Below are 144179 nucleotides of genomic sequence, written 5' to 3'. Positions count from 1 at the left end.
AACGATAATTTACAAACAAAATAAGATTGAGGGCATAACTCTAACATGCAAGACAATTCAATTTTAATTCACCACATCAAATTATGCATATCAATATGCATAAACCATGCATATAAAACATTTCAATTCATGCAATCCAAGCAATTCAATACAACTTGTCACGGCTCCAAGATATCCAATTTTGCAATTGTGCAATATAGCCCCTAACAAGTTAGCAATTCATATACCATATTGAAAATATGTACATCTCATACATATTCACACCAAATTCCAAATAACGCAATTCAATCAATTCATGCAATTCATCTAAATTAAACCATTTCAAAGCAACACTTCACCAATTCAACAATTGCAACAATTCAACTAACACAAGCAAATTAAAATTTAAGTTAAACATGCAACTAATAAACATTGTTCATGCAACCAAGCATAGCAATCAAATTAGCAAGTTTTTAGTTTTTGAAATTGTACGATCTACTGGTCATCCATGTGGTTGTTTTGTGCATCGGCCACTTCCTCTTCTTCATCACCTTCCTCTACATGCTCCTCTTCCAGGTCCTCTTCCTCAACTAGATTCTGACGTGCTCGTGCCGGGCTTCCCGAGGGTCCATATTGCTTGACAAAGCGGTTCGAAAGGCTGGATTGAACTTCATCAAGCGTATTGAGAGCTCGGGCATGTGCTCGCAGTTGTTTCCTTATCTTCATTTGCCCCTTTTCCAGATTGTCGAACCTCCTTTGCGTTGCTTGATGATTTTGTTGAATTTCAAGGCTTTGTGCATGCATTTGTTGGCATAACCACAACATTTGTGCTTCTTGGCCTTGTGGAGGAACAAACGCACCCGCTTGTTGAACAAATGCACTCGCTTGCGGCATGTATTGTGGTTGAGGTTGAGGTTGAGGTTGTACCGGGACCACTTCTTCTTCCGGGTCCCAATATTGATTGGGTAAGGCTTCCGGATGGTTTATCCACTTGTTGATGTCTCTTGCATCAGGTTCGTAGCGCCTCAGACCCGAGGATGAATGACCATAAATCCACCCGATTTTGGTTAGGTGCTCAACCAAATTAGTCGGGAAGGAGACTTCTGCTTCTTTAGGTATTTGAATACCATTAAGGCGGATGATTTTGTGAATGAGATGGGCATAGGGCAGAGAATGGACCGTGGTTGAAAATGCACCACTTATGTGACGAAGAAAGATGTAGGGTATGTTGATGCTTTTTCCATCCAATTGAATGAGATGACGAAGAAAGTACATGGGTCCCCACTCAAGATTGGTTTTGATTGTGACTTTGGGCATGAGAATGTTGTTTATGAAGAAGAAGAGTAACCGATATAGGGATGGAAGGTGAGAAACATAGATTGGTGCTCCGGCTATGTTGTTTCGGTCAAACCATTTCTTATACTCACTTGAGGTACCATCGGCATAAAGAGGCCAACTCCTCAAGGGATAGGTTTCCTCCCCGTCATTCTGAACCCCAAGCCATTGAGTCACATTACTCAGAGAAAGTGCAATTTCTTGCCCGCCTACCCAAGAAGTGATAATGAAGGGTTCATCTTGGATTTTGATGTTTGCATAGAATGTGCGGGTAAGAAGATGAGTGTAAGGTTCATCACAATTCACAATGGGTTCCCAACCCCAATGTTTCACATAGTCAATTATCTTGTCATCTTCGGGTTGAGAGAAGGTAACCAACGATTTGTCAAAACGGTAGCAATCGGTTATTTTTCTATTCATGAATGACCCCATGTAATTCTCATATGCCACAATATCCCGAAAAAGGTATCTATTTGACCGGTGAATTGTCCAGTTTGGTTCTAAGTTTCCACCACTGTTTTGACCAACTTTCGGGTCCATACGGGGTCTTTTCTTACCCTTAGGAATAACAGTTTTCTTTGGAGCCATTGGATTGAGTTGAGAATGAAAGTTTACCGATTAAGAAGTGAAGCGCTAAACCGAGAAGAGGAGAACCCAAGAAGTGCAGTGGTGAAGCCGGATCGTCAATCCAACGGTCGGATCACCGGATTTGTGCGTAGGGTTTCGGCTAGGGTTTTGGAGAAAGAAGAGAAGAGAGAAAGAAGTGAGATTTGAAGAAGAGAATAGAGTAGAGAGAAGAGACGAGAAGAGAAATCAAGAAAAATTTCTTGATTTGGTGGAGTAAGATGGCCGGAATGGGTAGAGAGAGAGAGAACGGCGGAGTGGAGAAAGAAGAAGAAGAGAAGGAAGAGAGGGGAGGCTTTAAAAAGAATAAAGGAGAAAAATCGATCCGGATTGGCTTTTAACACCTTTTCGCTATAAAACGTTACCGACGTTTGTCAATCGTTACCAACGTTTGTTCAAAATACTGTGTTTTTACCTAAAACGTTATAACGTTTTGGTAACGTTTGTGTAACGTTTTTGTGAAGCTCTCGGACTTTTGAAGTCTCACAAAACGTTACCAACGTTTGGAAACCGTTACAACGTTTTCATTTGGAATTTTACAATTTTGATCCCTTGTCAGATAACCGTTGTAACGTTTTAAAAACGTTACAACGTTTTGGATGAAACTTTTACAAAGTTAGCCCTTTGTCAGATAAGCGTTGCAACGTTTCAGAAACGTTATGTAACATTTTTGTGAAGCTCTCGGACTTTTTGAAGTTTCATAAAACGTTACCAACGTTTCCCAATCGTTACAACGCTTATATAGTGTAGTTTATCTCAGAATTTTGGCTAAGTATCAGAAGCAAAACGTTACAACGGTTTTTGAAAACGTTACAACGGTTTACTCAGTTTTTGTTAGAATATGAGCCTGATCTGTCTAAATCGTTACAACGGTTTCAAAAACGTTGTGTAACGTTTTTATGGTGCTCTCGGACTTTTGGAGTTTCACAAAACGTTACCAACGTTTTTAAAAAACGTTATAACGTTTTGTCCCTGCAAGGCAGTATTTAAATGAGCTATTTTGATTTCAATAAATTATTTTGAGATAAGCTATGAATATGTCTATTCTCTAAGTTCAAGCATGCCTAAGTTAAATCTTAATTCATTGTGTTGTTGAGTATTTAGGGGTTTTGTGAATATATCGGCAATTTGTTCTTTGGTGTCGATATGTATGAGTTCAATTTCACCTTTTTCTATGTGATTCCTAATAAAATGATGTCTTATTTCTATGTGCTTGGTTCTAGAATGAAGGACCGTATTTTTGGATATCATTATGGCACTAGTATTGTCACACATAATTGGTACGTTGCGGAAGCGAATTTCATAATCATTTAGGAATTGGATCATCCAAAGAATTTGTGTGCAACAACTACCGGCCGCTACATACTCGGCTTCCGTTGTAGAAAGGGCAACCGAGGTTTGTTTGCGACTCGACCAAGATACAAGTGAACCACCAAGAAATTGGCATACGGTCTCCGGCAAGAAATTGGCATACAAGTGAACCACCAAGAATTTGTGTGCAACAACTACTGTGCTTTTTCTATCCATACGGTCTCCGGCAAAATCGGCATCGGCATATCCTATTAAGTCTAAATCTGATTGTTTACCATACCATAATCCCAAATTTAAACTACCCTTGACATATTTAAGAATTTTTTTAACGGCTTTCAAGTGCAATTCTTTGGGATTTGCTTGATACCTAGCACATAGACATACCGCAAACATTATATTGGGTCTACTAGCGGTTAAATAAAGTAGGCTACCTATCATAGCTCGGTATTGAGTGATGTCCACCGATGTGCCATTCGGATCTGAGTCAAGATTTGCATTCGTAGACATTGGAGTTTTGCTTGTATTGCTTTCGGTCATCCCAAATTTCTTGATCAACTCCTTCGCATACTTGGTTTGGCTCACAAAAGTGTCATCCATGAGTTGCTTGATTTGAAGTCCCAAGAAGAAATTCAATTCACCCATCATGCTCATCTCGAATTCACTACTCATAAGAGAAGAAAATTCCTCGGCAAGTGCCGCATTAGGTGAACCAAAAATTATGTCATCTACATAAATTTGCACCACTAAAAGTGATCCATCTCTTTTCTTAGTGAAGAGAGTTGTATCATTATTGCCTCTAATGAATTCATTGTCAATTAGAAAGGAACTTCATCTACCATACCATGCCCTAGGAGCTTGTTTGAGTCCATAGAGTGCTTTAGTGAGTCTATACACATGATTAGGAAATGTTGAATCAACAAAGCCTTGAGGTTGATTAACATACACCTCCTCATCTATGAATCCATTCAAGAATGCACTTTTAGCATCCATTTGAAATAATTTGAAATTTTTGTTTGAGGCATATGCTAAAAGCATTCTAATGGATTCAAGACGAGCTACGGGTGCAAAGGTTTCTTCAAAGTCAATACCCTCTTGTTGTTTGTACCCTTGAGCTACCAACCTAGCTTTGTTGAGAATTACATTTCCATCTTCATCCTTCTTATTTCTAAAGACTCATTTGGTTCCAATAATCATTCTATTATTTGGCTTAGGTACAAGTTCTCAAACTTTGTTCCTTTCAAATTGAGCAAGTTCTTCTTGTATGGCACAAATCCAACTAGGGTCTAAATTTGCATCTTTGAAATTTTTAGGTTCGATATGAGATACAAATGCACAATGACCAATCATTTGATTTAGTTCGGATCTTGTTTTAACCATTTCTCTAGGATCCCCAATTACATTAGAAAGAGGATGAGGAGATACTTCCCTTAGGTCTTGGGGAATTTGATACTCAATTCGTGAAGGTTGTATCTCTTCGGTTTGCATTCCTTCAACTATTGGATCCATCTCATTATTGGTTGCATCTTCAATTATTTGATCCGTTTCAATATTGTTGGTTGTATCCATTTCGGGGTTGAGTTTGCTCGGGTTGATTCTCAATTGTGTCGGTTCTTGTCTCAACTTCATCTTGATCAAGAATTGGCACTTCAACACCTACAATCTCAATACCTTTCTCGACCTTTTGATTAGCACTTTCATCAAATTTAACATGCACGGATTCAATTACAATTCTTTGAGATGGAATGTAAATTCTATAGGCTTTACTTGAATTTGAGTACCCTACAAACATTCTCTCAATTGATTTAGAATCAAATTTGGTTACTTTAGGAGATTCATCGAGAACAAAGCATTTTGAACCAAATACTCTAAAATGAGATATCTTGGGCTTGTATCCTTTCCATAGCTCATATGGTGTTTTATTCAATATGGTCCTTATGCTTACGCGATTTACCACGTAGCATGTCGTATTAACCGCCTCGGCCCACAAGTGTTTGGGTAAAGAGTATTCATTTAGCATGGTTCGGGCAAGCTCAACTAAGGTTCAATTCTTTCTCTCAACTACCCCATTTTGTTGAGGTGTGCGAGGAGCCGAATACTCATGTTTATATCCCTTTTAGAGCAAAGTTGATCAAATTTTGCATTTTCAAATTTCCTCCCATGGTCGCTTCTAATCCTAATGATTTTTGACCATTTTTCATTTTCAACACGTTTGCAAAATTCAATGAAGTTGCTAATTGCTTCATCCTTGTGTTGTAGGAACAAAACCCAAGTAAATCGACTATAGTCATCTACAATTACATATGCATATTTCTTCTTTGCTAAACTTGGTACACTTATTGGTCCAAATAAGTCCATATGTAATAATTGCAAAGGTTGATCGGTTGAAACCATATCCTTAGATTTAAAGCTACTTTTGGTTTGTTTACCTTGGACACATGCCTCACATAATCCTTCAAGTTCTAGTTTATGTGTTGGTAAACCACGCACAAGATCTAATTTCACTAATTTTCTAATGGTATCAATTGAAACATGACCTAATCTACGATGCCATAACCATGATCCATTAGATATGGCGCTTAGACATGTTTCACCGGAATCAAAGTGAGTAAAATACAAGTAATAAACATTTTTCTTTCGTTTACCCGAATAGATTAGAGTATCGTCCGAAGACCTAACTATGTGACAAGCATTAGCATCAAATTTGGTATAATATCCCGAATCACATAGCTTACTTACACTAAGTAAGTTGTAGTCTAATCCATCAACAAGGTATACATTTGATATGGTCAAGTGTTGGTTACCGATTGAGCCTATACCAATAATATAGCTCTTTCTTTGATTATTACCAAAGGTAACCATACCTCCATCATATGGTTCTAAGAATTTAAAATTAGATTTGTCACCGGTCATATGGTGTGAGCATCCACTATCAATGATCCAAGCACTTTCCTTTTGAGATGAAATCAAACACACCTACAAAGTATATATTAGTTATTATTGAGTTAGTAACTAACATATACCTTGTTTTTAATCTCCCCCTTTATGTTTGGCAATTATAAAACTTTTAGGGGAGATTAAGTGTGAACCTAAGCTAGTATAGCTTTAGGAACCCAAACAACACTATGTTTGTTGTTTACATTCCTAAATCTACATTCTAAGGAAGTGTGGCCAAGTTTGCAACAATAGTTGCACATTGTAGTTGATTGTTTTTGTGTGGTAGAACCTTGTTTGAGAATGGATTGGTACTTCATTTCATGCAAACTACTCTTATTACTACCATGTGACCTATTTGCAACTTTAAATGCAACACTCTTGGTTTTGTTAGAATCAAATATATTGTGATGTTGGGGAACATCTCTAGCTAAACCATTTCTTTGAGTTTGGTTTTGTAAAGCAAATTTATTTTTGAATTCATAAAACCATCCATCGGGTCCTTTGAAATATGTTTTGTTTGACCCTTTTGGATTAAGAGTGTTCCTATCACTATCTTTAGAAGCATTTTTGTTCTTGGAAATTCTTTTATTGTACTTGTAACTAAATGCATAATTTGGTGACTTTTGATCTTGTTTAGCATTTGAGGCATGAGAAGACTTCAATTTTGATGACTCCTTGTTCAAAGGAGTTAAACCTTTTTTAGTAAAAAATTGATAAGTTGAATATTGTTCACAATTAAACTTTAGTTTGGCATTTGGAATACTTGAAGTTTGAGAATGTTCCCCTTTTCCTTTAGGGCCTTGCATGTGATTAGATTTAAGCGAGGATTTACCCTTCTCAAATCCAAGACCAACTCTATCATTTTTATAATAGGATTGATCATGTATCAACTTGCTCACATAATAGGGATCTAGACTAGTGACTTTTGATAATTCACTAGGAGATCTCAATGCCCGAATTTCGGTTTCTAAGGTTTGAACTTTAACTTTTAAAATGCCTATTTCACCTAAATGTGATGCTTTTAACTTATTATTTTCAAGTTCTAACATGTCATTTTTAGTAATTAATTTTTGAATAATACATTCCTTCTCAACCAAGGTTCTATTGGACTCATCAAGGAGTGATTTCAACCTAGAATCAGTATCATCGTGCATTAGAATTTCATTTTTGAAAGTGCTTGCATCATTGGTGTCTAACCGATTTGTACTCAAGTCATTATTGGTCTCGTTTGTGATTATACAATTTTCAATATCAATTTCACCACTATATTCTTTACCACCTTCATTTATAAATTCAAGTTCGGTCTCATAACCATCAAGACTAAGGGTTGAATGTACCTCACTAGCGAAGTTTGTTGAGGTGTTGACTCCATCATCTCCCTCCTTTGCATTCCTTGATTTAACAAGCTCCATGAGAAAGTTGATGGTTGTTTCATCGGTGATGTTCTTGCTAGCTATAATTGAGTCTATGTCAATTTTTGAGGGATCTTCATCTACACTTGCCATCAATGCAAGGTTGATCTCCTCTTCATTCTCTGATTCCGTATCGGATTGTTCCGTCTCACTATCCGAGAACAAAGCTTGCATAGCTTTGGCTTTCTTCTTCTTGTACCCATCATACTTTTGTCTTGGTTTTCGATCTTGTTGTGTTTCGCCATCCGTGTTCTTCAATTGTGGAAATAGCTTGAAGCATGTTTGAATGGAATGCCCCTCTCTATGGCAAGCGAAACACATTACCCTTTTGTTCTTCTCTTCTCGTTCCTTGTTGTATTTTCTTTCAAAGTCAAGCATTCCTTGAAACATCTTGGATAAGAGAAGGGCATCCTTGGATGTTTCATGATCAATTTTGTTGATAAATTGATCATTTGAAAGACGGGTGTTTGAGGAGCTTGGAAAGTTACGGTTTTGTGCCGGAAAAGCTACGGTTTTGGATTTTGAGCTTTGCTTCAAATCACCGGATTGTCGAAGTTTTTCTTCAAAACTCCTAAAATGAGCATAGAGGTCATCCGGTGTGAATGTGTCGTGCGTGCCTTGGATTGCCTCTAGAGCACTCACCAACCCGGACCATCTATCCCTCATGAGCATCACCCTCAATAGCTTTCCTACAATTTTATTGTTAGAAAGTGGTTCTCCCAATTCGGTAAACTCATTTTGGATATGCATAAGTCTATTATACATATCCTCAATGCTTTCACCATCTTCAACCTTAAAGGTTTCAAATTTTGCTTCTAAACCGGTTATTTTGGTTCGTTTGATTTGGGTATTTCCTTCATACCGGTTTACAAGAGCATCCCACATTTCTTTTGCACTTGATGCACTCCCAAAGAGTGAGGCTACCGATTCACTAACCAAATTGAATATGGCATTGGTTGCTAGGTCATTGTCTTTCTTGGTTTGTTTGGAATCGACGGTCTCAATTTTGGCATCGGTTGAACCCTCGGTAGCAACATTTGTGTATGTTGGTGTATACCCCTTTTCAACCACATACCACACCTCAAGGATATTCAAGTAATTAATCATGGTTTTCTTCCAATGCATGAAATTTTTGGTAGTAGTACCAAAAATTATGGGTTCTTTCACGGATCTATAGGGTGTCATTTGTCAAGTTGATCTAATCTCCAATTAAGTGTGTCTTAATTCGAGTAACTTGCTCTGATACCAATTTGTTGAACTTAGGGGCACCTCTAATTGCTCAAAAACTGAAATTAAATTGCAATTGAAAGTAAATAGATGAGTTTAGAGAAATTTGACACGCGGGATGATAACGGAGTTCGGCAAAACAAAGGCCTACGTCTCCGGGGCTTCGCAACCTTGTGTGGTGCGCCTTTCTATTACCCAATACGAAAGGATTACAACTTGTGAACCGTTGAGCCCTTACACACCAAGCGGGAAGTCAAACGGCCAACTCAAAGAGATGAGAACAAGGTCTCGATTGTCTAGAAACACAAGAGAAACACTCAATAGATCACTCTAACCTAATCTATATCAAGATTAGTGAAGTAGGTTTGAGGTTGCTTGAGAGATTTTGAAGTTTTAAGCTCTCATAACAATGGAGTAGGCTAAGCTCTTAGAAAATCGCTTTTAAAATGATTAGGGTCGGCTCAGATTATTTGGGAAGAGATCACATCACTCTATTTATAGTGTCAGCTCAAAAATGAGCTATTTGACATAAAACGTTACCAACGTTTTATAAAACATTACAACGTTTAATTCAAATGCGATTTTAGGGTTTTAATTTTCTGACAGCTTAGCAAAACGTTATGACGTTTTAACCTGTAAAACTTGATCAAAATAGAAGTTTTTTTTTAAGCTTAAATATACTTGAAACGTTACAACGTTTTATAAACGTTGCAACGTTTTATAAACGTTGCAACGTTTAATTTGAATTTTCAATCTTTGGTACAGCTGTACTTAAAATTCTGACATCCATAAAACGTTACAACGTTTCATGTTGGTACTGTACAGCTGTGCTTCAGTAGTTCTGTAGCTATTAAACGTTACAACGTTTGTATAACGTTATAACTTGTTTCTTCTTTTGATCAGTTTGTTGTTTCTGACCAGTATAAAACGTTACAACGTTTTGAAAACGTTACCAACGTTTTATCCCAGTTTAATCAACCTCACACATATTTTACCAAGTTTCTGATTTTACAATTTGTATTCTTGATAAACGTCTTCGTGATTTCTTCAGTCCAAGCATATTATGTTGGGTTTCGGGGTACTGTAACCAAAACCCGTTGAGGCTTAAGTTGCGGAATGACCGTAGAACAAAAATTTCTACAGCCAACTTAAGCTCAGGATTAAACGGGGTATGTCAGGAAACTTTCCAAGGCGGTCCACCTTCAGTATTCCTTTGGCATCAAAACCCAATTTAATCATTTTACAGATCTACTCCATGATTGATTTCTAAAACTTTAATCTACTTACCAATTAAATAGATTAATATAGCATATTTATACCTTGTTTCCAAATCACAGTTGGAATGCAGACCGAGCGAGTAGAGCCTCACCAGGAAAGGAATCGACTCGGAGTATCACACGTGTGATACCTCTATCGGTTATCCACCAGGACTAACCGGAGAGCGATTTATTTCTTCTGCCAGAAATACCGTAAACCGCGGAATTCTGCAAAAACACTATTCACGAGGAAAAGACGAAAACCTGTAAACACGAATTTTCGGTTGCTCAGTTTCATCAATATGCAAAATTGACATACCGCAAAATTCGGTAAAACACTATTCATCAATCCCGTAAATATACTTCACAACAACCCGCAAGATTATACGTCAACTACGTATAACTTTCTTTTCTCAACCGAAACACTATTTGGGAGAGAAACCGAGAAAGAGAGAAAATATCGATCCGTTTCGACACGAAACGGTATGAGTGAATTAGTGATTTTTCTCTCTACCCCTCCACCCCTATTTATAAGGTTTAAGGCCGGTTGCCAAAAGACCAAAATGCCCTCCAAGTTCGGCCTATTTACAAGATATGCCATTGAATGGATAAGGATGACATGTCATGTGGATAAGATCGATGACGTGTCATCTGGATAGGATCGATGACATGTCATGCGGATAAGGACGAATCTGAAAATACCCGAATGCCCTTGGCCCGAACACAAATAATGTTCGTATAATTATTCTGAACAATTATATATTTTTTTCTTGCGGTTGTTTGTTTCAGTATCGATGACGTGTCATCTGGATAGGATCGATGACATGTCATGCGGATAAGGACGAATCTGAAAAGACCCGAATGCCCTCGGCCCGAATACAAATAATATTCGTATAATTATTCTGAACAATTATATATATTTTCCTTGCGGTTGTTGTTTTCGGTAATTTATACAACGTGTCATGCACATTTATAAATTAACCGGTTAACTTTTATACAACGTGTCACACACGTTTATAAATTAACCAATGTTTTTGCTTGTTATTTTTACATAACATTTATAATTTAATTATAACACGTATAATTAATTATAACCATCTTACTATTGATCATAACCAATTTATAATCAATCACAATAAGATTCTCCGATTAACTCCTATATGGTGTGACCCAATAGGATCTGTGTTATGTTGGTAAACAGAGTTAAAACTGTTTTAACTTCTATAATCATGAGCGGCATCTGGCAACACATCATGACCATCCAATTACACAGATGACGCTGTACTGTACAATATCACGATCCAGTAAACAATTTACTTGTGTCTGTTCTTCTGTCTCATAGGTATCAGATCAGTTTCAAGGTAGATGTGTGTCATCCTTGCTAACTGAATCTTTTCTTGATCTTGAGCAGATTATCAAATATAATTACTCTTGTAATTATACCGCTAGCAGATAATCTAACTCTACCAAGGGGCCCAGTGATGCTATAGCTCGTATAGAGATACGAGGGACAAATAGTATTCTTGGTAAACTATCACTTCCTCAGCTAAGCTATATATATGGAAAAGCTACCGTTATGACTGCTTTTTACGGACAGCGGTAGATAACAATCACACATACATATTTCTCAGTGGGAACGATAAATACCTCATACTGTAGAACCTGACACTGAATGAAAACATAAATGACACGAACACAATTCTATTTAATGTTTCATTCGGGGTCTGTCAAATACCATGTTCCTAGAACATGTATCTATGTGATTAAAATGACATCTCGTGTCAGGTGGTTTGTAAAACTTAACCATCTTTTAATCCACATACTAACCTTATCGCGGTAATTAGTGTTCCTGCTAAGTACCTTGGTCAGTGACCTTTTAAGAGTATATATCAAGGTTCTAAATAGCGATTATAGCGGCATAGCGGGGAGACCAAAAAAAAAAGCTATTGCGAATAGCGTAGCTATAGCGGAAGCTATCACACATAGCGATTTTCTCTTTTCAAACTTTATATTCTATATTTCTACTAATTATCAACATAATCAATATTAGAGAATTTATGTAACAACTAAATGACAACTAATCTAAGTCTATACTTTTTATCAATTACGCAAATAAGAATGAAAAAAAATCTAAAAAGTAACATTATTTAATAGTTTATACTTCATGGTATTACATATTATAATAGACAAAGAGCAATTAATTTTATAAGGTAAATGAAGTCAATATACATATTTAAACATTTTATAATTATAATAATAATCAAAATCAGCTTTCAATTGAAACGAACGATAATAATTTTACAAACGAATACTATAAAAAGAGTAATCAAAATGAATAATTAGTATTTGAATATTTCTCGATATAGAATGATAGAATAAATCACAAATAAAAATAGAAGCATATAGTTTGGTTTAGTATACTTATCGTAGAAGACCATGTAGCATTAGAAATAAGAATAGAAGTACAGAAGTCCATATAAATTGCAAAAAAAAAAAAACCATGTAGCATAGCGGTAGCTATAGCGGGTCTCATATAGCGGTAATAGCGGTCAACTATTATAGCTATAGCGGTCGTAGCTGAGTTAGCGCAATTTTATCTCATAGCTTAGCGTTTATGGTCCGAAAAAACTATAGCGTAGCTATAGCGCCGCTATAGCTAGCTATTTAGAAGCCTGGTATATATTATCTATATTATGGAGTTTCACAATTTCAGTCATGAACTCGAAATGATCCATAAATTCAATAATACTCAAGGCAACAAAATGATATATAAATAAACATTCAATTCATGAACAAAATTTTATGATAATTTATCGTATTATTGACTTCTAGATTATTACAAACTAACATATTATACTGCAGTTCTTACTCTTCTTGGACCTACATAATCTCAAAATAGAAGAAATCATAAAATTCAATAATTATATGTTTTTGCAAATTAGTCAAATAGACGTAAAAGATTATTGTACGAACAACACAAACATGAACTAACTTTTTGTCTGCCCATCAGCAATCTTAAATTGTAATATTATTTCCTCCTACATAAATTATATTCATGAATTAACAAATGTTGTCTATCTAATCTTATATTGTAGTCCTCACAATATGCAGATTTTCTATGTTAACAACGACAACGAATTTTATTTATCTATTAGTTGTCATGTCTAGGGGCAGATTCAGAAATTTCGTCAGGGGAGCAAAAAAATATCGAATCGGATTTAAACCCATTAACTAATTGGGTATTCGATAAAAAATCAATGCTTTGACTTATAGTTTATGATGCTTTAACTTATAATTCTAATTGCCAATTATAATTCAAAAAATATATTTTGATTTTAACACTAAATTTAACCCGAATTATAAATCAAACATCAAGAGGGACACAAAAAAAATTTCAAGGAGAAACAGTCGATCGGTACCGATAAATCACCACTAAAACTCGAAATCCAGAGAAGGACGGCTGCCCCCCTGGTTCTATACTGAGTCCACCCCTGCCCATGTACCTAATTTGTCCATATATATATATATATTTAATTACTTATCTGTCACGCTTAAAAATTTTGCTAAACATACACTGTTTAATTTTATTTTGTCGGTGATAAATTAAAAGGGGATCATAACGCATTATGACATAGACCATAGCGTGATGATGGGTTGAACAAATAAAAAAACACATCGTTAACTAATGTCAAAACCTGCTTGTTGCTTTTCCAATAGGTCGGTGTATGAAAAATAATAATTTAATTAGGTCAAAGGTTCCTGTCTCGCCTGTGCCACATATCAATTGTTTTCAACGCAAATTCAAACTGGACCACCTCTGTATGTGCCTACATAAATTAAATGCATCGGTTTTTGATATTGCTCTATTCGGTCAAGACACTATATAAAATGTATGATAGGGATGGATAGGTTTATACAAGGCAATGCGTAACATGTAAGGATTGCTTTGTTTGGCATATATAGTTCAGGGGCATAATCATGCATGCGGTGGTGCTTTTCCATTTTTCTCTGGATAATTAACTTTAACCATACTATCTGGGTATATATCCGTACAAGTGGTAACACTTTTGATATTTTTTGTTTGTTTTGAGATAAGGTATAAGACATACTTTGAAGTTGGCCCCTGAGCTTGGCATTATTCATTTAAGAACAGTAGAACAGTGCTGAATGTAAGAACTATGGGCACCTTGTTTCATGATGCATCACAATCAAGGGCGAAATCAGACTTTCGAATTATGAGGGTTAATCATATAATTTTTTTCTACAATGAATAGGGGTCATGAATTTCACAGTACCATGATATTTTATTCTAAATATTGCTTGTACATAACTCTGCCTCTGATCGCAATGAAATTTATTTATTATGAGATATTGATTATGATAAAATTTATGGTTTAAGCAGAATAGGGTTTAATTAGGGTTTTAGCACTTTAATTACATTGCATGAAGCTAGAATTTTGTTAATATGCATGCATGGAACGAAGGCTATTTGAAATGCATGATATACTAAGGTTCATGACAAAGAATGAAATTAATTTTCTTTTTAAATTAGGTTTATATCCTCCATTATTTATTAGTTTTGTATTTTATTTTCTGTGTAGATTCAACCATCACAACGGCTTGTACAAGAGTTGATCAATCACAACTATCCATTTAAATATGATGATTTTTATAATTTAAACAAGCTTTTAGAACTAGGGAGGAGTACTTTTTTTTTTTTCTGATTTATCTAGAGAGGTGGGAGAAAGGAGAAGGAAAGCAAGATACTAACCTAATTTATGCAAATTTAATTAGGAATGGAGTCAGGGTATAGAATAGGTCGAGCCAAAAAATTGTATAATTTTATTATCATTTTGGAGATAAAGCAATATTTTATGAATATCTTTCTTGGGAGATATAATTCTGTAGGTTTATTTTTTTATTATTATTTCATATAAGACCGAATTTCCTAAAAAAAATTCCAAACTTGTCCTGAATTTGCAAAAATAAATAAATAATTACCCCTACGGGCAGATGCGAATTCTGCCTATAAATTAGATTTTTTTTCTCTTCTCTCAGTCACAATTCACTCAGTCAAATCAGAGAACAAAAGAGGAAAAGAAGAAAGGGAGAAAAGAGAAAAATTTAGTGTTTGGAATTTTTTTTTTTATGAAGAGTGGGCATTAATTGGTCGGTTGGTCCACCCTAGAACATATATATATACTTTTAAAATAGCCCGTAGGCTGATGTAAATTCTTGGAGTCCGAATCTGCTGTAATCCCGGGAGGAATTACAGGGTCCTGAAATTCTAATATCAATCGTTCAAATTTTTTCTGTACAGATTTTAAAAAAAAAAGTAAGTTTTCATACACAAATCTCGAGAAAAACCAACGGTTCGAATTGGAATTACGGGGTCCTGTAATTCCCCAAGAATTACAGCAGATTTATTTTCAAATTCTTGAAGCTGAAATACTTCAATAATTCTCATCTTCATGTGTCATTATGTGATCAGCTGAAATTGTAGTTCCAGAAGCACCGATTTTTTTATTAATAGAAAATAAATAAATAAAATATCGAAATACAACATAACTTATGGATTTTGTCGAAAACTGAGTAGAACGGGTTGTGTAAACCCGTCCCACCGGACGGGTCTAATTATCCCGTCCGGTTAATTAATAGTTAGCGTTAAACTCAGCGGAGAAAAAAAAAAATCCGGAAGGTATGCTTCAACCCATCCCCCCAGATCAAAGAAAAAAAAAATCCGGACGGGTTATGTAACCCCGTCCAGGATTTGAAAGTTTTTTCTAAATATTATTATATTATTATATTATATTATGATTTTATATATATTATATTATTTTTTGTTTTTTATATTATATTATATTATATTTTTTGTTTTTTATATTATATTATTATTAATATACTTATATATATATTATGTTATGAATAGAACTAGTTTAGTTGTGCTTAAGCTCACCAGAGTGTTTGGTGAGCTTAACTCCAAAACTTATTAAATCGGTTTCAAATGATGAATTCAAACCATTAGAACCTGCCTATCTTGCGAGTGATGTGTCTACATGTGAAAATTTTAAACAGTTGAATTAATTTAGTATAAAGTCAATCGGTCAAAATTACAAGGTTAATAAATTAATTTTAGTGCATTTATTTTTTGAACGCTTTTTTACCGCTTGACTTTATACTAAATTAATTCGAACGTTTAAAACTAGGGTGTTCTTAAGCTCACCAAAGTGTTTGGTGAGCTTAACTTCAAAATTGATCAAATCGGTTTCAAATGACGAATTCAAACCGTTGAAATCCGCCTATCTTACGAGTGATGCATCTACATGTGAAAATTTTAAACGTTCGAATTAATTTAGTATAAAGTCAAGCGGTAAAAAAGCGTTCAAAAAATAAATGCACTAAAATTAATTTATTAACCTTGTAATTTTGACCGATTGACTTTATACTAAATTAATTCAACTGTTTAAAATTTTCACATGTAGACGCATCACTCGCAAGATAGGTAGGTTCTAATGGTTTGAATTCGTCATTTGAAACCGATTTAATAAGTTTTGGAGTTAAGCTCACCAAACACTCTGGTGAGCTTAAGCACAACTAAACTAGTTCTATTCATAACATAATATATATATAAGTATATTAATAATAATATAATATAAAAAAACAAAAAATAATATAATATATATAAAATCATAATATAATATAATAATATAATATAATAATATAATATTTAGAAAAAACTTTCAAATCCTGGACGGGTTACATAACCCGTCCGGGTTTCTTTTTTTTCTTTTTTTTTTCTTTGATCTGGGACGGGTTGAAGCATACCGTCCGGATTTTTTTTTTTTTTTTTTCCTCCGCTGAGTTTAACGCTAACTATTAATTAACCGGACGGGATAATTAGACCCGTCCGGTCGGACGGGTTTACACAACCCGTTCTACTCAGTTTTCGACAAAATCCAAAAGTTATGTTGTATTTCAATATTTTATTTATTTATTTTCTATTAATAAAAAAATCGGTCCAGAAGCAGCCGTACATAATAACTTGGTAGTAAAATCCACCCAATAATTAATTAATAAGCCTTCGTAATTTTATCCTTAATTCGTGGTCAGTCATTTCTTATATATTGAGTAATTTAGAAAAGAAAAAAAAAAGTTCGAGAAAATTGGCATGATAATTTTATATATATTTACGTATGTTATATGAAAGAAACTGCAGTACAAGTACTATTTTATAAATATTTTTATTATAAAATTACCTTTTCTTAAAAGAAAATTTTGAGCTTATAATAATTATAGCAGAAGAACTCAAAAGAATTATAACAATTCTTTTGAAAAAATAATAATGGAACAGTAGCATTACTATAGTTCCTTCTATATAATATTGAATACACACAATATATGTAACTTTCCTCCAAATTTTCTAAAAAAGTTTAAAAAAAGTAAAAAAAAAAGTAAAAGAAGTTAAAAATAAATAAATAAATAGCACCACCTTTGGTGGAAATTTTTTATTCATAGAAATTAAGAAAAAGGGAGAGAGAGAAACAGAAAGAGTACAGTATTTATTATATTGATAGAAAGATCGGTACATATTCTACCGATCCTAACAATCAAAATACTTAGAATAGGCAGAATTTCTACCCATCCTAACTCATTTTGGATCTTCTGTGAAGACGGTGCCTGAGAAGATCAAGAATTGATCTATTGTTATTCATGTTTTGAAGACGGTGTCACAGAAGATCCAAAATAAGTTAGGATGGGTAAAAATTCTGCCTATCCTAACTATTTTGATTGTTAGAATCGGTAGAATCTGTACCGATCTTTCTATCAATATAATAAATACTGTACTCTTTCTGTTTCTCACTCTCCCTTTTTCTGAATTTCTATGAATAAAAAATGTCCACCTTTGGTTGCAATTTTAACATAGTTACCTATTCTTCCATGATATATAATATATACTTATTTCCACTCCAAAAGAAGCCAACCACACGACACCAGCTAAGTAGGAGCAAAGGGACAAAATGATTCTTGCCTACGTATATAGGTACCAGCAAAACACAGATCTAATTAAGTGTTTAACTAACTAGAGGAGAAAGTGGGAATCTAATGAGACCATTAGCTCCAGTTCAGTGGATTTCTTATTTACATGCATGATGCATCTATTGTAATTATGTCTTAATACATTGCAAAGGGTACTTCTAGAGGGGAGAAGGAAGAATAACCATGTGCCTTTAATTTGTCACAAGCCACTCTCATTGCAAGATACCAATTATATCATATTTTATATCAGAAATGTCGGCTACCTAGCCGAAAGTTCCTAGTAGATCCTAATTTTAATATATTATCGGATGTTCTACCTTTGATCATATATATTTTAACGGTAGAATAATATTTACCTTTGTTTATTCTCTGTATTAATGAAGAGTTCAATTTGATTAGGAGACCATTAAACTTGTACTAATTGAACATTAATATTTTGCAAGACATTAATGTGACCATACATACATACATACATACATACATACATATATCTTTATTAATTAGTGCCAGTTACTTGTAGAAGCGCATTGATGCGTAAAAGCATCAACGCATAAAGTATACATTGTAACAGTAAAATTTTGTTAGGTATATATGCGGCCATTTTTATTAATATCCTTAAAAAAAATTAATTTTAAAAATGCCCCTACATTGAATTTCTTTTTAAAAATGCCCCAACCGCCAGGTTCACGGGCGGCCCAAAACAAAAGCGGACGGTCCGTCCCACTGGCGGGTCACTTTAACTAGCGGGGCGCCCGTGGCACGGGTGGTTCACTGTTCACATTTTTTTTTTTTTAGTATTTTAATTTGAATAATTTTGTGAAAAAAAAGTTTTCTTATTTATAGTGTATGCCAAAAAATAAAATATTTGATAAAAGTGATGTCGTAAATTTTTATAACTTTGATTTTTTTTTTTTTTTTTTTTTTGGTGAACTTTGATTTTATTTGTCAGTTGGATATCACAAGTCTAAATATAACACTAATTAAGAACTTGACCTTTATTCTCGTTTTTATAATATATGTATAATATACACATATACACATATACACATATAAACATATACACATATATACAATTTTTTTTTATAAACTCATTTATTTATAATATATATATATATATAGAGTTAGGCTGGGGTGCTATGGATAGCATAGTGGCATCTATACTACGGCTCAATATTCGAGTTTTCAAAATTCAAACGGTCAATCCGAACCGTTCATCTTATTCTCCATATTAATATCTGCTTGGAGACCAAATTTTACATTTTTCTGAATTTTTTTACTATTTATTAAGTATTTTACAAAATTGTTGATCCAACGGTGGCTGCACAAAACAGTAAAACCGTTGGATTAGCGATTTTCAAAGTGGCTTAATAAATAGTAAAATAATTCAGAAAATTATAAAATTTGGTCTCCAAGCAGATATTAATATGGAGAATAAGATGAACGGTTCGGATTGATTGTTTGGATTTTGAAAACTCAAATATTGAGCCGTAGCATAGAGGCCACTATGCTATCCATAGCACCCCAGCCTAACTCTATATATATATATATATATATATATATATATATGAGAGAGAGAGAGAGAGAGAGAGGTGGGCTACGGTGAGTTGCGAAGTAAAACGCGTTTCTACTTCACGCCGTATTTTTATTTTGAAAGTCCAAACGACTGATCCGAACCGTTAGATGTTTAATCCATATTGAAATGTGCTTGGAGACCAAATTTTACATTTTTTGGAATTTGTTTACTATTTATTAAGCATTTTTGAAAATTGTTGTTTTGCTGTGAACAGTAAAAAAACAGTAAAATTTTCTGGACCATCAGATCAGCGACTTTCAAAATTACTTAATAAATAGTAAAAAAAATTCAAAAAATGTAAAATTTGGTCTCCAAGCACATTTCAATATGGAGAACAAGATGAATGGTTCGGATTGACGTTTTGAACTTTAAAATCGCAAAATATGAGCGTGAAGTAAAATAGTCGCTTTACTTCACAACTCACCGTAGCCTACCTCATATATATATAATCACAATTCACCGTAGCCCATCTCATATATATATATATATAGAGAGAGAGAGAGAGAGAGATGGGCTACGGTGAGTTGCGAAGTAAAGCGACTATTTTACTTCACGCTCATATTTTGTGATTTTAAAGTTCAAAATATCGATTTGAACCGTTCATCTTGTTATCCATATTGAAATGTGCTTGGAGACCAAATTTTATATTTTTTGAAAAAAATTTTACTATTTTATTAAGCAATTTTGTGTATTTTTGAATGCTCTACATGTGTATATGTGTAAATGTATATGTGTATATTATACATATATTATAAAAATCAGAATAAAGGCCAAGTCCTTAATTATTGTTATATTTAGACTTGTGATATCCAACTGACAAATAAAATCAAAGTTCACCAAAAAAATAAAAATAAAAAAAATCAAAGTTATAAAGATTTACGACATCACTTCGTAAATATATCAAATATTTTATTTTTTGGCATACACTCTAAATAAGAAAACTTTTTTTCACAAAATTATTCAAATCAAAATACTAAGATCTAAAAAAAAAAAAAATTGTGAACAGTGAACTGCCCGTGCCACGGGCGCCCCGCTAGTTAAAGTGACCCGCCAGTGGCACGGGCGGTCCGCTTTTGTTTTGGGCGGTCCTTGGGCCTGGCGGTTGGGGTATTTTTAAAAAGAAATTCAATGTGGGGGTATTTTTAAAATTAATTTTTTTTTTAAAGATATTAATAAAAATGGCCGGTATATATGCAAATATCTCTTTTATCTGTACTGTACGCGTTAAGGATAAAATATGCCAACTAAAAGCTCAGTAACAGTCTACTCCATTACGTTAGGGACAATTTGAGAAATGTACGTCTGTTTCTTTTTCATTTTTTTTTCAATAGTTCAAAGGAATTTTGTTGTGCTAGCTGTCTCTTTTATTGAAATTTGTTTTTATATATATTTAGTGGTCCAATATATGCTGGCCAGCAATAACTAGTCACGCCTCCTTGGGATCACCTTATCAAGATCAAAGGTAGGGTGTGATGTGCTCATCAAGAAAGTTTGGTGAGCACAATTTCAAAAGTATATCGGATCGACTTCAAACGACGAATTCAAATTGTTGAAATTCATCTACTTCATGAGTGATGCATGTACATGAATTTTTTTGAAAGTTTCGAATTCATTTGCTATAAGGTCAAGCGGTCAAAGAAATAAACATTTTATAAGTTATTTTATAAGTTGTTTTATATATTCATTTTTCATCATTTATTTGACCGCTTGACTTGTAACAAATGAATTCGAAACTTTCAAAAAAATTCATGTACATGCATCACTCATGAAGTAGATTGATTTCAACAATTTGAATTCACCGATTGAAACCGATTCGATATGTTTTTAAAGTTGTGCTCACCAAATCTTCTTGGTGTGCACATCACACCCAAGCTTTGCTCCCTTATCAAATATAGGACCAGAAATCACAATGTTCTCATATATTATATAACATTAGGTCTTACATGTATTTCAAGTCCCTTCTTTTCTCAGAGAATTTTTTGCCAAATTGCATTTTAAAAATGAAAAAATATTTGTCAATTATATAAAAAGTTGAATTGGAGGCTTAATGCAGTGGCACGAGCCCTCGTCATTCGTCTCTCTACAGAGATACCTATGAAGAGATTTGATCTCTCTATAAAGAGAGACACGAGTTCAATTCTCAAAATAACATCTTAAAGATATTAGAATGTACCAGGATCCTGTAATGAAAAAATATATAAAAGTTTTAAACTAATAACATAAATTTATAGACACAGGACCCATTAATAGAGTATGGGGGTCAATTGACCCCCATTTATTTTCAAAAAAAAAAATATTTATACATGAGTTTCTATGTAATTTGGGGTAAAATGCTATAAATTGTCTCCCATTTGGAGCACAAAAATATTATATGATCGACCCCCATTCAAATTTGACCCCCATACTTCGAAAATCTGGCTCCGCCCATGTATAGACATGTTCTAAAAATTTTATATAATGCTTTGGTACATATTAAATGCAAGTGCCATTATATTCAATGATTTTTTTTTTTTTGTAAATCCATGCTTTTGTTTTATTTCAAATAATTTGATAAATAGCTAAACTTATATTAAGTTTCATATATTTTTTTATATGTAGGATGTTTGTATCATGCAAATCACATTGAAAATATCATATTGCAAATTTAGATATAATTAATGTGTAGTGAAAATTATCAAATTTAAAATGACAATAAAACGCTCATTAACAATAGTAGGATAAAATCTTAATTCATGCTAAGAAGTTCATGTTCAGTTATCTTAATTTCGTAGATAGATGCTAAGGAGGCTTGATTTAGAAGTAGAGATGTCTTAAGACTCGAACATGGATTAAGATTTCAAACTAAATGGGCCTAAAGGAGACATCTTAATCCTTACAAAGAAATTGATGTTCAGAAGAATTAAACGACTAAGAACTTAAAAAAGTATTAAAGAAGCTTAATGATATTTAATCCCTCCTTGCCAAACACCACTTTAAAAGTTCAAGAATAAACCACACCACTTTAAAAGTTGAAGAATAAACCTCCGCTTACATCTCTTTTTCTTGAACTTTTGTATCAAGTGGACCACTGGACGGTGACATTAAAGTTGCCATACATCAGAGAAAAGAAAAGATAAAGAAAGAAAAAGGACATCAGAATTTCAAGTAATCTTACTTGACCTAATTGCAATCAGACAAGTTCTCTATTTGAGAGATCGCATTCTTTAGCACAAAATCTATCTTTGTACTTATTTTTCCTAATAGTACCCCCTCCCAAAATATTTAAAAAAAAAAAAAAAGCGTAACAAAATAAAAAAAAAAGTTTTGGTTTGCTGGTTATTAAATTGCCTGCTACTGGAGAAAATTAGAGTCTGCACTAAAGTCCGTTTATTGTTGTTTGTGTTGCATCTACTTGTCAAGAGAGAAGAAAATAAAAAAGATTAATATTAAACATTTCATCATAGAAATATCATTTAATGTATAGAACTTCTAATCAACATCGAAATAGTCACTAGTTGTGACAGCAAAACATAAATATCTTTTCTTTTCTTTTTTGAATGAAAAAACACAAATATCTTTTTATTAGGATATTGGTGGTGTAATTCCTGAATGATTTCCTTTAATTAGAGACAAAAACTCTATCAAGTGCACGTCATTTCAAAGCAATTTCCATGACGAAGGAATGCCCTTTCATTTTCTCAGACAAAGCACAAAGAATCCCTCAGAGCACAGGATCAGTAAACTATTATAAATCGTTGAAAAGTGGTTTTTAAAATTGATTCAGTGGTAAGTGCGCAACACGAAGAGACTAGCAGTTTGGTTCGTGTCGGTCTCAATTTTTTGGTTGTATGCTTGTATTATGTTTCGCTATTAAATTAAAACTAGAGGTCCTGGTAAGTGGGTGAAATAGGAACAAGGAAATCGATTAGATCTCTGTCCCACTTTGATTAATTATTGAAGTGCAAAATTCAGAGTGGGAGTAGAGTTGCTTCTCACAAATTATGTACCAAACCAAACACGAGCCACCTCTTTGTTTTTATTATCCAGATCCTTCTAGAAAGCCTAGCACTGAGAATATTCCTCTTTATATTCTTAAGAGATTATTCTGTCTCTTAATGATTACATGCATAATTGCATATTAGTATTAAGTTCAAGCATCTGGGGAAGCCTAAAGCTGAAAGTTGGGACTTCAAAGATGGTCCATCTCATAAAGCAATCAACTCTGTGCGTTAAAATAAGTTCATATCATTATCAGACATCATCAAGTTTTTTCTTACCGAATCAGGTGCATTGACACTGATTAGCTATTGGGCCCAAATATTGTTGATTTGGGCCTACTTTCAGCCCTGTACAATGAAGACTGATCTATGGAAATACCAGAGAATACGTGTAGAATAATACATAGATGGTAGTTGGGAATATTATGAGAATAGATTTGGGCCTATTTTCAGTCCTGTACAGGGAAGACTGATCTATGGAAATACCAGAGAATACATGTAGCATAATACCTACATTGTAATAGGGAATATTATGGAATAGCATACCGTCATGCAATAATTCACACAGTCACCTTGACACAATGATGGAGCAGAATAACTCTTCCGTGTATAAATACAATTACAACAAAATCAGTATCATGTAAGAGGAAAATAGAGAGCTACAAGCCAGTAAATAGTCAAAGGTTTTTATAAATTATACATGTGATGCGGCGTCCGGGTCTAGGATGTGAAGTGATCAAAGATGTTTTCTAGTCAAATGACAGATGTACCCCTACAGCCTAACTACAATATTTAAACACGCTTCACAGGCCTCTGCACATAAGATTTGTTTGGGTCTTCTGTCTTCAGCTTCGGGGGCTTTATTTCACCTTTCCTTCCCTACAGAGAGAGATATCAGATCTCAATCATATAATTTCCAAGTTAATAAATTTGGTATGAGAGACAGTAAACACTATCACTGCTGATAGCCTGCGGTTTTCAAGTATCCACCGGCCAATACATACCAGGACCAGGTCTGATCACTGACCTGCATGTTACCAGCAGTTGGAGGAATTGAGCATTTTCTTTTTGCATATTTGACAGAAAATTGCTGAGGCTCAACAAAAACAAATAGAAAATCTAGAATTTTGAGCACAATTCCTTTATTTTTCTTACCTTCTTTCCTGTCTTCATAAAATCCCTCCAACTTGAAACCTGAATAATATTATATAAGAAAAGAAAAGGAGGTTAATATTCATTTCCACACAACAAAAACAACAACATTAATTGGAGAGTATGGTATCTTATTTGAGACTAACACCCAAAAATTCAGTACTTGCAATAGTCATCAACTATTGTAGTTATTTGCAAATAACAGCAAATTGCTATAAAGGATAAGCCCAAAATAGCATGACTAAACTTCCTGGGATACTTTTCATCTTGAGTCAACTAAACCTCTTCACAAGAAATTCAATTACAAATTGCAAACCAATATATTTATTGACCGGCCTTGACTTTAGTTCAACTTCGGTCTCGGGAAAAAAAAAAACAAAAGGCCCACTCAAGTCATGCTACAGAACTCTAATAGAATATCTCAAAAATAAAAGAGGTGTTAGTAGGAAGATAGAAATGTCTGCTGTTATCAGGAAATACGTTAAATGAAGAAAGACATTAAATGTAAAGAATACCCTAGTCTCTCTAGTTTCTTCCCATTTTTCTTCATGCTCTCTTTTCCTCTTCCACATCTCCTTTGTTTCTTCTTCATCCTTTTTAAGTCTCCCTTCTTCTTCAGATATCTGCTAGCAGGACAAAATTAAAATTATCCCAAGTGCATGAGAAGTGACATGACATTTTAATAAAACAAAGTTTGAAAACAGAATAACAGACCCTCATTTGCATTTTTCTTCTGCGCCACTCTTTCTCAGTTAAAATTTCATGAACTTTCATCTTTAACTGTACTTGGAACTCTTCCGATCTCTCATACTGTTCTTCGTATTTGCCCTGATTAAAAGAAAACTATAGCTTGTTAGACAAGAATTACAATCTCAATTAACTAGTCCAGTTTTGAAATGCATACCTCATTTTCTCACTTTGTTTTAAAAAAATTAGCTTCAAAATATTACTCATAAGTAATCTTTCTCATAAAATTTCAAAAGAAATCCTATCTTCAAGACAAATAAAAAATCATTTCCGTGATTAAAACTACAACAAAATTCATTAAGGAATAAATTGAATCATTATATTTAAATTGGTAGTTAGCATGAGGACAGAACCAAGCGAAAAACGCCTATGTTAAATAATACTGTATCTCATTCAAAAACACTGCCTACACAAGTAACATATTCTCAGTTTAAAAAGGAGAAAACAAAATAAAAGAGCATTACTAAATGTAAGAAGTCTATATACCTCATCTACCGCTGCTTTTATTCTAGATGCATTATCTTTCTTCATTTCCTTCTTCCTCTTTGCCCTCAACTCCTCTGAAGTGAAAGGCAAAGGTATGAGAGAGAGAGAAAGAGAATATCAATAAAACTGCACAAAAAATGGTGATCGGACGTTTAACAAAAGATTGCCACACCAAATGCAACTACCGGTAACTTTCAGTAATACCAGTAAGGATCTGGTGCAGCCAAAACCAAAGAAAATAAACCTCATTTAAGCTTAACCAAAGTTTAAAAATAAACCTTATTTAAGCAACCAGGAATTGACTAAACAAATACTTTGCGAAAAAAGAGCAATGAGAAAAAAAAAATTATGGTTTCACACCTTTAGCAGCATTAACTTGATCAAGAATGTAACCTCTCTCCTGTGGATCAAGCAGAAGCTGCTGAGCTTTTGCCAATGCTGGTACCAAGAAAAAAAAAAAAGAATATTCAAAGCGACTAGTTAGTTTCAATAAAGGCTGCCAAAGCTATTGCCACATCGATGACCCAAGGAAGAGAACTAAGATTAAATACAATTGAAATAACAGGTTAACCAAGTAATATAATGGTACAAAGCATGGTAATACAGTATATCCGTACAATGAATGCGTTGTATGAATTGTACAATTGGAACATTGACCATTTTCATTCTTACAAAGCAAGAACCAGCTGATACAGAGGCAAACCAACTGTCCAGCCAACCGGGTAATCAAAATATGGTGACTGTCTTTGAATGGTTCACATCACGGAAATCAACATTCTTCCAACCAGCAAAATTAAAACATAATAACAATAGCTATTTACCAGTAAAAGTAGTTTAGTTTGTAAAATTACCTCCAAAAGCCTCTTTTGCTTGGGGATGCTTGCACTTGTCAGGGTGAACTAGCAAAGACAGCTACAAACAATATTTGGGAATTAACCAATAAAATTATCACAGATTCATAGTAGTTAACTGCAGGTATTTTCTGTTTCAATCTCAAAACTTTTAAATTTAACATTCTCTCCTTCAATTAAATTCAATCGAAAAAGCAAATGGAAACCGATACTTTCAAGTCCTCAAAGTCTGGAGAGAAAATAATTAAATTTTTGTTGTTTTCATTGGGAAAACTAGAATAGTATCCTGAAATTTTGCAGGACCTTTATTTGGGGTTTCAGGTCTAAAACGGAATATTTTGCACTTCAATTACCATCAACAGCACCTTAGCATACAGTTTCTCCACGGAACATTCATTATAAACCTTATGATCATTTAAACCCTCTGACAGTAAAGCAGTTTCAAGAGGAAAAAAAAAAGATGTCAACGGATAATCCCGTTTGGAACATGCAAAGTTAACTTTAAGGGACAAATTAACAAGTCTAAAGTTTTGTTTCTTTACTTCTGGAAAAGACAAATCATGCCAACGTTAAGGTCCACTTGAGTAAAATTCTACTAACAGCAATTTTATAAAAGAAACATGCAATAATATAATGGTGCCAATACCTTGCGATATTGCCTTTTCATATCATCAGTTGAAGCATTGAAGGGAAGTTTAAGATGATCAAAAGGATTTAACTTAAAGCAGCCAAGTATCCTAGATTAAAAAATATATATTCAAGAATTAAATCATGTAGCATCCAACTTCATAAATAAAAAGAAAAAACATAACCACCCTGTAAGTGGGCATCATACATGAAACTAGCTTTGCATATTTCGAAGCAATGAAAAGGGGGTAACTATCTCTCATTTAAAACACCAACTGCTGTACTGCAGGGCGCTTTAGCAGTTATTACACACATAGGTCCGAAATGACATCCTCAACCGGTAATTCACCATGAAAGTTTTGAAGTATGACTTAAATTAATCCACCTTTGTATTGACTAAGAAGTAGGTTCAATACTCAAGTTTGTTGTGCTTATGTATGTAAATACATAATAAGCCAGACAGATACAAATTTTAAATAATGCTTTCCAAACAGATTATGATTTAGAATGATAGCTTTTGTGAAAGAAAGTTTTTTTTTTTCCACAGTGATTTTAAGGTTTCCAAAATAAGTGATCATCTTAGAGAGGTAAAGTCTTCAGTCTATGGTCAGATATTAATCCTTGTTTCAAAAAGAGTTAAATTTTGGGCAGAAACAAGATCAACTTCAGCTCTTACAATTGATCAGATATATACGGATGGCAAAAGTCTTTCATGGTTGGAACTTTACAATGATTAATTCCACAAAAGAGTTTTACTGGTAAATTCTGTAATTTCTTTACTACAAATATTATGTTCCTGCTCAACAGGAATAAAATTACTTCACAGCTGTTTATCAACTCTGGTTACTTAGCTACTCAAAAGGTTTATGTTCCATATAGAGCCTTACTAGAACTTACTAATTGTTCCTTATTTTTAATATTATAACTATTGCTCGGTAAAATTACCACGAACAGAACTAATTTTAATCATACTGTCACCAAATTGCCCACACGAACAGTACCGTAGGGTATCAAATTTAACTACACACGATCTAACAGAACCAACTTAGCAATCGGGATTGCTGCTCTAGGAATTTCATCTTAACTGGAAGAAATTAAAGAGCGCAAAAGGAGTAAGGGTTTATTCACCTCTTGACCTCGTTGTCCCTTTCAACCTCGCTCACCTCCGCCATGAAGCTCTTGAGAAGCAAATCATCCTCCGTCTCCTTCGCCATTGAAACACCGCCTTTTCTCCCCCCCTCTTTTTTTTGTTTTTTGTCGAGATCGGGACTTCAATTAAATGTTCAATGCCTCTGTGGATTTTAGAAGAACGAAGTATAGAGGGAACCGACATGGGAGCTGCGGCCTGCTCTGCTTTGTTAGTTTTGGGCTTGGGCCTGTTTTTATTTTGTTACAAGTGATGAATGTTATTTTGTTCTTTTTTAGCAATGTTTAGCAATTAGCATTACCATTTAATCACAAAATACAATAGCAATTTGTTTTGAAAAATAAGTTCCTATTTTTTCTGCCATTTTAATCAAACTTATTTTTTTGAATAATCAATTTTCTTGCAATTAGAAAGATCCTCTTTTCATCATCAATTTATCTCGATTAAATTTGATAGCTCGGCCCGAGAACAGTGCACCTCGAGCTTATGATTAGAATTAAATGAGGAGGTTCTAATGCCTCAACTTTTTCATATCTCGCCTCATATTTTATATCTTTGTTTTCAAAGTTCAAATTATCGATTCGAACCGTTCAACATAATATTTATACTAAAATATGCATGGAGATGAAATTTTATATTTTTTGAATTTGTTTACTAATTTTTAAGATAGGTACAAAATCATTGTTTTTGAACCATTCAAAAAATAATGATTTTCTACCCATCTTAAAAAATAGTAAAAAAATTTCAAAAATTATAAAATTTCATCCCTAACCATATTTTTGTTTATATATCATGTTGAATAGTTTGGATCGATAATTTGGACTTAAAAAACAAAGATATAAAATATAAGGTATGATGAGGTTTGAAAGGTATGAGGCATTGAAATCCTCCTCAAAATTTATGTATAATATTTCTATTTTTTATTTTAGCAGGACCAAATTTATGTACGTGTCCAATACATTAGTTAGATCAGACAATTATGATCAGTGCTAAATCAAACAACTACAACAAATATTATGCATAATATTCTGCTAGTATGCATTTGCATTCCTTTTAATCAATTTGAGCCTACTTTATGATAACAAACAAAATCATCAAAATTGAAAGATAAAATCTTAATTCATAATATTTGTTAAAACAAACCGATACAACAATATTATGCACAAAATTCTTCTAAAATAGATGTTTTAAAAAAAAAATCTTCTAAAATATATCTATAATGTGTTGATTGTCTCTTGATGTTTATATCACCGATTTTTTTATTTATATCCAAAATTTAAATTAAATTTTAAAAATTAACCGAACCGGATTTCAAATTTTAAAACTACCCAAACCGCTAAACGGACCCTAGGTTCGGTTAACGGTTTAGCGGACCAAGGGTTCGGTTAACCGTTTAGCGGACCAAGGGTTTGGGTTCGGTTAACCGTTTAGCGGACCAAGGGTTCGGTTAACGGTTTAGCAACCAACAGTATGGATTCGTTGGTTCGCTGAACCGTTAACCGAACCCAATATTTTTTTTTTTTTTTTTTTTTTTTTTTACTTTTTTTTACTTTTTTTTAAAACAGAAAATTTTTAATTTTTTAATTTTTCTATTGAAAATATACATGAAAATTCGTATTTAGATTTATCAAATTTACACGAAAACATTTTGTAAATCAAATATGAAATTTAAAATTATAGAAAAATACACATACACATACACATACACGTATACATATACATATACATATACATATCAGGACTACTAATATCACGCAAAAAAAATTGGGTTCCAAGCATCTATCTGTCCAAACAAAATCTCAACCGTCCATTTAATAAATCTGAGCCATTCATCAAGATATATTTCAATCTCAGCTTTTAATTACTAATCTCGATTTTATGCATCTGTTTCATAGTATCAAACGTGTAGAAGTCAAAATTTAATTAAAAACATACCCGTTTCAATGCAACACATAATCTGAGCCATTATACTCGCTCACATTATTTTCATTTCTCTTTCTTGGTTGCTGTGCGCATGACGCGCTTTCTTTCTCCGCTTCCCGACGCATATTGGAGCAATCTAAACTAACAATTAATTGGAGCAGTGAAGTAATGAGACACAGGAGAGAAGAGTGCGTATCCTCTAAGATATCTCAACTTTTGCTGACCGACATGTCCAGTGCCTATTCGGTGATAGCGCGGGGGGCCTTTATTACTTTTGCTTTGAGATTCGTGCAGAACTTATTTAAACGGTTCAAATTGTCAGTAAAGTCGCGCAAAGTTTGAGATATCTCAGTGGATACGAATTCCAGGAGAGAAGGGGTCAGCCGGTCAGCTGTGTTATGCTCGTTCGCTTGTCTAGACCGAGTGTTTGTGAGCCGCGCACAAGAGTGAACACGGGCGTTTATGGGCCAAGAGTTCAGTCAAGAAGATGGAATTTCACTGGCTTGGGGGCCGAGAGCCGCACGCGCACTGAGCTGCTTGTCAAAATTTTCTGATTTTTCATTTCAAATTTTTTTTTCTTTTCTATTATTTGCTCAGATAAAATAAATATTAAAATCATTAAAATTTTGATTTAAAATTATAATTATATTAAAAATGTATTTGTACTTATTTTTAACTATTAATCAGTTTTTGCTTATAAAGATAAATTGGATGTGTTCTTACTAGCAGAGTATGTAAATTTTTTTTTAATTAATTAAATTATTTTGGTCAAGAATCAAATGTCTTGATTCCTAAGCCATTCTTGATGCATTTAATTAATTTGTTCGCAAGATATATATTTCATGAATGCTACATAAAAATTGTATTTAATTATTTGAGGATTTTTATTCATGTCATTAATAATTTTGAAGGGAGGAGGCAATTGGTACTCTTATTAAAAATATGTCATATAATACTTCATTAATGTCATAGTAGAAAGATTTGATTTATTAGTTTGGAGTTATTAATAACTAATTATCTTCAATAAAATTAATTACTGACAATGAAGACAAATAATATATTATCAAGCTCTAAGACTATCGTTTGCTCTCATTATATACTAATATATTATGAAGAAATCAAATAAAAATTAATCACATACAAAGAAAGTGATCAAAATAATATTTCAATTTCCGTTGCAACGCACGGATACTTAACTAGTACATAAATAATATACGGTTACCAATTTTTTTTTTTTTTACTTTTTTTTAAAACAGAAATTTTTTAATTTTTTAATTTTTCTATTGAAAATATACATGAAAATTCGTATTTAGATTTATCAAATTTACACCAAAAAAATTTGTAAATCAAATATGAAATTTAAAATTATAGAAAAATACACATACACATACACATATACATATACATATAAATATTCATATACATATTATTTTAAATTTCATATATAATATGTATATGTATATGTATATGTAGATGTATATGTATATGTATATGTGTATTATTTATGTATATGTATATGTATATGTATACGTGTATGTGTATGTGTATTTTTGTATAATTTTAAATTTCATATTTGATTTACAAAAATTTTTGGTGTAAATTTGATAAATCTAAATACGAATTTTCATGTATATTTTCAATAGAAAAATTAAAAAATTTCTGTTTTAAAAAAAGTAAAAAAAAGTAAAAAAAAAAAAAAAAAAAAAAAAAAAAAATTGGGTTCGGTTAACGGTTCAGCGAACCAACAAATCCATACTGTTGGTCCGCTAAACCGTTAACCGAACCCTTGGTCCGCTAAACGGTTAACCGAACCCAAACCCTTGGTCCGCTAAACGGTTAACCGAACCCTTGGTTCGCTAAACGGTTAACCGAACCCTTGGTCCGCTAAACCGTTAACCGAACCTAGGGTCCGGTTAACCGTTTAGCGGTTTGGGTAGTTTTAAAATTTGAAATCCGGTTCGGTTAATTTTTAAAATTTAATTTAAATTTTGGATATAAATAAAAAAATCGGTTTATATCATGCATAATATTTGTTATGTGTTTGTTTCGCTCAAATAAAATTTATGCACTTGTTATGTTATATTCCGAAATTTTAAAACATGATTAATTTGCTAAATCGACTATTACGCTTAAATAAATCTTTATTAAATTAATGATCGTTCAGATTTTATCTGACTAATTAAAACAAATCTAAAATTTCGAATATAAATGAATTGTGAAATTATGTATACTACAATTTAGAAATTTAAAAATAAAATAAAATGATTTGTATAAAGAAATAAATAAATCGAGTTCTGATTTATAATATAGAAATACGAATTTTTCGTTCACAATATTATATATTTTTTTTAAATCCCATTCATTTATGAATTGTAGAAGCTAATTAAATAGAGATATAAATATATATAAAATTTATATCGAATTATTCGGATTCCAAAATTGAAATATAAACGTTTGAAGTATTCATACGAATTTAATTGCAAAATTTTACGAAATTTCAATTCGAATTTATAAAAGAAATTTAATATTCAAAAGAGACTTTATATTAATGAACAAAATTTTGTGCTATTCAATTTGCTTCCCATCGGAATTAATTCGCACCACCTGTATAACCCATAGTAACAAATGAATTATTCAGGTTCGGTTCGGCGAGGTCAAAAATTCGTGATTCGGGTATAATTCGGGTATAATTCAGGAATGATTCGGAACGAAACTAAACTCTAAATCTGAGATTTTTTTTTGTTTTGACATTAAATAACAAGTTAAATACAAACTCTTGTATACAAAAACAGCCACAGAAGATCAAGTCACGCAAAAAGTTGAGATATCTCAATGATACGTGTACACCTTCACGTGGTGCAGCAGCCCTAGATGCCTATACTCTTAGAAAAACGTGAAAAAGCAAAGGAATTCAAAATTTCTCCAAATTTTATGCTGAAGGCGCAGACAAGTTTTTGCGAATTTAACGCAAATAAAACGTAAAATTCGTCAAATACGCGATTAATTTGCGAATTGACCGTTTAATACGTGAATCATCGTATTAAACGCAAATTGATTCATTGGTAGCTCCAAAACGTTTAATTCGCGAATTAAACCCGAACCCTGTTACTATGGTATAACCTATGATTGATTGTTTCATTTGGAAAATCTTAACCGTTCAAACCTTGCCGCACTAATCTCAGAGTATCCTTTTTATTAATTGGAGATGAATTGGCATTAACCCAATTGAAAGAAGAATTCGGGTCCGGCAGCCTCATTCCCTTTTCGTCTCTTTCCTCTCCTGTTCGCGCAAGACAGAGGCAAAGCCCCTCTCCTCTCTTCTGTTGCTGCAGCGACGAGCCCACATCCTCTTCGATGCCTGACTCCCTGACCCTACCTTCTCTCTCCCTATCTCGTTTCCTTCCTAGAGAAGGAAAAAGAGGCTCCTGACTCCCTGACCCTACCTTCTCTCTCCTTATCTCGTTTCCTTCCTGGAGAAGGAAAAAGAGGCGAGCCTCTTGTGAACCGAAATTTTTATTAATAAAAAATATATTAAATAAATATCGAGATTAGAGAACGCTTTTGTGTTTTATCGAGATATAGGGAAACCGTTATGGCTTATGATACCTCGCATATTTAGCCTATATTTGACTTGATTTCGTACCAAATTCACGTTCTAAATTGTCAAAATCATGTGCATTTCATTGATATATCCTTAGAATTTGGTACGGCTGAGAGTTTGTTTGTTTTCTGCAGGATTGGAGCAAAATAAATGAAGAAACAGCGTTTTTGGACTCTCTGGTACGGCCCTTACCAGACTTAGCCGATCCAGCCTCCCTCCCATCTTGTACGGCCTAACCGTACCACTTTGGTACGGGCCGTACATAGATGCCGCCTGACAGAATTCAAATCTTGGCAGAGGCTATTTAAAGCGAGGGATCTCTCCATTTTCGGGGATGCCATTCCATTCCAGATTGAGAGCTCAGAGAAAGAGAAAAAGAGAGCAAAGGAGCAAGGAGAGAAGAAGAAGGAAGAGGAAGAGGCGAAAATCGACGGATCAACCTCTTCTCCACTCCCGATCTTCGATCTAGTTCTATCATGTCTCTCTTTATCTCTTTATTTGTATTTCTGGACAGATCCATGACTTGTGAGTAGTTGATCATTGTTTCTGGGGTTTGTAGATGGATTTTCTTGATTTGTGTTGCTTTTCTTGATTTGGATCTTGTATGAACTCTTTTGATTGTATTGATTGTGAATTTGCTTGTCTTGATTGATTTGTCTTGCTGTGATTGCATGTGGTGTGCCTATAGTGGTAGATCAACCCTAACAAGGTCATGTGACCATTGCCTTCTCTCAACCAAACCAATCTCTTTAGGTAGACTTGTTCGAATTGAAGCCGAAAGGTTGAATTCTCCCCTAATTGACAGATTAGAGGATACCTTAGATCTCCAATCAATCAACTAGAGGATCTGGACCAAAACACGAGAGTTGAGGTTTAGAAACCCTAGAAGGTGAAGAATTGATTCCAAAACCTAGATCTTGAACCAACAAACGAGAGTTGAGGTTTAGGAACCTTAGGTATGGTCAATTGAACCTTTCTCAAGAGTTTTATACGAGGTACCAGCAAGAAATGCATCAACTCGAACTTGTAAGCTCTGTTCTGGTACATCAGTACGGGTCTTACAAGAGTGGTGCGGCCTACCCGTACCAAGCCCCACACGGCTTGGTTGGACCAGGTTGGTGCGGCCTAGCTGTACCAACTTGGTAAGACCCGTACCACTAGAGGCAAATCAGAGATGAAGTCTGAAACCCTTGAAACATCTTTTATCCTAAATCAAAACACAGTTTATACTTTCTCTTGCACAGTCACTATTCTATTGCATTGTTTGATTGCTTGAATTGATCCTTTAGGAAGATTAAATACCAAAACTCCTTCTTTCTCACTTCTAGTCTTTAGTCAAAGATAAGTGGGATCTAGAAAAAGAATCCGTCCCTGTGGATCGATACCCGATTATACTCCTCGATAGGGTTGTGCACTTGCAACCCTAATCGGAAGATGTAACCGCGGTTTTAAAAGGTACGCTCCCAAGCGTACCGAAACTTGCGTTGCGCTTTCACGCGAACAGCTTATCACGATCAGTATTAATACTTAATTAATTATCATTCATTCTAACTGAACCGCGCAAGGTACATTGGTCAAAGTTTCATAATTACCTTATCCCACACAAATCGTTTACCTGTCACTATTCAATATCCTTGTGAAAAATCGATCATGTCAGAGCGTTTCCGAGGTCGAATCCACTTTGAATTAATTAAGTGTTAACACTTAACAATATTTTTCCAATCTTGTCTTACCATCAATGGTGAGTTAATCAACTATTTCTATTGTAAACAAGGTGTGAGACAAGGAGACCCTCTCTCCCCTTATTCATTTTAGCAGGAGATGTCCTTAGTAGAATATTTCACAAAGGCAAACAAGCTGATAGGATTAGAGGATTAGGACCACCTTGTATTAATAATCAGTCCGTTACCAACTGTCACTATGCCGATGATACAATCCTTTTTTTAGAAGCCAAACATGAAATCATTGAATCTGCCTAGTGGGCCATGAAAGCCTTTGAGGCAGTCTCAGGTATTCGTATTAATTTAGATAAAACAGAAATGTATGCCATTAATACCAATAAAATAAATGAATTAGCAGCTCATTTCCAATGTAAAAAATCTTCTTTTCCCATCAAATACTTAGGCTTACCCCTTCATGACACCAAATTATCAGTTGCTGATTGGCAGTTTCTAGTTAATAAAATTGACAAGAAATTACAAAATTGGAAAGGCCAACTCTTATCCATAGGTGGTCGACATACTTTACTCAATTCTGTGTTATCTTCTGTCCCACTCTATGCTCTCTCTCTCTTTATAAAGTTCCTAGCACTGTTCTCACCAAAATAGATCAACTTAGGTGTAGATTTCTTTGGCAAGGGGGTCATAGAACTAGGAAAAAACATGCATTAGTTAAATGGTCCATTATATGCTTAGCCAAAGAGTATGGTGGATTAGGGGTGTTAGACCTTAAAAACATGAATATTGCTCTTTTTTTGAAGTGGTGGTGGAAATTTAATGATCCAACATATTCTAATACATGGAAGACACTCATTCAATATATCTACCTCCAACAACATAGTGCCCGTGGATATGTATCCCCCTTTTGGAAAACAATTCAAAAATTACATAACTCAGGCTCTTGTAGTGTCCAATACACCCCAGGACAACACTCTAATGTAAGATTTTGGAAGGATATATGGTTTGAAAACTGTACATTGTCCTCTAGATACCCTCAGGTTTTTAACTATTGCAGCAACCCCGATATCCTGTTGACAAAAGTGATCAATACACAAGGGGCTGGGGTTGAATTCTTTGACACTCTTACATGCATCTCATTGTTTGAATGGAATGAGTTACTACATACACTCAGTAAAATATATTTTACTCATGATGTGGATAAATTGTCTTGGAGATGGGATAGCACAGGGAGATTTTCTGTCAAATCTATCTATCAGACACTCAATTATACAAGGATTTTACCTAGGCAACCACTCTTATGGTGGTGCATACCAATTCCCCTTAAAATACGTATTTTCATGTGGTTGACTTTTCGCAATAGAATTCTAACTAAACACAATCTGAGAAAAAAAGGGTGAGAAGGGAGTAGTCAATGTGTCTTTTGCTCTCAAGAAGAGACCACCAATCATTTGTTCTTGAAATGTCAAATAGTTCAACAAATTTGGTGTTGGATGGGTCTAACTCATTTGTATTACCAGCATTGGACTACAATGCAGGATGTGTTTGAATTTGCCCTTACACTACCGTCATCGCATAGGACAGCCTTCCTCTCGGTGTTCAGTGCCACATGCTGGATTGTGTGGAAGCATCGTAATGAAGTCATTTTCTAAAACCTGCCTCATAAAACAGCAAGGGCTTTGATTTATCTAATACTCTCTCTGGTTGTGTATTGGACAGGTGCTAAAAGGACAAAGAAGACGGTCAGAGACCATACTCAGCATTGGCTGCCTAGGGAAGACATGATGGATGTTATCCCTTTGAGAGTGCTCTGTGTTAGTTTGTAATAATCTAGAAGTCAATAATACAATAATTTATCATAAAGCTTTGTTCATGAATTGAATGTTTATCATTTTGTTGCCTTGAGTATTATTGCATTTATGGATCATTTCGAGTTCATGACTGAAATTGTGAAACTCCATAATATAGATGATATATACTCTTAAATAGTCACTGACCAAGGTAATTAGCAGGAACACTAATTACCGCTATAAGGTTAGTATGTGGATTAAAAGATGGTTAAGTTTTACAAACCACTTGACACGAGATGTCATTTTAATCACATAGATACATGTTCTAGGAACATGGTATTTGACAGACCCCGAATGAAACATTAAATAGAATTGTGTTCGTGTCATTTATGTTTTCATTCAGTGTCAGGTTCTACAGTATGAGGTATTTATCGTTCCCACTGAGAAATATGTATGTGTGATTGTTATCTACCGCTGTCCGTAAAAAGCAGTCATAACGGTAGCTTTTCCATATATATAGCTTAGCTGAGGAAGTGATAGTTTACCAAGAATACTATTTGTCCCTCGTATCTCTATACGAGCTATAGCATCACTGGGCCCCTTGGTAGAGTTAGATTATCTGCATGCGGTATAATTACAAGAGTAATTATATTTGATAATCTACTCAAGATCAAGAAAAGATCCAGTTAGCAAGGATGACACACATCTACCTTGAAACTGATCTGATAGCTATGAGACAGAAGAACAAACACAAGTAAATAGTTTACTGGATCGTGATATTGTACAGTACAGCATCATCTGTGTAATTGGATGGTCATGATGTGTTGCCAGACGCCACCCATGATTATAGAAGTTAAAACAGTTTTAACTTTGTTTACCAACATAACACATATCCTATTGGGTCACACCATATAGGAGCTACTTGGAGAATCTTACTGATTAATTATAAATTGATTATAATTAATATTAAAATGGTTATAAACTTATAATTAATTATACGTGATATAATTAAATTATAAATGTCATTTAGAATGACAAGCAGAAGCAACGGTTAATTTATAAACGTACACGTTACGTTGTATAAAAGTTACCGAACAACAACCGAAAAGAAATATAATTGTATATGACAATTATATATATTTGATTTGGATTTTAATTTGTTAATTATGGATTTGAATTATGGGTTTAAAAGCCCAAAATAATCAAAGCCTTAATTAAAATTAAAAGCCCAAAGTCAAAGCCCAAAATCAAAGCCTTTTACTATTCATGCTTTAATGGGCCAAGGGCAAAATGGTCATTTCACACCTATGCCACCTTGCATGACACCTTAGGGTGTAGAAGCATGGAGGAGAGTGTGGAAGGGTGTGGAAGGGGTATTTTGGTCTTTTCACATATTAAAGGATGAGGTGTCAAGGGTTTTTGGTAAATAGATTTGTTTTGAGGGGTATTTCGGTCTTTTGCGAACCTCCTCAAAATACTATAAATAGAGGGGTGAGGGTAGAGAGAAAACTTGCCAATTCACATGTTAATCTGATTAATTCGTTAATCGGAATTTCTCTCTTCCCCGGTTTCGGTTATTACGAGATTCAGAAAAATATATTTTTGCAAACTCTGCGGTATTTCTTGTTTTGCTTTTTAAGTGAAACGGAATAACTTGGAGTCTTAAATATATTTAATCTGTCCCTTTTTCGGTGAATAGTGTTTTTGCAGAATTCCGCGGTTTATGGTATTTCTGGCAGAAGAAATAAACCGCTCTCCGGTTAGTCCTGGTGGATAACCGATAGAGGTATCACACGTGTGATACTCCGAGTCGATTCCTTCCCTGGTGTAGCTCTTCTCGCTCGGTCTGCATTCCAACTGTGATTTGAAAACAAGGTATAAATTGTTATATTAATCTATTTAATTAGTAAATAGATTTAAAGCTTTAGAAAATCAATTATGAAGTAGATCTGTAAATAGGATTAAATGGATCTTCTTGATTCATTTAATTCGTAGCTTAAGGTAGATGTAAAAATTTTTGTTTTACTCTTTCCGCACCTTAAGCTAAATCAATGGGTTTGAACCATCGAAAACCCAACACTCTGGCCAGGGGAGGAAGAGAGTGTGACTTACCAGGCAGATGACTCATCAGCTCAGGAAAGCGCCTGACGTTTCAGGGCTAGCTGTTCCTTGTTTTGTTAATAATTAGACTAGTTGGTTCCTCCCATCGTGGAGTCCTTTTTTGAGTGATCTCCTTGTGGAACTATTTTGGTTAGAATTGCTAATGTTGCTTATCTGGTTGTAATTCACCCAGGATAAATTGGTGCCTTTTGGTTTAGTAGCAGGGAGTGAGCGGCTATGCTCAACTCCAGTAGTAAGGATTTAGTCCAGTGTAACAGAACAATGGTTTCGTTTTAATTAATGAAACTGGTCCTAAGCCTTTTTAACCAAAAAAAAACTGATTCGCGCAAGAAAAAAACCAGAAAAAAAAACCCTGGCCGTTAATATCTATCACGGCCAGAGGCAGAAAGAAAGAAAAAAAAGGGCTGGCCATGATAACCCATCATGGCCAGAGGTGAAAAAAAAAGATTTTATTTATTTTCGCACCTGGCCGTTACTGTTCATCACGGACAGAGATTTTTTTCCTCTGACCGTTCCAATTTATCACAGACAGGGTTTTTTTGATTTTTTTATGGTTCAATTAGAATGGTTAATCTTGTTAATTAAGTGCTAACTTTGGCCGTGATAAGCCATAACGGCCAGAGGCCGTGATAAACCATAACGGTTTCGCTATATCTCGATAAAATGCAAAAGTGTTCTCTAATCTCGATATTTATTTAATATATTTTCTATTAATAAAAAATTTGGCTCTTATGAAACTTTGCCGAATTTATTGTGAAACGGCGAAAGTCACCACTGTTTTTCTGTCGTCAGCCGGCCGTACTGCCTATTGCGTGTGGTTTTTCATTTTTCTGGGTATATAAACCCCCTCTGTCTCTCTATTTGGTTTTTCTGGTTCTCTTTTGCTCATGTGTTGAGACTTTTGCTTGAGTCTCTCTATCTTGCTCTCTTCCTCTGTTTTGTTGAGAATTTGAAACCCTAAAAATCTAGGGTTTCTTGTGAGTTGTTCTCGTGTTGTGCTTGTTGATTCTTGGTGCTCATTGTTGATTCTTGGTGCTTGCTGTTAAATTCCAGTGCTTGATTTTAGACGGCCGAGGCGAGACTTTTAGACTTGGAACCGGCCGTTTTCTTTAATGTTTCGCCTCTGTGATTTTTGCCCTCTCTTTCGGTTAGTATTAGCACCTCTCGATTTATCTTGACTCATGTAGAATTTGAATTGTGGCTTGCTCAGGTTGTTGATTTTCTCGGTAAGCCAATGCACGTGGCTGTGCTTTTCTTGTTCTATTTTGGTTCTGTTGTTGGCTGTTTGCCTTGACCTGTTGCCTTATTGTGCTTGTTTTGTTCTGTTTTGCTGGCCTGTTTGTTGTTTGGCTGGGTGCTTTGCCCTCTAACCTGGTACTTGTTTATGTTTTGCTGGTCTTGTTGGCTTGCTTTCCTGTGTGTGCTTGGTTGCCTTGTTGTGGTGCTGCGATACTGATATGGTGTTGTTATGTTTTTACCAGTATTTGAATTGACAGGGACCAATTTGCAAATATTTGTATTTTGAGGCCGTTTTGGAAAATTGTAGGCCCTTATGTGATTATAATAATTATAAGGACTTAAATGTAAAAAAATATGATTTTTGAATGTGATGGCCGGCCATATGTGAAAATGATTATAAATGGGCCTTGAATTTAATTGTTTGTAAATAGGCCTTGGATTGAATTGATTATAATATATGGACATGTGAATAATTAGGCTTAACCCGAAAATACAAAAGAATTGAATTAAAATTATGGAATTTAGATTTTTCAAAATGCGTAATTTGCGGATTAAAATGCAGCTTTAAAATTTAGGTTTTAAAATAAGGAATCGAATAAAACCTAAATAAAACACCCAACACATAATAGAATAAAAGTATAAGTAATAGATTTTAAAAGTTTATAACATTTATATATTTTTGAACTTATACGAAAACTCGTTGTTAATTAATAAAATGACAATTAATTAGCAGCGAAATATATTTATTTTTGACCTAGATTCGAAGTGACTAATTACACATAGAATTAGATTAGTTATAAAATAACGAATTGCTCAACTTAGAAATAATTAATCAAAAACACGTAAATCAGTTAGTTCATTTAAAATTTTATAATCAAAATTTCGCATTTTAAAATATAGTACAACTATACTATACTAAAATAATACAAAATTTGTAATAATTATGCATTTTATATATTCTATTAAAATATTAGGATTAGTAATTTTAAACAATAGATTAGCTCTCGAAATCGAACTTCGAATGAATAAACTGTTTATGTTTTATTAAAGCAAATCAAGTAGATAAGTAGTTAGAATATATTATTTATATAAAACACGTACAAAATTTTGGTAACTCACGAATAATTATTTTTGCGAATATTTTGACATTTGAATTTTTACAAGCAATTTATCTTCAAATTAAATTATAAAAAAATACAAATTATATTTATTTAGATCAAAGTAAATAATTAATATCTGATTAACCAGTTCAGTCAGATTGACTAAATCGGTAATTTTTATAAAATCAAAATAATTGAGAATTTGACTTACACATTAATTGGGGCGAGGGTTAGAATAATTGAGAGTAGATTTTAATTAGTGTAAATTACGTAATTTCAGATCAGCACATTCCGTACGAGTCTGATCCGGCTGACACGTAGTTCGGAGCATACGCGGAGCACGTGATTTCACTGAGGGTTAGCCACAGAGACTCCAGCCATACAGGTGTGGGATATCTGAATTATTTCTTTCGTGAGCGTACTCTTACTAGTCGATCCATCTGACCTGACATCCGCACTTTATTTTTAAGTAGATGCATTAAAATTATAGAGCATGTTTATCCTTTCTGCACTGTAGGTAGAATTGCATAATCCCTGGAAAATTCGAATTTACTGTATTTTAGGAGTAGAGTAATTAACTAATATTATATATATATTATTAGAATATTAGGTTATTAGTTTGTCTCCTTCTCGTGAAAGACAATATATTATTATTATACTGCGTGCATACGTATGCATTGGTGTGGCATGCGAATTGGACTGCATTGTCTACGCTCAAGTCCCACTGGTACCCCCTGGTGTGCATAACTGCTGCTTGTTGCAGCTTAGCTAGTTCTTCAAATTAATCTCGGTCTCTTTTGAGAAAGCAGTGGAGACTTAGAGGTCTTTTAGTAGGCATCTCAAGAACACGGTATGGGTAGGAGCCCGTCAAGAGTTCTTCGAAACCCAGTTCAGAGTTAGAAGGAACCGGGAGTGGCTTTGTTCTAACCAGTGGTGGTGGTCCAACAATGTCTTGTTTACATGCATAACCGATATGGCCATACGACCAGCAACGACCACATCTCTTCGGGTTTCTACATTTTGCTACGGAATGGCCTGTCCGGCAACACTTGAAACAACAGCCTTTCCACTCCGAGAAGGTGTGAGAAGGTGGAAAACGTAGTCTAGATGGGCTGTGGGGGAGGGGGGAGGGGGGGGAGACATAGAAGATCTTAGGAGAGGTTTGAGAAGGTGGGGTAGTCGGTTTTGGTAAGGGTTGAGTGTTCATGAATGATTGTTGTTGGTTGCGGATGACCTGGGTGTAGGTAGGTTTAGGGTAAGGTATGTAGGATTTGATAGAGATGATCTGAGGAGCAGAGTTTCTCCAATTGGCCGGATATGGTCGTTTGCGTTGAACTACCTGCCAGCCGCCATCGTTTGAAGAGTCACCAAGAATCGCCTGTGTAGTCGCCATTTTTCTCATTATTCCCTCTCTCTCCTTAGTGCATCAGGTTTGGAACTAGTGCTGTCAAGTTCCTTTTTTCTAAAATAAAGTGATGGATCCTCTATCGGTTTGTTTTAACACAGATAAATTATGCATATGTAAGACGTGAACTATAATATTTATCAAATTTGGTAATTTTACGACCTTAAATTAAATGAGGTCTAATTAATTATAAACAAGAACATAAACATAACTCAATGTAAATATATTTGGGAGAATATTAGACATAGTGTTTGTTGTATTTATTTGATTTAGCACATCTAAATTTATTTACACATAAAAGTCGCCCGGTTAAAGTTTATCTATAAATTTGGATGATTTGATCATCACGAATGTAAATTAAATTCTTTAATAGTATCAACAGGCATGCACAAAACATTAGGGGTTTGCATTAGTTAGGTTTGATTCAAACTGAATTAGAATAAGTAAATTAAAGTTTTATTTAATTTTCAAAATCAAATTGAACTGACGGGAATAGAATAAGAATTAAACCGAATTAAATTTCAATTTAATCATTTTTTAAAGATGAATTTAAAAGTCTTGTTTGATTCGATTTAACCGGCTTTAAACGAAACAAGCAGCTCATATTATGTCATAATTTTTGATTTTTTTTTAAAATGTTTGGTTTAAACGGAAAATACATTTCAAAATTTCAATTGATTTAGTCTAATCAATTTTAGAAAATAAATCAAACCGATCTATTTAACCAAAAAAACCGGATTTGCAGTTCAATTTGAAACCGATTAAACCGAATATATTGAAAACCACCGCAAAACACTTTATATGTATATTTTGAAAGATGTCAAATCAGAGAATATGAATTCCAAATGGCCAACTCCGTGCGCGGTTTCACATGAATTTTCTCTGTGAAAACTACCGTAGAAATAGCTGCTACTGCGCTGCCACGGGTATATAGTATCGCTTGTATTCTTAAAAGGAAATATATGATTCAATATTTTTAATCGGGCGGTGGAATTAAAATGAGAGTGAGCTGTGTGATAGACTGATAGGTTTCGATTTGGTGAGTTTACTCTAAAATATTTGGAATTAGTTTCAAATTATGAATTAAACTGTTAAGATTGATTTATTTAATTAGTGATGTGCATATATATAAATTTTTAAAACTCTCGAATTCATTTAATACAAAATCTAGCGGTTAAAATATAATGAAAAATGAGTGTCTTAAAATAACTTAAACTTTTATTTTTATATTACTTGATTTTGTATCAAATAAATTCAAACATTTCAAAATTTTATATAATTCATCGTTTGAACAATTATATATATTTAAAATTCATATAAAAGAGTCTCATGCTAAATTGCTCTACTCTATTAATTTTAAATTAATCGTCCGAATTGAAATAATAGAAAGAAAAATAGCGGATACGGACTCGCCTACGAGATACCGCCGCACGGAAAACGCGATCTCCTTCGACCAGAGTCTTTCCCGCCAAAATATTAGACCTATAAGTTGGGTACTTTTGGGACCCACTGTCCGTGAAACCGAGAGTAGACCAAGTCTGTTCAGCACAAAAGTACCTTCTTTCCCACCACAAAGCCCCCGTACTCTCCTGGTTTGGTCTTGACAAATCATTGAATCAATTCAAATCGGAAGGATGTTCAAAAATAAAATCCTCGTTAAAACCACTCCATCTCCTTCCCATTCAAGCTTCTTTCTCCTCCCTCTCTCTCTTCCCTCTTCCTCTTGCACTACTGGTCCACCTCTCTCAGTCGACCTCGAAATTCTTTCATGGAAGTTGTCTAGAAAATGGCGCCTCGCTTGCCTGACTCAACCCTTCGAAATCTTAATTGTATATCAGGTCGGATCTAGTTTATGTTTTTCTACAAACCACGGATTTCTTAGAAAGTTAAGACTGTTTTTTAGTTTATTTGGTTTGCATGTTCATTTTGATGCAGAAATCTCAGTCGGATTTGGTCGATCGCGTTGTTTCAGAGTTTCTCAAGTTTGATCCCTTAATACGCGTGAGCAACTTAGTACTCAATTGAACTATTCTATATTGTCGTTCTTGTAAACCAATTCTAATTCTCAAATCACCCCGAAGGCCATAATGGACTGATGCAGTAGTGTTACTGTAACAGCTAGTTTCCAAAGCGGCCAATCTCAACCAAAATAATTTCATGCACGTTTTTCCTAATGATAGCTTCCATGTAAAAATTCTCCTGGGGATAGCACTTTCTAAAGTGCCCCTTTTATAGTTCGCCAACATGTGCACTTAAATATGTAAATTGCTAAGAGCCTACTATTAGATTGTTACCAGTTAGGTTTGGGATAATTGTTCATACCGGGAACTAGTGGACGAACAACGACTCCACTGATCTTCGTTTTCTGTTCACTTTTCTTTTCTTTGCTTGTTCAGTGTCATTATATTTTTGAGGTCTAATTGAGCTTTCTAGAACTGGTTGAGCCTTAAGCATTGATGTTCATAAAATTGAAATCCAAAAATGCTGTCTTCACCAGCTAGTATTTGCATTCAGCTCCAGTACCTTTATGTGTTAGTACCTACTACTAGTATTCCAGCAACTCTGAGAGGTGATGATTCATATGCTAATTCATACTTCTGAAACATAGCTATAATTTTATTTCTAGATTGGAGTAGAAGAGGAGGTAAAATCGGTCTCAGTAATTGCAAAAGCAATTGAAATTGGGCTTAGATGTGTTATGCTTGACAATAATTGGACTTGTGTTGGAGATAATACCTTCGTTAAGTCAACATTCAGTACTAGCGAGGAGAGATCTAATGTTTATGCTGTTAATGTGGTAATGCTCCTTTGTCATGGCTTTCTTTTCCAATTTATAGTAATTAGAAAAAGGCCAATACATTGGAAAGCAATTAAAAGTTGTAAAGTCTGCCTCAGAGTAATTGAGATGTCTACACAGCTACTTAATTAGTATCACCATTTTTTGTAATGATAATGAAAAACTTCATTGTTTAACCTATAGTTAGAAGCCCATTGATGCATTTTTTAGCACTTCAATATAACTTTCTGTAGTATGTATGCTAATTTTATATTCTGTATGCTCCTCTGTGCAATGCATGATAGCACAATCAGATTAAAAGGAGTTACCGGAAAAGACTCATAAAGTTCAAATTGAAAAAAAAGGAACCATAGTTATACGCCCTTTTCTTTAGAATCCACGTTTTATCTTTTACTCTATGTATCATTAATTCCTCTTGCCCTTCTAATGCATTCAGCAAGTACAATCAGGAGCCTCTGATGATGTTATCTTTCTTGTCTCACCTGATACACTTCGATTCAGCAGACATCAGGTCATTGATTTTTTTTTATCTAAATACATTGTAGAATAAGTTTCTTAAATGCACCCTCAAGTTTCATAGATATCAATATGGCCTTAGTCTTCCAGAATTTTTGAGTTATCAATTTGGTCATTGGAAGCTGGCAGTTATGTCATTTTGGTCCACCTATCATTTGATTAGAGGAAAAAATGGTAAAAGATTTTGTATAACCCTTCTTCATTTCAATTTTTCTACTACACTAGATCCTCTGAAAATGCTGTCATTTTATGGGGAATTATTCTGACTAAACCAAAAAAGGGCCAAATGATCTGTGTAATCAACTATCGAGAGGTGAAGACTACAGGGATCTTATGCTACTTGATGACTGTTTACGTACTATATAAGAAAGTAACCTTTATGGAAAATATTATCCTCACCTTTTAACTTCCTCCTAGATCTCGGATTTGACGAGTTCCAAAAATGTGGACGAACTTAATAATATGAGAGAAGTGATTCTGGAAAGCTTTAACTTCTCCATGGCTTGTACAACACTTCCCTCACTTTCTGAGGGCTATTTTGTAGGTAAGAGACATCTCTGCATCTATCATGCATTCACTTCAAAGGGTTTTCTCTTTTGGGAATCTGGTGCTCACTAATTCGAGCTTTATCAATAAGACTCTAAACATTAGATTAGGATGACGGTAAAGGTGATTTCTGTCAAATATGGACAATTTTGCCCCTATCTTTTCTTAAGCTCAGATCAAACAAAAGTCAATCTTGCCCCAAGGGTTGTGGATTTAGTTACAGGTTGCAAATTATAAAAGTATTATGTTCCAATTTATATAACTATTGGCATAGAAAATAGCTCTTTTGAATCCTGGGGCTTTTGTTGGTGAGTACAGGAGTAAGCAAGGTCCTGCCGGAGGGGGAATCTGTTAACAACTTTGAAGACCTTTGGTCAATCAAGGTGAAAATATTCTCATAATTATTTTCAAACTTTACAATTTGGCTTCTTTTCTTTTGTTCAAGTGACTTGTTCCTTTTCTTCGTGGAAGCAGAACATTTTTATTTTGTAAACGCGCTAAAAAGATTCCTTGAAGCTCTTCAGATTAATTTACGTGAATTTGTATAATTTGACCTGTCAATAGATGTCTAATACAGGAATTGAGTCTGCAGGCACTGTTTACAGCTCCCCTTGTACCAAGTCCAACTAAAAGTACATTACCTATACTATTATGCCACTAGAAAAATACCAACTAGCTGAAAATTTCTTAGAATAAACCCTCAAAGCTTGAATTAATCTGTGAAATCCAAAAAAATTCATGGAAAACAAAAGGAGTTGGCCCTTCTGTGAACTAAATATTTCTTTTTTTTCTCTGTTTACAGCATGGTTTAACCCTAAAGAGCAACCACTATGTTGCAGTTCAATTTTTATATGGAGGTTCCACAAACAAAACATGGTAAATTTTTTTCATAACTTCTATCACATCATTTAGCTAATCAATTAGTTGACAAATTATTTCTTCAGAAAAAAATAGTTGACAAATTCATTAATTATTTGTGTGAATGTCATTAAAGGGCTCATTTTAAAAATAAGAAGTTTTGGTGTTTTATGTTTAAACACAAGAACTATACTTTTATGAACCTGTCTTTCAAAGTTATCATTTGTTTATATAGACCTTAGGTGAATTCCTATTATGAGCACAAATGAAGGTTGAGGATCTAAAGGTTGTTAGTTCATGTGCTAATGTTGAAAAAGAAAACAATACTGAGTTGGTTCGGGTGGCTTTATAGTAGGAGAATTTGTGCAAAAATATTAACTATGATTATCGTCGAACTTCTATATTCCATGCCCACGTTTAGGATCCCTTCTGCATTTGTTCTTCAAGGCAGTGGACCGACTCCAGCTCCAAAAACCATAAGAGTCTCAAAAGCCATGTTGGCTTTTCAATCTTTCATAAAGCTACTTGAAGGTTTGCAATTTACATTTGATACTGTAACAACATATTTATATGGGCAAGTTATTGGCTGTTTGTGAAATTGCAGCATGGGACTTTTTTGGCGGTGGTTCTCTGATTGCTAAGGTCTACTCTCTCTCTGTTTTTTTTTTTGTTGAAAATCTTGGCAGCCGCTGCCAAGTATGGGCTAAGGTCCTCTCTCTCTCTCTCTCTCTTACAAAATTTGGCAGAGGCTGTGTGTGTGTGTCTCTCTCTCATATTTAAGGTGAATTTTGGTCCGTACAAATTATGATTCGAGGGTCTAGTTGTAAAATTTTGATTTAATTCCTCATTTGTATTTGCTAAAATAATTTTTACTTCGAGAAATCACTATATACTTCAAAATCTTGAGACTTTCCTGTCACCGTGGTAATGAGAATTATCATTTACCCAGTATTACCACCTATTTATGTCTAGCATTGTTGAATAAAAAAGTCAGGTTTTAATGTCACAGGAACAATCACTGATTGGTAGTGGTGCGGGTACTTGTTCCTGGGAAAAGATTACACATAACCTGCCACAATGCATCATAAACCCAGGTTTCATCTGCAAGGATCCACTCTCAGCCCTAGGTGTGTTTCCATTACATGAACCATTTGCTTTAAAAAATATTCTTTCAGAGTGCAGATGGAGTGTAATCTTTTTTTTCTTGTTTTGCTCTTTTATGTTACAACATGATGGAGATTGTAAAATATAGCATCAACATGATGTTTTCTCTGAGCCTGTGAGTATGACAACCAAAAACTGCTAATTCAATCTGTTTTATTCCTGGTCCTTTCAAAAATTGACCAAAATGATAATCTGTGAGTATGAATACTTCTTCACTGTTACACACAAAACCCAAAAAAGGAAGCTCCGGTATAGTAAATTTTCCATGTGAGTGACCTATTCGAGCGCATATGGTAGCCTACAAAAGATGTTTTGGTAGAATAATCTTTCTGTATCAGGTGGAGCCCTAAGTTACATAATAACATTAATGCATGTCAAGTCTTGAGTCATGACTACTGACATAGCATTATCATGTGCAATTTGTCTCATTCTTTTCCTTCTTGCAACTGAAGTTATCAATAAGCTGATTTATAGGTGGTCCCAACATGCCTCTTATTTTATGTTTATCATTTTTTTACTGTTCTTTTGTGCAGATTTTCGTACACCTAAGCCTGATATAGGATATTCCACTGAAAAAAATACTTTGGATAGAAACAAAGAGAATTCTCTGCTGCTTACTGATAGTGATTCAAAAGATGCACCAAGTGCAATAAATGAAGCTCAAATTGGTTTGACTGACATGACTGCTGTAAAAAGCGTTTTACTCGGTATAAATATATTTACTATTTACTCTACTGGGTGATAATTGTTACCTCAATATTGTACTATGCAAATACTGCAACTTGGCTTTTTATAATCGTATCAGACCTGTGGGTAAAACCCGATTGGTATGGACAATATTACCTATAACAGTACTAGCCCAATAAACCAAATTGTAAAATGGATCTCTTATGGTACCAGTACAGATTTTTTTTTGCACTATTTACTAGTATGTTTAACCTATGGAATATCTTGTACAGACAAGGGGCAAACTCCACTTCTGAAGCCTTCATTTACCAAGATCATAAGAAAAACTGCAACCAAGAGCAGTTCACCAAGTAAACATCTTCTATGGTCTTTCAAATATCGAAGTTTTCATGATTAGTGTACTTAGTCCATTTTTTTTATTTTTTATTTTGTTGCTACTTAGCTTTGTTGTTGGTTTAGGATCAAAAAGACAGGATGCTCAGGTTAAGTCAATACAAGACACATGCCAGGTTTGTCAACATCCGTGTCCTTTAACTTGTTGTTTTACGTGAATTCTGAAACATTTATATAGTTATCTCCAACTAAATGTCAGATGTTAACCAGAACTTACGAGGCATTTCCCAGGTCCTGAATATTAAGAAAGAGATTTCTCTGGAATAGCTATCAATTAAGCTTCACCCAAGCTCCAACTACATATTGAGCCCCAAAATTCAGTTTTGCTCCACTAACTTGCATTTAAGCCTTCATGCCTCAATAAATGCACTGTTATCCTTGGTTCCATTTAACTTTGTCAGTTTCCCCGGAATTGTGCAAACAAAAATTAAACGATCTAGAAAATAAAGGGAAAAAGGGGGCCCCAACTAAATACTAAGTGTTCTAAATGGAGGACCAAGATTCACTCTAAAGCAAAAGATATAAAAGAGCAAAGCAAAGTAATGAAATGAATGGATAATACTTCTATTTTCTTGTGTTTATTATTTGCAAAATTTTCTCACAGAGTACTGCAAAATCTCAGAAGAAGAATGAAACTGTTCTCGTGAGTAGTCCTACTAAATGCCCTCCCAAGACACAAACATATACAGGTTCTCTTGTCGCATTTTTTTTTTCAAACTCAATAGCTTAATTTAAACAAGGAAACTCAAAAGGCACCATCTCATTGTTTGCATAATATTTGCTCCTTTGTTCAATGACCTTGCAATGTAACCACTTGCTGAAAAAGTTCAAGATCAGCTTCATGCCTGCATTTGCCAAGAGTAAGAGAACAAACACTGAGAAAAACAGCCAGTCATGTAATACCTGTTTCCAACTATTCATGTATGCTGGTTACTAGGGGTTAGGGAATCCTTACCATGTGATTCATCTTCTCCTCAGGGGCTCGCTCTACTTATTTTCTGAAGTTTAATTAGCCTCAAAATGTTGTTTTAAGTTCCCAGCCTACCTTTTCTGTACAAAAGACACCTTTTGTTTACTACACCATGCTTTTATTGAGAAATTGTTCTCTCTGGCAATTTTATAACTTTTATGGTGTCGAGTGATTCCTTTTATGGTCATTGTGGCCTGTAAAGTAACAGTAATAAAAGATACCAGTAACAAACACATATGCAAATCAACCTAGTGTCGTTGTTGCAGATTGGTACATGACAATCAACTATTCATTTGAATTTAGTTCTTTATATGTCTATATAATATCAGGAGCAGCACGAGCTGATCAAAATGCAAAATCAACTCAATGCAATGCAAGATCCACTAGTGTGGTAAGTTCAGTGCAGCAACATTAGGATTATGATATCTCATTTTGAGTGATGTACCTGCTTGGTTGTCGGCTCTGTAGTTGTTTCCCTTTCTCTCTGTTCCTTTTGTTGGTTTATCATTATTTTGGTTGTAGCTCAGAACATTTCACATCTTCCCACTTGATCCGAGACCTACATGGGTCCGATAATGACAGGCTACAGATACCCACCGTCACATTATTATGTAGTAAAAGTATGGGATTAACCTATGTTAACCATTGATATTTCTAGGAAATTATATTAGTAATAATTTCTCCAGGTATTAAAATTTAGGATCGGTTAATTATGGGTATTTTGTTCTCCTTTTTTAATATCAGGGATCTGTTAAACCTACAAAGAAGAATGTTGCTACTCCTGACAATAAATTCACAGCTGACGCTAGAATAGGTACAGCTGCTACTATTATATCTCTGTTAAAAGCATGGCTTGCAAATGGGTACTTGATTTGTTGATTTTATGTTTTTCTTTTATTATTTTTGTAAGTGCTAATAGCAGATGCTCCTGGAAAGAAGAGTCAAAGCAAAAAGAAGAAGATATGTTTTTTTACCTTGCCTTATATGAGGCTTATTATGGACCTGTTGTACAAGTACTCATTTTCCTAGATGGATCTGCATGTAGTCTAATCATGTGATGGTGCCTTAAGATAAAAGATGTTATGATTATTTTACTTAATGTTGATATTCTTGCAGTGGAGATTTAGAAAATGCCAAACCTTAATTAATGAAAATTCAGCTTAAATATAACAAATCATGTAGCCGGTTCGATATCTGTATTTTCTATTTTAGCTTATTGGTTCTTTTTTAGTTGATTGATTGAAAACCAATTTCACAGTCAAGAAGTTGGAGAAGAGGGCTTGGAAACTGGAAAAGCAAAACAAAGCTCCGGCAAAAAGGAGAATACAACAAAGGTAAAACCAAAAAGCAGATAGTTGAAAAATGTGAAGTCTTTTTTAGCACAAAAACTCAAAAAAAGAATGTATACACAAAAAGGAAAAAGTAAATTGTCTGGTCAGTTTCTGGCTTGGTACCAGATCACTCTGGTCAGGTGCATGCTGCGATAGTCAAGCCAGTCAATTCCATTCTTGCAGCCCTTCCAGTTTCCTTATTAGAATAGATTGCTTCCTATTCTGGGTAATTTGTGCATTTCAGTTATAGACCATGCATTAGTTTTAACTGGATATGAAGTTCTTGACTTCAGTATATCTCAACTAGTAAAGCTGCCAAGTCCCTTCGCTCCTCTCTAGGATCCCTAGTTTGAACCTCAATCCTGCAAAAATTTATGATCATTTTAGAATTAGGAATTTAATTCCATGTGAAACAGCACAGTACCGGCATGGAATTCCTGAAATTCAGATTTTTTTTTGTCCATTTCGGCCGTTTGACTGGAATCAGACCTGGTACAGAGTAGGTAGTTTTTCATTCCGTTTTTCTTACTGAAATAAAACAAAATAAAACAAAATAAAACAAAATAAAACCAGATTGGAATGGATTTGACAACCCTGGCTACAGAAACTAGCGTTATAGAAGATCATTTATCCAGAAATCACTTAAAAGTTAGCCTAAAATATGTTTATCACTAGGGGCTTAACAAATTAAACTTGACACCGGAATCAAACTTGGTGGTATGGCTATGTAACTGAAGACAGACCATTTTCATTGTATATTTGGTCTGAAGTAGGGATTGTTCTGTCTGCAAAATTTTATAATCTCAACTCTAGTAGTAGTTTTGCTAATTAATGAATAAGAAAATACAATATCAAGCATTAGTTATTGAGATTACTGCAGTAATATTGGTAAAATGCGATTAAGGTCATTAACATAACTTGGCAGCTATATTTGGGTTTGACTTTGAGAAATTACTCCTTTATGTTTTGTCTTTAACAGCGTGGAGTGGATGTTCAAGAGAAATACGCTGATACTCTTGGGAGTAATTGTCCAAACTACATCAAAGCCGGTAATTCCTTGTTATTGCTTTGCTAAGGAGTAAGCCAGCATAAGGCTTAAAATTGACTCTATCAGTGGGATAACTTTTCTACTATATCTAAATTATTCTCTTATCTACGCAGTAACACAAACAGATGCTCCACTAAAGAAGATACAGAGCCAAAAAAAGATATGCCTTTTCCCTTATGTCATATTTTTGTTATGAAGAGGTTAATTATAATAATAAGTATTGCCAAGGGGCCAGGTCGGGTTTGATATATACCTGGCGGGGTATACTGGTGGATCAGACCACACCAATCTATGTCAGAGCATACTCTCAAACTTCAGTTTTGTTTTTACACATTTACTTTTGAAAATTCACAAGTTTCCGTAATTCACAGTGAAGAATCTACAGAAGTTTATCTCACAAAAGCAAAAGCAAAACCAAAGCAAAGTCTCGACAAAGATGGGGTTACCGCAAAGGTAAAACAAGTTTTTGAGTAATCATAAATCCATTCAGTGGTACCTACAAAAATAGTGTATACATGTTTCATGATATATGCCAGAGCATGCTTAATGTACAATATTTTACACTGGGTGTTAATTTCTTTGCAGTTAAATTTAGAAATTAACTTAGCTGGCTATTACACAGTCTATTAGTTATGCGGTCTAGTACCTACAGGATAAAAAAATGTGCTATTTAAAAAAAAAAACTCAAAAAAAAAAGAATTCTTTTGCTAATAGTTTGAAACAATTTGGTGCATTTAAAATACAACTTTTCTTGTCGTAATTTAGATATGTCCCATTTTGTCTTGAAGTTTTTTTTTTCTAAATATATCAGGTACTAAATTGCCACAAAAGAGGCCAGCTGCAATCTTTAACGGTAGCAGACTTGAAGTGCTTTTTGTGTTCCAAGAAAGCGAAGGTTGGTGGCACAAAAGAGGAACTTCTCCGCAGAGTAACCAGTTTTCTTGATTAATTTCATCATTAAGCTTTTCCATGCGTAACAAATTCTTATGAATATTGTTCCGCTAGTAATCTCTCCTTTTTTGTTTTGAATTATATATTTTTTTTGGTAACTCAAAAGTTCAGATTGAGAAAACTTATATAAATTACATTAAATGGGAAGAACCGAAGCAATTATGTAGTTCCTCCTAAGTAACAATTGAGGATCAGCGGTGTTGGGGCGATTCCTTTAGAATTCCAGGAATCTAGAGGAACCGCAACAATGCTACAGTTTTTACCATTTCATCAAAATTTTGTCATAGCCTAGATGCACTTGGAACTGATGAGATTGGAAATTTTTGTTATAGTTTTTCTGTATAATTTGGTATAGTTTTTTTCTTGTACATTTTTGGATTAGAGAGAAATAAACGAAAGAACAAGAAAAAAGTTACTATTCATTCATTATATTTTAGGGGACAAAGGAGTAACATTCGTATATAACTAATTCGGTAGCCTCGGACATCTCCGGTTTGATTTAACGCCTCCATTGCCACTTGACCTCCTTTTCATTCTAAAACAAGCATAGCATAGAACCCGGTTGATTGTGTCTGTCGAGTATTTTTGTTTGTATATTGGTTTTCGATAAAAAAAACTGGGCCGTCTTAGTTACGGATCATTGGCCCGTCACGTAATTACATTTGAACGATGAACTTGAAAAAAGCAAAATGAAATTTCTACCCACTTTTGATTCCTCAATAAATTGAGGTGTTATTCCGAAACGAGTATGGAAGTCGAAATTAGTTTGGAATGACTTTCGACAAAAAGATTCAAATTAGTTTGGAATGACTTTCAACAAAAATATTATATGTTCCTAACTCTATCTGTAAGTATCAGCTATGAAATCTTTTCCTTTGTTTCTCTCTCTAACGAGTTTTAATAAGATAATAAATTATGTAAATGAGGAGGGTCAAATGTCTCCATTTTTTGTGCCTCCACCGTATCTCAATTTTTAAAAACTTTAATAATTCAAAATTTAAAACTTAAAAGTCAAAATAAAACCGTTGGATATGATCTACATCATTTTATATATGCACGTGTAAAAAATTATGACATTTCAATTTTATTTTGATTGTCATCAAGAGCTTGTAAAAAACGCACTAATGTGAATGATTTCTAGACGTTGAATTGTGGACTTATTGATTTACATAAAAACAAAATTGAAATGTGATAATTTTCTATAAGCACATAGAGAAAATAACATAAATCATATCTAACGGTTTTATTTTGAACTTTAAGTTTTAATTTTGAATTATTAAAGTTTTAAAAAAATAGAGGCAAAGTGAAGACACAAAAAATAAAGGCATTTGAACCCTCTTTATGTAAATTGTAGTATTCTTTGTTTGTCTCTGTGTTTTCCTTCTCTTCACTCAAGAGGAAACCCAAGATTCATTCTTTACATTTCTTTTCTTGTATTATCTCCCCAATATAAACCCACATATTTAGAACAAAGAACACCCATTACAGAAAGGGGAGAAAAAACAATAAGAGATGGCAAATACAATAACGCATTTCACCCATCCAGAGCACCAACTACTCCTTATCTCCAAGCCAAAAAATTTCTGGTGTGATCTCTGTAAAACATTTGGCACTGGCTTGCGCTACCGGTGCGATGAATGTGATTTCGACCTGCATGAGAGTTGCACCACCTATCCCGAGACTCTTTCCTTCTTTGCCCACCCGTGGCACAGTCTGGAACTGACAGATCACTCGGCCTCAACCAATGATCCCTCTATATGCTGTGACCTTTGTTGTGAGCCCCTCAAGGGGTTCTACTACAAATGCATACCTTGCGGCTTCAACCTCCACCCAAGCTGTTCCCTTTCCCCGAAGATTGTTCGCACTAGGTTTCATCCGGATCACTTCCTCACACTCGTGCCGACTACTGGCAGCTGTTCTGCTTGTAACAAGAATTTGACGGTTTGGACATACCGATGCGGCATGTGTTCTGTGAACCTCCACTATAACTGTTTGTTTAGCTCCTCTGGCAAGGAAGATGATGAAGGTATTGAAGCAAGCAGGAAGACACAGAAGCCAGCTATGGTCTCTAGAAAGTAGGAGTGCAGGACAATGACAGGCAAAGTTGTTTTTATAAAATTCTAAAATGCATATTGCATAATTATCGGTATTAGCCTATTAGGATTAAGAAATATGCTTAAGAATGTTGGAGGAAAAAAATATCATAAATATGAATAGTAAATAAATTAAATTGAATAATAATATATATTATGCAGATCGTAATATTTCACCGAGATAATTCAAAGTTGTTATTTCTTAGGACATGAGCATGAACGCGATGATAATTCTGTTATATTCAGCAACTTAATTATCGAATACCAAGCTTCTAAATAGCTAGCTATAGCGGTTTTGGATCCAGAAAGCTAAGCTACGGGCTAAAAATGCGCTAATAAAGCTACGACCGCTATAGCGGTAATAGCGGTCCGCTATAGCGCGTAGCGGCAATAGCGGTCCGCTATGCTACATGGGTTATGATTTTGCAATTTTTTTTTTTCTTAAAACATGATTTTGCAATTTTAATGGGCCTTAATATCTAGATTGGTTTTTTTTTTTTACTTTATTAAGCTATATCAATACAATGGAACATGTGCGAGCTATACCGCTATATCAATTAAATTTTGTATCATGCATTAATATACGGTAGTGGTATATTTTGAATATAAAATATATCGATAGTTTTTGAATTAGGAATATTTTGAATGACAATTTGAACTTTGTATTGGTTTAATATGAATAATATTAGAACTTCTTAATTAATTTGATATTTGTTTTCTTGATGAGACATTTTTACTAGGCAAAGCCTTCTATGGACATAAGGACCTATTTGTAAAATGAATATATTTTTATTTTTAAAGTTCAAACAGTCGATCCGAACCGTTCATCTTGTTCTCTATATTAATATATGCTTGGAGACCAAATTTTACATTTTTCTGATTTTTTTTACTATTTATTAAGATGGGTACAAAATTCAATGGTCTGAATTTGATATTTTTTATACCCATCTTAATAAATAGTAAATAAATTCAGAAAAATGTAAAATTTGGTCTCCAAAGATATATTAATATGGAGAACAAGATGAACGGTTCGGATCGGCTGTTTGAACTTTGAAAATAAAAATATATTCATTTTACAAATAGGCCCTTATGTCCATAGAAGCATCACTCTTTTTACTATTAGTAGAAATATAAAATATAATTTTTGAAATAAAAAAACGCTATTTATAATAGCTTTCGCTATAGCTCCGCTATTCGCTAAAGCTTTTTTTTTTGTCTCCCCGCTACACCGCTATAAACGCTATTTAGAAGCTTGTCGAATACCAATAATTGTAATATATAATTTGGAAATATCTAATAATATAGATGAATGAATTTGCAGATATGTAACAGAATTATTAATTTTTTTTAGAATGTATATTAAAATGTGAAATATTTAATTATTAATTTGGAAATATATATGTGCTTGGAGACCAAATTTTAACTTTGTTAGAATTTTTTTACTAACAATATTTATACAAGAAAAGGATTATGCAAAGATTGTTAAAAATTTATTTATAAAACATATAAATATTTATACAAGCTTTCGTGGAGATGCCACACGTCGACGTGCACATAGAAGATCCAGGGAAAACCAGTGAAAATAATGGTAACATTGTTAATTCTGGTGTGGTGAATCAAATTGCTACTGATGGGATGTGGCATCATGAATCGCAACAACGACAAGGGCCACAGAAAATCCATAAGCTGGGGGAATCAAGTTGGAGTGCGTTGTGCGTATCCTCTGAGATATCTCATATTTTGCATGACCGACGTGTCCTGTGCCTATTCGGGGGGGGGGGGGGGGGGGGGGGGGGGGGTGGGGGCCTGTATTATTTCAGCTTTGAAATTCGTGTAGAATGTATTTGAACGGTTGAGATTCTCCAAAAAGTCACTCAAAATATGAGATATATCAGAGGATGCGAATTTACATCCTATGAGATGTCTCATATATATTTTGCATGACCTTTTGAAAAATCTCAACCATTCCAATACATTATGCGCGAATCTCAAAACTATAATAATATATATAGGCTCCTGCGTCACCCCCGAATAGACACTGGACACGTCGGTCACACAAAATATGAGATATCTCATAGGATACGCACTCATGGTCTATCCTCTCCAGGATCTTTTTTTTTTATTTATTTAAATTAGCGAGGTTGTGTTGTTAGGAACAAAAATTAGCTGAATGTGATGTAAATCGTTCTGATCTTCCTATATTTCGAGGTCTCATGAAATTCTAACTCTATTTCGATATTTTTTTCCCCTATTAATACAAAAATTGGAAATTTCAATCAAGACATGCATACATGAATATATAGGAATCACAACTTTTGCTACACTTCCTACAATTTCATAAAAAAGTTTGTCACAGGCTCACAGCCTAAGATGCATTATTGTGACTGAAGATTGGAAAATTTGCTATTTTTTATATATTTTTAGCACAATTTCTTTTGTATATTATAGGATAAGAGAGAAATAAAATAAATAACAAAAGAGTCTTTATTACATTCATTATTTTTAACAATTAATGAAGAGGAGCATTCCTATATAACTAATTTGTCAGCCTCTAAAATCTCCATTTTGATTAACGCCTCAATTACTAATTTACTATTGACCTCCTTTTCAATATAAAACATGCAAAGACATAGCACGATTTTGAATTTGAGGTCGTCTCTACTGAGTCTTTTTGTATGTATATTGTTTTTCTTCGGACGACCTAATAGACATGGAACACCGCACTTATGGGCTGATATGACTTTGGGCCGCCTTAGTTACGGGTCATTGGCCCGTCACCTAATTACATTACAAGTACAACGATGGTATCTTTATCTTATCTTTTGTTTCACTCTCTAATCAGGTTTAATAGTATTCTTCATTTTGTCTCTGTCCTTTCCTTCTTTTTCTTTTTTCTCAAGTTCCCCTGGAGAGCAAACCCAAGATACATTCTTTTCATTTCTTTTCTAATATTATCTCCCACAATAACACCATATACTAGAACAAAGAAGAAAGAACAGCCGCAGCAAAAGAGGGAGAAGATCGAACAATAAGCGATGGCAAATAGAATAATGCATTTCATCCATCCAGAGCACCACCTAGTCCTCACCTACAAGCCAGAAAGTTTCTGTTGTGATCTCTGCAAAACATCTGGCACTGGGATCCGCTTACGGTGCGACGCATGTAATTTCGATCTGCATGAGAGTTGCGTCTCCTATCCCAAGACTATCTCCTTCTTCTTCGCCCACCCATGGCACACTCTGGTACTGGAAGATCACTCAGCCTCAACCGTTGGTCCTACTGTATGCTGTGACTTTTGTTGTGAGCCCCTCAAGGGGTTCTACTACAAATGCATACCTTGCGGCTTCAACCTCCACCCAAGCTGTTCCCTTGCCCCGAAGATTGTTCGCACTAGGTTTCATCCGGATCACCTCCTCCAACTCGTGCCGACTACTGGCAGCTGCTCTGCTTGTAACAAGAATTTGACGGTTTGGACATACCGATGCGGCATTTGTTCTGTGAGCCTTCATTATAAATGTTTGTTTACCTCCACTGGCAAGGAAGATGCGGATGATGGTGCCGAGGAAAGCAAGAAGACACAGAAGCCAGCTAAAAAGTAGGAGTGCAGGGCCGTGAGAGGCAAAGTTGTTTTTACAAAAATTTCAAAATGCTTGTTTACATATTGCAAGTATGCCAAAACATACATGGTGGCATGGTGCCAACTGCCAAGATTAGTTCTTTTCTTTTATTTCTAAACTGCATACTTTAAGGGGAATCATTTTATGTTGAGTCTTTGTTTTGTTTGTTATGGATTCTGTAAATTGCTCTGATTTCAATTAGTTCTATGTTTCATCTTGGTGTAAAATCATGGAATTTAAGTCATCTTTTGGCTTAATTAGCGTAGGTCTGTTCTTTTCGTTTTCTTCTAAATAGCATACTTCAATGGGAATCATTTTATGTTGAATTTGTTTTGTTGTTTCTGTGGATTCTGTAAATTGCTCTGATTTCAATTAGTTCTATGTTTCATCTTGGTGTAAAATCATGGAATTTTAATTTTAAGTTATCTTTTGGCTTAATTAGCATAGGTCTGTTCTTTTCCTTTTTCTTCTAAATTGCATACTTCAATGGGAATCATTTTATGTTGAATCTTTTTTGTTGTTGTTGTGGATTATGTAAATTGCTCTGTTATCAATTAGCTCTATGTTTCATCTTCGTGCAAAATTGTGGAATTTTAAGTGATCTTTCGGCTCAATTAGCATACTGTACATCTTATTACGACCTTTCTTTACATGGCAGGACATCTTATTACGACCTTTCTTTACTGTAATTGTACCGTCAGAGATATCAGAGGCCATTCAGTTTCAAGAGCAGAGAGATATCAGAGGTTTCCTGATAGATGCAGCAATGCTGAATTATGAGCTGCAGAACATCTCTTACCAATGTTTTAATTTTAGTAAACTGCCACTGTTGTTTGTTTGAATTCTAGCTCATACTGGCACTGTAAAACTTTTATTTTAATTTAATTTAATGAAATCTGTCAGAGTGGAATCTTAACACTTGACCTAAAAAAAAAAGAGTAATTATACTATATATTGTTTGTCAATTTTCTCTCAGCTCCAAAAAAAAAAGTTGTAAAATTCTCTAGATGGTAAATTTACCTCACTACCACTGGTACACAAATTGTGTACCCTGGACCCTGGTCAGATTCTAAGGTGAATTTTAATAATAAAAAGCAAAATATAAGGTGCATATGCACTAGTTTGTTAAGAGAAATCCTATTTTGTCAAGCATAGACATGGAAATGAAGGAACATTTACTAAAGAAAATTCAGAGAAAGTTAAGAGAAATCCTGTTCTGCTAGTAGTCTCTCCTTTTTCATTTTGAACCGGATTTTTTTTTTAGTAACTCAAAAGTTCAGATTCAGAAAACTGATATGATTATATGGAAAATACATGAAATGGGAAGAACTGAATCAAATTATGTAGTCCCTCTAAGAAACAATTAAGGACCAACAATTTTGCTGAAAATACATGAAATGGGAAGAACTGAATCAAATTATGTAGTCCCTCTAAGTAACAATTAAGGACCAACAATTTTGCTGCGATTCCTCTAGAATTTCATCTAAATTTCAGTCAAGACATGAAAGGAATCTATAGGAACCACAACTTTGCTATAGTTCCTGCCTACCATTTATAATTCGTCACGTCACAGCACAAGAAGCACTTGTAACGGAAGATTGGAAATTTTGCTATTGTGTATATATTTTTAGTATAGTTTCTTTTATAAATTTTTGGATAAGAGAGAAATAAACGAAATAACAAAATAAAGTTTATTTTACATCCATTATATTTTACAAGGATGAGGAACATTCGTATATAACTAATTTGTTTCAGGCATCTCCAGTTTGATTTAACGCCTCCATTACTATTGACCTCCTTTTCATTCTAAAACATGCAAAACATAGCAAACAGCATCCGATTGATTTTCTCTACTGAGTCTTTTTGTTTGCATATTGTTTTTTCTTCGGACGACCTAATAGACAAGGAACACCGCACTTATTGGCTGATATGACTTGAAGCAGCTTTACCATAATACTTTGGGCCGCCTTAGTTACGGGTCATTGGTCCATCACCTAATTACATTACAACGATGGTATCTTTATCTTTTGTTTCACTCTCTAATCAGGTTTAATAAGATATTAGTTTCTATAAATCGTAGTATTCAGTATTCTTCATTTTGTCTCTGTCCTTTCCTTCTTTTTCTTTTTTCTCAAGTTCCCCTGGAGAGCAAACCCAAGATACATTCTTTGCATTTCTTTTCTAATATTATCTCCCACAATAACACCATATACTAGAACAAAGAAGAAAGAACAGCCGCAGCAAAAGAAGGAGAAGATCAAACAATAAGCGATGGCAAATAGAATAATGCATTTCATCCATCCAGAGCACCACCTAGTCCTCACCTACAAGCCAGAAAGTTTCTGTTGTGATCTCTGCAAAACATCTGGCACTGGGATCTGCTTACGGTGCGACACATGTAATTTCGACCTGCATGAGAGTTGCGTCTCCTATCCCAAGACTCTCTCCTTCTTCTTTGCCCACCCATGGCACACTCTGGTACTGGAAGATCACTCAGCCTCAACCATTGGTCCTACTGTATGCTGTGACCTTTGTTGTGAGCCCCTCAAGGGGTTCTACTACAAATGCATACCTTGCGGCTTCAACCTCCACCCAAGCTGTTCCCTTGCCCCGAAGATTGTTCGCACTAGGTTTCATCCGGATCACTTCCTCACACTCGTGCCGACTACTGGCAGCTGCTCTGCTTGTAACAAGAATTTGACGGTTTGGACATACCGATGCGGCATTTGTTCTGTGAGCCTTCATTATAAATGTTTGTTTACCTCCACTGGCAAGGAAGATGCGGATGATGGTGCCGAGGAAAGCAAGAAGACACAGAAGCCAGCTAAAAAGTAGGAGTGCAGGGCAGTGAGAGGCAAAGTTGTTTTTACAAAAGTTTCAAAATGCTTGTTTACATATTGCAAGTATGCCAAAACATACATGGTGGCATGGTGCCAAGATTAGTTCTTTTATTTTATTTCTAAACTGCATACTTTAAGGGGAATCATTTTATGTTGAGTCTTTTTTTGTTTGTTATGGATTCTGTAAATTGCTCTGATTTCAGTTAGTTCTATGTTTCATCTTGGTGTAAAATCATGGAATTTAAGTCATCTTTTGGCTTAATTAGCTTACGATACAAGACGCGTATTAGGACCTTTCTTTACATGGTAGGACATCACAGTCAGTCTCCCGCACAGCACAACAATTTAGCAATTATATGAAAAAAAGAAAATTATTTTATGTGGTGCAGTATGAGGAATTGTTTCCATCAATTTTGTTACTTAAAATCCTTAGTTTTGTTTGGCGTTGAAGTGTAATTATACCGTCAGAGATATCGAATGCCATTTAGATTCAAAAGCAGAAAGGTATCAGAGGTTTCCGATGGATGCAGCAAAGCTGAATTATATGAGCTGCGGATAATTTCTTACCAGTATTTTCATTTTTGTAAATTGTCACCGTTGTTTGTTTGGATTCTAGCTCACACTGGCGCTGCAAAATTTTATTTTAATTTAATTTAATGAAATTTGTCGGAGTGGCATATATCTCAAGAACTGACCCTTTTAAAAAAAAAAAAAAGGGTAATTATGCCATATATTGTTGGTCTGTTTGCCCTCAGCTCTAGATAAAAAAACCCTTGTAAAATATCCTAAATAGTAAATTGACCTCACAGCTACTGGTAAAAAAGTTGTGTACCCTGTTTAGAGTCTAAGCTGAATTTAATATAAATAAGCTTAATATAAGGTGGATATGCATTAGTTTGTTAAGAGAAATCTTGTTTCGTCAAGTATAGACATGGAAATGAGGAACCTTTACTATGGATTTGGAGAATAATAGTATGATTCAGAAAATTCTCCTACTGTATAATTCAACACATGGACGTGGTCCATCTCTGGTGCATACAAATCATTTAACACGTGGAAACGTTGTCTAGACAATGGCAAGCCACAGAATTTTATTGCAATTGACCTTAAATTTGCTATGATTAGGACCCCTAAGTTCGACACACGCAAGTATGTTGAATTTTTTTTATTAATAAGAAAATTAAAAGAAAATATCGAAAAGGGATAGGTTTCTATTAAACCTCGATCGATTTATAGGAAGAACAAAATAGGAATCCCGTCCCATATAATTTTAACTATAACTACTAAGAAACAAAAAAAAAAAAAATCCGAACAATACAAACTATCCCTTCCAGACCCACGCAAAAAAAAAAAAAAAAAAAAAAAATCCAAGACGGGATAGTTTGTACCGTCCATGTTTTATTAATACATATTAATCCTGAAGGTCTCTATATGACGTTAGCAAATAATATCAGTGATAGAAAAATGAGTCTCTGAAAAGACATCAGCGACCGGTGACATCATCAACTAAGTATCAATGACCACACTATCAGCGACCAAATTTTCAGCCGATAATACTGTTTTTTTTTACTATAGTGAATGCATAGAAGGTGTTGTATTTGTTCTACATTTTGACTGTTATTTCTTTTAAGGAAAAATGAATCTGAAATGATTATTCTAGATATACATGGATATTGATGATGGATCTAATTTTTTTTTTTTTTGATATTTTGGTAGCGACTATCAGGTGTACAATAATAGATGTGATTACAATAATAGATCTATTTCTTTCAAAATCAATCTGAAGCCTCATGTTTCTAAGAACTGCGGAGGGAATTATCCAAATTAATTTTAGAAAAAATAATTTTAAGTCTTTATATCAACTGAATATATGTACCATAATAGTTGCATGTTTACTAGAATTATTCTAATTTTTAATAGATAGAAAATTAATTTCCAATAATATATAACATTGAGTATCATTTATATAGAAAAACTGTCTCACAATCTTTAATGTCCAGATTTGTACATTTAATGCGTAGAGGTGCTATCGGGTCGGGTAGGGTCCGAATATTATTATATTTGAATTTGTACTTTAAAAGTGTTCGGGTCTGAATTTCGGTTCATATGCTTATTATTTTCAAATCGGGTCAGATTCAGATCTGGATACCTATCTACTCGTAGATATTTTGGGTCCAGTCTTTTTGTTCCGGGTAGATAGATACTCATAACTTATTTATGGATTATCATATTCGGATCCAGAGTGGATACATGTCGCTCACAAGCATTTGAGAAACCCTTTACGTTTAAATCTAATTGTACTTTCTTAAACATCTCACATAATATATCATTGTAATATAAATTAAAATTTGCTCTAAAATATTGAAGGTGAGATAATTTTAGAAAGTAAAATATTGGAGATGTTGATTTCATTCTGTGGTTCCAAAAATCCATGAATAGACTATTAATATCAATTTGTTTCAATCAACAAAGAGAGCAATAAATTTCAATATTCCGAGCAGAAAAGAAGATGGCTTGTACCGTATGGTTTTTATTTCGATTTTAAATGAAATTTATTGCTCTTTTCGCACAGACCTGGATCTGAACCGATATGGATATGCCTTTTGCTCTTTTTTATTTCAGTTTTTATTTATTTTTTCAATGAACCAACTTGGATCTGAATCGAAACCAATCTGGATCCGATTAATTTGAATAGGGTATGGTTTAAAAAATATAACCGGTTAAATTATGTGTACGGCTACAAAATTAATAATTTAATATCTGATCTAGATTTGAACCGGAACTGATACTGAAATCGATAGGATATAAATTTGACTTAATTATCTGATTCATAACCGAATCCGACCCGATACCCGTATAAATATCAGATAAAATGATAATACCATTTCTTTATAATTATTTAATATAAAATATATATTAATAACTATGATCATTTGTGGTATTTTTTTTAATTTTTTGAATGAAATTTACTGTATTTTTCGCACAGTTATTGAAATTAAATATCACGTTTACCTTTAAATTTTGGGTAGGTCTGAACGAGATAGTTTATACTGTATGGTTTTTATTTATTTTTTCTATTTCGTTAATTAGTGATTTTGCATTAATTAACGTTCTGATTACATGGACCGATGGACGGAGATAGTTTATTCCGTCTATCGCTCTTCCTATGAATCAATTTTTTATTAGAAACCAACCCTATTTCGATAATTTATTATTTTTCTATTAATAAAAAATCGGTAAGTTAGAAACCTACCCTATGATTAGGGGGGAATAAATCTGTTGCGATCTGAATTAGATGAACAGTATCCTGAAATTTCTGCTTTTCCAAATCTATCCGTTTAACTTTTTTTGTGCACGCATCTCGAAATAGTTAGTTTGTCTGTATACGCATCTCAAAACAAATTGATAGTTAAATTTGAAAAGGCAGGGATTTCAAAATATTGTTCATCTATTTCGAATCGTAGCAGATTTATTCCCATGATTAGGGACCCCTAAGTAAGACAAGTCTGCTTATATTCTTGCAAAATCACAAACCGTAACTAAACATAGAAAAAACCAATACCACCTTTAAATCTTAAATCTTCTCACATTCCTTTTTATAAGATCAAACAGACCCATCTCGCTCTTTCACAAATTATCTCTACAATCCAAGCAAATACCAAATTAATCATGGAAGAACTTTCTCCAGAAAATGAAAGGATTTTCAAGAAGTTCAACAAGAATGGGGACGGGAAGATTTCCCTTGACGAGTTGACAGATGCATTGCAGATGCTGGGATCCACATCGGCTGATGAGGTGAGTCGCATCATGGCCGAAATTGATACTAATGGCGACAGGCACATTGATTTGGCAGAGTTTGCTGCATTCTGCAAAGCCATCACCTATCCCAAGACTCTCTCCTTCTTTGCCCACCCATGGCACACAATGGTACTGGCAGAAAACTCAGCTTCAACCACGGGTTTCTCTATCTGCGACCTTTGTCGTGAGCCCCTGAAGGGATTATACTACCAATGCATACCTTGCGGCTTCAACCTCCACCCAAGCTGTTCCCTTTCCTCAAGGACTGTTCTCACTAGGTTTCACCCGGATCACATGCTCACGCTCGTGCCAACTACTGGCAGCTGCTCTGCCTGTAAAGAAAATTTGACGGTTTGGACATACCGATGCGGCATTTGTTCTCTGAACCTTCACTATAACTGTTTGTTTACCTCTTATATCAAAGAACATGGTTCTATTTCTGTTGATGATACTAAAAAGTAGGAGTGCAGGACAATGAGAGGTAAAGTTTGTTTTTACAACATCTCAAAATGCATGTTAACATTTGCAAGTATGCCAAAACATACATGGTGTCAAGATCAGTTCTTTTCTTTTTCTTCTAAATTGTATACTTTAATAGATATCATTTTACGTTGAGTCAATTTTTTTCGTTGTGGATTCTGTAAATAGCTCGGATTTCAATTAGTTTTATGTTTCATCTTGGTTCAAAATCATGGAAATCTATGTCAGTGTTTGGCTTAATTTGTATATGATACAAGAAGCATATTAGGACCTTTCTTTACATGGTAGGACATCACAGTCACAAATCACAATCTCTCGCACAACAATTTAGCAATTTTGTATGAAAAAAAAATATTTTATGTGGTGCAGTACGAGGAATTGTTTCCATCATATATATAATGTTACTTCAAATCCTTTGTTTGGTTCGGCGTTGAAGTGTAATTATACCGTCAGAGATATCGATGGCAATTTAGGTTCAAAAGCAGAGATATTATATATTTATGTATCAGAGGTTTTCTGATGGATGCAGCAATGCTGAATTATATGAGCTGCGTAGAATTTCTTACCAGTGTTTTCATTTTTGTAAACTGTCACCGATGTCTGTTTGATTTTAGCTCACACTGGAGCTGTAAAACTTTTATTTTCATTTCATTTATGAAATCTGTCGGAGTGGCCTAACCTAGTAAAAAACGGGTAATTATATCCGTAAAAATCATGTTGTTGGTCTGTGATCCCTTTGGAATAACAGCAGATTTATATCCGTAAAAAAGGGTAATTATACCGTATATTGTTGGTCAGTTTTCTCTCAGCTCTAGATCCAAATTAAGCTTATAAATTGACTTCAAGAATAACAGAAAAAAGACTCCAAAAATGATACATAACATAACATAGCAAATAGCACCCGATTGAGTGGTAAATGTCTCGGTCGGATTTGATTCAATGTTTTCTCGACTTTGGAAAGTGAAATATGATTTATGCACAAAGGACTCAATACAGTGTCAGAAGAAACATAACGAAATATACACATGAAAAAACAATCACTAGACTTCTATCATTACAATCAGTTAAGAATATTCAAATTTGTTCTCACAAGAAGCACATAAAACATGTGTTAGATTGTTTATAACCGAATATTTTCAAAAACACTCATTATCTAATATTACGTAACAACTAACTTGTAACTTTTTAAGTCAATACAATTACTTGCGTCTTTCAACAACAAAAAAAAATAGCACCCGATTGATTTTTGTTTGTATATTGTTTTTCTTCGGACGACCTAATAGACATGGGACCCTGGGCTGCGACTCGTGGAAGCAGCTTTACCATAAAATATTGGGCCGTCTTAGTTACGGGTCATTGGCCCGTCACCTAATACATTACAACGATGAACTACAAAAAATGCAAAATGAAATTTCTACCTGCTTTTGATTCCTCAATAAATTAAGGTGTAATCACAGTGTTTTCCATTTTGCCCTTCACAAGATGGAGAGAATGAATTTTGCCCTGATAATTTCGATCAGAAAAATCAGAACCAATTTAAGGAATCATTCATAATATCAAACAAACAAATCAAGTCCCCTTGTAGCCTTTTACAGTGTATAAACAAGCAATTGATTTATCAACCAATAAATAAATCATGAAATAAAGGCCTAAATAAATCAATGTATCAATAGAGTAATGTGGTCTGATCAATGTTCTAAATAGCGCGCTATAGCGTTTTTGGACTCTAAACGCTAAGCTATGGCATCGAAACATGCTATGGCATCGAAACGTGCTATGGCATCAAAACGTGCTATTTGAGCTACGGACAATTTATATGGGCTTTAAATAAAGGCCCAGATTGAATATATTAAGATATTTCTTGAAGTAACAAAATGATACTTACTATATGGTAGTTTGAATATTTTGAATAGATTAAGATAGTTAATTGTGCCATGATGTCTAGATTATTTTGAAATTTATATAGAAAAAAATAGATTATGTCATGATGTTTAATATATTTTGAATAGAAAAAGATCGATAGTTTATGATATTAGTATTACTATGGATATTTTGAGTCACAATTTGGACTTTGTATTGGTTCACTATGAATATTATAATTTTGTTATCAATTTGATGTTATTTATTGTTTTATGAGACTAAGATAATGTTGATATTTAGTACATATATGATATAATTTTTATAAAAATAAAAAATGCTATGTAGCATAGCTTTCGTTATAGCGACGCTATTTGCTATAGCTTTTTTTGTAGGCTTCCCGCTATGACGCGATAAACGCTATTTAGAACCTTGGGTTCAATTATGCTTCTAATAATAGAAAACCGTTGCGCTTGAGGACATAGAAAACCGTTGCACTTGAGCATATCGAAGATTGATAAGTTCACGGGTGGTTTGAGGGGCAGTGGTGGACCCAAAGAGGTCCAGGGGTAGGTAAGTGCCTACCCATGGATTTGATATATTTTTTTTATATATCTAGTGGTATTTTATACTAATATCTATTCTAAAATAAGGCTTATTTTTGGATTTAATTCACAGTATAGTAGAAAAAAATTGTGCAAAAAAGAAAGTCAGTCTAAATTGATTTGCGTAAAAGAAAGAAAGAACATAAAAAAAAAAAAAAATTATAGTTTGATTTACTACTCTGCTCAGAAAAAATATTGATAAGCCCGCTACTCCACTCCGATTCGCCAGGACAAAAAAAATTATACTCTAGTCAGTATTTTGTGTTGAATTCCTAAATCCGCCTATGGAGGAGGGTTTCCTCGCCGAGTACTCCTTAAGTGATATCACTCACTTTTGTATAGTGAATTAATCCATTCCTTAATCCTTATCACGAAGACAATTGTATCCATCTACTAACAGATAAAGCAATCTCATCCATCTAAGAAAAAAGATAAAATTACTGAATATTTGGCGCTAGTAGACATAAATAAAAACATTTTCATGAAAACACTATTGCCATTGCCATTGCCATGATTATTATATTTCTGAATGAAACACCAGAAAACACTATTGCTATACCGGTACACGGGAATGAAAAACAAAAAAATATGTGATTACCATGTTATTAATCTAATTACCTCCTAATGAATGACATATTGCATATTATTATATTTCTGAAAGCATTATTGTCATGATTTCAAAAAATTAATATAATCTGACACAAGAGTGATTTAAAAAAAAATCAAGTTTCATTTTACAAACCTTCTGTTTTTTTTATTTTTTTATTTCTACATTTATATATATATATATACTAAATTACTAATTGAAGAGAACTTGCCATGTTGTGGTTATATCGAAATACAAACTCCAACTTTCAGTTTAATCAATTCTAATCACACTGAAAAACCCAACTGATCAAATTTATTAATTATAAGCATTTTCTTGAAGGATTATTACTAAAATTTGTCAATTGAAAGAACATACAACAAGACTATGTTTGTGCATATGAAGCAATAACCGAGCTTATAGTGTCATCATCTGGTGTAACCCTTACCCATGGCTTCCTTACATTTACCAAATTTCACATAACCGGCAATTAATGCACCCGCAACGAACCACATTTAGATCAGGCATTACATCAAACACCACCTGTGCATTTTTTATACACCCACAATTTGTATACATATGAACCAAGGCTGAACCCAAAAATTAATCCTCAAACCCTAGTTATAGATTGCATATGTCCTATAATCCTCTCTGAATTATTGACGAATTATACGGAGTGGGAATAAAAAATGACAAAATCAGTTGAGAATCACTCTCATATTCACTACCAAAAACAAAAGAACAAGACAATAAACAAAACAAGAAGACAGCGATTTGGGAGTTTGCTCGTTACTGCCGGAAGAGAAAATTAATGCTTCTCAGCCGTTCGATCGAGATCCGGACCAAACTGGCCCGAGGAAGTACGCAGGGGGCCCCATTATTATTCGTGCCAACACAGATCGGACGGTCCAGATTCATTCTGCATTAACTCAGAGATGCGAATTCTTCTCTAACGACTAACGAGGTTTAATAAGATATTAGTTTGAAATGCAAAAAGAAAACAAATTATATTAGTTTCTATAAATTGTAGTATTCTTCATTTTGTCTGTTCTTTCCTACTTTTTCTTGAACGAGCATTGTCTCTCAAGTTCCCTGGAGAGGAAACCCAAGATACATTCTTTACATCTTTTTTCTCGTATTATCTCCCCCAATAACACCATATACTAGAACAAAGTACAGCAGTAACAAAAGAGGGAGAAGATCGAACAATAAGAGATGGAAAATACAATAATGCATTTCACCCATCCAGAGCACCAGCTACTCCTCATGACCTGCAAGCCAGATGATTTCCGTTGTAATCTCTGCAAAACATCTGGCACCGGCCTGCGCTACAGGTGCAACACATGTGATTTCAACCTGCATCAGAGTTGCATAACCTATCCCCAGATTCTCTCCTTCTTTGCCCACCCATTGCACACTTTGGTACTGGCAGATCACTCAGCCTCAACCGTTGGTCCTACTGTATGCTGTGACTTTTGTTGTGAACCCCTCAAGGGGTTCTACTACAAATGCATTCCTTGCGGCTTCAACCTCCACCCAAGCTGTTCCCTTTTCCCGGGGATTATTCGCACTAGGTTTCACCCGGATCACTTCCTGATGCTTGTGCCGACTACTGGAAGCTGCTCTGCATGTAACAAGAATTTGACGGTTTGGACATACCGATGCGGCATTTGTTCTGTGAACCTTCACTGTAAATGTTTGTTTACCTCCTCTTTCAAGGAAGATGCTGGTGCAGAGGCAAGCAAGAAGACACAAAAGCGAGCTATGGTCACTAAAAAGTAGGAGTGCAGGGCAGTGAGAGCCAAAGTTGTTTTTAGAAAATTTCAAAATGCTTGTTTACATATTGCAAGTATGTCAAAATATACTTGGTGGCATGGTGACACAATTAGTTCCTTTCTTTTTCTTCTAAATTGCATACTTTAATTGGAATCATTTTATGTTGAGTTTTTTTTTCATTTGTTATGGATTCTGTAAAATGCTCTGATTTCAATTAGTTCTATGTTTCATCCTGGTGCAAAATCATGGAAGTTTAAGCCATCTTTTGGCTTAATTAGCAAAGATCAGTTCTTTTATTTTTCTTCTAAATTGCATACTTTAATGGGAATCAATTTATGTTGATTTTTTTTTTTTTGTTATGGATTCTATAAATTGCTCTGATTTCAATTAGTTCTTAGTTTCATCTTGTGCAAAATCATAGAATTTGAAGTCATCTTTTGGCTTAATTAGCTTCCGATACAAGAAGCGTATTAGCACCTTTCTTTACATGGTAGGACATCACAATCACAATCTCCCGCACAACACAACAATTTTTGCAATTATATGAAAATAAATTTTTTTTATGTGGTGCAGTATGAGGAATTGTTTCCATCATATTTTGGTACTTCAAATCCTTAGTTTTGTTCGGCCTTGAAGTGTAATAATACCGTCAAAGATATCGAAGGTCATTCATATTCAAAAGCAGAAAGATGTCAGAGGTTTTCTGATGGATGCAACAATGCTCAATTATGAGCTGCGAAGAATTTCTTACCAGTGTTTCCATTTTTGTAAACTGTCACCGTTGTTTGTTTGGATTCTAGCTCACACTGACGGTGTGAAACTTCTATTTTAATTTAATTTAATGAATTTGTCGGAGTGGCATCTGAACACCTGATCTTGTAAAAAAGAAGGGTAATTATACCATATATTGTTGGTCAGTTTTCTCTCTGGATAAAAAACTTGTAAAATTCCCTAGATGGTAAATTGACCTCACCGCTACTGGTACAATAGTTGTGTACCCTGGTCAGAGTCTAAGCTGAATTTTAATAGTAAAAAGAAAAATAGAAGGTGGATGTGCACTAGTTTGTTAAGAGAAATCTTGTTTTGTCATGCATAGACATGGAAATGGAGGAACATTTACTATGGATTTGCTGAATAATAGTATGATGCAGAAAATTCTCCTAATGTATAATTCAACACATGTACATGGTCCATCTCTGGTGCATACAAATCAATGTCATTAGTATGTCGAAAACGTTATCTAGGCAATGGCAAGCCACAGCGTTTTATTGCAATTTAGCTTAAATTTGCTATGATTAGGGACCCCTAATTTAGACACATACAAGTCTGCTTATCTTTGTGCAAAATCACAAACCGTAACTAAACATAGAAAAAGCCAATACCACCTTTAAATCCTTCTCACATACCTTCTTATAAGATCAAACAGACCCATCTCGCTCTTTCACAACCTTGTCTCTTGAATCCAAGCAAATACCAAATCAATCATGGAAGAACTTTCTCCAGAAAACGAAAGGATTTTCAAGAAGTTCGACAAGAATGGAGACGGGAAGATCTCCCTGGACGAGTTGACAGATGCATTGCGCACGCTGGGGTCAACATCAGCTGATGAGGTGAGTCGCACCATGGCCGAAATTGATACTGATGGAGACAAGCACATTGATTTGGCAGAGTTTGCTGCTTTCTGCACAGCCAACCCGGGCCTCATGAAGGATGTTGCTAAGGTCTTTTAGGATTTGGATATGTATTTTTGGGATGAGATTATTTGCCACTGTGGCTTCACATAATATTTTGTTCTTTCATAATTGATTTTGTTTCTTAAAAGTATAGGATCTGATTAATTCTATGATGGATGAAGCTAGTAAGAATTTTGTAATTTTTCAATTGATCTTTGCATTTTGCAGATAAGATTATTTACAAATAGCACAAAATTATAAGTCATGTGATTCATTCACTTGCATTTGATATATAGCTTTAAATTGCTATAAATAAACCATAGATTAGTTTTCTTAATGTGATGCACGAACATTGAAGAAACATATCAGAATCATAAATTTAATTTATATCAAAATAGTAGCAGTTTACCTGGTGGAGAAAAAAAAAATTTGGATACCATCTTTTTATCCAAATTCGTTTGAATACAAATTGGCCCAATAAATTAATTCTAGTCCATCAGCCCAATACCGTACAAGTTGAATATTCATCCCTGCCCATCATGGATGAGGCAACATACAACTCAGCAACACACTTTTGAAATACATGATGTTATTTTGCTATATTAATTCTCCATGTGTATAATTTTTGTTATTCTTTATCAAAAAATCCTCGCTATACATTTTTTGTTTTGAAACTTAATTACACTGGTAAACACTAGTACTATTTATGTGAAAAATATATAATTGTGCTTATAATATATCTGTCTTCGGTGTTATGCGGTTTTATGTATTCAATTAGATGTCCAAACAGGTGTTACAACCAGCTAGTTAGAGTCTACTTTTGTTATGAAAAAAAATATGAAATTATTCTCACACTACATGGTCTTATTTACATTCCAAAAATACTTTTATGTAATATGCAAACTGTTCATATATGAATTTGTAAGTGTTTATATCAGTATTTTCTTTCTGAATTGTTATAAGAAAGTTTTAGATGAACACACTTTTGTTGAATAAGTAAATAAAAATAAACAAGAATTTAAGATTTTTTTTTTATTCCTTATCTTAACATAAGGTACAAACACTTTTATATATAATCAAGTCTAAATACCTTTTTAAGATACAGTGCAAGTAAATGATGCATCCAATTTAGAGTGTATAATGCGATTGGATTTGTCAAGCTCGATTTAGATTTTTCAATTACTTTTGCAACCATCACATAGTCATGATAAAGATTGAGATAATGGCACTATATAATTTACACGACGTGGCAATTTAATTTTTGGAAATTTTATTTTGACAACTGCGTCCTTTCAAACTTTTCAATATATGTCACAATCATTAATTCCGTAGCAACTATCAATTTGACTCAAAACTGTTAATTGGAATGACAAATGAGCAACACTTCAACATACATAATTTTGTTGTAATAATTGTATATTTTTTTAATTTAAAGGGAAAATGACAAACTAGATACTTTTAAAAAAGTTAGAGAGATTTTTGAATAAAAGTGACGGAACTAGGAACCCCACCGATTTCCATTAACAATTTTTTTTTTTTTTAATAGCTTGGGAAGCTTCAAAAATTCATTACTGTAGCAATCAAGGGAACCAAAAGAGGGTTTGGATCGATTGTGTTGTTCACGGCTGTTCTTTGGTCTATTTGGAGGCAACGCAATGAATTTATTTTTCAAGGCACAAAATTACCTACTCGGATAGTGGCTAGTAGGGCGGATGAGGATGCGAGGCTGTGGTTTAGGTTTTGCAAAAAGGGGAAACAGCTTGGCTCACGAGCTATAGGGAATTTGGGGGTAGATCAAAATAGAGCAAGTACAATGTAAACCATTTGATGTAATAAGTTAGGACATGTGGTTGTAATCAAAGCTATTAATAAATCTTTGGTAGTCACTACCAAATTTTCAATTTTTTTTTTTATAGATGTAAAACAAATAAATTGTTATGTTGCATTTTATCCGAAAAGAGAATATTCGTTCACAAATTTCATTTTAAAAAATCAGTAATTTTTTTATATAATTTATTGTACTTTTATTATAAAACTATAAAAAAAAATTACACAAATTACCAATAACTAATGATGTTAAATGAATTTAACAGTTGAAAATTAATTATCGCATATTGAAAGTTGAGAGAATAATTGTGAAAATTTATAATGCTAAAATTGTAGGATTTTTATCATTTTTGAACACTAAATAATGATGTTAATTGTTTAACCAGTTGGAAATTAATTATATATCACAAATTGAAAATTGAGAGAATAATTGTCAAAAATAAATAAATTAGGAGAATAACTATTAGGATTACAAGTTAAGAATTTGAGAAGGCGTGGTGGCATTTGATTTTAGCAGCATTGATCGTCTACCCCACCGGTGTAACGTACGACCTCATCATTACCCCCTCTCTCTATTTCCAGTGGGATCGAATCGGATTTGCATTACATGTTGTAGATCTCAAGGCCACAAACCGGTTTGGTACAACGTTCCCATCTGCTCTGTTCATAAAAATGTTGGCGATTCATCATAATATAGAGTACGTGGACGAGTGATTATGTCTGATTTTAATCCATATTTAATTTAGTTCTAAAACATGGATCTCATTAACGCATGCATGGATTAAAGCCAGAACAACTAGAACTAGTGTTAGATTAGATTAGATTAGATTAGATATATCCTTAATTTTTTTGCAATTGCCACTCTGTGCTTCGTACTCCATTCATCATGCAAAGGAATAAACAAATGATGTGCCTCGTAACGTAGTAAATAATTTTGCTCCAAAAACATCTAAGATTATTTTTGCTTTTCGGATAATCCACAGCTTCTTCGATCGTCCCAATTAATTAACCTGATTTGATGCTCGAATATATAATAGCTGTGTTTTTCCTAATATTGGTAAAAGTTAGGGAATTATACGCCATATATAGTAAATACTATCATCCAGGTATGACATAGGCCAATATATGCGTTTTTTCTATATATGTTTCTAAAACATTAGAACTTGCTGTCATTTAAGCAAATAAAAATAAGAAAAGAGGATAAATATAGTGTCAGTGTGGTATAATTGTTTGACACGAAAGTCACTGCAAGAATAGGGCCACAGAAAGTGCGCAGTACTGAGGTCATAAGTTACAGAGCCATGAGCCCATGTCCCATGAGGCCATGCATGTGCTGACCACCATCGCATACAATTTCTATCCTCTGCATTTACTCCAAAGGAAATCTTTTCAGTTAATGCATCTCAACCGTCCAATTTACTTTCAAATCCGTGCCAACTAGATCTACACTAATAGTGTTAAAATCAGACGGTTACATTGGTTCCGTATAATATCAAACGGTCCAGATGAATTACCTCAAAAGATTCCCTTTTGAGTTCACGCAGAGGATACGTGTTCCATTGCATAGGCTTGGATGCTATATTGCTATATGCATGCAAATAGCAACTTTTTCTATGACGGTCTCTATTTTTTTTTTAAATTCAAATAAAGTGGAATCAAATTGCAACCATTCTAGCTTCCGGAATTTTTATTAATGCCCTTCAAGAAAAAAAATAGCAAACATATCAGACTTTAAAAAAAAAAAAAAAAAAGATATTTACTGTGTATAAAATGAATGTTTGCTATAAAAATTAGACATTAAAATGAATGTTTTAATATCATTTTTACTATCTTTCAAGTTAGATTTATTACTCAGATGTTTAGCGGCGTGGGGGTTTTGCCTTCACATTTCTCATTTTTAGCACTGAATTGAACATTAAAAAAAAATAAAGATTTCTTTCCCCCAGTTTATTTTTCCCATCCATCTCCCAATCATTAATTATATGAGGTGACCACAACTTTCAGCACAAAAAGACAATAAAACATGTATTAGTCATTAATAATGTGGGGGACCACTAATTAACTGAGGGAGCACTTATATTTGAAAAATTTTACAACTGATGCGCATAAATATGTATACTTATACACGCAAGTATTAACATCTAATATAGTAAGTATTCATATGTAAGATATCAAGTATTTCTTTAATCAATCTTTCTTATGACATACTCATTTTTTACACATTTTATGGTTTTTTTTTCTTACTTCAATGTCGCCCATATTTCTGACAATTTGTGAATTTTTTTGCGAATCTAAAGTCATAGACGTTTTCTACGTAATTTTCTCTTTCAAATGAGATCTATGATGAAGTAATTTTGAGTTGTCCGCCACGCAAGTATTCATACTTGATATATTATATATTAACACCTACGCGCATATGCATCCATATTTACACGTGACAGTTGTAAAATCTATCAAATATTAGGTGGTTACCTAAGTACTTAGTGATCCCCCACTTAATTAGCGGTTCCCACGGGTAATGCATTACGAGGTATGAATACTTGCTCAACAAGATATGAATACTTATACGACAACGATGAATATTTGCATGACGAGGTATGAATACTTACACGACGGACAACCCGAAAGTATGTCATCATGAATCTCATTTGAAAGAGAAAATTACGTAGAAGACGTCCATGGTCTTAGATTTACAAAATTTCTCACAGATCGTCATAAATATTGATGAAATTGAACGGATAAAAAAAAATCCAACTCTAAAAACTTGTAAAAGATGTGTGTGTGATGTGTCCAGTTTTTTTTTTTTGAAATACTTGGTATCTTAGGTATGAATACTTGATATATTATATATTAACACTTGTGCGCATAGGTATCCATATTTGCACGCGTCAGTTATAAAATATATTAAATATTAGGTGGTCCCCAAGTAATTAATGAAGTTCAGTTAGTTAACGGTCCCCACAAGTAGTTATTGACTGGGGGATGAATGAGGAAAATTGACTGGGGGATAGTTAATTAGTCGATCCCTAAAAAAAATATCAAAATGAATATTTGCTATAAAATTGAACATTTTTCATTTCCTATTTTTAGATGAAAATATTAAGATCTCTAAAATAAAAATATTGTAGCAAACTGCCCCGGTTTGGTAAACATATTAAAAAAAAAAAACTGACCACCCCAACATGGAGCGGTTAGGGTATTTTTGAAAAAAAATTCAGCCTAGAGGGCATATTTGCTATTTTTTTTCTTGGAGGACATTAATAAAAATTTCGGTTCTAGCTTGTAATACTCATATTATTTTTATTGAAAAAATTATTAAGGTATTTTTAATTGTTTGTGGTATACACTATATATTTTGTAACAAAAAAACTCATCAGTGGAAATTATTTCAAGTAATTACGCATAAGCATATATAAATTTCAAAACCATTGAACATTGGGAGTTTGGTTCGTATATAGTACAATTTATATATATCATATTCGAATCAAAACAAATATTTTTTAGATAAACACAAAAATAACGAACTGGGACTCGGCCACACCAATTACACCATGACATCTCTCTCTTAATTTACAACAGCACATGCATTAACAAACTTGAACTCTCTTTCAAGCGATTTTTTTAGATGAATTAAATTAATTCCATATCACAGTTAAGCGATTGTTTCAATTCTCCTCAGTCAGGCCAGGTAACCTGACGGGATATGTGAATTCTAGAATTTGAGAGGTAACTATAATATTCTAAAATTTAAAATGTGAAAAATAATAATATATATTCTAGTTGAAAGAGGTGCATTTGTTACTTAAAAGAACTATGCATAATATATATTCTTATTGTACTATATATATATCCATGCTAATTTAAGTATGAATTCTGGTTGAAATAATTATGTACGTATTCAATTAATTATAAGGAGCATGCAATTTGTTCAAATAAGTGTCAATGTTATTAAGGTGACAATTTAAAGCAGCTGATAATTTTTAACTCATTATAATTTACGAATGTTTGTGCAAGTACAAGTAAATGTACGTATTTAAGAATTATAAATTAAAAGCGTGTTAAATTCAGATAATATATAGGTTATTCATGAATCGTTTGGAGTAGTAGAAAAACACCTAGATATATATTAACAAAAAAAAAGTAGCTAGTTAATTAGGAGTTAATTAATATAGAGGAGTATAGATATATTCAGGACGTTAATTATACGTTTATATTATATATACGTAAATATTTCGCTTCTATTTATAATATTTAAACCTAATTATAATAAGAGAACCAATTAACACCGGTACCATCACGTCACTACAACAATGTAGATACTTTTTGCGAGAGAAAAATCAAATTTATGACGGTACTCCCTCGCGAAAAGTACCGTTGCAAAAAGAAAAAGCTGAAGAATGAGAGTAGTTCGTCGCAAAAAGTCACTTTTTTATTCTCGCGAAAGGTGTCTCATTCTTGTTGTGCGTACAGCAACTATATATACCGGCAACTAGCAAGAGTAATAGATTTGGAATTCAAATAATTTACATAATTACCATGCAGGGTCCATAAGGCCAGAAAGAATAGCAAATCATATTTTATAACCTATTCAAAGTTAACTCATAACACTTTGTCATGAGAAAAACTAGCTAGCTAGCATAAGCCGAGACATGAATAATATAAATATTACTTTTAAGAAAAAGCAAACAGACGTATGATTTTTCCAAAAGCGGCCCACCAGGATTTATGTTCATCAATATCATACTAACAATCTAATTTGTTTCTTTCAGTTTTAGATAAGCGCGCAGGTTCCAGCATTTTGTATTGAACATTGCATTATTAGTTGTGTAAAATGTTTATTTTATTTTTACTAGAAATTCATTTTGTATATAAAATTGGCCTCCAAGCACATTTAATATAGAAATCACATCTAACAGTTTGGATCGACTGTTTGAACTTTGAAAATCGGAAAACTAATTGGTTGCACTACAACTCCGGAACAAACATTTTGGTATTAGCCAACCTCTCCATATTTTTTTAGATTTATTGAAAATCGTTGTTTTTTCAGACAAATTTGGACCATTAAAAACAACGTTTTCAATAAATCTAAAAAAATAGTAAAAATATTTTCAAAAAAAATGTAAAATTTGGTCTCCAAACACATATTAATATGGAGAACAAGATGAACGGTTTGGATTGGTTATTTGGACTTTGAATTCGGTGATTTATAGTCCAATGTACAAAATGCCTATGTATATTGCAATGTATGATAGCCTTACTCTATATATAATGAACGGTTCAGATTGTTTGTTTGGATTTTAAAATCACAAAAATAACTTATAAAAATATGGTGTCAAAATAAAATAGTGTAATTGGATCTCTCCTCATATATATAAAAGGAGGGATCCAATTACACCATTTTATGGAGATCATGTTGAGCAGTTCAGATCGGCTATTTAGACTTTGAAAACAAAAATATAAGCATGAAGTAAAACAAGAGTTTTACTTTGCAACTCACCATAACCTCTGTAAATATAAGTAGTAACTATCATCAAAAATATTTTTGTCCGACTAGGATTAATTTTTTTTCATATAGTTATACTATATGAGGACTGAGGAGTGTTCAAATGCCTCCATGTTTTTGTGCCTCCATCATGCCTCCATCTCTCTCCATCATTTTCAAAGTTCAAACAGTCGATCCGAACCGCTCAACCTAACCTCCATACTAAAATATGTTTGGAGACCAAATTTTATATTTTTAGAAATTTTTTTACTATTTTTTTAGATAGATACAAAATTAGTAAATCTGAACCATATAAAAACAGTATTTTTGTACCTATCTAAAAAAATAGTAAAAAAATTCCTCAAAATATAAAATTTGGTCTCCAAACATATTTTTGTATGGAGGTTAGGTTGAGCGGTTCGAATCGACTGTTTGAACTTTGAAAATGATGAAGAAAAATGGAGGCATGATGGAAGCACAAAAACATGGAGGCATTTGAACCCTCCTCATACTATATATCTACTTTGTCCATATACAACATTTCTTTTTGTTAAATATAACTAAACAGCATTTTTTTTTCTTTAGATCGCGGATTTGATTTTATTATCTTGATCTACTATTGGTTCACAAATTTCTTGTTAATTGTATCCTATATTCATCAAAATTTAAGATTATATATGCTACGTGCATTAATTATTTGTACACAACACATACACAAGTACACAATCTTTGTATATAAATAAAATCGTACTGATCATTAATGGCAAACAAATCGCTGACAATCTTCATCGCGCCATATCGTTTACAGACTCGTAATCAAAAGAGAGGGGAAAAAAAAAAAAAAAAAAACTAGAAAAGAAATCTTGATCGGGACTATAAAAAAAATAATTTCCGAATTCCAAGTATTTTGCATGGCACAATCAGAAACAAAAAGAAAAGAAAAGAAACCTTTGTTTGTTGCAGTTGCATCCCCTTTACTTAAGCAGCCTCCAGACACACTGCAAAAAGGAAACATCCGGAGGACAGATATGGAATCATGTTAACCACACATAAAGATAGGCATTGTAGAGATAGATGCAGAGAGAGAGGGGAGAGGAGAGAGAGAGGAGTGTATTCCAAGGAATAATGATTACATCGTTTAGGGGAGGCAAGAAGGGAGGCGTGGAATGGGAAATGGAAAGCATATTGCTCAGACCGTGCGTTTTGGTCCCCCTTAATTCTCTCCAAGCATCTAGGGGCATTGGAGGAAACCATAAACGGGTTTCATGATCATGCATTCTGGTCAAAATTAATAATGCACATTGGAGAACACCATCAGTATATTGCACCAAGTTTGCAGAGTGTTCATCAAATCTTAGATATATAGCAAAATATATAGATTGTAAAATGGGTGTCATGTTGAATAGGTGGCCAATGCTACGGACTCAAAAAGTCTCTATTTTGTTGAATACAGAAATATATGAAGATCTTTGCTTATCACTTTATAAATTAAAGTTGGTCTTTACTAACTATACATGTTACAAAAATTAATTGAAACAAATCTTCAATTGGATCCATGCTTGGCGCCTACATAAGTATTTTATTTTTGTTATTATAAAATAAATAAATTAATGTCATAAAAGTACGTCATCGTAATATAAAAGTATTACGCGCGTAAATCAGTTCCTCAAATAAAAATAGAAATAAAAACATTCATGAATGATCAAGTACCAAATATGTATAGACACCAGCTTCTGTTGGTATTAGTAACTCAAATTAAACCAGCCATGAGAGCCATCAGTTCAACCAAGCGAACCTAATAATTCCATTCACAACCCAAAGTAAAGAGATTGCTACTATTTATATTATGAGAAAACATGTCATGTAACAGCTTTGAAATTCCAAACATTTTTCTAAAATGAAGTTAGGAACTTCATGCATAGATTTATGTGCAAAAAAAAAAAAATGATGCATGATTTGAATTTGAAATGTAGAAAAGGATTCCGTTTAGACTAATTATAATTCATATGCTGATTAATCAATATTTAGTCCACTTATGATAATACAAATAACTGCGGAAGCCATCTAACCTTAAAAAAAGAAGATAATACAAATAACATGACAAGCTCTACGAATACATAACCAACCAACTATATATAACAACCGGTAGAGGTCGAAGGTTCAAAACCCAGATGGATGATTTTTGTGGATCTAGTTGATTGGCTTAATTAACTCTCAACTTAAAAAAGAAATATAACATGAGAGTAACAATTACTTGACCAGATACAATGTGCACTAGACAAATACAAATAAGAAACAATTAATAATGACAAATACATGAGAACTAATCTTTAATCTAGTGACAAATTGCAATAATATAATTACCAATGCTATATCTTTAATCTTGTGGGAGGTTTGTTAAAAAATCGGATGGAATATATTCTTCATGAATATTTAAAATTGGGAGGCTTGACCACATCTTTATTTTTAAGAAATGAATATTGACAAGAGGAGGGATCAAGTTACAACAATTTTTGGGTGCTCATTTTTACAGCACCAAGTCCTTGATATACAGCACAATAAAATTTTAGGGACGAAAATACTCCTGCCCTTATTTCCACAGCAGTCTTGCGCTCTTGTCTGCCTTTTGTGCATTTTAACCCTCTTGATCCCTGACCCATTTCTTTCCAACTATGTTTAAATCAGAGATTATCAAAAAAATTCAGTTATCTGACAAGTATGCAAAACTTACAATTTCGTATTAGTAGCAAAAGTAAATCAAATTTACCTCAAGAAGTCATCAAATTTCAAATTTACTACAAAAAAATAAAAGAGAAGTCATCAAATTTCAGCATACAAAAGTGCTTCATCCATTTAAATAAAATTAAGAAAAAATATTTCATCCATCAAATTTCAGCATACAATACCAGTATCATACGCCTCTGGATCTGAATACTAGTATCCTACTAGTTCTCAACCCATCCAAATCTGAATAAAATAAAACATGCTTCAGGACCATTTCCTTGCATCTACAAAAACCCCCAAACAAAAAAAGGGATTAATTAAGCACAATTTCCATGCTTCAGGCCATGTGCTCCTCTCGGATAAAGAGGCAGAAGGTGACAGTGGCGAAAGAGGCAGGACGTGGCGGCGGCAAAAGAGGTAGGAGGTGGCGGCGGTGTGCACAGCACAAATCCCTGAGGGGGCGGCGGTGTGCTACTGTGCGCACGGGTCATGGTTCTCTTTATTTTCACTGAACCAAGAGTTGAAAAGGTGAAGGTAAAAGGCTTAATGGGAAGAAACGGGTCACAGATCAAGAGGGGTTAAAAGGCACAAAAGACAAACAGGGGCGTAGGGCTGTGCTGTGTAAATAAGGGCAGGGGTATTTTCGTCTCTAAAATTTTATTGTGCTGTATACCAAGGACTTGTTGTTGTAAAAATGGGCACCCCAATTTTTGAGTTACAACAAGTTACAATAATAATTTTTTACATTTTCAAAGTCTAAATTGTCGATCCAAACCGTTAGATGTGATCTTCACAATAAAATATGCTTGGAGACCAAATTTTACATTTTTTGGAATTTTTTTACTATTTATTAAGATGGGTACAAAAACTAGTCAAATTCAGACCATTGAATTTTGTACCCATCTTAATAAATAGTAAAAAAATTTCAAAAAATATAAAATTTGATTTGAAATCACATTTTATTGTTTAGATCATATCTAACGGGTTGGATCGACGATTTGGACTTTAAAAATGTAAAAAATAGTTGTTGTAACTTGATCCCTCTATTGACAAACACTTATTTAAATACGGGTTTGAAATGGTTAACTAATGTATAAAAAATGTAAGTATAACGAAAAGTCACAATAATCATTAATTTTAACAAAAAAAATGAAAATTTATAAGGAACCCGCATATAGTATTTTAAATTTATAATAAATAACAAACATATAAAATATGCTGAGTATTATAAAAAAAATTCATAATCATCACCCTTTTAGAGAGCTATTAACTTTTAATATTTTGTTCTACTATCATTTTATTCGTATATGGATACGAATTATATCTATATTTAATTATGGGTACGGATATTTTTTTATAATAATATATAATGAGGAGGGTTCAAGTGCCTCCATTTTTTGTGCCGATATTTTCAAAAGCATTAATAAATCAAAATTTAAATTATAAACGTCAAAATAAAACCGTTAGATATGATCTATATTATTTTTCTCTATGTGCTAATAAAAAATATTACATTTCGATTTTGTTTTTATGTGAATTAATAATTTGAAAAATCAATGTCTAGAATTATCCACATTAGTACGTTTTTTATAAGCTATTGATGACAACCAAAATAAAATTGAAATATCATAATTTTTTACACGTACATATATAAATAAAATAATGTAGATCATATTCAATAGTTTTATTTTGACTTTTAAGTTTTAAATTTTGAGTTTTTAAAGTTCTTAAAAATGAAGACATTACGAGGAAAAAAAAACATTTAGACGCTCCTAATATATAATTTGATTACCGATATTTATGAAACGGATAAATTAATATCCGTTCCATTTACACGCCTAATTACAGTATATAGAATGGAGAGGATCCGGGCACTAATGTTTTGACCAATATGTGCACCTCTCTTGTCTTCTCTTCGATGTTGGTTTCACTTTTTGCACTTGATCAGGCTTGGTCGGCTCTATTTGTAGTCACGGTCTCCTTCCCCATGCTCGCGCTCTCTCTCTCGTGTCACCTTAGCAACAGTCGCTGCAACTCTAGTAATTATGTACCTACGAGTGTGGGGCGGTGCACACATGAAAGAGAGAGAGTAGCGTGGGAGGCAAGTAATAGCCCCATGGTTAAGAGCTAGCCCAGAAAGAAAGAAAGCGAGATTGTCAGAGAGAGAGACACAGAGAGCTCTCAACTATCCTGTTCACAAGCTCCAGAGATAAAGACAGAAAGCTTCTGTAAATCTCTGCATATAATATTCTCAACCCCCAAAAAAAGATCCAGAGATGAGAGAGGACTGAGGAGAGCAAAATCTCTTCAGCTTCAGAAATTTTTTTTTTTCTCTTTCCCTCTTTTCTTAAAAGCTCATAATTGCAACATATGCCAGCCTTAGCGCCTATACAAACAAAGCAAACCTTTTAAGAGTTTTAACTAAAAGAGATCAAAAACTTCCAAGATCGATATCAAAGAGAGGAATTAATTGAAAGAGAGAGATGGAAACAAACATGGGAGAAGCTTCTTCTTCACAAGCTCCGCAAGAGTTCCAGCGATACCAATCTGCTCCGATACAAGAAAGCGAGAGGCTGCACACATCCAGTTCTCGCAACCACACATCCGACACAGAAACCCCGAATAGAGGAGTTGCAGAAGGATTCATTTTCCCATCAGAACCCAACACAAACATCTCCTCCACCGTACCAGTACCGATGCTATCCCCAATATTGCCATGGCCGCCAATTCCATCGAATCATCAAATTGGAGGCCAATTAGGTCAATTTTTCCCTTCGATCCAACAACCACCACCTCAACCGCCACCGCCGCCGCCTTTCTTCAATGAATTCTATGCAAGAAGGGCCTCAGCTGCTTTGCAATTCGGGTATGAAGGAGTTAATGCTATAGGTTCTAGTTCTTCGGATCCGTTAGGGCTTGCAGGGCTGTACATGGGTGGCTTTGCATCAGCTTCTTCGCCGTTTGCGGGTAAGATGACAGCACAAGAGATTCTTGATGCAAAAGCGTTAGCGGCCTCGAAGAGTCATAGTGAGGCTGAAAGACGGCGCCGTGAGAGGATTAATGGACATCTTGCCAAGCTAAGAAGCATGCTACCCAATACCACAAAGGTAAGGAGGTGATACAAATATATTATAGACTATAGCGTTCTTTTTCAATTTCTTCAACTTATAACTACTATATAGTTCTTTAAATGTTTTACCAAATATATCAAATAAACACTAATTGGAAACAATTAATGCAATTGTGTATACAAGTATTTATAAAAAAAATGCATGTACAGCTAGCTTAACATAAAATTAATCTAGTGTATATCACTATAACATATAGGTTTCTGATGATTGTCTTTGCTCTAGAATGACCTCCTTTTCTAGCTCATTTTGTTCTTACAAGTCTCACATATCCCTACCTCCCCATTTCGACAGTCCATATATATAAATACATCTTAGAGTGCTCTGGTACTATAGTGTGTGTCTGCCTGTGTGTGAGAAAGAGAGAGATGGAGAAGATGGGAGCCGCCTAGTTGACATGAAAAAGAGGAACCAAAAAAGAAGCGGTGCAATAAAAAGGAGGTAAATCAAAACACAAAAAGCAGTTACTGTTGGCAAGAACTCACTCATCCTAAGACAAAACAAGCTCAGCGCTTTTTTGTCAGAGAGAAATAGAAGTGGATAGCCTTTACTAGGTTTTTAGCTTCCCTTTCTGTCCCTTCTTCTCAATTCCTCCACACTTGAAAAAAAAAAAAAGCTGTTTTGTACCTCCAATTTGTCTCTCCTATCTCCCTCTTCTCAAGTACCTCAAAGATGAATTACCATTTCAAATGATATATTTCAAATTACCATTATTTATTTTTTTTCCTTTTACAAAATAAGTAAATGTTATATCTTGTAGAAAGCTTCAACAATAAGCTGTACACACCTTATAGACTTGTTATATCTTATGCTGGCATAACTATTCTACATTAGTCATTTAATTGTAAATTATATATTGGCACACCTCTCCTAGTCAACTTGCATTGTAAAAAGCTCCTATATTATAAAACACATACATTTTTGCCCTTTGTTTGAATTTCGAATTGTCCAAAAGGTCCTAAATTAGTTACAGACATATACTTGCATGCCCCCATTTTTATATTGATAGAACATCTTGATTATATTCCTACTTACATTAATAGCTCTAAGCGGTGAGTTCGGCATCCATTTATTCATGCCAAAATGATACCCCCATTTATAAAATTATAAATTAATAACATTTTTTTTAAAGGCTTGGCAGATCCTGCCAAGTGGAAATAAGAACTTTAATCTTGAGTAACAAAATAAAACTTGTAGACATGATCCATATAATTATATATATTGCTCTCTCTATGTATATGTAAAATTTCATGGAATTTTAGCTTCCTTTTGATGAGTATTAAGATTATTGAAAAATGCCAATTTATAGAGTTCACATTAATTAGTTGACGTTTATAAAACCTTAAATGTTCATCAAAACAAATCTGAAATGTCGTAGTGTATTTCATGCATTATGAGACATCTTATAGGTCATTTGATCTATCCTCTAGGGCTACACTATATATCATGGGTTACTTATAATTGCTGCCATTTTGATAATTATTGGATATATGTCATAATTAAGATCGATTGTCTCTCCTAATTATGCACCTCACTACCTTCAGAAAGTACCTCAGTGATCATTTTTTTGTATCCTAATATATTGTGTCTTTTTGTGTTTTTATTTTACATACTCAGCCTACCATTAACTAATTTAGCTTATTTCTAGTTCTACCATTTGTGACGACTTAGGAAAAAAAAAATATAATTTATTATAGGGACCAAGTATCCTTTATATTAAAAGGTATTGTATGTACTACAACTTGAGAAGACAGTATATCGTTTTGCCACTATATCTTCCTTTTCCATCAAATGATTATAAATTACGTGATACTGGACTTGACTTTCCGAGGGCATACAAAGTTTCAGATCTAGCCATTTCTTAATTATTACAATCTTTCTTGAGTGAGTCTATGGTACTATGCATGTCACGGGTTGTCAACGTGCTACGGCTCTATATTTGAGTTTCAAATTCTAACGGTCGATCCGAACCGTTCATCTTGTTCTCCATATTAATATGTGTTTGGAGACCAAATTTTATATTTTTTGAAATTTTTTTTACTATTTTTTTAGATATTTAGAAAATCACTTGATCTGAAAATTCTGGACCATCCAAAAACAGTGATTTTCAATAAATCTAAAAAAATAGTAAAAATATTTCAAAAAATGTAAAATTTGGTCTCCAAACACATATTAATATGGAGAACAAGATGAACGGTTCGGATCAACCGTTAGAATTTGAAAACTCGAATATAGAACCGTAGCACGGTGCCAAATCGTAATATGCATAGTACCATAGACTCACTCATCTTTCTTTGTTCTTTGTTCTTTGTTCTTTGTTCTTTGTTATTTTTTCTTTTTTTCTTTTTTCTTCAGTTGTATAGGGCCTTAGAGGGGATCTCATGCTCCAAATTACAAATAAGCAACAGTGTTTAAAATTCTCAATTTTTGCAAATAGTTTTCATCTTATGACTAATAGCATGTGTAGTTGCTTCGTGAGTCCAAAATTAGTATACAACGACGTCATGAACCCAAATTTTTTTCATAATAATATTATTACTGCTGCTATATTCATGTTACTAAGCTGATAAAAAAATTAATAGATACATGAAAGATGGAGGGTAATGCAAATCAGTTCTTATTAATTTGTTGGTGCAGGCCCATGCACGCGTGGATCTAGAGTTACATATACATTTAGTCATTATAAATTTATGTAACACATTAATGTTTCTTAATTACCTGATAAAATAGATTATAATTCTAATATGATGCATGATCTAATAATTGATGTAAATACATGCATTGCTAGCTTGAAAAGAATGGGATCAATAGATAATTATATTAAAGATATAGATGGGGGGATGCAAACCAATTCTTATTTGTAGGCAGGGAAATCCCCACACTTATCATATACAAGGGCACGCGTGCATGGAAGCACAACCGAAAAGGGCTCCACAAACGCACACACATTCTCTTTTTTTTTTTCTCTCTAAAACAATAATAGTAGTTTGTGCAATCTTTTATCACGCGTTGGTCTTTGGAGGTTCTAAAATACAATATAATTCATCCCCTAGTCTCTCCACTCGTCACATTCTCACCAACCCACATTCTGTCATGAATTGCTTCTTGGTGCTGGTACTTTCCATTAACTTATTCTTCATTTGGCTTCCTAGATTTTAGACACGCGAAAATGTGAGATATTATTATCTCCATACCTAAATTGTATATTTGTAAATTGTATTTATATATATGTTGAGGGATTCACTTACATCCTTTTTGGTAACATAGAATTACATCCTTCATTTTTAAAGTTTTCAAAGTCCAAACAATCAATTCAAACCATTCAAAATGATGAAAATATTAAAAAAATTTGCAGAACGAATTTTACAAAAAAAAATTATTTTTTTCACTATTTATTAAGTATTTTACAAAATCATTGTTTTCAGACCATTGAATTTGTACCCATCTTAGTAAATAGTAAAAAAATTCAAAAAATTATAAAATTTGATCTGCAAACATATTTTAATATATTCATCATGTTGAACGGTTTAGATTGACTATTTGGACTTTTAAAATGTAGAGTGTCATCCGGTGTCACCAAAAAAGAGTAAGTAGATCCCTCCTCTTTATATATATAATGTATTATAATGTATACTTCTAATGGTACCAAGGTTCCCCATGTATGTGTGTGTGTTTCTCTATATCTCCATTTGGTCGGAATATATATAGCTTGAGGACATACTAGCGTTTTCCATGTCAGAAAAGAAAGGGGCATAGCTTCCCAAGTTTTACCTCCACTATGCCGTTCTTAAATTGCATGCAATTTTCTAGTAGGTCGGTAGCAAGTACGTTGTATCTTGTTTTTGTTGACTTTTCTGCATAATAGTTTTCTTTTTGGAAATCATGACCGGGAGTGACAAGTAATTCAACTATAATTCTGTATATATAATAGCTTCACTCTCTCTCTTTTTTTTTAAAATTACTTCGTAGTGTCTGTCTCTCTCTCTCTGTTTTGGTAAAATGAATTTAGTGAGAATATTGTGTTTGTGGGCGCCTTATCAAAAATGCATTTACACCATATATATTAAACATTCCTGAAATATTATAGATCTACTAGCGATATATTTACTTCTCCAAGAGGAAGAAAGAAGGAAATGATTATCATAATATTTCATATATTAAACCCGTATATGTCATTGTTTATTCTATCTCATTCATATTCTCATCTCTTCTTTTTGAAATGTAGACCGACAAGGCTTCACTACTAGCAGAGGTAATCCAACATGTGAAGGAGTTGAAGAGACAAACATCTGAGATAGCTGAAGAGAGCCCACTACCAACTGAATCCGATGAACTAACGGTTGATGCATTGTCAACTGATGACGACGGACGTATCGTTGTACGTGCATCTCTATGCTGTGATGACCGATCTGATCTTCTTCCTGACCTAATCAAAACCCTAAAATCACTCCGTCTTCGCACTCTAAAGGCTGAGATCACAACGCTAGCTGGTCGCGTGAAAAATGTACTTCTAGTAACCGGTGAGGAAACCAATTGTGATGCTACCGCTGAAGATTGTACTGACCAGGGTGAACAACCGCTGCAGCAACAGTCACCACAGCACACATTACTGTCAATACAAGAGGCACTTCGGGCAGTCATGGAAAGAACAGCAGCGGCTGATGAAGGATCTGGGGGTAGCACTAAGAGGCAGCGTACAATTACAAGTGTGCTGGACCACAGGTCTGTTTAAGGAATATCAAGTAAAAAAATAGAAAGACAGAAAGAAGCATGATAGTACTTTTCAATTTTTCATAGTGTGTCATCGAATTATGTTTAGATACAAGTAAACTTTTATGAGTTCGATTGGTTCATATTTCCATCATTTGTATTTTGTTCATTTATACTTTATGTGTGTTTCTAGCTACTAGCTAGCTACAGGGCTTTGGGAATAATTTATTGAATGACAAGAGAGAATAAACACTAGGTGCAAGTCTTACTTATTACATATATAGCATATATATATATATTTTTGAATAAATTTCAGTTTTGTTTCTTCAATCGCAAAGAGCATGTATACGAAAAGAATGTATTTATTACAACTCTAATGGCAGTGATGTAGTAACTTACAATAGAGATTTGAGATAAAATTTAACCGGAGACTGATTGAATCATTATATATATATTGAGTACGTGTCTATAAACTTGTACATATACGAAATAGTCAATTTAATTACTTTCATTTTATTTGCTTGTCAAAAAGAAAGGACTAATTTTAAATACTGGACTTTACTATATATTAATTTCTTGTGCACCGTTTACATATAGTGCCTTTTTTTTGACATTAATTGTTGAGTGACGCTATGGTACTATACAATACAGTGCACTTTGGTCAGTACTACGGATGCATATCTTTATTTTTAAAGTAGAAATAGTCGATCCATTCCGCTTAATTAACATGATCTTCGTATGAAATTTGTTTGGATGCCGAATTTTACATTTTTTAGACTTTTTTTACTATTTGTTTAGATGGATACAAAATCACTTGATCTAAAGTTTGTAGATCATTTGAAAGTAGTGATTTTCTGTCTATCTAAAAAATTAGTAAACAAGTTCTAAAAAATATAAAATTTGGTTTCCAAGTAAATTAATTTTCATATGGAAATCATGATGAACGGTTCGGGTGAACTATTTAGATTTTGGAAGTGAAAATTTGAATACTTTGCCTCATTGTTAATTGTTATATAATTCTGCTGGGGATGCTAATTATGTCTTCTCACTATTCTTGGCCTCACTCTGGACCATACCATCACTTGGCTAGTCATTTTTATTTGTCTCCTGAAATTATTAACTTTTTTCTTGATAGTAAACCCGTAGGAAAAAAATTTGTATGCTGATTACCTAACGTACGTACGTACGTAGGCGCATTGATTTCCTTAATTATACGGAAGCAGATCACCTGCCCCCCGGGGTGCAGGAAAATCCTGTCCCCTCAGTCACTGCGGGGTGGGGTCGGGTTTAGGGTGGGTGGAGCCGGGTTTAGGGTTTAGGGTTTAGGGGGCCCACTAACAGTGATTCTGGGGGCAGGAAATTCGATCCCTAATTATACTGATTACCTATAGAGGTCAATTGACCCATTCATATTACTTAATCCACTCTTGCCTAGGAAAAAAAAATTGTATATTGCTGATTGCTGAAAGTAGGCGCATTGCTTTCCTTAATTAATTACTATGATTTCCATTTTTCTATCTGGTACATTAATTAGCGAAGGAAATATATATAGCTATCCTTTTCAAACAAAATATACGAGAGAACTTCTGGTATTGTTTTAGCTCTCCATTCTGGTATTGCCTAACTGTACCCAGAACCCGGTTTGGAATTTATTGGTCATTAAAGACACTTTACTCGGCCGTGTTTTATCATTTATTTATTTATTTTTGAAGAAAGGGAAAATCGGCTGAAAGGACCACAGATGACTGTCGTTTGGTACTTTTTTGTTTTTTTCTTCTTTTTGGGGTATTTGGGCCTTGTCGATAAAAAAAAGATAAGGCTGATATTAATCATAAATAGAAGGTTATGCCGATCTTTTCCGTGAGACAGGATGCAAATAAAGAGTACCAACAATTAATTAATAACAATAAATAGTGTCTACAGGAAAACCAATGAGGGGCTTCAGTAAATGCACTGCCAATCTGCCATGCTTGTAAGTTGTAATGGGATTGTGGTCCTTAATTTTGATTGCAGCGTCCCATGGAATTACCTGTCTACAATCGCCAAAAATCTTTCAGTTTTTGTAATGATTTATCTACAACTACAAATTAAGGGTAATTAAGGACACTGGCTACATTTGAATTTCTAAATTACAGATCAAACGTTATGACTTATGAGTATGTGGACGCATGCTTAGCTTCATGGTTTATTCAATTATGGCATCGTATCACAATCTTAAAACAGTCTTTAATTGATTAAGTTTAATGGACTAATTAACTATGAAATTATTGATTTTCGATTAAAATTGAATAAACATATTGCACCTAATTAATTACATAATAAAGAATCGAACAATATATTTGCAACTTATATATTCTTTAATGAGATGTACATATTGACATCAAATATTAATTGTTTGTTTGTCATATATGAATGTACTCATAACCAAAACTAAATTACCATTTTTTATTCTTGCAAATAAGCAGATGAATATATATATATATATATATATATATATATATATATATATAGAGATGGGCTATGGTGCATTGCAATGCATAGGCCATGGTGTGCATTGGACCATAAATCACCGATTCAAAGTCCAAATGACCGATCCAAACCGTTCATCTTGTTCTCCATATTAATATGTGCTTGGAGACCAAATTTTATATTTTTTGGAATTTTTTTACTATTTATTAAGTCACTTTGAAAATCGCTGATCCAACGGTGGCTTCTGATTTTACTGTTCCAAACAGTCACCGTTGGATCAGCGATTTTCAAAGTGGCTTAATAAATAGTAAAAAAATTCCAAAAAATATAAAATTTGGTCTCCAAGCACATATTAATATGGAGAACAAGATGAACGGTTTGGATCGGTCATTTGGACTTTGAATCGGTGATTTATGGTCCAATGCACACCATGGCCTATGCATTGCAATGCACCATAGCCCATCTCTATATATATATATATATATATATATATATTTTTAGGATAATCCCGTACGCGTAAGCAGTTGAATATTGAAGTAATAGATCTGCTAGTTGAGATTTGCAGGGTTACACATGAATTTTGAGGTTTTGCAGAATTATATTATGGCATAGAAATGTGCATTTTGGGGGACAATCTAAGAGAATCTACATTCGCAATTCCACATGCATTCCAATGTTAAAATTAGGTGGCAATTTCTTTTGTAAATTTAAATTGTATGAGATTTTATGAATAGAAAGTTATATAAGATTGATTTTAAAAACAAAATGTTGACAAAAATATTAATTTCATTCACTTGTCATAATTTTTTGGGATGTATAATATTTTTTTTCGTTTATTGAATGCTGAAAACAATCAAAATTAATTGCATGAATAGTACTTTTGGAATTAATTTTAGTTATTTCTAATTTAATTTCATTTTAATTTCATCAATGTGTAACAAAAACAAAATAAGAATTGTAACGATATAATTTTAGATAATTATATATAGGTTGACTGTGCTTTACGACGTCACTCAAACATTTGCAGTGTTTGTGTCGTTTTGTTGTTTTGCCTGACATGCATGACGCATGCAAAACAACTATCCTGTATCTCCACTTACGGGTGGTTAGAGAAGGGAAAGAAACACTGGTATTGTCATATTTGTACTTGTGTTCTTGCTACAACAAAATCTCTCTGTTTTTGTTTTTTTTTTCCTTCAGAAACTATCAATTCTTTGGTAATCTGTCTATGGGTTTTATTTCAAAAAAGAAAAGGTTTCTTTGGTAATTAAACTTGGTTAATTTTCCTGATTAAAAAAAATTAGTGTACAAAATTTCTTTATAATACTAAAATTAGGGACAAGAAAAGTACAAATCTTGTTGATAGTTAAAATTTTAAATACATTCGTAAAATTATGAATATATATATTAAGTTCACATAAACATGCGCATTAAAGGAGAGAACCTAAATTTAATTGCAACAATAATTAAAAAAAATTAAATTAAATTACCAAAAAAAAAATGAAATGCAAAATTTAGTATGTTTTTTCATTTTTTTTTTTGTTTATATATCATATCTTCTCGTATCTTTTGAGAAGAATAAGCTCACGTGGACAATCAATGTCTAGTAAGAAACGCACTAATAATAATTAAGTTTGGTGTTACCAGTTAATTAATTAGATGATAGTCAAAGTCAAAGCAACGGTCGCTTGACCGTTTGTTACTTATGCAATATTTCATGAAAATAATGAGAGTAATTAATGGCCGGCCGGTCCATTACTTTCATTAATTTCACAAACAATTTTTTTAACAAAATCTTATAACATAATATTTATTAATTAAATTTGTAGCAGAAAATAGTACTCTTAGCCTAATTAAGTTTTAGTCTCTTCAAAATCATTATAGAAAATAGCCTGCTTCTGATATTGAGGTTAGTTCATTAATTCTAATTAATTATTTTTTAAATAGAATTAAGCTTGATGAGAGAAAAATTGGATTAGGCCCTTGCAAAGTTCAGTATTATGTATCCTAGCTAGACTCCAATTTCCTAGTGCTTAATTTTAGCACTTGATATTGTCGAAGGCTTACACATTCATGCATCATTTGTGATTAGGGGTAATACAGAAACTTTTTATAATAGAAACTAATTATTTATTAATTGACGATTATATAAATGTTCCTTTTGTTGAGACTTTCTTTGCTTCAATTGACATTCTCCGTCAAGTCTTTTAATTGTTCACAAGTCAAAAGATAAAGAAAGATACTGACAGATCACGAAAGAAAATCATCCAGAAAAGTGCAGAGAAAGAAGACGCACGGCTATTATTGTATAGTAAAAAAAATAAATAAACAAGGCGTTGCACTTGCCAAAAGGTAAAACTTTGCACCAAGACAAAACCTTTTAAGCTAGGGATGAAAAAATAGTTGACTAATCCTTTTAATGGCGCAGCCGCGCAACTAATGGAATTTTATTTTTAAAAATTGTCAAAACACCATCAATAAATACATGATGGTGATTGGTGAAACAAGCAACACTGACAGATAGAGGTGGATCTACTAATGAGGAATAGAGGTCAATTTATCTCATTTATTTTTAAAATTTTGTACTTTAATATACAATTTTATTATATAATTTAGAACAAAATATCATAATTACTATAAACTTGTTTCTCATACTGTTGTGATAATTTTATTTTATTGACCCTCATAAATTTTTTTCGAGATTTGACTTCCATTACTTGAAAGTCTATCTCCGCCTCTGCCGAAAGAGATCAATAGAACATGAATTGTAAATGATATAAAACATCAGACAGAATTTGTATTTAACATAACATTAATTTAATAAATGATATACAGCGACTGTAAAGAAATAACCAGTCTTTGTTGCTCTTTTCTATTGAAAAAAATAGGAGAACAAGCAAATTATTGATTGTATCACAACAAAATAAGGATATCATAGTGGGGCTGGCTATTCAGCGTTCTATTTCGATCGGGCCTGCTACAATTATACTTAGAAAAAGGGCTTTCTTGTAAACGAAATTGGGCCCAAAAGAAGGCCCATAATTAAAAACCTATAGAAACCCTGCTATTGAAATTCAGATCCAGTGCAATACCTGACTAATTACAATGTCAAATAAAAAAATTAAAAAAAAACTAATTACAATGAGGTCTGAGTCCCAGTTTTAATCTGGTACAAGTCTCAAAACAGACCCTTTAATTTATATCAAAATAAGCATCAAATTTTAATCATTAATTTTGTTGAGTACGGTAATCGGAAGGATACATATTTCTGCTATTGTATATTGTAACACTCTTGAGGATGCATTCTTTCCTGGAGTACGGGCCCCCTAAAGTAACCTAATTTTTGAGTTTGGATTTGGACCGTCCGATTAGAATTTGAACCAATCAAAATTTGAATTATTTTTGGAGATACGAATACTTTAGAGATTTGAATGATTGAATGATGCATTCAAATAATGCTACATTTTATTTTTTCGCGAAAAATGCTCTACTTGTTTCATTCATTTTTCATTGCTATGAATAAAAAAAAATCGATTCCTCGTTGCTGCACCCCTATACATTCAAATTACAATTAAAAAATCTAATTTTTTTATTAGAAATTATTTTCAAGCCTCCAGGATAAAAGAAGTATGTCATTATCATCAAGACGTTAGGTACCTGACACCAACGGTATCGTTGAATTCTAAGAAGGAAGTTCAAATTTCGAATATGAAGAGTACTTTCTTCACAAACATATGAATTCGCATCCTCTGAGATATCTCAAACTTTACGTGACTTTATGGGAAATCCCAACCGTTTAAATACGTTCTACACGAATCTCAAAGCACACATAATACTGACTCCCTACATCACCCCCGAATAGGCACCGGACACGTCGGTCACGCAAAATTTGAGATATCTCAGAGGATAAGCACTCCAAACATATTGGATGTCACGGTCAAATTTCTTAATCGATAAATAATCAATTGTCCATGTAAATTTTAAAATTTTGCTGATATTTTTTTCTATTTTTTAATTCGCCCGAAAAATACCTTGTTAAAACCTAGGCATTAATTACATCTGTAATTTCAACTAGTTCCAAATCTTGAATAATACTTGCACAACTTTCGTTAAAAACTAGAGTCGAAGAGTACAGAGCCTCAAATCTTCGAAATCCAACAAACAATGATGGTACGGGTATTTATTATTCCTTGTAATTATTTAGATGTAACTAAAAGTTCAAAACTAACTTTTAGTGAACAAACAAATGAAATATCATGTAAGTGAAATCAAACTAGCTGTTCTTCCTTTAGAATAATAGAAATCTATTTTCCTTCATTCCAACCATTCAATTATTTTCAACAGTCCAAATTTATTTGTTCTATTACAATTTAAATAAAAAGAAAAAAAGAAATAAAAATTTAGACTTATGAAAAAAATTGAAGAGTTCAATGAAGAAAAATAGATTCTTACTTTCTGAAAAAAAAAAAAAACAGCAGATTTGAATTCGATGTAACTAAGAGGTACGGTCAAACTGCCATCACAATTAATCAGTGTTAAACAAATCAGTTATAATAATTGTTGTTTCCAATACTATATTTGATGAGAAATAAAAGAAAATAATAAAATTATTAAGCCTAGTCCAGTATAATACGAGTAAGAATTATCTTATATAAAATAAATTTTGTTACCTATACTTTAAAAAAATTGCCAACTCATCTAGACCTGAAATAAAACTTTGTGCATGAGTCCTAGGGGTGTTCAAACGGTTGGTTCGGTTGAAACCGAAGTAAAATAGTCAAACTGAACTTTATTTTGGTTTTCAAAAGAACCGAATCGAACCGATCAAACCTATCAATCGATTAAGAACCGAACCGAATAAACCGAACTAAATTTTGATTTGTCGGTTCAAACCGAAGTACGGCCCATGATCTATCTCGGGAATCATCTCAAGATTGATAATATACAAAAGATAGAGAAAGAATTGATAGTTTGTACTTGTATCAATTATCATTTTAATGATCAACTTCTCCCATAATGATATCTATACTACCTAATATCGTCATGACACCGTTGATATCATTATTAATGAATAATATACATTTTATACACAACAATTAAAATTCTATGCAAGAATACATACATCCTATGTTACCCTGATGCTCCTGAATGGCCCTCTTACCCGTGTCCGACACGGCCACGATACATATCAGATACACCAGTTTAGGGTTTAGGGTCTTTAGCCTTAACCACTAGATACGGTCTCCCATACTGGTCAATATTTGTGCGATACGGCAGAGATACGGTAGCGACATGGCTGATCATTTTCTCCGCACACTGACTTCGAATTTGATTTAAATTATAATTATAATTAAAATAATAATAATTAATAAATATAATAGGCGTATCGTATCCTAGATTTTTAAAAATTACCGTATTTTTATCTTTAAAATTTATAATATCATTTTTATTTTTTAAAATTTTAAAAACTAACAAATTTATCTAATTTATTGATTTTTTTTATTAAACACGTTTTAAATTTATAAAGTATCTTTTTTTTATCTTTTATTAAAAAATAAAAATATATAATATGTATAAGACAAATATTTTATTTCCTAATCAATCGATTCAAAGAACAAAATAGTTCATTTCTCTACTTTCAATGCACATACAAGCTTATGCATAAAAATAATTGTATATACGTCACAGGTAGATAAATGAACCATTTGTTATAAGAAACCAATCAATTAGAAGGCATAACATTTGTTTACACACTACATATTTTTTTTCTTATTTTGGATTAATTTCTTATGTATCCTTCAAGATTTCTTTACTTTTCTAGTTACCCTTATACTCTTGATTATATCTAATATATCCCTCAACTTTGATTGTTCTTTTCTATTTACCCTTTGATTTAATAATTCACAATTAGAGGTGCTACTTTTACCCGATTACCCAGATCCGATCCGGAACCGAACCGGATCCGATTAATTTGGATAGGGTATGGTTTAAAAAATATAACCGATTAAATTACGGGTATGGGTACAAAATTAATAATTTAATATCCGACCCGGATCCGAACTGGAACCGATACTGTAATGGGTAGGATATGGGTATCATTTAATTATCCGACCCATAACCGGACCCGACCCGATACCTGTATAAATACCCGATAAAATATATATTAATAACTCTGCATCAAGTTTTTGTGTTAGATAATATATTTTAGCTGAGCTATAATTTGATAAAACTTAACCAAATTTATGCTACTGTTTTACACTACCCTTTAATTACATCCTTAACTAGTCCTTTAATTACGCCCTTTAATTTTTGTTCTATATTATACACATGTGACACATGACACATGATTGTCAAATTTATTCTTCCATAACCAGCTTATTTTATACCTTTTTTCTTCTATTACATTCAATTCATAGATTTTTTTGAATTATAGAAAAGGAAATCATCATCTCTAATATTTTACTTTCTAAAAATTATATCTCCTTCATCCTCCTGAATTCAAAAGCTATTAACAAAAAACTGAATTCAATATTTTTTGTTACACCATGAGTACTCCAAACAACCAACAACCAACTAATAATTTAGAGTTATTATTTTTATTTTGCTATGTAGCATGATATATTTTATTATTTATAAACATGATTAATAGTATAATTTTTATTTTGCAGTAATTTTTAATTTATATCGTAATAATTTATTATATGAGATGTTTAAGAAATTATAATTATATTTAAATGTAAATAATTTCTCGAATACTTTGGAGTTGTGACCTATACCCGCTCTGGATCCGGAACCGCCCCGTATCCGAACCGGACCCGATAATCCACAAACAAGTTACGGGTATCTATCTACCCGGAACCGAAAGACTGGACCCGAAATATCTACGGGTAGATATGTATCCGGATCCGGACCCGACCCGATTTGAAACAAATAAGTATATGGATCGAAATTTGGATCCGAACACTTTTAGGGTCCGGGTCCAAATATAATAGTACCCGGACCCGACCCGACCCGATAGCACCTCTATTCACAATAAAATATTATTTAATTTATTATTTTTCCACTATACCCTTACTCTTTCTCTCTAATTTAAATTCTACAAGATTGAAGATTTCTTCTCATCTCCAAGGGAATGTAACAAACAATATTTGAATCAAGAGCGGAAATTAAATTGGAGATTTGTTCTCTTCTCTTCTTCTTCTTCTTCTTCTTCTCTTCCCTTTGAGATATTTCATCACACCCTTACTCTTTTGTTTCGGGTTGTCTCCATTGCTTTTGTTCCCAATCTTGTTAGCATTTTGACCCAAATGAAAAACTGGAGACAAATATTTTTCTGAATAACCGGAGGCGCAAACCTTGTTTCAAATTCTAACTTGTTATTCATGGTTTGTCGGGCCTCAGTTGGGTTCGAGACCAGACTGAACCAAATCAAAACTAGATCAGATTAACAATAATAAATGTCACAATTTCCCTCGCTTTATATTTGTTATGGTCTGTCGGGTCTAATTTGATTCGATACCTCGATGTAATATGAATTCTTCCTGAGCCAGCATCCGATGTAACAAGAGAATGAAGAGATAATAGAATGTTTATTTTCTCTCTTTCATTTCTTTAAATCAAAAGGCAAGATGTCTTAGTTTCTTTTCCTTTTCTTTATTCAAGGGTGTCTCTGGGGATGTATGCAACCTCAAAGCACTTGTGTACCAGCATATAACTTGAGATGCCAAATGTCATCCGATTTTAATTTCATCAGTTGTACCAGCATATAACACACCCCAAAATAATATTATGTGATATTAAAACCACTAAGCAAATCATACCATCCTTGTGTTAGACAGGGACAAATTGGGTTTTCGGTGTATATTATGAGTTACCCTCGTAGAATTTAAATCAGAGAGAAAAAGTAAGGGTATAGTGGAAAAATAATAAATTAAATAATATTTTATTGTAGATTATTAAATCAAAGGGTAAATAGAAAAGAACAATTTGAGTTGAGGGATATGTTGAATATAATCAAGAATACAAGAGTAAATAGAAAATTAAAAAAGTCTTGAAGGTTACATAAGAAATTAATCTTTTTATTTTTTAATAAAAGATAAAATAGATACTTGATAAATTTTGAATGAATTTTAATAGAAAAGTCATAAAATTGAATAAATTTGTGATGTTTTGAATTATAGAAGAATAAATATGATATTACGAACTTTACTTCAGAGGAAAAAACACATAACTTTGAAATTTCTGAGAGGTGTACATCAACTTTACTTCAGAGGAAAAAACACATAACTTTGAAATTTCTGAGTGTACATCAACTTCCTCTTTATGACCTTATGCCCAGGAAATTTTTTATTCATAGAAATTAAAAAAAAGATAGAGAGAGAAATAGAAAGAGTGCAGGTTTTGTGATATTGGTAAAAAGATCGGTACAGATTTTACCGATTCTAACAATCAAAACAATTAGGATAGGCATAATTTCTACTCATCCTAATATATTATGGATTTTCTGTGACACCGTCTTCAAAACAGGAATAGCAACAGATCAATTCTTGATCTTCTCAGGCACCGTCTTTACAGAAGATCCAAAATAAGTTAAGATGGGTAGAAATTCTGCATATCCTAAATATTTTAATTGTTAGGATCGGTAAAATCTATACCGATCTTTCTATCAATATCACAAAACTTGCACTCTTTCTATTTCTCTCTCTATCTTTTTTTCAATTTCTATGAATAAAAAATTTCCTTATGCCCAGCACATCAATATCTGCTAAGGGCCCATCTAGATGAATTCGTGTCCTCTGCATTAACTCTTTTCTTTTTTGAATTAATGCATACGAAACAGATTTACACTAATATTAATATTAAAGAGTTTCTAAATTATAATAAAAATTATAATCTGTGATCAAATTAGTTCACTTTATAATTAAACGGTCTAGATGTATTAACTGAGTAGATGCTCTTTAGTTAATGCAGACGACGCGGACTCGCATCTAGATAAGGGACCGAATTTCCTGCCTCCAGAGTCACTGTTGGTGGACCCCCTAAACTCTAAATTCTAAATTCTAAACCCTAAACCCTAAATCCGGCCCCACCCCGCAGTGACTAAGAGAGCAGGATTTTCCTGCACCCGGAGGCAGGTGATCTGCTTCCTCTAGATAAACCTTCCTAATTTCTATTATAAAAATTAAAAAAAAGTGTCATTATGCCACCACCCCTGACGCACCGATTTTTTTTAAAAATACCCAAAAAATTATTAATAATAACCAGTTTTTTGAAAAAATTTTAAAAATACCCAAACCGCCTCATAATTCGGCGGTCCTGAACGTTTATTCTGAACCACGGTCAGTTCGAGTTTTTTTTTTTTTTTGGTTCAAAACCGCCGAATTTATCGGTGGTCCGAACCCAAAATTTTTTTTTTTTTGGCAAATCAAATTTGCACCTCTGGTTAACATAGCAAAACACCTTCAAAAATCGTGAAAATTGATCGACATGCAGTCTTGACATCGTAGAACAGGACTGTGAAGTTTCATAGAAAATCTCCCAACAGGTCGTGAGATATCAGTTCTCAAAAATTGCCCGAACTGCTGAATATTTAATTATGAGCCCAATTTTGCAGATCTACTTAACAAAGCAAAACACCTTCAAAAATCGTAAAAATTGACCGACATGCAGTCTTGACATCGTAGAACAGGACTGTGAAGTTTCATAGAAAATCTCCCAACAGGTCATGAGATATCAGCTCTCAATAATTGTCCGAACTGCTGAATATTTCATTATGAGCCCAATTTTGCACATCTGCTTAACATAGCAAAACACCTTCAAAAATCGTAAAAATTGACCGACATACAGTCTTGACATTGTAGAACAGGACTGTGAAGTTTCATAGAAAATCTCCGAACAGGTCGTGAGATATCAGCTCTCAATAATTGCCCGAACTGCTGAATATTTCATTATGAGCCCAATTTTGCACATCTGGTTAAAATTTGGGCTCTCAATACCGGCTCTCAATTCGTGAGATATCAGCTCTCAATATTTCATTATGATCCCAAGTTTCTTGCTGAATATTTCATTCTGATCCCTAATTTGGGATCAGAATGAAATATTTAGCAGTTCGGGCAATTATTGAGAGCTGATATCTCACGACCTGTTTGGATATTTTCTATGAAACTTCACAGTCCTGTTCTACGATGTCAAGACTACATGTCGGTCAATTTTCACGATTTTTGAAGGTGTTTTGCTATGTTAAGAAGATGTGCAAAATTTGGATCAGAATGAAATATTCAGCAGTTCGGTCAATTATTGAGAGCTGATATCTCACGACCTGTTTGGAGATTTTCTATGAAACTTCACAGTCCTGTTCTACGATGTCAAGACTACATGTCGGTCAATTTTCATGATTTTTGAAGGTATTTTGCTATGTTAAGCAGATGTGCAAAATTGGGCTCATAATGAAATATTCAGCAGTTCGGGCAATTATTGAGAGCTGATATCTCACGACCTGTTCAGAGATTTTCTATGAAGCTTCACAGTCCTGTTCTACGATGTCAAGACTGCATGTCGGTCAATTTTCACGATTTTTGAAGGTGTTTTGCTATGTTAAGCAGATGTGCAAAATTGGGCTCCTAATGAAATATTCAGCAGTTCGGGCAATTTTTGAGACCTGATATCTCACGAACTGTTCGGTGATTTTCTATGAAACTTCACAGTCCTGTTCTACGATGTCAAGACTACATGTCGGTCAATTTTCACGATTTTTTAAGGTGTTTTGCTATGTTAACCAGAGGTGCAAAATTTGGCTCATAATGAAATATTCAGCAGTTCGGGCAATTTTTGAGAGCTGGTATCTCACGACCTGTTGGGAGATTTTCTATGAAACTTCACAGTCTTGTTCTACGATGTCAAGACTACATGTCGGTCAATTTTCACGACTTTTGAAGGTGTTTTGCTATGTTAACCAGAGGTGCAAATTTGATTTGCCAAAAATAAAAAATTTTGGGTTCGGACCGCTGATAAATTCGGCGGTTTTGACCCAAAAAAAAAAAAAAAAAAATTGGACTGACCGTGGTTCAGAATAAACGTTCAGGACCGCCGAATTTTGAGGCAGTTTGGACATTTTTAAATTTTTTTCAAAAAACTGGTTATTATTAATAATTTATTTATTTTTTTGGGTATTTTTAAAAAAATCGGCCTGACGCATGACGCTCTCCAGGCCTCCAGCTCTGTCCGGTCTAACATCGGAGACCGGATAGCGGGATAGAGCAACTTAAGCATCACGGCTGACGCATCCATCACCACTTAAGTCTTCACTTATAAATCCTCTCCCTGAAAGCAAATCACCCAAAACAGCAAAAATCAGATGGCATCAAACCCGTCTTCTTCTCTGCCTCTTTCCGGTCGCACAGCCATCGTGACCGGTGCCTCTAAGGGCATCGGTCGTGCCATCGCCTCTTACCTCTCCTCTCTTGGCGCTGACGTTATCATCGGCTACTCTTCCAACCCGGCTCCTGCCGAGGCCCTGGCGTCGGAGCTCACCACCTCTCGTGCCGTTCCCGTAAAAGCTGACGTGTCCGACCCGGCTGCTGTGCAATCTCTGTTTGACACGGCCGAATCGGCTTTTGGTCGCCCTGCCAGTATCTTGGTACTTCAATTTTTTAAGCGACTACAGAGTACTATTTTTTTTTTTTAAAAAAAAATAAAAGAAAAGTAGTTTGCGAGAAGTTACAATAAAAAAACAATGCATCAAGTCAAAACAAAGCGCTGGAAGAACTTAATTTAGATAACAGTATCCGGAGAACCACAGTAAATTTCACAATAATTTTATCTTGAACTGCTAATTTACACGCTGAGGGAACCTATACTGGATAATTTGTGGGGGTTTATATATATGACTATATGTGCTTTGTAAAGTAAAAATTATATGTTGTCCCCTTTGCTGGATAAAAGATATTTCACTTGTGATTTTTACGAACATTAAAACATTTGGCTGTATACCCTGGATATCTATAATGTTCAAAATGCACCTGAAACTGAAACTGAAACCATGAAAAGTACCAATCTTTCAACCATGTTTGCTCCATCATTTATGGAAAGATAAGCTTCAAACAGATAGCTTAATAGGAAGTATGGAGTGCGTATCCTCTGAGATCTCTCAACATTTGTGTGACCGACTTGTACGGTGCCTATTTGGGGATAGCGAAGGGGGCAGTATTATTTTTGCTTTGAGATTCGTGCAGAACATAGTTGAACGATTGAGATTTTCCAAAAAAAAAAAAAATCAAATTTTGAGATATCTTAGTCGATGCAAATTCGGAAGTATGGATATCTTTTGAAGTAAATAGGGAATGGAGGTTTCCTGGGATATTTTCATATTCTTTTTTTGGGAAGTATGGATATCTTTTTTTTTTTCCATGGCTATCAATTATTTCCTCTTCTAACTTCTAAATTATGCAAACAAGCCCTTATTGCTATTTTAGAAAATTTATGTAGAAGGGGAGTTGGTATAGTAGAATAAACAATAGAACTAATTAATTGAATTAAGATATTAATTGAACTGATACATGATTACCATGTCAACAGGTTGCAAGTGCAGGTGTGCTAGATGATAAGTACCCAACTGTAGCTGACACATCAGTTGAGGATTGGGACAAGACGTTTGCAGTGAACACACGAGGAGCTTTCTTGTGTTGCCGTGAAGCAGCAAAAAGGTTGGTGCGTGGCGGAGGCGGTAGGATTGTTGTTTTATCATCATCACTCGTGGCAGCTTTCCAGCCAGGGTATGCAGCATACACGGCATCTAAAGCTGCAGTAGAGGCGATGGTTAAGGTTGGTATTTCTTGTTGTTTATGGGATTTGACTTGCATTAAATATTGTCAGGGGAAAAATTGGAAAAAATAGATAGGGGGGCTGACATGTAAAATGAATAATAAGAAATATGTGCGGAACTAGAAAATTTATATAGGCGGCCAGGCTGAAATGTAAAATGAATATAATATAAATATGTGCCCACTGGGTTCATTTGAACCCAAGTCTCGACAATTACCAAGTAGAACTCTAACTAGTAGGTTACAGACACATAATAATTTACGAGGGGGGCTAAACTATAAAAACTTAAAAAAAAAAAAATTTAATTTTAATATACATTATTAAAAAAATTAAAATCATAGGGGTGGCGAAGCAACCCCTGGCTAATCTTTTGATCCGCCCCGGAATATTGGCAAAGATACACTTTATTAACTTAATACATGCAACTATGGCCTTGTTTACCGCCGTACAACGCTTAATGGCATAAGCTATTCCTTGCCTTTGTTTGCTTTTATGAGTTATATAGCTCGTGGTGCACATCAGAGATTGTGCTCACATGCACATCAGCATTCAGCTATATAGAGATATCATTAACCCCCTAACTACCAAATTGGTAGCAATACCCACAAGGTAATGCAAGCTTAGTTTTCTTACAAATTAAGTTTTACAGGTATGTACTGATACTATTTGGGGAAAAATGACACCAAATTTGGTAATACTAAATTACTAACCTTGTTGGGGAAAATCTTTTTGTTTTTATTCCAGATTATTGCAAAAGAGCTGAAGGGAACTGCAATTACGGCAAATTGCGTGGCACCTGGGCCAGTGGCAACAGATTTGTTTTTCTCTGGGAAAAGCGAGGAGGCTGTGAAACGGACAATTGAGATGAACCCAATGGGAAGGCTTGGAGAAACTGATGATATCGCCCCCGTGGTTGGGTTCTTGTGCACTGATGCAGCCGGATGGGTCAATGGTCAGGTTATAAGGGTAAATGGGGGATACGTGTAGTTTGTTGCTGATTAATACATTTGAGGTCCTAAATTGAATGGGTAGAACGCATAATGCATTTCGGAATATTTCATGTATTTGCTAGCTGTATGTAAATTTAAAGAAAAATAAAAACAAATTGTCTATCCTTTGGTTACACAGTGGAATGAAAGAACAGACCTTGTTTCTGAGCACAAGTTGTGTCTGTGTCTGTGTGTGGAACTGCTAACATGATTCTTGGTGTTTCTCTATTTGTGGCAGAAGACAAAAGGCCATGTTTTTATGACTAGTGAATGTTGTGTGCATTGAGAAGCTGTAGCTTATTTAAATCTTGCTCAGTATGCTTTAAATTAACTTGTTGCGAAGTGTTGTGTTATTCTGGCCTAATCATTTTAATTATTTTATACTTATGCATTTCCTTTTTGTAATTGGAGGAGTAAAAGTACTGTATATTATTAACTATATGTGAACAATAATCTCAATTTAAAAAAAATACTCTCTCTCTTAGCTAATTAACTAAAATAAAAAATTTATGAGAAATGAATATCAAAGATTATTCTATAAGATATTTTCCCTAATAAAAGTATATTTTTTTGTGAAGTGATCAATTAATATTAAATAGTTAAAATTTAAAATAATACATAAACAGTAAAAAATGTATTATTTTTAATATTTTTTTGTGAAGTGATCAATTAATATTAAATAGTTAAAATTTAAAATAATACATAAACAGAAACAAAATGTATTATTTTTAATATTTTTTTTGTGAAGTGATCAATTAATATTAAATAGTTTAAATTTTAGCTATTTAATAAGATATTTTCCCTATACTTTTCATCACGAACTGACAACTGCACTCTTTCAGCAAAACAATGAATAGTCAATTTATGCAATTCAATGCTTCAACTTTTCGCATTTTACAATTAATAGTCAATTCATGCAGTTAGACGAATGTATTTCACGGGTAAAAAGGTTTACCTTCAATCTTTTTTTTTTTCCCAAGAAAAAAATGAAACAACAAGTAATAACATTTAAACCCCTCAATAGTAGGCCTAATGGGCCACATCGATTTCAAATTAGACCTGAGTTACGATGGATCATAAACAAGAGGAAGTTTGCAGCTCAACAGAAATAAGCCTCCTGGTCAATTCTAATCTTTTCTTTTCCTTTTGATGAAGCAGATTGTAAGGTCCTGTATATTGGACCAATCTCCTCTGGATTACTGGGTCTGCAACCCCGTATTTGCTGATAAATAAACAGTAACAAAATAAATTTGAAAAATATAACAACTTCATTTTTTTTGAATGAGTTTTAATAGATAAAACAGATACTTGATAAATTTTAAATGAGTTTAATACAAAAGTCATGAAATTGAATAAATTTGTGATGTTTTGAATTTTAGAAGAATAAATATGATATTATGAACTTCAGAGTAAAAACCACATAACTTTAAGGTTTATGAGAGGGTATTACCCCAGGTACCTGAGGTGCAAGCTAAAAATCCGGATTGTTCTTTTAGCTTGGTGCAAATCTCAAAGCAGCCTCCCTACAATCACAACAGTTACTGATTGAATTTAAATTATGCATAGCACATCAATATATGTTAAGGGCCTATCTAGATGAATTCGCATCCTCTACACTAACTTAAAAGATTGTTTTTTGAGTTAATGCATACAGACCGTCCGAATTCTCTCATGGGATATGAATCCCATGGGCTATCTCCTACTCTAACTAGAACGATGGATAAAAGAAATTCATTGCCACAAATAAAAAATATGTAGCTTGTAAAATTAGAATATATATGTAGATATGAAATTAAGTGACTAATTAAGTGAAACAAAATTAGAACTTGTTTCAGTTAATTAATATTATGCTTAATTATTACTTTACTAATGCAGAATTTTAATTAAAATTCACTTGGCAACATATGTCAATGTATTATGTACTAGTATGGAGCACTTTTATATATCTTTACATGTATAATAACATCATTTGAGATGTAAAGTAACACCCCAGCACTCAAATAAAATCTATTTTTAAAAGTGTGCTGAACTCACATAAAAGACCACTGTAAGTGTGCTGGCCAATCGGAGGCAGAGGGAAGAACTGGTTGGAGAGGCGCGCTGACTGCCGCTGTCGCTAGAGTTCGCCAGGAGAGGCAAGTTTTTGTCTAGGTTGTCACGTCTAGGGTTTAGAGAGGTGAGAGCGCCGCTGCCTCTCTCTCACGTCTGGGGTTTAAGGTTTCCCTAGGAGAAAGAGAAGGAGAGGAATCGGGAGGTCAGGGTTGTTTTAATGGGAGATGTCCATTTCTGAAAATTAGAAATAGAAATGTAAAGGGAGCCAACTGGAGATGTCCAGTTCCAAAATTTTAACATCTTATCATCTCTGATCAGCACTATTTTTGAAGCAGATTGAAGGGTCAGAAACGTAAATTAAAACAGGCAGTTTAATTCATGAAGTAGCGTAGTATTATTTTATGAGGAGGGTTCAAATGCACCCAAATGCACCCTATCCTTTTTCTCCGTTTTCAAAGTCTGAATAGTAAATATGAACCGTTAGATACGATCTATATATTAAGATGTGCTTGGAAACCAAATTTTACATTTTTTGGAATTTTTTTATTATTTATTAAGCCACTTTGAAAATCGCTGATCCAATGGTCCACAAAATGTAAAATCAGCGATTTTCAAAGTGGCTTAATAAATAGTAAAATTTGGTCTCCAAGCACATCTTAATATATAGATCACATCTAACGGTTCGGATTGACTATTCGGACTTTGAAAACGGAGAAAAAAGATTTGTAAGATAAGGTGCATTTTGGTGCACAAAAATTTGAGTGCATTTGAACCCTCCTCTTATTATATATATATATATATATATAGAGTGAGTCTATGGTACTATGCATATTACGATTTGGCACTGTGCTACGGCTCTATATTCGGGTTTTCAAATCCTAACGGTCGATCTGAACCGTTCATCTTGTTCTTCATATTAATATGTGTTTGGAGACCAAATTTGTTACGTTACGAAATTTTTACAATTAAATTAAAATAATTTAAAAGAAAGAATCAAGTTAATTGTGTTAATAAAATGGAAGTTTAAACCTTAATTAAGGTTTCCCTAAATAAGTAAGTTAATTGTGAATTGAAATCGCGTCGAAATTTCGAGATTTCAGAACATTATAGGCTCAGTGCGGATGGGGTCCATCCGCAGTGCGGGTAAGGGTCCATCCGCAGTGCGGGTGGGGTGCATCCGCACTCATTAAAATTCTGTGTTGGTCAAAAAAATCGGCTAAGTAGTGAGTGCGGATGGGGTCCATCCGCAGTGCGGGTAAAGGTCCATCCGCAGTGCGGGTGGAGTTCATCCGCACTAGGCTCGGATTTTTCTTGAATTTGGTCTGAAAACTTTCTAAGTCCCGAGTGCGGGTCAAGCCACCCGCAGTGCGGATGGGGGCATCCGCACTCAGGGTGATTTTTGCCCTAAAACTCAAATCCAACCTTCTCTCTCTCTCCCACTTCATATTTTCCCCATTATTGCGTGATTTTCGGCCAAAGAGAAGGAAAAGAGTGCGAGAACTTTTCGTTTCTTTCAGACTCCCGATTGTTGCGAGAAATCGACTTTGGAACCGAGTAAGCAGCTGAGGATCTCTCCCAGCTCTCCTATTTGGTATTTCTTTCTCTCCTTCTTTCTTTCGAAACCTCGAATTTTCTCGATTTCTCGGATTCTCGTTTCAAACCCGAGATTTGTGTTCAAATTGCTCGAGGACTAGTTCCTCTACACTCCTTACTAGTTTATTTGCCAATCTTTTTCTCGATTTCTTCCGATTTGTGAAATCTGATTTCTAGGGTTTCGTGCCAAAATTGAAAGTTGGCATAATCGTGATTTGATTTGCTTAACCCAACCAATTAGACTTGTAATCGGTAGGGTTGCCTCCTGATCGTGAATTTTTAGAACATTTAACGGCTGATTTGAGGTTTTGACCAAATTAGGGTTAACCAAACGGTGAATCGAATTGATCCGAGAACCAAAGTAGTGAAACGGTGATTGATGGTTACCAAAGTGAAATAGTATAAGGCTAGAGGGCCTAGATGGAATTGTGTACCGTTATGTGAGATTTTGGTAAGAAAGAAAGAACCGAAAAGAATCGATACCAAAACATAAGAATTGATTTAGGACTGTACAAACCCTAAGTAAACGTATGGACCACTGAATCCAAATTAAACCAAGTATACGTATAATATAGGTGTAGGCTCGGTCGAGCAAGAACTTGCGAGACAATACGAGACGTCCGATCCTTAAATTAAGCGGTACGCTCGTCATACTAAGGTGCGGGATTCTTGGACTTGTTTGATACTTTATTTTCAGGAATTAAACTGTGTTTTCGTTTGTCATGTTGAATATCATTGATTGCATCACTGAATTGCGTAGAGCATTTGCATAGCCCAATTAAATTAAACTCGAATTGATCTGAATTGAATGATTTGCATGCTGGTATGGTTATAGGTTATGTTGATCTATTGTGATCTGATTTTGATTGAAAGTCACCACGAGCTGTGTATGTGAATGTATGTGAATGGATTTACGAAGTTAAGCACTTGGATCCAATGAATTTGCCAAGTCGGGCTGTATGCTGACTTGGATTCCCAGGATCCTAAATGGCCTTAGGTGAACGGCCCTCGATATTCCCAGTACCGGTTGGGACGAGGGAGGGTGATTATGTTATGAGATGTGTGATTGGAAATCGTGGTTGACTTGTGTAACGTCTATGGCTCGGTAGCATTTTCCTACGTGTTAATGCATTTGAACGGTCGATTGAATATGACGAATATTGGAAACGATTCTAAAGTGGATTTTCTTTACATGATTTGAACCAGACCTTAATAAACTGTTAAGCCAAGCGGTTGCAGATGGGTGTCAGATAAAGGGTCCAGCGGTTGGCCATCTGTAGGTGTCAGTAACCCTACAGATGTGGGTTTGATAAAGGTTCAGCTCGAAAGAACATCTGTAATTGCTACAAGCCCTACTGAACTGAGTTAGGAATCGAGTTAAGCCAAAATATATGTTGTGTTTGAGATTCATCTTGGAAATTCCGTAAACTGTGTTTCAGGTTGATTAACTGTTGTCGAGTAGTGGCATTCTGTTATTTATGTTTTCTTATATAACTGTTTGCATTGTTGTTGTTTGGGTTTCATTATTGAATATAGAGTTTGATTGCAAGTCCAATAATTCAAATGTGGCAAATTTGCACTGAGAATTTATTCTCACCCCCACCTTCCCCGTTATTTTACAGGTATTGGTGCGACTGATTCCGGAGAGGCACGAGAGTAGTAGGCCTTAGTAGCTTACCAGTATATGACCCTAGATATCTTTTGTTGTATAGATTTAGGGTAGACCTCGTGGTTGGTATCCGGATGAGATACTTTTGTTGTATTATATGCTGACCAGACTGTGTACTCTGATATATATATTAGAAACTTGTTTGAATTGCTTGTTGTTTGGTTTGAAATGTGAGTAGCCTTGTAAGCATACACGGCGTTGTATGCTTACGGCGGGGGATTGTTACGACCCGTGGCCGCGGGGTGTGACAAAATTTTACATTTTTTGAAATTTTTTTACTATTTTTTTTAGATTTATTGAAAATCACTGTTTTTGGATGGTCCAGAATTTTCAGATCAAGTGATTTTCTAAATATCTAAAAAAATAGTAAAAAAATTTTAAAAAATGTAAAATTTGGTCTCCAAACACATATTAATATGGAGAATAAGATGAACGGTTCGAATCGACCGTTAGGATTTGAAAACTCAAATATAGAGCCGTAACACGGTAACAACCCGTAATATGCATAGTACCATAGACTCACTCTATATATATATATTGCGGCTGCATACCGTATATAAACTGAATATTAAAATACTGATTTAGACAAACCTTCCTAATTCCTATTATAAAAATTAAAAGAAGTGTCAATATGCCATCACCGCTGACGCATGACGACTGAATATTAAAATACTGATCTAGACAAACCTTCCTAATTCCTATTATAAAAAGAGGAGGGTTCAAATGCCTCCATTTTTTGTGTCTCCATCATGCCTCTATTTTTTAAAACTTTAATAACTCAAAATTTAAAACTTAAAAGTCAAAATAAATCCGTTGGATATGATCTAGATCATTTTCTCTATGTGCTCATAAAAAATTATGACATTTCAATTTTATTTTAGTTGTCATCAAGAGCTTTTAAAAAACGTACTAATGTGGATAATTTCTAGACGTTGATTTTTCAATTTATTGATTCACATAAAAACAAAATTGAAATATGATAATTTTTTATGAACATATAGAGAAAATAATATAGATCACATCTAACGGTTTTATTTTGACTTTTAAGGTTTAAATTTTGAGTTATTAAAGTTCTAAAAAATGAGAAAAATTAAAAGAAGTGTCAATATGCCATCACCGCTGACGCATGACGCTCTCAGCTCTGACCGATCTACCATCGGAGACCAGACAGAGCAACTCAAGAAAAACCGCAGACGCATCCAGAATTCGTATCCGCTGCATTAACTAAAAAAAAAATCTTTTTCTAATACATATGGACTGTCCGATTAGCTTCAAAATTCGTGCAAATTTAAATCCACACTAATATTAAAGATCCCAATGTCTTAGACTGAAGCCAGATGGACTCCGTTTATAATCGAACGGTCGATGTATATTAACTCAAAAGAGCATTCTCTTTTGAGTTCCTGCAGACGATGCGGACTCGACGCATCCATGCCCAATTAGTCTTGACTTATAAATACTCTCGTGTTAACTATTAGAGATCCTCTCCCTGAAAGCAAATCACCCAAAACTGAAAAAAATCAGATGGCATCAAACCCGTCTTCTTCTCTGCCTCTTTCCGGTCGCACAGCCATCGTGACCGGTGCCTCTAGCGGCATCGGTCGTGCCATCGCCTCTTACCTCTCCTCTCTTGGCGCTGACGTTATCATCGGCTACTCTTCCAACCCGGCTCCTGCCGAGGCCTTGGCGTCGGAGCTCACCACCTCTCGTGCCGTTCCCGTAAAAGCTGACGTGTCCGACCCGGCTGCTGTGCAATCCCTGTTTGACACGGCCGAATCGGCTTTTGGTCGCCCTGCCAGTGTCTTGGTACTTGTTCAATTTTTTAAGCGACCATAGAGTACTATTTTTTTTTTTTAAAGAAAAGAAAAGAAAAGTAATTTGCGAGTAAGTTCCAATAAAAAAAACAATGTATCGAGTCAAAACAAAGCGCTCGGAGAACTTAATTTAGATAACAGTATCCGGAGAACCACAGTAAATTTCATAATAATTTTACCTTGAATTGCTAATTTATGCGCTGGCGGAACCTGTACTAGATAATTTGTTGGGGTCTATATGACTATATGTGGAAACCGAATCGTCTGCCCCCCGGGGGCAGGAAATTCCTGCCCCAAGAGTCTCTGCGGGGTGGGACTGGTTACTGTTTAAGGGTTTAATTATTGTTACTGTTTTTAAATGGGGTCCCACCCGCAGAGACTCTGGAGGCAGACGATTCGGTCTCCTATATGTGCTTTGTAAACTAAATATTATATTTTGTCCCCTTTGTTGGATAAAAGATATTTCACTTGTGATTTTTACGAACATTAAAACATTTGGTTGTATACCCTGGATATCTATAATGCTCACAATGCACCTGAAACTGAAACCATTAAAAGTACCAATCTTTCAACCATGTTTGCTCCATCATTTATGGAAAGATAAGCTTCAAACGGATAGCTTGATAGGAAGTGTGGAGTGCGTATTCTCTGAGATCTCTCAACATTTGTGTGACCGACGTGTACGGTGCCTATTTGGGGATAGCAAAGGGGGGCAGTATTATTTTGCTTTGAGATTCGTGCAGAACATATTTTAACGATTGAGATTTTCCAAAAGAAACAACACTCAAATTTTGAGATATCTTAGTCGATGCGAATTCGGAAGTATGGATATCTTTTGAAGTAAATAGGGAATGGAGGTTTCCTGGGATATTTTCATATTCTTTTTTTGGGAAGTATGGATATCTTTTTCTTTCCATGGCTATCAATAATTTCCTCTTCTAACTTCTAAATTATGCAAACAAGCCCTTATTGCTATTTTAGAAAATTTATGTAGAAGGGAAGTTGGTATAGTAGAATAAACAATAGAACTAATTAATTGAATTAAGATTTTAATTGAACTGATACATGATTACCATGTCAACAGGTTGCAAGTGCAGGTGTGCTAGATGATAAGTACCCAACTCTAGCTGACACATCAGTTGAGGATTGGGACAAGACGTTTGCAGTGAACACACGAGGAGCATTCTTGTGTTGCCGTGAAGCAGCAAAAAGGTTGGTGCGTGGCGGAGGCGGTAGGATTGTTGTTTTATCATCATCACTCGTGGCAGCTTTCCAGCCAGGGTATGCAGCATACACGGCATCTAAAGCTGCAGTAGAGGCGATGGTTAAGGTTGGTATTTCTTGTTGTTTATGGGCTTTGACTTGCGTTAAATATTGTCAGGGGCAAAATTAGCAAAATTAGATAGGGGGGCTGACATGTAAAATGAATAATAAGAAATATGTGTGGAACTGAGGGAGGCTAAACTATATAAATACTTTAAAAAAAATGTAAATTTTAATATACATTATTAAAAAAATTAAAATCATAGGGGTGGCGAAGCAACCCCTGGCTAATATTTTGATCCGACCCGGAATATTGGCAAAGATACACTTTATTAACTTAATATATTCAACTATGGCCTTGTTTACCTCCGTACAACGCTTAATGGTATAAGCTGTTCCTTGCCTTTGTTTGCTTTTATGAGTTATATAGCTAGTGGTGCACATCAGAGATTGTGCGCACATTCACATCAGCTATATAGAGATATCATGACCCCCTAACTACCAAATTGGTAGCAATACCCACAAGGTAATGCAAGCTTAGTATTCATACAAACTAAGGTTTACAGGTATGTACTGATACTATTTGGGGAAAAATGACACCAATTTGGTAATACTAAATTACTAACCTTGTTGGGGAAAATCTTTTTGTTTGTATTACAGATTATTGCAAAAGAGCTGAAGGGAACTGCAATTACGGCAAATTGCGTGGCACCTGGGCCAGTGGCAACAGATATGTTTTTCGCTGGGAAAAGCGAGGAGGTTGTGAAACGGACAATTGAGATGAACCCAATGGGAAGGCTTGGAGAAACTGATGATATCACCCCAGTGGTCGGGTTTTTATGCACTGATGCGGCCGGATGGGTCAATGGTCAGGTTATAAGGGTAAATGGGGGATTCGTGTAGTTTGTTGCTGGTTAATACATCCGAGGTTCTAAATTGAATGGGTAGAACGCTTAATGGATTTCGGAATATTTCATGTATTTGCTAGCTGTATGTAAATTTAAAGAAAAATAAAAACAAATTGTCAATCCTTTGGTTATACAGTGGAATGAAAGAGCAAACCTTGTTTCGGAGCACAAGTTTTGTGTGTGTGTGTGGAACTGCTAACATGATTCTGTGTGCATTGAGAAGCTGTAGCTTATTTAAATCTTGCTCAGTATGCTTTATAATAACTTGATGCGAAGTGTTGTGTTATTCTGGCCTAATCATTTTAATTATTTTATACTTATGCATTTCCTTTTTGTAATTGGAGGATTAAAGTATTTTATATTGTTTAACTATATGTGAACAACAGTCTCAATTTAAAAAATACCATCTCTCTTAGCTTAATTAACTAAAATAAAAAAATTTATGAGAAATGAATATCAAAGATTTTTCTATAGGATATCTTCCCTAATAAAAGTATAATAATTTTTTGTGAAGTGATAAATTAATATTATATAGTTAAAAATTTTAAATAATATATTTTTATATAGTATTTCAAATTAGTGAGAAATGAAAGAATAAACACTAGCTTATCATTTTATATTGTCTCTTTCATATCAAACATCTAGCTAAGTAGTTTATTTTTGAACTGACGACCAACAAACAAAACAAATGAAAAATTCTCTACGTCCATTTTATTTTCTTTATAATGTTTGGATGATATCACTAAGTTCTGTATAGAAAAATTATATGTCTCTATCTAATAAATAAATAAATAAATAAACAAACATAAAGAAGCACATTTCAGTAATAATTATGTTTGTTAAACGAAGATCAAGTAAAAATAAGTACTGTTACTTCATCACGAACTGACAACTGCACTCTTTCAGCAAACCAATCAATAGTCAATTTATGCAATTCAATACTTCAACTTTTCCCATTTTACAATTAATAGCCTAACTGAATGCATTTCACGGGTAAAAAGGTTTACCTTCAAAAAGAAACAAGTAACAACATTTAAATTTTAAACCGTCAAAGTAGGCCTAATGGGCCGCGTCGGTTTCAAATTAGAACTAAGGTATAATGGATCATAAACAATAGGAAGTTTGCAGCTCAACAGAAATAAGCTTCTTGGTCAATTCCAATCTTTTCTTTTCCTTTTGATGAAGCAGATTATAAGGCCCGTTGTGTAAAGACACGTACATACCTAAATATACTCAAGGCCATAGCAAGAGAAAACAAAGAAAAAGACAAAAGAGCAAAAATATATACAATTAGTCGCTTTTTATGATCCCCTCACCGTCCATATTTTTCTTCTACTTTTTTATTTTTATTTTTTTTGTTTCTTATTCTTTTCTTTGGAAATGCCGAAGTACCTCTCCTTGACCTAATCCCAAATTAGTAGTATTACTTTTGCTTAGCTGTTCTAGGTTAGAGGAAATCAAGTACACTAGATAATGCTTGTTGGTTAAGAGTTCCTTTGTTTCATTCTGCATCCTTAGCTGTTCTAGAGGGAAATCAAAGCACAATAGATAATGCTTGTTGGTTAAGAGTTCCTTTGTTTCACTTTGCATCCCCTCCATTTCTGTGAAAATGGAGACGTCCCCGATTAAAAAATTAGCTCTGGCAAGAAAATAAGACCTCAATATCTTCTGTGTAAGGTCGCAAGTTTGAAACTCAAATGAAGAAAATTCTTTGCAGATATTTAATAGTTGATTGATTTGATCTACAACCTTTAGTAAAAAAAAGACCTCAAAAATATAAAGCGTAGATCTAGTTTAAATTTTTGATTAATTATCCTAATAATTATGCATCTCGATCCTTCAGCCGTATTATGTACATGGAGAAGAAAGGAAAACCCAAGTTACGATGTCAATTGTGATGATTTGCAAACTTTACACCGCCCCGGACTTAATCTAGCTTCAATAGTATTTTTTAAATCTTGATTGGTAGGTTGCAGTCAATGTGAAGCCCCACATAAATAGGTATATTTATTTATACAGTTTGGTACATTAAGTCCCTTTACAAGTAATAAGGAAAATGCAACTCATATGATGCCCAATCAATCAATAAAACATTCCAGAATTGATATAAGGATATTCTATCGACGTCAACATTGAATGTTTTGCTCATGTATATATATAATTTTAAATTTTATATTGGTTTCTGTTCAACACCATAATATATATAGGTTTATATTGGTTTCTGTTCAACACCATAATATATATAGGTTTATATTGGTTTCTGTTCAACACCATAATATATATAGGTTTATATTGGTTTCTGTTCAACTCCATAATATATGCATCTTTTATGGGCTTTAGGAGTGCACGGGTCAACATGACCTTAACTTGGCACCGTAACATTATTTTATGATGACTTTCTCTGAGTTGAGAGCTGATGACTGTACATCTTGTTTTGAACCGAAATGATTAAAATATACATAAATTATGAAAAGTAATTAATTACTAAATTAAGTAGGACGAACCTCTCAAGTTAATTAGTTCGTTCCTATCTATTTTTGTAGGGATCTATTTAATTTGTACTCAAAACAATTTTTTTTGACACAATTCATCAATTTTTTTTTAAAGTCAAAATGATTGATCCAAACCGTAAGATGTGAACTCCATATTAAAATGTGCTAGGAGACCAAATTTTACATCTTTTGAAACTTTTTTACTATTTATTAAGCCACTTTAAAAATCGTTGATTTAACGGTGGCTTAACCAAACAGTAAAATCAGAAACTACCGTTGGATCAGCGATTTTCAAAGTGGCTTAATAAATAGTAAAAAAATTTCAAAAAATGTAAAATTTGGTCTCCTAGCACATTTTAATATGGAGATCACATCTAGCGGTTTGGATCAATCATTTGGATTTTAAAAATCGGAAAACGACTTGGTTGTACGGGAGGCTAGAAACAATCAATTGTATATTAGCCCCTCTCTCTCTCTCTCTCTCTCTATATATATATATATATATATATGAGGAGGGATCCAATTACACCCTTTTTTGGTGACACCGAATTACACTCGACATTTTCAAAGTTTTCAAATTCCAAACAGTCGATCCAAACCGTTCAACATAATGGATATGTTAAAATGTGCTTCCAGATCAAATTTTACATTTTTTGAAATTTGTTTACTATTTATTAAGTATTTAACAAAATCGCTATATTCAGACCATTGAATTTTTGTACCCACCTTAATAAATAGTAAAAAAAATTCAAAAAAAATGTAAAATTCAATCTGCAAGCACATTTTAACATATATATTGAACGGTTTGGATCGACTGTTTGGACTTTATAAACATAGAATGTAATCCGGTATCACAAAAAAAGAGTGTAATTTGTGCGAGTTGAATGTGACACACAAAACGAAAAGCTAAGAATGGATGTGCCATGTTTAAACTGGAAATAAATTAGCTGTTAATCAAAGGGAATAACAGGAACCTGTTATTCCAATCTCAACTCTTCAGATTTTTCAATGCGTGAATTTTTAACGAATAATTTTTTTATGCGCAAATCTCAACAAAGAGAAATTCAGATATGTAAGGTACCTGACTCTCTCAGGTTAAATCCGGACCATTTAAAACTCAAATTTACACGAATCTCAAAGAAGTCTTCTTTATTAACTTCAAAGAGACACCCAATTTAACCTTTTGATTCGACCGAGACTATTCTATCCGTGCGATACCACATGAGATATTCAATCGAGCGACGGATTAAGTTCCATGCGGGCACATTTCACTAACCCACCGGCTCACCTCGCATTTTTTTTTTTTTTTTTTTCTCTCCACATCACATTGATATGTAGAAAAACTAAATCAAACATCTGACTGAATTTGTCCAATGTCCAAACTCCAGCTAATATTTGTGATTTTTTTTTTAAGGTTAGTGGCTTTAAATGCATACTAATAATTTTATTGATAAAAAAAAAATTATAACGAGTCAAATGACTTTTATTCTTAGATCTAAACTCATTTATTCTCATAAAGTCTCGTAAATTACTCTAATCATCTAATTCTACATATCTACTTTTAAACACTCTATCGGTGAAAAATTGAAAGATAATAATAGAAGGAAATGAAAGATGTTTACTTGTTTAAATACTATAGTCAAATTGTATGCAAATATCGCTTTAGGCGTCATCTTTTCTACCTCTTGTCAAGTACTTAAACTTGCATTTAAAGAGTAATTGTAGAGATATTTTTGAAAGTACCTACGGCTACGGCAATGCCAATGATCAAATTCTTTCTCCACAGCATTTAAGTGTCTACAGCAGGTAGAGACGGCAGATTGGAGGGCCTACTCGCAAGTCGCAACTGGTACAAATTCCAAGAATCCTGGCATCAAATCTGTCATTCAATTGCGCATATACACCAAGGAGGAGAACTGGAGAGCCGACCATTGAATCCGTATCCTCTGCATTAACTCAAAAGGGAATCTTTTCAGTTAATCAATCTCAACCGTACAATCTGTTTTAAAATTCGGGCAGACCAGATTGCACTAATATTGAAAGACCTCTTATATTATAGGTAGGTGACGGATTGGCTCCATTTAAAATTAGACGGTTGAGATTGATTAACTCAAAAAATTTCCTTTTAAGTTAATGCAGAGGATACGCATTCGCCGACCATCTTGCAAATCTGGCTCGCGAGAATGAAATGAATTATGTTGGATTTATATTTTCACTCTTCCCGAGTATCAGCAGCTGTAGCCTGGATTATTAGCACTAGGAAATGGGGATAGCCGGATAGGACATGTCTATTTCGACTTTTCTTTTTCGTCCCTTTGTTGCTAGTGACTGGTAATAGGGGTGCCTACGGGCAAGATGCAAAAAAATAAAAAAATAAAAAAAATAAAAAAATAAAAAAAATTGAAACTTACCGATAAAAAACAGGTGCAAAATTGCTAGAAAGGGACAGATGTGGATGAAGCATTGCTAGAAAGGAAGATTACTAGTTTCTGATGTAAAATTGTAGTAATTTGTTGTTGTTGTTTTTTTTAAATTGACAGTCACTGTTAAGAGTCTAAAAAAAAATCAGGTAATTTTTGTGTATGATATAGGGCTGCTAATGAGTTGAGCCGGCTCGCGAATCAATGAGTTGAACGGTTCAATATTTAATAACGAATCAGACTCGAAACTAAAAAAAACTTAAACTCAACTTGGCTCGATTTTGAAAGAAAAAAAGTTCAATTCAGCTCGGCTCATATAAACACTTGGCTCGCAAGCTTTTCTCATATTTTTACTTAAATTTGTTGTTGTGAGCGTAATTAGGGGTGTCAATGGCACCTTTTTACCCGACCCGTATCATATCTGAAAATACGGATAATGGTAAGATTTTTTTTTTCCGTTAGCTAATTGGGTACGGGTAAGGGTAATGATTTTTTTTCGTTATCTTACTCATTTTTGTATAAGATAATTTAAAAAAAAAATTATATATAAAGATATATATTTGTATGGAGATGATACGTGATACAATAAAATTTTGTATTTTATTAAATTTTCATAATACAAATTTGTTGTATTCATTATTTTTTTTTCTTATTTTGAAAAATATTTTATCAAAAGCACAAATCAAAATGTTAATGACATTTTTTTTATCGGTTTACCTGATCCGTACCGTATTCGAAAAAACTTATAAGGGTAAAGATTTTTTTTCGTTATCATAACGGATACGGATATGAAAATATCTCCACCCAATCCGTATGCGACAAGAGCATGGCAATATTGTAAATATCGAAAAATAACGAGTCTATTTATCTCATAGCTTCTATCAGAATTTCAAAAAAAAAAGAAAAATAACGAGTCTATTCAATATTTCTCTCACAAAAAAAAAAAACTCAAGACGACAGTAAGCAGCATGGAGCACTCAAAATTCGGTCATTTTTATTAATATTCTACAAAAAAAAGTTAATTTTAGAAATGCTTCTACCATATGTTTTTTTTTCAAAATTGTCCCGACCGCCAGGCCCACGGGCGGCCCAAAAAACCCACCAGACCGCCCCCCTGCAGAGGCGGGTCACACCACTAGCAGACTGCCCTACCCCCCCTCCCCCCTCCCCCCTCCCCCACGGGTAGTCCTCTTTTCAAATTTGATGTTTTTAGTGCATTGCACTATTCCAGTGGCCTTTGCCTCAGGGGGCGGTCTGGTGGGTTTTTTGGACCACCGTGGGCCTGAGGTCGAGCCAGTTTTGAAAAAAAATAGATGGCAGAAGCATTTTTAAAATTAACTTCTTTTTTTGTAGAGTATTAATAAAAATGGCCGCTCAAAATTAAAGTCGCGCGTAATTAATGCCTCAAAATTTGCTGTTGTTGCGAAATTTTAGATCGGACGGTCTATATCTAAAATTAAAATTGGAGTTACCTTAGGTGATATGAATTCAGCAAAGACCAAGGAGCAAACGCACAATCAATCGCTCTTTTTTGGAGTACCTTTCCACTTTATTGCAAATTTCGCAAGCCGAGTCGAGTCAATCCGACAGTAAGCACCTTTCCACTTTATTGTTAAAATATGAGTCGGCTCACAAGTCGGCTCGTGAGTTTGCGAACCGAGTCAAGCCAAGTGTTTACATGAGCCGAGTTGAGCTTTTTTCTTTCAAAATCGAGCCGAATCATTTTGCTTCTCTCATTGAGCCGAACCGAGTTTGAACTGAACCTTAATCATTAGCAGTCCTAGCTAGTATGATGTTTTATTGGTCAACGCATTTTATTTTGATAAAGATCCATGCCTATGCCCCCACAACTCCCTTAATAATAATATATATAGCAATAGTTAGATGTCAAAATATTATCCTCAATAAAATATATAATGAATAAAAAAATTGAGGAAAGTCTTGACTAGTAGAGTTAATCATGCTTTTAAACCTTCTCGCTATATATATATATCCCTATCCTTTTGCTCTGTTTCACCAAAACTTCATTATTCTACAAAAGTTCATCTCTCTCTCTCTCTCTCTCTCTCCATAGAAAAAGCTAGTCATGGTCTTCTTGCAATCTCTGATAGCTTTGCTTCTCCTTTCAGTAACCCACAGCCAAGCTCTATCAATTGGCGTAAATATTGGGGTCTGAATCCGTTGCAATCTTCTGTTTCCATACAACTTACATATGTTGGTTTTTACAATTTGAGAAATGATATTTTTTTCCTTTCTTTTTTTCCCATATTACAGAGTAAGCAGGGGTGTAGCCGCACTTGTGAGTCGGAGAACTGTAGCGGTATGCCACATTTTATGAAATTATTCATGTTTTAATTTTGTTTTTGCTGCATTTTTTTTTCTCTTTAGCTTTGCTCATATGGTGAACATTGTAGCACTTGGGTCATGATCAATCACGAAGTAACAATAATTTTACATCATACAAAAGCACAGGTGCATGACTCCAGGGATCAACTCATATGATTTAAATGCAAAATCATGTGTAAAATTGTAAAGGAAAGAACCTTACGATCATACAGTAATCATGTCGGAACTCGTAACAGCTATCTGTCTAACCAGTAATCAAAGTTTTAGTTTCCTAATATATATTCAAACTGTAGAGTAGATTACTCAGGATGTAATTTTTCACATCAAAGCAACCAGTTTAAATATAAAATTAACCCTGTCATAGTCTTAATTAGTATGAAAAAAAAAGGAACTCGTCAAGTAAACTTCAGTCCTAGTCCTATATTTACAAAAAAAAATGGAATCTATAAAAATAAATTGTCCAAAAGTGGGGGGCCCATGGACTAAGGAAATTTTGTTTTACAGATATAATTAGTAAAAATAAACAGACTATGATATTCAATGGGAGCTATAGGATCCCCATGTTTATAGTTGTTGTCAAAACAGAGTCCCCTGCATGCTTTCATATACTTTGATATTTTGAAGGACATGCATGTAAAAGACCCAAATATCTTTTTGTAGGCCATGCATGTAAAAGAACAACATTGTCATCTTGTCCCTAATTTCGAAAAAGAAATGGCACCTATACAAAAAAAGCGACATGCTTGAAGGCTTACATAAATATCTCATCTGACATGTAATATACAAAAAAAGCGACAGGCTTGAAGGCCTATACAAAAAAAGCGACAGGCTTGAAGGCTTACACAAATATCTCATCTGACATGTAATATATATTTTTTTTGTCTCTCTAATTTTAGTACCACCTGTTTTGAGATATGGCAAGTATTGTGGAGTAATGTACACTGGCTGCCCCGGCGAGAAGCCGTGTGATTCCCTCGATGCGTGTTGCATGGTTCATGACGCTTGTGTCGCTGCCAGCAATAGTAGTCCCTCTGTCCCTATCTTTGGTTCCACAACTCTTTTCTTGTAAAATTCACTTGATGGTTATAAACTGATTTGAATAGTTTATTTCAGATCAAATGATTTAAATTAGGCCTGACTACTGACTAGAATATATAGTTGTTATTTTTTTTTATCAGATCATAGGGGGTAAAAATATCAGCTGTTAAATTTTGTCCGAAACCATCTACTTATGTTTGTTTAATTGTAATGGACCCAAACATTCTTCTTATAAAAAAATTTAAAAACTGCAATTTTCTCAATACAAATATTAAAATTTAAAAATGGTGCAACAGATGACTACTTGAACCTGGAGTGCAACCAGAACCTGCTCAAATGTATTAGCAAGGTGAACACAGAGGGTCCCACATTTCAGGGGAACAAATGCTCTGTGGACCAAGTTACTCAGGAGATCTCACTTATCATGGATGCTGCTATTTTAGCTGGAAGAGCTCTCCACAAGCACTAGGATCAGAAAATTGGTGTCCTCTGCAATAGCTGATTTATTGTAATGTTTTGCAATTATTTTCGTTCCTAAAAACAGGAACAAGTGGATTTAATTATTATCTTGTACTTTTACATTCATTTTAAACATGTAAGTTTGAACGACCTTATTTTTGGAGCAGACCAAAGTTAAAAAAATCAACATATATATCTTGTTGGTATTGTAACCTTTGATAATTGCTAATCTCTGCTATGCCGAGTGCAAGCCTTTTGCATTTGGATATCATTGTAGAGAGTATTACTGGTCATGTTGGTGAGGGGTCAGTACTCAGTGCTTTAGGTTGAGATCACATGGAGACATTTTATCTTTGTTTCTATATAAATTGCTGGTTGTTTGGTTGGTGTCTAGTGGGATACAAATGGATAGCCCGGTGTAGCCTGCTTCATTTCTTTTTTGAAATTTTAAACTTTTTCTTCTTTTGGTTAGTGTTCTTTATTGTACATGCTACCAAATCTTCTAATGGTCCCAAAGATTTTTTTTCTTCTAAACAAATCCTCAATAACTGAGTTATTGTATAAAGTTTTTTTCTTAATTTAGGTATAATTAACGGGTATGTATGCAGTTTCGATATACAAAAGAGTCGTACTGAGTTTTTTTTTTTTTTTATATATATATATATAGATTATAGGACTAGTATTCAAATTTTCAAATCATCTCTTATATTGATATTTAAAAATAAATGTATTAAACGTGATTCTTCACTCCTAACTTTGTTGAACTAGACCAATTTTAATTTTGTTCCAAGGAGGCCATAATATTAAAAATTTGCTGCCTTTTGTATTACATGTTTCCGCATAAATGAGTTAAAACAGCTACGTGCAAAAAATCTAACGATTCAATTAATCCAATTAAGTATCACATTATTATATTTTATGAGGGACTAATAATATTAATGCTTGTAAATATTATAAAATTTAAACGATAAAATTGAAAAGTTCCAATTTTTATAGGGGACCCGTTAATCTCTACCTCCATCCGCCCCTGCACGCACACCCCCACACCCACCGACACCCACACACACACATTTTTATGTAAATACGTATTTGACATGTGAATTTCCCATTATTTTGTCATTTATTATCAGATCAAGTAGAGTAGGATAGGGTCCCCTACCAAATAATTATGCTTAGACTTTAAGTTGGATTTCTTATCCTTCCTAGTTGCACGTGTGGCCTATGTTTCCCAACACCTAATGCCCACTGTGCTACACTGGGAAAAATAGCACGGTTGAGCCGGCTTCGTTACGGAACGATATGCCAGCGGCTCCGTCACAGAACGACACGGTATGTGTCAGTTACGTGTCGTGACTCGTGTGTTTTATGCTGTGATTATTCGCGTGACGTGACCATCTTTAGAAAATTTGGCACGTGAAAGATCTAGTCATAGCACGGCAAGACACGTGGTCATAGGAGTCATGTGTAATTAAGATCTTAACCAAATGATGAATCTTGAATAAACTAACATAAATTATAATCAAATGGTCATGCGAGTCATGTGAGTCACGTTTGGTCATAGCACGTTTGGGCACAGTGTAATTCACGTGACGTGATCATTCGCGTGCCGTGACCACCCATTGACATTTTAATCATAGCACGGTACAAAATTAAAGTCAAGGCATGTAAATCATGACACGGCGCTTTGTTTCCACTCTATATGCATTATGTTCATATACGACATTATTTTAGCAAATAGCAATATTGAGCACGTCTTTGAACTCTGAAAAATATGTTCCAGTAATATTTTTGCAATATATAGGGGGGATATGTTGCTACTGTACATATGGTGTTTGCATTTCAATGGTTGAATCTGTAATTCGGACGAAATATTGAGATTTCCTGATTAAGTACTTATTGGATCTTAATAAAAAAACAGAACAAAAGAGAAGTTATTAGTTGCAATCTCAAATACAATTGAAATAACATAAGATTAAAGCAATAAAGAGGGGTGGGGAGCAAAAGCATCACGGGAGTAATTTTAGCAAAAGTTCTCGGCCAAATAAATGGTTGCAATTATAGTTGCTTAATGATCTATGTTCATACTCCTCTTAATTTTGCTTTTACCAAACTAGTACAAATTAAAGTAACTTCTCATGACTCATGACATCATCAATCATCCCCGAAGGAAAGGAAGGAATGCACACCAAATCCTATGAATAATGCTCCGCTTGCTAGAGTCACCTTCATCGAATTAAAAACACCTCATAGTGAGCAAAAGATCAAAAATCTCAAATATATATTAATTATGTACCAATATAGTTCAATACTAGTACAATTCTTGAACAGAAGTTGTGCGCTATTACTGGGAAATATTATCCAGAAAAGAATTGAATGCTTTATAAGGTTGAAACCAGAGGATAAAGAGAGAATGATAGATTACTATTTTCTCAGATATATGAGATGCCAAGCCCTTTCCTCCGACAACAGCGAGAATAGTGCAAAGTGCTTGCCCCCTGATTTCAAGTTATCAGTAAATGTTTCAATATCTCAAGTGTCAATCATGATTCCAGATTCAAAATATTTCATGTTTGTTTACTCTAGATCTTCAATTTTGGTATTATTTCTGATTCAGAACAAGGTTTATTGAGTGGGGAAATAGAAAAGAAAGTTTTGAGTGCTATGTAACAGTCAGATAAGTACTGCTACGTACTAGCTGTAAATCAATCTTACAGGCAGGTACTGGAACTGATTCCAAATTTTATTCCCGAACAGAATTTATATTGATCTAAATGTTTTCCAGGGTCAATCCTACAGAAGTAAAAGTAAATAATTGCACAACAAATTTGAAATACAAATCAATAGAAAGCCTACAGAATTCCACCCAAAACAACTCCAAATGGGTTCTCATCAGCAGCAAGACCAATAGTAGCAATCTACAAGATGTTTAAAATGATTCAAATCATTTTAAAGGCCTATGAGCATATCTGTTCATCAAAATAATAAACATGAAGTAAATCTGCTTATACCTGGCTCCTATCACCCCATTCACCAAAGAATGTAATAGAGAATGCCTGTAAATGCAATGAATTAAAAACAAAAGGGAAAAATTCAACGGATGTTTTTACTAAATTTGAAGGACTTAATTTCCAAAATCAGTGTACCTTTTATTACCTTAATAAAAATTGGAGAGAAAAAATGAGTCAAGAAAGGCCTCTTGCTTTTCTTGAGATCATCATTATCCTAAAATTTAATAGAATTTGTGCATTTAAGTCTTTAAATATAAGAATTATCTCCAATATTAGTTGGACCTTATCAGCAGCATTGCATCCTCTCCTCAAATATTACAATAACACCTGTTATATGGTGTGAAGGTTATTTTGTTTCGCTACCAGAGAGACCTGTCCACTATGTTGCCATGATAGAGAGGTAACAATATAACAATCTTGACTCTTTCTGTTTCATTTTTGGCAGGAAAATCGTGCTTTGGAACAAAAGCAGCAATTAGTCAAAGCAATATTATATAAAGCGCTCGAATATGACATGGATATCCAAAGCATTTGAGTACCTAATTGACTGGTTCAGGTACAGTAATCTTTTCATTTTAATTCATCCAATAAAGTACAAGAACTGGCTAGCATCTAGTTATGAAGAAGTTATATAAAATTGGAAGATTGGCTATATTGCACTAAAATTCAAGTAAAAGTAACCTTGAAATTTTCTGTGTTTTTGCTCTTGCCCATTGAATCTGCATTCTGAAATTATAAGTAAAAGAAAATTTATTTAATGAAAAATGATTATAGCAATGGTGATGTTGGAACAGCGATGATGCCCACTGGTAGGTGCTGCAACACCTATACTGAGATTGTAAGATCCAAGGTATCAAAATTTATTTAGTGCGCTAAAAGTAATCAAACATGCTAAAAAGTAAAAGAAGATTTATACAAGTTTGGCTTCCACTTCTGCCAACTCATCATCATCCCTAAGACATTCAAATTCAGTACTTCAAAATCTTTTGTCTCAATTTATAATAAAATTGTATTAATGGATAAAGAAATTTCTATTTCTATTTAGCATAACCATACCCATCTTCAGTAAATCCTTCCCAAAGCGACCATATTCCAAATACAAAGAACAGGAGAGTTGTTATTTGGTGTGTCCATTCGCGTGGTACCTGTATGAGTATTCACACCTCAATTCTGCCAGAATTCATTCATGCTTGGAGGTCTTTAAAGAATAAGAAATCAATTTTATGCAACACATCTAACTGTAGAATCACAGTAACGAAAATTTACCACAGGTGATTTCAACACAAACACAGTCAGGTTAAGTATAAAGGAGCTGGAATAGTATCAGTAAAGGTTTGACAAAATTAAGAAGCATTCATTGTTGGCTGGGCAAATTTCCTCAATTAAAACAAATTATGGACAAGTGACAATTTTAATAGTAATAGTTCTCTGGCCTGATTATCTGCAATGAAGAACTAGCTCGTAATCCAATGTACATTGAAGCATTAATTTAAAAAAAATTAAGAATAATGTCGCATAGTTCTAAAAAGTATCAAGAAAAATGTAAATACCAGATTTGGAGCTACATAACCAAGTGCTGATGATAAGACTGTTGTAATCTGTATAGATAATCAACAATTAATTGTAACAAAAAGAGCAAGGTACCTTATTGAAAATAGTTATTTTACAAAAAAACAGAACGAAATTGTGAGTTTTCTATTTCCTCAGGAGAAGGGGGGAGAATTAGTAATTAAGAAGAGGTAGATACTTGCATAATTGAAATGAAACACTGTAGAGGTGTATATATGGTACAAAACTAGTATAAGAAACCGAAATCAGAAAGTAACAGTGCTAGCTCACAATTAGTGAAACCAAACACCCGGCTAAAACATGCCCCCTCGGATGACGCATCGCCAATATCTGTAATCAAGTAATAATTTATTTATATATAAATAGAAAGAAAGGAGAAAGTTTGCGAAATTGAATATACAAAAAAAATGAAATAATTCATTAGCAACATTTTCATTCTTTTTATGTGCTTCCTTGCTCTTTTATATATAGTTGAGATCCGATTGTTTTTCCTGTTAGTTGTGAGTGTGATAAAAAAATATTACTAGAAATCTGGAATAATAACCACGCCATACACTGCCCCTATAAAACAATCTCAAATTGTAACTAATCTAATTAAACAACACGGTGGGGGCGTTGTTGAAATTATTTATTAGACATTTAATCAATTAGTTATTTCTTTTCATAATTTTATTACACATGGAGTGAACTCGACTCTGGGATTCCAAATATTTTGGGGGTGCAAATACAATTATGCTCAAAAGTGTAAAGATTTTTTTCTTGATGAGTTAAGATTAGGTGCATGCAAAAATATTGCTAATGCAGGAAAAAAAAAATGTAGAATAAACATCAATGTATACCGCTGCGGCGAAGAATGTATTATCCCCAATCTCTGATAGAATAGTCATTGCTAGTGATTTTGCAAATCCCTTTCTGAACAAACAAAGTAGAATAGCACAGTTAAAATAATTGTAAGACAATAATTTAGAAAAATATACGAAATCCATTTAAGCCTACTATGTAACTATTTCTCTTCAAATAAGAAAGATAATAGACGGTCAGAATTAAATTACCTCTAACAATGAGAGCCCCATTTTATTGTTAATGTGCTCAGAATAGAGGAGCTCGGAACAGAGAGAGTAGATGGAGGCCAAAGAAGTGATAGTCAACTCTCATTTTATTGTATTGCTTGCTCAAAATTGTTAAACAGCACCTATGGTTCTGGGGAATTGATATAGTATGCGCTATGCAGTAACTCAAATTTTGAGTAAATGCAGAACTAATTAGAACCGTCTGATCTGTATTGGCATGAATATTAACGAAACTCCGTGTATTGGTATGTGTAGGCTGAATTAATTCCAATTTTAATAGAACGGTCGAGATTTTAAATTCAAGATCTAAGTTAATGCATATAAGCTCTGATTCTGGGGACTCGATTGGACGAAGATAATTTTTATTTTCATCTGGCATGGCACATCTAAATGTTATATTCTGGAAACGATTTGTGCCACCAAAAATATCATCTCCGGAACTGTTCTTGTGATAGTGGACCCTTTTTTTTTTTTTGGAACTTTCATAGCACATTTCTTATGCCACCAAAAATCTAAGATAATTTCTAATTATCATTAAAAGTTCGTTATATAAAAATATTTTATTTGATGCAAATCTAATATTGAAAGCTAGATATATTTTTTGGGTATGACAAGCGTTTTAAAAATATTGATAAATTAGAGTTTCGTTCTTTTTGAAAGATGCCAAAGCAGGGTACTCTTATAGTAGTTCTTTGTATCAAACCGTTTTGAGTACTAAAGGATTTTTCTTTTTCATTTTATTAAACAACTCGATAGTAGGGGGTGTCAAATGGATACGATACGGTAAGATAAAAGTATTTTTGTATCAGTATCCATTAAGGTAACGGAAAAAATATTCTCCATCCGATTGTTTAATGAAAATTTTATCCATATTCATCTTATTGAATACGATATGAATCAGGTAAACAGATAAAAAATTGTCATTGATATTCCTATTTGTGCTTTTGGTAAAATATTTTTTAAACAAAAAAAAATAAAAATGAATAATGACATGGAGTCAATGAATAATTAATTTATGTATTATTATAAATTCTAAAATGATGAATTAATGAATTAAACTAATATGTTTTTTGAAAATTTGAAAAAAGTTTAAAATCAAAAAAGTTTTTAAGATGTCTCATAAGAATTTGAATAAACCGTTGGAAATGAATAAAAAAATTAATTTTATAATTACATCATATATATTTGTACCATGAATAAAACTATCATGCCTCATTTTCACATGAAGATATATGTATATATAATTTTATTTGTATAATTACTCTATTATTCAATAATGTGTATGAAGTAGTTTTATCTGTATCACTACTCGTATACATTGACACATCAGTGGCTGCTGTGTAGTGGTCACGTTTGGTGGGTTTTTCAGAAAGGTGTTGCTTAATTATAAATTAAAAACAAAGAGAGAGGGATGTGGAAAACCTGGGTAGGTGGAACCAGGGAAGGGACTAACCTCGTACTATTTTATATATTAACCCCTCATACTTTCGATTTTAAGTAAACATTCGAGCGAACTTTACTAGGGCATACATTCATACATTATATATATTATATTGTGATTCTTAAATCATTAATATAAATCATGATATTATTACTTAAATCATAAGTACATACATGCTTTGATTCGGATATCGATGGAACCGATTTATATAAGTCTCCTTCGGCTTTCGTTATCAAAGTTTTTTAGTTCTGATTTCTCTTGTTATAAAGTTTTCTAATTTAGTGCTTGATCAAGACCAATTTAAATAAACTATGTTATTAAACTGAATCTAGTAACGATAATAATATAAGCATAGAATTGATTCTCCTTAAGCTTTCTTATCTTTATTAGTTTATTTTATTGCTTAATTAATCTTTCCGAGCATCATTTTTTTTAAGATTAAGATCACTTATTTTAGTCTTTTTTGGCTCTAATATTAATCCGTTATCTAAGCCTTAAGGCATCTCTACCTTTAGATTAAACATCATTAATTTTTACTCATTAATTAAGACAACTGAATATAAATTCTTTAGCATGGATCCATATTTAATCATACTTATGTTGCCGAACGACCCAATCAAAGAAAGATTTGAAATGGATCATGTGAAAACGAATTTTAAATCCAACCGAAACAGCCCAATTTCTTTAGCCAATGAAGATAATCAAAGTTCTACAACTCTTTTGCAACGGACTAAAATTTAATTGTCAAATAATTTAATTTACCAAGATTCAGCTGCATTTTTTTTACAGAGAAAAATAAAGATAAAGTATTCAAGTTTCAAATCAGCTACATTAAATGATAGAATTTTCTGTAATTATTTCTAGGAAGACATGGCTTAATTATGTGATGAAAACTGATGATTAAATCAAGTTATGGTTTGAGCTTACCACCAAAGGGATTTAAGAGCGCGACTTAAAAAAAAAAAAATAGATCGTCAAATTCAAATTGGAGATTTTGATTTATTTAGTGGTCGCAAATAAAATATTTATGTTTGAATTTTAAAAATATATATATATATATATATATATATATATAGAGAGAGAGAGAGAGAGAGATAGGCTAATGTGCTTCCATAAGCACTTGGCCCGAAGTGCTGCCACCCCATTTTTGAATTTTCAAAATCCAAACAGTCGATCCGAACCGTTCATCTTGTTCTCCATATTAATATCTGTTTGGAGACCAAATTTTACATTTTTTGGAATTTTTTTGCTATTTATTAAGCCACTTTGAAAATCGCTGATCCAACGGTGAACCCCTGATTTTACTGTTTGGAAAGCCACCGTTGGATCAGCGATTTTCAAAGTGGCTTAATAAATAGCAAAAAAATTCCAAAAAATGTAAAATTTGGTCTCCAAGCAGATATTAATATGGAGAACAAGATGAACGGTTCGGATCGACTGTTTGAATTTTGAAAAATCGAAAATGGGGTGGCAGCACTTCGGGCCAAGTGCTTATGGAAGCACATTAGCCTATCTCTCTCTCTCTCTCTCTCTATATATATATATATATATATATTTCATTTTGTTTAGATTAAGAGAGCAAAAATTGTCAATAAAAAAACACTCTATAATAGTTCATACTCCTACTTAGGATTGTAAATGAGTCGAGTTTGAGCAAGTTATCCTCAACCTGAACTCAGCTCATTTAATAAACGAGCGAGTCAACTCGAGTTGGGATGGTAATAACGAGCTGTAGAGCCAATTTGATCTTATCTTGTTATCAATTCGAGTTGACTCGCAACTCATTTATAACTCGAGTTATTATACACTAATATGTGTTCTTGGATATTATTATACACTAATATGTGTTTATCTATACATAAACAATTGAAATGACCTAGTAATAGTTTATTTAAATACAAACAATCTAACATAGAAATAATAGGTCAACTCAAAGCAAACAACAATTTAGAATCTTACAATTTTTCATACAACTTAGTACACAAGTTGAGTTATAAATGAGCGAGTTGGGCTCGGCTCATTTATTAAACGAGTCATCCAACTTGAGTTGTAAATGAGCGAATTAAAACGAGCCATTAACAAGCGAATTATGAACAAGTTACAGAGTTAGAGCAATTTTGTACAGCTCTACTCCAACCTCGTAGAGTCTTAGTTTTATTTAAAATAAGTCAAAATTCATTTGACTTTACTTTTGATTTAAATAACGACAAAAATTATCCCAAGTTTACAAAAAGAAGAATATGCTTCCGGGCTATCACTGCGTTTCAGCCTCTGCTCAAACATATATATCATTAGGAATTACCAAGCATGAGGCCCATATACTTATAAATCAAATTCATTTGCGACCGAAGCCCAATCCAGTCACATATACTTGAAATCAACTACACCTCCCTCTCCTTGTGCTATATCTGACTATATACTTTTCATATTTATTCTATTAATTTTAGGGCCCTGATAATTGTTCTCCCACTTTCATCCCTCCATTATTCCCTCAATTTTATTTGTTCAATCTTGTCCACATTTCTCACGATCTACAAGGAATTTTGCGAATCTAAAGCCACAAACGTTTTTTTACGCAATTTTATCTTTCAAATGAGATCTATGATGATATATTTTCGAAATTGTCATCACACAAGTATTTATACCTCGTTATTTAAGTATTTATACCTAGTATTTTCTACATATGACACTGCTGACATTTAAAAGTATTAATATCAAGTATTACAGGTATTTATACCTATGCACTGAAGTATTTATACCTATGTAGTCAACTATTTTTGTCAGAGAAAGGTTGACGCAGGGACAATTGGGGAAGGTTGATGCGGAGATGCGGGGTCAACGATTGGAGATAAATACTTACAAGTATAGGTATAAATACTTGCACGATGAGGTATAAATACTTGTGTGACGATGAGCCCGAAAATATGTTATCATGGATCTCATTTGAAAGATAAAATTGCGTAGAATACATTCGTAGTTTTAGATTCAAAAAATTCCTAATAGATCATGAGAAATGTGGACGACATTGAAAAAAAAAATCCACCTCTAAAAATGTGTATGATTCTTCTCCCCATGTAGTTTGAGAGGTCCCCCCCCCCCCCCCCCCCCCCCCCATATAGCCATATCAAATTAGGCATGCAAGTATTAATATCTTAGTTTGCAAGTATTAATTTATTATATTCCATGTATTTATATTTATGAATTTAATTAAACTTAGGAGACCACAGTGTTTTGAATAAATTTAATTAAACTAGTTCTTTAAGTTAGTTTATGGAAGTTAAAATCTGATTAAGAGATGGGGGGATATGGAGAGATGCAGAGATGCAGGGTCCACAATTGGGGATAAATACTTACAAGTATAGGTATAAATACTTGTGTGACGATGAGCCCGAAAATATGTCATCATAGATCTAATTTGAAATATAAAATTACATATAATATATTCGTGGTTTTAGATTTACAAAATTCAGCATAGATCGTGAGAAATGTGGACGACATTGAAAACAAAAAGAACAAAAAACTCACCTCTAAAATCTGTTTAAGAGATGGGGAAATGGGAGTGGGGGGATTCATATAATTATTCTTAATTTTAAAATTTGTTGGTGCATTAATTTTTAGATTAATTTTATTAGTCCATATAGTTTAGAACTTGCAAACTCATCAAGACAATAATATGCTATTAACATTATTAATGTTAATTGTGCTATGATGCTTTGCAGTATAAATAAATGTCGATACTTTGCATTAATCTCAACTTTTAATAATTAAACAATCAGTCTAAGCCGCCTAGCTTCTTGTTCTATTTTTTTTTAATATTCTTTAAAAAAAAATTTAATCAAGAAAAAATCATAATCACAGAACAATCTATAGGATTTTTTTATATCAATGAATTTTCTCCATACATAAAATTGAAAAAATAATAAGAAAAATAAAGAGTATGATCTCCAACATGATTTTAATACGGCCATTTTTTTAGAGATCTTAGTATTTTGATTTAAATAATTTTGTGAAGAAATTTTTTTTTGTTTAGAGTGTATGTCAAAAAAATAAGACATTTGATATATTTATGAAGTGATGCCGTAACTCTTTATAACTTTGATTTTTTTTTTTGGTGAACTTTGATTTTATTTGTCAGTTGGATATCACAAGTCTAAATATAACACTAATTAAGGACTTGGCCTTTATTAAAAAAATTTCAAGTTCTGACAGCTTGCTGATCTTCTTCTCTTTTTCCGGTTTTTATAATATATGTATAATATATACATATATACATATATACATATGAGTAGAACTAGGGTGTTCTTAAGCTCACCAAAGTGTTTGGTGAGCTTAACTCCAAAATCCATCAAATCGATTTTAAATGACGAATCTGAACCGTTGAAACCCGCCTACCTTACGAGTGATGCGTCTACATGTGAAAATTTTAAACATTCGAATTAATTTAGTATGAAGTCAAGTGGTCAAAAAACGATCAAAAAATGAATGCACTAAAATTAATTTATTAACCTTCTAATTTTGACCGATTGACTTTATACTAAATTAATTTGAATGTTTAAAATTTTCACATATAGACGCATCACTCATAAGGTAGGCGGGTTCCAACGGTTCGGATTCATCATTTAAAACCGATTTGATAGATTTTGAAGTTAAGCTCACCAAACACTTTGGTGAGCTGAAGAACACCCTAGTTCTACTCTATACATATATGCATATATACATATATACATATATACATATATACATACACATACATACACATTCATACACATACATACACATACAAATATACATATACACATACACATACACATACACACATACACATACACATATATACAAATTTTTTTTATAAACTCATTTTTTTATAATATATGTATATATTATAAATATATACATATATTATATATATAATATACATATATATACATGTAGAGTACGCTACTTCGTGAATTAAACGGGGCGTTTTAATTCGCCTCATATCTCTAGTTTCGAAGTCTAAATAGCCGATCCAAACCGTTAGATGTTTAATCTATATTAAAATGTGCTTGGAGACCAAATTTTACATTTTTTTGAATTTTTTTATTATTTATTAAGATGGTTTGAAAATCGCTGTTTTTTAATGCCTACCGTCGAACGAAAACTTAAACTGGATTTTTGAGACACTAAACGACGTTTTTCTGAAATTCTGATGCTTCCGATGCTTTCGATGCCCGATGTGCCACCCGGAAAAAAATCAGATCCGTCTCGTCTTCCCCTTTTTGAAAAGTGCCCATACGCGTAAATCTGACTTTCCTAGCCAAAGTTATGGCTGTTTAAAGTTTTTTCGAAAATTAAACTTTGAAAATTCATAACTAACTGTAGAAAAATTCAAATAAGTTGAAATTTATATCAATTCTGTGTATTTTTTAATGCTCTACATGCTGGTGTAATCACTTTTGCAGTTTAGTTCCTGTATCAATCCATACTTCCTGATTTACCAGCAAAGGTCAAATTTGATGTTTTTAGTGCATTGCACTATACCAGTGGCCTTTGGCTAGTGCTTGGCTGCTGAGTTTGGACTTGATACCATACCAAAGGTCAGTCTAGGATACTTTGTGCATGGACAGAGATCTAATTTGATGTTTGAACATATTTTAGTAGCTCTAAACTACTGTTTTAGTACCATAAATAAAGAGAAGAAGATCAATAAGCTGTCAGAGCTTGAAAATTTTTGAATAAAGGCCAATTTCTTAATTAGTGTTATATTTAGACTTATGATATCCAACTGACAAATAAAATCAAAGTTATAAAGAGTTACGACATCACTTCATAAATATATCAAATGTTTTATTTTTTGGCATACACTCTAAACAAAAAAACTTTTTCTTCACAAAATTATTTAAATCAAAATACTAAGATCTATAAAAAAAAAGAAAAAAAAAAGAGAGGACTGCCCGTGTGTGTGTGTGGGGGGGGGGGGGGGGGGGGGGGGGGTCTGCTAGTGGTGTGACCAACCTTTGCAGGGGGGTCCGCTAGTGCTGTGACCCGCCCATGAGGGGGGCGGTCTGGTGGCATTTCTGGGCCGCCCATGGACCTGGCGGTTGAGGCATTTAAAAAAAAAAAAAAAACCAATGAATGATTATTTTTAAAATTAATTTTTTTAGGGTATTAATAAAAATGACCGATTTTAATATGTGGATCACATCAATCATATATAATCAGTTATACGAATATTCTAAATATGAAGTTTGACCACAAATTGTTGAACTTCTTTTACTTTGCAAAACACTTTAATACAACTCATTGAAATATACATATAATATGTATATATTACATTTTGTAAAACTAATTTCGCTCTAATATATGAATTATATTTATATTTATAACAATATTTAATAATATTAAAATTAATTTACATACTCGATCATGTTTTTAATTATTTGGGGAAAATAATAATTGATATGAATACGGTTTGCGGTCATTAATTTTACACACCGCTGACCCCTCCATCTCCATGCATGGAGAACCGATTTGGAGTAATTAATGGATGGAAAACAAATTAATATATAGCAAAACAATAGAAGGTTCCAGGAATCAAGCCGGTCGTGTCATGTCATGTGATCCATGCATGAGATCCGCCGGCCTTCAGAAGCTCCTGTTATCCTCCCTCTGCCTGGGACTGCTTTGCATCTCCCAATTCCATCTCCACTGGCTGTATATTGATCAGAATATCTTAATTATTATGACTTCAATTACATATGCATTCTTATATTATATTATTGTTTAAAAATACAATTAACAAAGAGACAAAATATATATCACATCTAACACTTCCATTTTATTATTTGACTTCTATGATTCTTGCCATAAAGACTTTTTTGAAGCATGCAAAAAATGAATGTATTGGAATCGTCTAATCTCTATGTGCTGAACATCTTTTGTTATAAACAAAAAAAATATTGAAAAAAAATCCTGGCATTATTTGCTTCGGAATGAAATAATGCCAATTTAACAAGCTAGATTGAAAAAAAAAAAGAAATCAATATAAAAATCAAGGCAACTAAAGATAATCCTTTATACATTTTTGTAATTATTGCCATATAGGATATCTTGCTGATCAAAATATAGCAAACCAGCAACATTAATTATGGCAACTATAATATGTACCAATTTTTGTATTCTCAAAGCCCACTTTCAATCCATTAGAAGAAATATATTTTGAACTTCCATTTTCAATCGATTCGATTGTATAAGGACCAATTTGGGAGAATTGTGGCGAGGGGAAACACTTCCATATATAAATTAATTAAAGCTAGTACAATAGTCCTCGTCTCTTGCTACAAGTTTGGACGACGCTGGAGCTTTGACTACTATATTTTTTAGTCCTCTCCAACCTGTCTAAACTTTTTAACCGCTAGTTTCGATCTCCATTGAACCACCAAAACTTGGCCAGTTCAAGATATGATTCACCACTTACATTGCATTTAAATTTCCAATAAGCTAGATCTCGGTATAATCGTTTTCCTCATGATCTTCATGCGGAAAGTAAAGGGCAACAATCTCCTCCTAGCACTTCTTACATACTTGCTCTTGGTACAGTACACACCACTGACAGATGGGACCCGCACGTCGAACTTTCTCAACCCGACGCCACTACCATTACTGGCTCCGGCTCCAGCGCCTTCTAGTAGAATGCATGGAGAAGGAAACAGTACTGATGATGATTTGTTTGGCAATGACAAGAGACCGACACCGACTGGTGCGAATCCGCTGCACAATTGATAGATCGATGATTCTATTTTTGATTAGTTGGTATGTACGTAACTCATGTTCATTAATTGTATGTCATTAAGGCTGCGGTTTTAGATTCAATCAAAACAAAAATATCAAATATGAGCCGCCTGTCAAGTTGTAGAATGATGTTTACTCTAGGATTTTTGTTTTTTTTTTTATATATTCCTTGTTCGTTTTTTTATTTTTTCTTTCTGTGTACTTTAGTTAGATTTTGCCAAGAAGAGGACATATATGAGATTCTATTTCTTTTTCCTTTGATTTGGATAATTGATATATATATGAACTATTGGTTTTCAATTCTTTTTCTTTTCCAGGAGGTGAGGGTCGAAATGTTTTTGGTATTTCTGAAAGTTTATGTTTATTTTAGAATAAATGAATTGCCGAAGATTACTTTTATGCATATATACGCAAGTAGGATTGTAAATAATTTTCTGCAATTATATGCTTAATTCAATATTGATTTTGTTGCACTTATCTCTGAAAATATATCTGCGTAATCGGAGACTACTTTCTAATGTGACCAATTAAAATGTATACTTTAGTAATATATTATAAGCAGAGTTTTAAGGAAAATGTATATCGACGTGATATCATGTTAGTATATTATTATTTGTTTCATACATTCCTACTATATATGTAGGATTAAAATCCAATAAGAAAAAACAATTTTGTCATTATAAAATCGGATGACTTAGACTAAGCTAAATCGGATCAAATGATTCACATCTAATTATGTCATGATGAACTTTTCTTTTTTTGAAACCCATGATGAACTTTTTTGGAGTACATGTACAAGTCAAAAATGGAAATCTCAGTGACCTGCTAGACTTTCTATTTTATTATTCTTATTTTTTTGTTAGGAACTTGAGTATAGTGCTTGACTTTCTCTGTTCATGCATCTACCTGACTGCAAAATGTACAAATGAATAATAAATAGCGTGAATCTTTCAGAAAGTACGCCATTCCTATTAATTAGTCACAGATCATGTATTTAATAAGAAAAGGCAGAGGGGGGCAAGAATTTTCTGCACAAATTCCTAGTAGTAATCAATATGTAGCTGACTAAAATGCAATATATAAGTCATAAGAACAGAGGGAGCTATTCTAGACTAGTAAAGTCTTGGACTCATCTCTGTGTTAATTAATAACATTACATGTAACAATCCCCCTCTAGAATCATTTGATTGCATCCCATTTCATACAATAAGACTACAGATTCCAATGTTAAATCTGAATGATTTAGATGTTTTCTAAAGTGAAGTTGATATTAGAATTTAGATCACAATGGGAGTGAGAAAATAGAACTGGATAGGACAATATTTAAAATGGGACATAATTACGTAATGATCTTAAACACAAGTATATTTTTGTAATATTTTCTGGAAAAATGACAAATATATTTAAAAAAAATAAAAAAAAACTAAACCATAAACCCTAAAAAGGATAAACGCATTATTCCTAAAAGGGATAATTGTATGTTTCAGCTTCAAAAAACAAAAGAAAGAGGCTTAAAACTTGAGTTAAGTTTCTGATTAAGTTTTTCTCTTTTTAATTTCTATTTTCTTGTATTTACTATACTTTTCCTTAGTAAATATACAAAGCTTCAGATCTAGGGTTTTTTTTGTTATATTTCTTTTTTTCGTTAAAATGTTATTCATGTGAATATTACATTTTGAAATTTAGTTTAATTTTTTTGGTATTCAGATCTAGGATATGCTTATATATAAAAAAAAGAATAACCGTTGAGATTTAGTTTAGTATTTCCATTTTGAAAATTTTCAATAAAAATAAAGACAACCGCTCATAAACCATGAACCTGAACGGTTCTCTTCTGAAGTCTACCGCCCAGAACTTGGGTAGATTGTCTTGTTTCAAGAACCGCTTAAGCTCTGGGTGGTAGGGTTACTTTTAAAAACAATATTGAGAGTATTTGCGTAATTTTTTTATTAATTAATTAAGGATATGATAAAAATTTCGGTCCATAGGAATGGTTTCAACTTACATTAATGGCTCACCTAAATTGTACAATTGCAATAGATGAGGAGGATTTTAGAGGTGGATTCGACCCAGGAGAGGTGCATTAAATGCAGGGAGGGCTCAACAGGTTTTCCGTAAAACAAGTTGCCTGCATAAATGGGTTCGTGTTCTCAAGGCCCGCTTGTGCCAAATGCCTATCTTTCAAAAACTTGATTCCGAAAAACAAATTAAATATAAACATTAAATAATGCTAAGGATCTCCCAAAATATGATCATGTATAAATGTTTTTCCTAATCGTCAACGTCACAGCATACATTTATTGTCTCTGTCTATTGTTAAATATTTTATGTGATGCACTAGATGCTTCAATTATCATGATCTAATTAAAAAGTTATTTAATGAACTATTGGCATAAAGTATAAAACCTATGTTACTTCTCTCCGAAGGCTAATTTAATTAATTAGGATTAACTGCTTACTTCTATTAAGTACCCAACGTAGTTTGGGACTTGAAGTATGAACCTACCTCGGTTGAAGTTATAATTTAAAGTTTTATTGGTTGAAGCCTTGAAGGCGTTGAATGTTTGCCTACAGCATTTATTGTCACGTGACTACAATACTATCCGTACATAATTTGCACATTTTCTACTTCCTTTTGAAAGACAATTTTACCGATTTTTTATCTGTAGTGTTAAAAAAATTAACACATCAAATTCATCACAAGAGATGAACATTTATGAAAATAGGAAAATTAAATTGAATTCCATAAGAGGTTCCAAATATCATCTGTAATTAAATTTAGGAAGAAAAAATTGTGTCCGCAAACCACAGCAAATTACTTAGCGGTCATCCACCAATCAAGAACTTCCAAATGCATATATATTGTATAAAAAAATTATAAAATATAAACCATATTATAACATTTTAATTTTTAGAGAAATGTTCTGGTACCCCAAGCCATCAAACCCGAGCTCGTCCTCGAACTGGTTTAACTAGGTTTAACTGTCCACTAATAATGAAAAT

At 33.6% G+C, this 144179-nt stretch overlaps 11 protein-coding genes and 2 long non-coding RNA genes across 13 annotated transcripts; 10 read left to right on the top strand and 3 right to left on the bottom strand.

Moving 5' to 3' along the window:
* Positions 1-24252: 24252 nt before the first annotated feature.
* LOC144559127 (Chaperone DnaJ-domain superfamily protein) lies at positions 24253-28831 on the bottom strand. Its single transcript, XM_078308082.1, has 9 exons — positions 28657-28831; positions 27548-27638; positions 26902-26962; positions 26411-26488; positions 26051-26124; positions 25532-25645; positions 25333-25440; positions 24821-24859; positions 24253-24544 (listed from the first exon to the last, which is right to left on the bottom strand). Exons 1-9 carry the CDS (start codon positions 28740-28742, stop codon positions 24458-24460), a joined length of 738 nt encoding a protein of 245 aa, XP_078164208.1. The 5' UTR covers positions 28743-28831; the 3' UTR covers positions 24253-24457.
* A 16307-nt stretch (positions 28832-45138) lies between these two features.
* On the top strand, positions 45139-55240 carry LOC144559325 (uncharacterized). The gene is made up of 22 exons (XM_078308340.1): positions 45139-45368; positions 45466-45531; positions 46157-46327; positions 46764-46838; positions 47261-47387; positions 47708-47772; positions 48192-48265; positions 48669-48778; positions 48852-48889; positions 49257-49374; positions 49945-50118; positions 50371-50448; positions 50558-50607; positions 51096-51180; positions 51791-51852; positions 52206-52275; positions 52372-52483; positions 52720-52795; positions 53772-53841; positions 53954-54001; positions 54211-54293; positions 54652-55240. Exons 1-22 carry the CDS (start codon positions 45165-45167, stop codon positions 54787-54789), a joined length of 2094 nt encoding a protein of 697 aa, XP_078164466.1. The 5' UTR covers positions 45139-45164; the 3' UTR covers positions 54790-55240.
* A 1063-nt stretch (positions 55241-56303) lies between these two features.
* LOC144559324 (protein VACUOLELESS GAMETOPHYTES-like) lies at positions 56304-56870 on the top strand. Its single transcript, XM_078308339.1, has one exon. It carries the CDS (start codon positions 56304-56306, stop codon positions 56868-56870), a length of 567 nt encoding a protein of 188 aa, XP_078164465.1.
* Positions 56871-59919: 3049 nt separating this feature from the next.
* LOC144559323 (protein VACUOLELESS GAMETOPHYTES-like) lies at positions 59920-60483 on the top strand. Its single transcript, XM_078308338.1, has one exon. The coding sequence runs from the start codon at positions 59920-59922 to the stop codon at positions 60481-60483; it is 564 nt and encodes a 187-aa protein (XP_078164464.1).
* Positions 60484-62772: 2289 nt separating this feature from the next.
* LOC144559322 (protein VACUOLELESS GAMETOPHYTES-like) lies at positions 62773-63336 on the top strand. Its single transcript, XM_078308337.1, has one exon. It carries the CDS (start codon positions 62773-62775, stop codon positions 63334-63336), a length of 564 nt encoding a protein of 187 aa, XP_078164463.1.
* An 8546-nt stretch (positions 63337-71882) lies between these two features.
* LOC144559321 (protein VACUOLELESS GAMETOPHYTES-like) lies at positions 71883-72449 on the top strand. The gene has a single exon (XM_078308335.1). The coding sequence runs from the start codon at positions 71883-71885 to the stop codon at positions 72447-72449; it is 567 nt and encodes a 188-aa protein (XP_078164461.1).
* Positions 72450-73855: 1406 nt separating this feature from the next.
* PC1 (pollen calcium-binding protein 1) lies at positions 73856-74342 on the top strand. The gene has a single exon (XM_078308806.1). It carries the CDS (start codon positions 73928-73930, stop codon positions 74171-74173), a length of 246 nt encoding a protein of 81 aa, XP_078164932.1. The 5' UTR covers positions 73856-73927; the 3' UTR covers positions 74174-74342.
* Positions 74343-86079: 11737 nt separating this feature from the next.
* LOC144559868 (transcription factor bHLH30-like) lies at positions 86080-92178 on the top strand. The gene is made up of 2 exons (XM_078309019.1): positions 86080-87256; positions 91503-92178. Exons 1-2 carry the CDS (start codon positions 86633-86635, stop codon positions 92007-92009), a joined length of 1131 nt encoding a protein of 376 aa, XP_078165145.1. The 5' UTR covers positions 86080-86632; the 3' UTR covers positions 92010-92178.
* A 13578-nt stretch (positions 92179-105756) lies between these two features.
* Positions 105757-108438, top strand: LOC144559290 (NADPH-dependent aldehyde reductase-like protein, chloroplastic). Its single transcript, XM_078308310.1, has 3 exons — positions 105757-106091; positions 107030-107275; positions 108020-108438. Exons 1-3 carry the CDS (start codon positions 105810-105812, stop codon positions 108260-108262), a joined length of 771 nt encoding a protein of 256 aa, XP_078164436.1. The 5' UTR covers positions 105757-105809; the 3' UTR covers positions 108263-108438.
* Positions 108439-115045: 6607 nt separating this feature from the next.
* Positions 115046-117734, top strand: LOC144559289 (NADPH-dependent aldehyde reductase-like protein, chloroplastic). Its single transcript, XM_078308309.1, has 3 exons — positions 115046-115384; positions 116477-116722; positions 117316-117734. Exons 1-3 carry the CDS (start codon positions 115103-115105, stop codon positions 117556-117558), a joined length of 771 nt encoding a protein of 256 aa, XP_078164435.1. The 5' UTR covers positions 115046-115102; the 3' UTR covers positions 117559-117734.
* A 6754-nt stretch (positions 117735-124488) lies between these two features.
* On the top strand, positions 124489-126555 carry LOC144559899 (putative phospholipase A2 homolog 2). The gene is made up of 4 exons (XM_078309063.1): positions 124489-124645; positions 124750-124795; positions 125718-125843; positions 126156-126555. The coding sequence occupies exons 1-4, from the start codon at positions 124562-124564 to the stop codon at positions 126326-126328; spliced, it is 429 nt and encodes a 142-aa protein (XP_078165189.1). The 5' UTR covers positions 124489-124561; the 3' UTR covers positions 126329-126555.
* A 2183-nt stretch (positions 126556-128738) lies between these two features.
* Positions 128739-129373, bottom strand: LOC144559800 (uncharacterized). Its single transcript, XR_013513252.1, has 3 exons — positions 129327-129373; positions 129172-129233; positions 128739-128813 (listed from the first exon to the last, which is right to left on the bottom strand). It is a non-coding gene; the product is annotated as an uncharacterized LOC144559800 (long non-coding RNA).
* Positions 129374-131165: 1792 nt separating this feature from the next.
* Positions 131166-132044, bottom strand: LOC144559801 (uncharacterized). Its single transcript, XR_013513253.1, has 3 exons — positions 131948-132044; positions 131735-131803; positions 131166-131225 (listed from the first exon to the last, which is right to left on the bottom strand). It is a non-coding gene; the product is annotated as an uncharacterized LOC144559801 (long non-coding RNA).
* Between the last annotated feature and the right edge of the window lie 12135 nt (positions 132045-144179).

Source organism: Carex rostrata, chromosome 9 (assembly GCF_964058835.1).
Source record: "Carex rostrata chromosome 9, lpCarRost1.2, whole genome shotgun sequence".
Classification (NCBI taxonomy): Eukaryota; Viridiplantae; Streptophyta; class Magnoliopsida; order Poales; family Cyperaceae; genus Carex; species Carex rostrata.
The sequence above is the reverse complement of the archived record's forward strand: the minus strand, read 5'-3'. Positions and strand labels throughout refer to the sequence as shown.

Excerpts from the sequence above, each read along its gene's own strand:
- LOC144559325 (XM_078308340.1), top strand. The coding sequence starts at position 45,165 with ATGTTCAAAAATAAAATCCTCGTTAAAACCACTCCATCTCCTTCCCAT. Across the intron at positions 46,839-47,260 it reads TTCGATTCAGCAGACATCAG|ATCTCGGATTTGACGAGTTC; the intron begins GTCATTGATTTT and ends ACTTCCTCCTAG. Across the intron at positions 49,375-49,944 it reads GGATCCACTCTCAGCCCTAG|ATTTTCGTACACCTAAGCCT; the intron begins GTGTGTTTCCAT and ends TCTTTTGTGCAG.
- LOC144559290 (XM_078308310.1), top strand. The coding sequence starts at position 105,810 with ATGGCATCAAACCCGTCTTCTTCTCTGCCTCTTTCCGGTCGCACAGCC. Across the intron at positions 106,092-107,029 it reads GTCGCCCTGCCAGTATCTTG|GTTGCAAGTGCAGGTGTGCT; the intron begins GTACTTCAATTT and ends CCATGTCAACAG. Across the intron at positions 107,276-108,019 it reads CAGTAGAGGCGATGGTTAAG|ATTATTGCAAAAGAGCTGAA; the intron begins GTTGGTATTTCT and ends TTTTTATTCCAG.
- LOC144559899 (XM_078309063.1), top strand. The coding sequence starts at position 124,562 with ATGGTCTTCTTGCAATCTCTGATAGCTTTGCTTCTCCTTTCAGTAACC. Across the intron at positions 124,796-125,717 it reads TGAGTCGGAGAACTGTAGCG|TACCACCTGTTTTGAGATAT; the intron begins GTATGCCACATT and ends CTCTAATTTTAG. Across the intron at positions 125,844-126,155 it reads TTGTGTCGCTGCCAGCAATA|ATGACTACTTGAACCTGGAG; the intron begins GTAGTCCCTCTG and ends ATGGTGCAACAG.
- LOC144559324 (XM_078308339.1), top strand. The coding sequence starts at position 56,304 with ATGGCAAATACAATAACGCATTTCACCCATCCAGAGCACCAACTACTC.
- LOC144559323 (XM_078308338.1), top strand. The coding sequence starts at position 59,920 with ATGGCAAATAGAATAATGCATTTCATCCATCCAGAGCACCACCTAGTC.
- LOC144559289 (XM_078308309.1), top strand. The coding sequence starts at position 115,103 with ATGGCATCAAACCCGTCTTCTTCTCTGCCTCTTTCCGGTCGCACAGCC. Across the intron at positions 115,385-116,476 it reads GTCGCCCTGCCAGTGTCTTG|GTTGCAAGTGCAGGTGTGCT; the intron begins GTACTTGTTCAA and ends CCATGTCAACAG. Across the intron at positions 116,723-117,315 it reads CAGTAGAGGCGATGGTTAAG|ATTATTGCAAAAGAGCTGAA; the intron begins GTTGGTATTTCT and ends TTTGTATTACAG.
- LOC144559322 (XM_078308337.1), top strand. The coding sequence starts at position 62,773 with ATGGCAAATAGAATAATGCATTTCATCCATCCAGAGCACCACCTAGTC.
- PC1 (XM_078308806.1), top strand. The coding sequence starts at position 73,928 with ATGGAAGAACTTTCTCCAGAAAACGAAAGGATTTTCAAGAAGTTCGAC.
- LOC144559868 (XM_078309019.1), top strand. The coding sequence starts at position 86,633 with ATGGAAACAAACATGGGAGAAGCTTCTTCTTCACAAGCTCCGCAAGAG. Across the intron at positions 87,257-91,502 it reads TGCTACCCAATACCACAAAG|ACCGACAAGGCTTCACTACT; the intron begins GTAAGGAGGTGA and ends TTTGAAATGTAG.
- LOC144559127 (XM_078308082.1), bottom strand. The coding sequence starts at position 28,742 with ATGGCGAAGGAGACGGAGGATGATTTGCTTCTCAAGAGCTTCATGGCG. Across the intron at positions 26,125-26,410 it reads TCAAGTTAATGCTGCTAAAG|AGGAGTTGAGGGCAAAGAGG; the intron begins GTGTGAAACCAT and ends CTTTCACTTCAG. Across the intron at positions 25,646-26,050 it reads TAAAAGCAGCGGTAGATGAG|GGCAAATACGAAGAACAGTA; the intron begins GTATATAGACTT and ends TCTTTTAATCAG.
- LOC144559321 (XM_078308335.1), top strand. The coding sequence starts at position 71,883 with ATGGAAAATACAATAATGCATTTCACCCATCCAGAGCACCAGCTACTC.